We start from the raw sequence: 113,618 nt of genomic DNA on the forward strand, positions 1-113,618 counted from the left end.
GTCCACAAATTATTTCTTGATACTGTACACCTAAAAACAATCTGTACTCATAACGTGCATTAAATCTCAACCTTACACCTGTCCCTTTATTAACGGCTAATAAAAACTTATTAATTATTGAATCCTCTTTAAATTGGAAAGAAATATAATTTGACAGAGTGTATACTGAGTGGAGATCCTTTACAACCAAAATTTCATAAAATAATAAAGGAAGTTAATAAGGTATTAAGAATTCCCTTCCCTATTTATAAAACCCCAACTTTTCTATTTTTGTGTAAACAAAACATTGAAAGAGTCTCAACTCTCAAGAAGGAAGAAAAAAAATGGAGGTGTTGAGACTCTGTTTAATGGCTATTTTTGGTTTGGTTATGGCTTTGGTTATTCCTTCTATCAATGCTCAAGTACCTGAGCCTGCTCCTGCTCCTACAAGTGATGGTAAGTTCTTTCTTCACCCCTCCCCCCTGGGTGTTTAATATTTATATTGAAGCCTGACTAGAATTCGAACAAACATGAGACCTCCGTTTAAGGGATTATCCTTTCTATCATGTTCTTTTATTTGAGGTTTTATAATAATGTATGAATGAACAATTCTTGATTGATAAATAGATCTACTTATGTATAGTATATAAGAGTTAAAGACATGTTGTGATGTATATAATACATAGATTGCCTATACACCTTTTTTATATGGTATGGTATATTTGAGGTATACTAGTTGATTAATTTAGATTCAAATAGGCTTATGAAGGTATAAAATGCTCACTATTAATGAATTTTTTATTCTCAAAATTTCGAATTTAGTACTTGTTATTAAAGATGTAGAAAATTCGACTAATTTGGATTTTCCTTGAGTGGCATGTGAATGGAGAAAGTGTTCTTCATATTTTTTTGTTGTTTTGTTATGAACTCGAAACTTTTAGTTAAAGATATCTACCTTTTAGTTGTCATTGTATGTTTACAAGATTAGGTTTCATTAGCATAAATTGAATTTTTTTTAAATATAAGCTTTTGTATTTTTTGGTATACTTCTTATATATACATTCATTATATTTTTTTTCAAAAATGCAAATAAGTTAAATGTGTTTTTATTGATTTGATTTTTGCAGGAGTTGCAATTGACCAAGGTATAGCTTATGTGCTAATGTTGGTTGCTTTGGCAGTTACTTATATGATTCATTAAGCAATGTGATACAGCATCCATTGCAGTTTTCTTTTTCTTATTATTTTTATGGTTGTGATTAATTTTTAAAGAAAATTAATTTCATTCTCTTGTATTCTTTTTAGAGGTTGAAATTCTCTATTTTCTTTTATTCAATGATTAAATCGTAGAAATTCTTTATATCTTTCCTCTCTTTTCCATCGTATATTTTCTTTTTATTTATTTTTATGCATTGACCTATGTGGAGTCTAGATTTTTACCAAAGATATTTAAATATAACGTAGCAAACATTAAAAAAACATATATTTATTGATCACATTACTTGTATTGTAATTTTTTCAATGAAAAAAAAGTCAATCAATTCTCCTTTAAACAATGACACTTGTACAAAAAAATTTGGCAAAGACACGTCAAATAAATAAAAATCTATGTTATTCAAATTCTTAAAAAAATGTTGTGAATTTTTATTATTTTTTTAAATAGTACATTTTAAACCATGTATTTTAGAACGTTGCTCTTTAATAATTCACATGATATTTTATATCATTTCTCGATTTGTGCATTGTCAAACATTAATGGCAAGGGGCCCAGTGGGCGGACTAGAATTTTCATTCAGAAGGTTCGAAAAATAAAAATATAAATATGTAAAATTAGTCTTTCGAAATGGGTCTTTTGAATTTTGTTGGATTTAAAATCACAATTTTGCCATGTTTTTAAAATAAAAAATGTTTGAAAAAACATAACTGTTTTTTTAAAACAAAAATAAATTGAAACTATTGTCTTACTATTGAGCCATCTATTTTTATTTGTTATTAAGGGAATTCAAAATATATATATTTATAAAAATACAAAAATTTTATCATATATATCATGTATTTTTTTGTCGAGAGTGTTCGGGTGAACACCAAGACCCAACATGGGTCCGCCCATGGCAAGGGCCATGGTAACAACATCACTAAAACAAAAATAGAATAAAGTTTTGTATGAGCATGGACCACAAATGGTAACGTTCTCAAAAAAAATCTCAATTTTCTACAACAAATTTCTGTATACAATGATCCTTACAGATATCTAAAGATATGTGAAAGCAACAATATATGTTTTTCGTATTCTTTGAAAATGATATTAGGTGTACGTTAATCTTTTAAAATAAGTATAGTTTTGAGAATCTGGTATGAATATAACAATATTAAAATAATAATTATATCTCTCTTAACAAATTTATCAACACAAATATATTTGAAACGTTTGAAACACTATAGGGGTATATGAACGAATGGTGAAAGGGAAGGGTAAATTAGTCGAGGGGTGGCAGAAATAGGAGTTGAGACGTTTGGGGAGGAGATACTAAACCGAAAATGTCACTTGTGAAACTTTATTTTTTCTACTCAACTAATCATTTCTTTTTAGTTTAGTAAATTTATTTTCTCAAAACACATACTTTTCGTAATATTTTTCATCAATAAAACTAGAAAATATTGCAAAATATCTCTTCTTAGTTAGTTGTTTTTGTTTTCTATTCAATGACTAAGTACCCATATTAGATTCATGTGCTACAAGTAGAGATGTCAAAATGGGTTGATCCAATCTTAACGGGCTAGAAAGTTATATGGGTTAGGTGGACTGACTCTTTTAGTTAAAGGACCAATAAAAATAGCGATCGAACCCAGCCCTAAGCGAATCACGGATTAGGACGGGTTGACCCTTCAATAAAAAAATAAACAATATTACTCTCTTAGAAGGAGTAGAGAATTGAATGTTGACGTCTACGAACAGGACATCAATATAGACAAATTTATTTTCATTTATGAATCACACTTCAGCGAATACTTTCAGAAGTACATTTATGAATCTCATACTTTGGTGAATACTAACCAAAATACATAATAATCAATGCAAGGTTTAGGGGAAAAATGTTGATCATTCAACAATTCCTTCCACAAAAAACAAGCTAAGACCTGTTTTTTTTTTATGTTTTTATCATATTTATTAATAAAATATTTACAAATAAAACACTACTACATTTATATATATATATATATAATACTTTTAAATATTCATAACCCATAGGCTGATCTCTGAGGATAGCGGGTTGGGCCTACATTCAAGAGGTGGGTTAGGCCGGCTTTGCGAGTCAAGACCATTTTGACAGATCTAGCTACAAGCTCATTTGAGTTCACACCAAAACTCGAACATATGATCTTTGATTAAGAGAACAACAATTTCATTCCTGCACCACAACCGCACCGCCTGCAAAACATTTCTAGTGTCCCCTCACCAAACACACCCTTATGGCTAGTCAGCTAGATTCTGATTCTGAATTCCCCAAACTACAAGCAAAAAAGGGGCAAAAAAAAAAGTAGATTTTTTTTCAAGAACTCAAAAAATTTTCATCCAAATAATTTATCATGGTTTTCTTGAAATGGGTTGTTGCCTTTTCCATTTTATGCAATTTTTTAGCAACACCCACCTTATCAATTTCTTCTATTTTGAACAAAGAGGAGTTGGCAAATATTTCTGTTAATTTCTTGAATCTTGCAAAAAGACCTGAGCTTTTTGATTGGATAGTGAGAATTAGGAGGACTATTCATGAGAATCCTGAGTTGGGGTTTGAGGAATTTGAGACTAGTAAACTTATTAGAAATGAGCTTGATAAAATGGGGATTTTTTACAAGTACCCTGTTGCTGTTACTGGTGTTGTTGGCTTTAGTGGAACTGGAAAACCACCCTTTGTTGCTCTTAGAGCTGATATGGATGCTCTTGCTATGCAGGTGTTTTACCAATTACTAGGTTTTTTGTGTGTTTGTATATTCATTTCTTGTTAATGTTTTAGTCATGTTAGTATTTTTTTGTTATTTTGCAATTATATTGGTTTGAGATGAGCTTATTAGAGTGACATGGTCTGTGTGGATTGATATAGTTGACACTAACTTAATGGAAATTGAGGTGTAGTTGTTGTTGTATTCCTTTCTTGTCAATGTTATAGTTATGTTAGTATTTTTCTTTTGGTCGGGGACGAGCTTAAATGGAGCGACATGGTATGTGAGGATTCATATAGTTGAGACTAACTTGGTGGGAATTGAGGCGTAATCGTTGTTGTGTAATTGTATTCCTTTCTTGTCAATGTTTTAGTCGTGTTAGATATGTTTTTCTTATTTGGCAATTATATTGGCCTGAGATGAGCTTAAATAGAAAGATATGGTATGTGAGGATTCATATTGTTGACACTAACTTGTTGGGGATTGAGGTGTAATCGTTGTTGTATTCCTTTTTGTCAATGTTATAGTCATGTTAGTACTTTGTGTAATTTGGAATTATATTGTCTTGAATTGAGCTTAAATGGCGTGACATGGTATGTGAGGATTCATATAGTTGACCTTAACTTGTTAGAGATTGTATGTTTTATGTGCATTTCTAATTGTATGTACATATATTCATTTATTGTCAAGGTGTTAGTCATTTTAGTACTTTTTTTTAAGTTTGTAATTATGTTGGACTGTGATGAGCGATAATGGAGTGATATGGTTTCTGATGAAGATTCATATAGCTGACCCTAACTTGTTGGAGATTGAGACGGAGTTGGTTTGTATTCCTTTCTTGTCAATGTTTTAGTCATGTTAGTTCTCTTTTTCTTCTTTTGGAATTATATTGGCATGAGATGAGCTTAAATGGGATGACATGGGTTGTGAGGATACGTATAGTTGACCCTAACTTGTTAAACATTGAAGCGTAATTGTTGTTGTATTCCTTTCATGTCAATATTTGATAGTTTAGACAAATGACAATGTGAGGTTGGTCTGCCTTATCGTATGTGTTGATAATTTGTGATAGATGTTTGTAACAATATATTTTCTTTTTGGGGGAGGAGAACTCAAGATTTAAAACTCTAACATGTAACTTATTTGTGTTGCACTTTGCCTTCAATATGATGTTGATTGGCGCAGGAGGAAGTGGACTGGGAACACAAGAGTAAAATTCCGGGCAAGATGCATGCTTGTGGACACGATGCCCATGTTGCTATGCTTTTAGGTGCTGCTAAGATTCTTCAAGAGCAGCGCGATATTTTGCAGGTTCATACTGTAGTTCTCTCTCTTAGCTTGGATTGAATGAGGGAAAGTTGCTCAATAGATAAAAGTTCAGTAGTTGCTCTCAGTTACCTTTTGATATATAGAAGTTGTAGATTGTCGATAGTTCAGTTTAGAAGGGTTATCTGGACCTATGTTGCTCGGACTCTTTAAAAATGTTATCAGGTGCATGTTGGATCCTCCAAAACGGGTGCATTATTAGAGAATCCGACATTGGGTGCAGAAGCATTTGGGGAGTTCGAGCAGCATAGTTCTAGACGTGAATTTCTTCATTCAACTGACTTGGTCCTCTTGTTACTATGCATTTCAAACTGATTTAAGTGGATTTAGAATGCCTTTGTTAGTCGGATAACTTAAAATTGTTATCACACTTATATAGCTTGTTCTGAAGATATTAGTTCTGTGTTCAAGGAGTAAACAGTTGGATCAACATATATGAATAACCATGGATGTTTTTTGAGTTGGGAGCCGGGGATTCACTGATCGAAATTTTTTGATGGCAGGGAACTGTTCTTTTGGTTTTTCAGCCAGCCGAGGAGGGAGGTGGAGGTGCAAAGAAAATGCTTGAATCTGGGATACTTGACAATGTTGATGCCATCTTCGGTCTGCATATTTCCCCCATGAGTCCTATTGGCACTGTTGCTGCCAGTTCTGGCCCTATCATGGCTGGAAGTGGCTTCTTTGAGGCAGTAATAAAGGGGAAAGGCGGTCATGCCGCAATTCCTCAGCACACTATAGATCCAATATTAGCAGCTTCTAACATCGTAGTTAGTTTACAACATCTTGTTTCGCGGGAAACTGATCCCTTGGATTCACAGGTGCGCGCTCTCACTCTCTTAACTCTTTCTCGTTAATCTTAGTATCATGTGAATACCAGCACATGCACATATATCTCAAAACTTGCATATGTACTAGCAGTTGTGCAAAGGTTATTTATGCAACAACCATTACTACACCTCAGTTCCGAGCAAGTTTAGGGTCGGCTATGTGAATCCTTACTGATCATGTTACTCTTAACTAAATTCATCTCAAGCCAATATTATATGCAAATGTACACAAGTTGTCGATATTTTTCCAATTTTCCTTAAGGCTAAACCACTACTAGAAAACATTGGACCTACAATAAAAGTACAAACATGTCTAAATCATATTCTCGACTAATAATTATCGTCTATATAGATCTTTTTCTTCCACTATATCCTATGTTTCGCGAAATGTGCATGGATCGATCCCAAGAAATTGTAGATTCTTCGAGACAATTTCCTTTCATGTAATTTTATTTTATTCTATTCGCTAAATGTGCATGGATCCCAAGAAATTGTAGATTCTTCGAGACAACGTCTTTCCATGTGATTTTAGGTTTACCTCGTCCTGTTTTTAACACATTCACTCACCATGGTTTCACCCTCACCTACCTGTGCATCGAGAGGTAGACATAGAACATGACCAAATTATCTCAAATGATATTCTATCAATTTATACTCGATATGTACTACTTAAACCTTCTTGTGAATGTGATCATTTCTAATCTTGTATGACCGCACATTTATCTTAGCATCCTCAAAATTTCTTGGGATCGATGCAGAAGTATCTCATGGAATAGTAACACTTGTAAAATAAACATAATCATTTTAAATGTTCAAGAACAATACTCGTACCTTTTTCATTCTCCAAGGACTTTACCTTGACCTTTACAACTTATTTATCGATTACCTCAAAGGCGTATGATTTTGCAGGTTGTTACAGTTGCAAAGTTCAAAGGTGGTGGCGCGTTTAATGTTATACCAGACTCTGTAACAATCGGTGGAACTTTCAGGGCATTCTCAAAAGAAAGCTTCGCGCAACTTAAACAGAGAATCGTAGAGGTATATCTTTAATATTAGTAAGTGAATGCTCAAACTATCATATGATAGTTGAAGATTGTTCCACAAAATGAATGTGGCCATGACTATTGAATGGTAAAAACTCGACTAGTTGAGTGAAATATTACACTGTTTATTTTCTACGTGTGTGTAATTCGTTTATATTGTCAAATTCATGGCTCCGGTACTGTTGGAAACAATTTACAGGTTATCACGCGACAAGCTGCTGTACAAAGGTGCAATGCAACAGTTGATTTTGACACAAAAAACAGGCCGTTTTACCCTGTGACAGTGAATAATAAAGCTTTGCATGAACAATTCCGAAATGTAGCTGGACAGATGCTTGGTATCGACAAGATCATAGCAATGAAACCAACGATGGGGACAGAAGATTTTTCGTTCTTTGCTGAGGCTATTCCTGGATGCTTTTACTTACTTGGAATGGTTGATGAAACTAAAGGACGATTCGAGTCAGGACACTCCCCTTTCTACAGAGTCAATGAAGATGTACTTCCATATGGTGTTGCTTTACATGCATCGTTAGCCACGACTTACCTTCTTGAACATCAGTTGAAATCAACCACTCGAGATCAAAATGTTCATGACGAGTTGTAAGGTCTTATGAGAGACCTTGCGGATGAAAATAATTTCTGCTACATGCAATCGAGCAGAAGTAGGTTCCTCTCTTTCTATTTACTTGATATCTAAACTTATTCCAAATCAAGTTGGGTGTTAGAGCTAGTTTGGTTGATCATGTCTCACATAAGTACGACTCCAACTTATTTGGGACTGAGGTATAGTTGTTGTACGTTATAAACATTGAATCCCATTGTGCTTCTTTAAGGGTACTTACCCATACAGACAATTGAACTGTAAACAAGTTATTTTTGCTTATGCATTCTTTTTTTTTAAGCTTAAATATATTGGATAGGGTGAAACACCTCCCAACACCTAAAAATGGTGTTGTATTTGAAGACTCAAATGAATTATGTTGTGCACTTGTACTAGCTTCTTTTTATGATAAATATATACTAGTGTTAATGTTATGAACCAACCACTAAACCATAGATACTTCGGGCACGTTTGGCCATAAATTTTTCAAATAATATTTGAGAAAAATTTAGCAAATAATATTTGTCTATATAATTTGTCATTATTTGGCAAATATTTTTATCAAATATCCTAAATTTCTAAATACTAGTTTTTTCTAGTATTTAGGTCAAATCTCATTATTTGGGCCAAATTTCATTATTTGAAATATTTTGAAAATTAAAATTTTACCCCAATCTTTTATCTTTTACAAAAACACCCTTTCTAGTAGTTGCTTGCGTTGTATTACATAATTTTTACGTGAATATCAAAATAGTGATGAAATATTTAGTGAATATTGAATAATGATATGATTGTTGATGAAAATTATTAAAAATTGGCTCTAGGTATTAAAGTCGTGTGCTTTGTCTACTTCACGATGTATGAAATAATTCTTATTGCACTCACTCCAAATTACCACATTGTTTTAGTGTCATGGACACTATTTGTTATTGTTGTAACGAACATCCAATTGACTTGTAATACAAACTTTTAGTGTGTATAAATCATATTTTTCTAAAAAGGTGAAATATATTTCCCAAATCCTATGGCCAAATACATAGTGAAATTTCACCCAAATTTTCACTAAAATAATATTTGCTAATAATAATCGAAAATCTATGGTCAAAAGCTAGTTTCATGTTCACATAATAGTTCCATCATCAAAGTTTATAAATTTCCTAAATAAGAAGTTGAGTTTTCCAGCATAGCACTACATATATAGATTGTAAAAGCATGTTCATATTACAGTTCCAACATCATAATTTCTAAAATTCCTAAATAGAAGTTGAGTTTTCAGCATAGCACTATTGTAAAAACATATTCTATCATGTATTATCTGATCTAATAGCATAGCAATAGCAACAAGGGTGACTCCAAGAATCATTAAACATGAATAGCATAAAACATTCAAGCGATGAATAAAAATCAGTAGAAAGACCAAAGGATAAAATTCAATTAATTCTTGCAAAACAGAATGTAATCATCCATCCTACAAACACCAGTCTTTTCTCATTATGAGGTTTGAGAATCAAAATTTATAAACATCACAAAGATGAAAACTTTTGAAGCAGTAACTCCTCAACCTAAAATAACTAAAGTCGTCGTCATCTACTTCTCGGAAGAGTTTGGTCCTCTCTTCTTTCCAAAGCCAACAACTGCAAGCAGACGTAACCAAAATAAAGCGCACATACAATACAAGTATTGACCAAATACAGATAAAAGGTTAACACAAAAGAAACATCACAGCCCCTTGTTCATTGAAGTACAACAGATTCAATGCTAGGAACATACAATTATGAGAAGAGAAATAGGAAACCTTAAATTAAACAGCTCAGATACTTTACTAAAGATCTGCAATCAGAACTCTACTTAGTAGCAGATGCAAGAAAAAATAAGGCAGATTTGGGAGATATCCTATGAGGTAAAATTTCCCTGGAACTTCCGTAACCAGCATAATACAAGCATAATTAGTATACTCGAGTATATGCACATCTAAGGAGGAACATAAGCAATTTGTACACACATTTGATCTCTGAACATCATTGTGTATGTCTACAGGTGTTAACAGTTACATTACTTGCTTCTTTAAAAGAAGAAACGAAATAGTACCATCACTGTGTTAAGATCATATACTTGAGGAAACAGATAAAACCAAAACTAAACCACATAGATATTATGTATAATTAAGATTCGACTGTCCCAAAAGTAGAAGTAGATTTCTTTATTGCAAAGATTCAAATTCAAAGATTTCTAGGGAGCATGCACCAGCAAAGCTACTTTTACAGCAATGCACAATCTTGCATACTCTAGAATATGGATCATACACAAGTGATTTGTACACACACACATACAATCTATGTATAATTGTCAATGACTACTTTGTTCACAGATCAAATCTTGTTTAAACTTCCCCTAATCCTGAAAAGGAGTGCTAATGTCAACTAATATAAATTTGCCAATTTCATGTATAAGATGAAGACCATAGAAACAATAATTTTAAACTAGAAGGTACTGTATATCAATGAGCATCAACAAAACTACAACTATCTTCGGACAAAAGATACAAACTTGGTTAAAGGCATAAACTTTATTGCTTTTGCTTGCATATAGGCATAAATTCAATTAGGTTATACTTCCATGTTATACTTCCATATATAATTCAAGCATATACGGCAGTAAACATACTGCCTCCATAAAGTGAAACAACAAAAGGAAAGCAATGTTACCAGCAGTGACAAATCTGCGATTGTATTGCATACGCTTGTGTGCACGTCCTCTTGGCTTCTTCTTCTTATCCTGTTTTGCAACCTTTGGTGTTTGCCCCCTAACCTTACCGGCACGAGCAAGTGATCCGTGAACCTTACCTACAATTAACAAAATCAAAACCTACAAATTAAATCCATATTCAACAACTACTACAATTCAACTGTCTTTGCTTCCCTTTATCCACTCTACGTGACAAATTTAAGATAACAAGATTCAAAATTCCGACTTTATATCTTAAAACTCCATACACAGAGACACTAAAATTGTCTATATGATATTCTATGTGGATGAAGATCCAGTAATTATAGTTCCATTCTACTACGGAATAATTGTACCTATTCTGAGAAAAAAATGGCAAAAATTGAAAAAACTGGCAGTACAGAGACAAGTATTTAAGAGTCGCCGGAGCTTACCCATGGTTGATTTCTGAGTCGCCGGTCGTCGGAGAAGCTGCTAATCGTTTGGGAGCTGCGGAAGTTGAAATTCTAGGGTTAGGGTTTTTGGGAGAGTTGTATTTATAGGGAAGTTTTTAATGCGTGAAACTGTACTGGGCCTTTGTTGTGAAAATTTGGGCCTCCGGTAAAGAGTCCAAACGATGACCCGATCCAATTGGGAAACTAATCGCCCGATCCACCGAAAATAATTACATGTATAATTCCAATTGCAAAGTTTCAAAATTTTCATTGTTCTCGGATACATTCTTTGGTTATCTAATACATAGCAAATGATACGTTATCTAATGGAAGGGTTGTATTCGAGAAAAGTATAGATGTATCTGATGGATAGAGATGTGTTCGAGAGGATAGAGACGTATTCAAGAGGGGATAGGAATGTATTCGAGAGAGGATAGAGATGTATGTGAGAGTAGGGTTGTTTATGGTTATGGTTAAAAATCAAACCAGACTGCAATTTGAACCAGGTGAATGAGACCTCATATTTGGTATGGTTTGATTAGGTTTGGTTTTAAATTTTGAAAACTGATATTATTTGGTTTAATTTTGGTTTCATTGAAAAGCCGCAAAAATAACTAAATCAAACTGAGAAATTATATATATATAATTTTATAACTATTATATATTATTCACGAGTAGAATATAAATATTTTGTTAAATCATAGTTAATTTTAAGACTTCAATTTTTTTTTGAAGCACAACTGCTAAAATCCTAAGAGCAAGTCCATCAAAATCTATTATTTTATTCTTACCTATCATTGTTCACATAAGATATGACTGAATCACTTTGTTTGTTTAATATTAACCCTAGTGTTATTTAATTGAATCCACATTTGCTTTTCGATGAAATTTTCATGTATTAGGTGTCTATGTCTATCGAGATGGTATGCCATCAACAAATTTATTATTTTCATACCAAAATATAAAAAAACGAACCAAATCGATGGTTATTTTTTCATTTCGTTTGATTTGATTTTTGAAACATTAAAATCAAGTAAATTGGTTTGCTTTTGATTTTAACCAATAATTGATTCAAACCGAACCATGAATATCTATATCTGAGAGGGGATAGAAATGTATCTGAGAGGATAGAGGTGTATCGTTGAGGAGGTCGAACGTATCCGAGAGGGGATGAAATGTGTCCAAGAAAGGATTTTGTAATTTTAAAAAACGATAGAAAATTTTAAAGATTATGATATCTTATATTGTGTATTTGTATAACTTTTTCTAATTACATTGCTAGTAAAACATACAAAATCACTTTGGCTATTTTATTTATTTTAATATATGGCTATTTATGTTAATTGCCCATTTCTCTCTCTCTCCTTTATTTTTTGTTATTAGATTTATAATTTATATATTTGGTTGTATAGAGCATAGTTAATTCTCAAATACTATTTTCTGGTTCTAAATGTTTGATGTAATTTTTGTTGACATATTTGCAATCAGTCCTGTTTTTTTATGTTCAAGAGTTTGAGATATATTAAAATTTCATACTTCATTGATTTTGATAAAAAATAACTACATATATTGATAGTTATAAAATAAAATTGATGTTTTCGTATTTTATTACTGTTATAAAATAAGTCTAGCCTGATGTGAATATTAGAGTTACGAATATAGTTATTCAGTTGACAATTGCTATTGAGTTGAGAACAAGTAATAGAGCCAGAATAATTTGGAATCCGAATTGAGAAGCGAATGTAAAAACGATTCTATCCGAAAGACTAGTAATATGTGATTTAGGGATTATACAAATTGTTGAGAAAAATATCTAATCCTCTCATCCCATTTCTTTCAGTCTATGCTTTCCATCTCCCTTCGAGTTATATTCTACAATAGTTTTCATTGGTAGTTTCCTTTTTCATTGTAACTTCGAGTCTACTGATTAAAATATTCGAAACGCCACATTCTGCTCTTTATAAATCTCACATCTATATCTCTCTTTTATAAATAGATATTTGCGATCGTACATCATCGATCATCACAAACACTAGCACATAATCAAATTCGAATAATGATAAATAATATATTTAAACTAATATCTCTTTTTTATAAATAGATATTTACGATCGTATATCATCGATCACCACAAACATTATCACATAATCAAATTCGAATAACGATAAATAATAAATATTATATTTAAACTAATATTACAAGACAATACGTGTCACGCAAACCATCCAAACAAGTTACTAGACGTGTCACACTTATATTAGCAAACCACATTATCTTACGGTAGATCCTATATATAGGATATCTTTCCCCAAATCGATAAAAAAAAAATACTTAGCCAAAAAAAAAAACAAACGAACAGTTAATTAAAAAAACTAAATTAGTTTTAATTAGAGACCGGAGAGGAAGAAGATACGGCACCGGAAAATGGATTTGTTGCCGGCGGAATCATCGCCGATATTGCCGAAGAAGCACAGATTTCGTTCACTGAAGCTTGTAAATGTGAATATGGATGAAGTATTATCGGAAACGCCGCAAGGGGTTGAATACGGGAAGCTCGAAAATGGGCTAACATACTATGTCCGATCCAATTCTAAACCAAAAATGAGAGCTGCACTTGCACTTGCTGTTAAAGCTGGGTATGCCTTGAAATACCTATTTATATTGTTTGTTTCTACAATTGTGTGATATATATTGTGATTGATTTGTGAATTTTGACTGTACACTGATTTGTTTATGGTAAGAGTATCGTGTAAGTTTTATTGTGTTTGTATGTTTGTGTTATTCCATGTTGAATGAGAGGATTGAGTTGCACCATGAAAATTGAACAATTTTTCTAGCAATGCCAATCCCCTTTGATTTTGATAAACGTGGTGTATGTGCCAGTTTTCGTTCACCTCTACTGATTCCACAAATACCTGTCATGTTCCACCAACAATAGGCTCTAGATACCAGATAACTATGTCCATCAAGGATAGGATAGATGGTCTTGATAGGATAGATGGAAAGAGTGGCAACACCAATGAACAATAGATTGAATCAAGTTATGTAAACTGACATTGTAAATTAATTGTACTTTGAGAATAGGGTTAACTTACTATGTCTGATCCAATTCTAAACTCAAAATGAGTACTGCACTTGCTCTTGCTGTGAAAGCTGGGTACGTCCAATTTTTTTTTTTTAAAAAAAGTACCCTTTATGTTGTTAATTTGATTTTATTAATCCATTTTAGTTTGTTTTTACAATTGTATAATCCTTTTATGTTCATGCATTGTGAGTAATTTGTGTTTTTATCGTACACTAGTTTGACCCTTTCTGATTCCCTCACCCAATCGATAGTGTCTTGTGCAAGTTTACTGTGTTTTTCTGGTTATTTTACTCAAGTGTTGATCATGTGGGGGCTGGTAGCAGCAAGAAAATTGAACAATTGTCTAGCAAAGCCAACCCTGATTAACAATACTTTGATTGGATTAAGTTATGTATACTGACTTGTAAATAATTTTACTTCAAGAAATTCTTACTTATCTATCCATCTCTGAGATATTTGTATTTTTTAAATTCAATGGATACACAAACAATAGAGCTTTCACTTGTTCAAATACTAGCAGTTAAGGTGAAGCAGGGTTCTTTCTCGATCTAGCTAAAAGGATGTGACAATATGCAAAGACAAAATGCGTCGCCTTATAGAAATTCCACCCTCCCTTTCAGTTTATTTGTTTTACTTTCTTTTTAGTCCATTTAAAATGGACGTCTCTTTTATTTTTTGGCAACTCTTTAAATTTCACCATTCCGCATTGCATGTTTAAGACCACAAGATTAGATGACATTTTGATACTTTCTATATATCTCTAACAAGACACAAGACTCAAAAATCTTCTTTACTTTCTTAAACTTCGTGCCAAATCAAAATCATACAAATGAATTTAAACGAAGGGAGTAATAGGTTTAGCTTGCGTTTGGACATGCAATATGAATTCATGATTTCAAATCTCAAAGTCTCCTAAAAACATGTTTTGTAATTCCAAATTTTGATGCCCCCAAGGCCTAGCTTGAGTGGCTAAAGGTTGGAGGATTTGTGGCTTAGGTCGCAGGTTCAAGCCCCACACCACGCAAATCGAAGCCTGGTATTTAAGTGGAGAAGGGTAGAGGAGCGGACCCATTATTCACAGAGCTTAGAAGGTTGTGATTGGTCCAAAAGGCGTGCGCGTGTCACAAACAGATTTCTCGGTTATCAAAAATAAAATAAAATTCCAAATCATTATTTCAATTTTTTCAAGGTGTAACTTGACCCAAACTTGACCCATTAGTCTATATTTTGTAAAAAATAAGACATCATTTTGTTTTTTTGCAAAAAAAGACTCATGCTTGGTATGAAGAAATTGTCCGTACCTTGTGTAAGGATGGATTATATTAAAGAATAACTAGTTACTAATATTGTTGACTAGCGGATTTGTATAAAATTATGTTTATTTGGAAGTTTGTAATCACAAACATTTATTTATAAAGTAACATATACGATTTATCAATGATGCACCTTAGGATATTACGATACTTTGTTTATGAACTATGATTTTTATTTGGTAAGATTGTATAAGAATTGGAAAAATTTAGATAGTTTTTCAAAACTTGTGGGTTTTCATGCTTATGAGAAAAATGCAACTTACAAAATCTGAATTACATGTCCAAACAAAACTTCAACTTCAAATCAATCTGATTTCAAATTCTCAATCTGATTTCAAATCACGATTCCATATTGCAGGTCCAGATAGGCCCTTATAATCTAATTGGACTAAAGAAAAAGATGTTTTTGAGTTGCCTGATAGTTTTTTCTTCTTCTCGATTAGTCTAAAATAATTTGGTTTACCTTTTTTTAAAAAAGATTATAGATCTAATAACATAATAAAGTAAAATTCATTTGTGCAGTCAGTATACAAAATGTCAGGCTTATTGAATTCTTGCTATCTCAGCAGAGCATAAGTCAACTGCTTTTACTGCTTCGAGACTCTTTTTCTTTTGGGCTAAGATGAGAAAGAGCTTTCGAAGTATTTATGTTATGAGTAATGGGCTAAGATTTTATGATTATTGGTAAATTAGCTCCAGATAATGGTTAAACAATAAACTCTAGACCTTTGCAACTTTCTTGATTGTTTGCTCAATCATTTCGTATTACTCTGGCACAACAAGAAACAAGACCTTTTGGTTGTTAAATCACATGTAAATCATGCTCATAGAGCAAAACTCAACCTAGATAATGGAGAAGTTGCATATTCTACATTGGTTCAAACTTCCTTTCAAATTTTCTGACTTCCAATTCTTTTTGTAATCTTTCAAATATTAACTCATTCTGGTGCTTCCATCAACTCCAATTCTTTTTGTGATCTTGCAAAACTTGCACATTGGTTTGACTCCAACTTTGCTTCATTGTTGCCTAACTAGTCAGTGTTTTCTTCCTTTATGATAGCTGACGTGCTATTTGTTTTGATAAGAGATAGTTGACGTGCTAATTAAGTTCAAGGTCTTAATCCGTTGCAGCTCAGTTTTAGAAGAAGAGGAAGAACGCGGAGTTGCTCACATAGTTGAGCATCTTGCTTTTAGTGCCACAGAGAAATACACAAATCACGATATTGTCAAGTTTCTAGAGAGCATTGGGGCAGAATTTGGTGCTTGTCAGAATGCAGTGACTTCTGCCGATGAAACTGTTTATGAGCTATTTGTCCCTGTAGACAAACCTGAACTATTGTCTCAGGCGATCTCGGTGTTGGCTGAGTTCAGTTCAGAGGTGCATACAGTGCCTTTCTAATGGTATCATGTAGATCATATCAAGTTTTCTTATTAAACTTTGCTATATGTAGGTCAGAGTGTCACCGGATGACTTGGAAAAGGAAAGAGGAGCAGTAATGGAAGAGTATAGAGGAACCAGGAATGCCAATGGAAGGATGCAGGATGCACACTGGGTTCTCATGATGGAAGGTTCAAAGGTAACATTTCTAGCTCTTCCTGACTTCTTATCAGTTCCACTTGCCCTTTTCTCCACCCATAGACAGTATTGTTTCTTTGAATGCACTTTACTTTCTAGAGAGAAACCTTAAGCACAATAAAATGGCTAGTTATATATTATTCTATAACAAGATGGAAATGGTCTTTATATAAAGCTATGAGTTGTTCTCTTTTCAACTTTTTTTTTAATTACTATTATTTTTTAATAAGAAAACAATGCTATGAGCTGTTGTCTTTTTATTTTTATTTTTATTTGGTTTTGGGACTAGCATTGTGTATGAGTTGACATACTCATGTATATACCATAAATTATTGAAAGAGCTAATATCTTGTCTTCCATTGCTGATTTTAAACATGTTGTTGAAGTTATTTCCTCAACTGACTGCTCTCATCCTGATCTCCTTATTTATTAGTATGCTGAGCGGCTGCCTATTGGACTGGAAAGGGTGATCCGAACAGTTTCTCCTCAGATAGTAAAGCAATTTTACAGGAAGTGGTACCATCTGCAGAATATGGCCTTGATTGCTGTTGGGGACTTTCCTGATACGCAGGTTCGTACACTGTTATTGTCTCCTACCTGAAATATTTCATACTTCCCTTTTCTCTGTCCCAATCATCTGATTATTTCCATCAATGACAATATCGATCATGAATTCATGTTGAAACTATTGAAGTGAAGTGATATATAGGTCTATATATATTTCTAAATTGATCGACATCATAAATAATTCAAAATCATTTCTCAGTTTCTGACATATCCAACGGGGATAAATAAAACTTGCTATCTAATCCTAAACCACTGCCCACAACTTTAGTGGATCGACTCATAACTGAGATGGACTTACCTAGATCTAATCTTTACATAAAGTCTTGCAATTAGACATTATCAACCATATTGATCATTTGCTTTCTCTTTGACAGAGTGTTGTTGAGTTGATAAAAACTCACTTTGGACAGAAGATTTCAGCAGTTGATCCTCCTCTTATACCTTACTTTTCGGTTCCATCACACGATGAGACACGATTTTCATGCTTTGTGGAATCTGAGGCAGCTGGGGTTAGTAATCTGCAAATCTTTCATCGGTCACAGTAGATACATTGTGCCTTCATGCTGCTCTGGGTCTAATACGTTTCTTTTGAAATGGCTTGTAACAGTCGGCAGTGATGATCAGTTGCAAAATGCCTGTGGAAGAGCTCAAGACAGTGAAAGATTACCGGGAATTGCTCACTGAATCCATGTTTTTTCATGCTTTAAACCAGAGATTTTTTAAAATATCTCGTAACAAAGATCCTCCTTATTATTCTTGCTCGGCTGCAGCTGATATCCTTGTCCGTCCAGTTAAGGCCTATATAATGACATCATCCTGTAAAGAGAAGGGTACTGTTGAGGCCTTAGAATCAATGTTGACAGAGGTTTGTTTCCAAATCCTTTCGAATTATGTTCTGCTTTCTAGTTGTTTCTAATACCTTGTTTCCAGGTTGCTAGAGTAAGAATTCATGGTTTTTCTGAACGTGAAATATCTGTTGTTCGGGCTCTGCTGATGTCAGAGATTGAGTCTGCATATTTGGAGCGAGATCAAATGCAATCAACCAGTTTACGAGATGAATATTTGCAGGTGCATCTAATTACTTCCCTTCCTTTCTTTCAACTTTCAAGTTGCTTTGCCACAAACCTCTTCAATTGGGTGAATCTCAAGTGATTTTGTTTTTTCTGTGTAGCATTTTCTTCGAAATGAACCTGTTGTTGGGATTGAGTATGAGGCACAGCTCCAGAAAACTCTTCTACCTCGTGAGTGTCTGCTAGTATTTCACTTTTGTTTATGAGTTCTTATATATTTCTGAAACAACATTGTATTTAGGAGGGAAAAGATGGAATGAAAGAGAATCTTGTTCTCATTTCACCTGCTGGAGGGGATATTAGTATTGCTAAATCTTTTTTGATTGAATAGATATATCAGCATCTGAGGTGTCCAAATACTCTGAGAAGTTTCGGACTTCAACTAGCTGCGTTGTAAAAACAATTGAGCCCCGAGCAACTGCTGCAGTGGATGATTTAAAAGCTGTTGTAATGAAGATTAATTCTCTTGAAAGAGAAAAAAGTCTTCCTCCTTGGGATGATGAAAACATCCCAGAAGAAATTGTCTGTGCAAAACCGGATCCAGGGTAAACTATATCACGTTTAACTTTCATAATCTCTTATTTTACCTAGTACCAGGTCTGCATACATAACAGACAGAGTCTCGCAACTCATTATATTGTTTATATGTGGGCTACTGTTTTATAAAATTTAGAAATGCAGTTCATCTGTGTTTATGCCTTTATATTTTGCTTAGACACTTGTGATGTGATCTTCAAGGCAATGCATCATTCTTAGCAGATGTCCTTGATAACTTCTTCTCTGGTACTATTTGCTATTCTGTTACCAACAGCAACAACATACCCAGTGTAATCTCACAAAATGGGGTCAGGGGAGGGTAGTGCATACACAAACTATACCGCTACTTCTGAGGTGGAGAAGCTGTTCAGATAGACCCTCAGCTCAATAAGAAACAGATAGTAATGGAAGGACAAGAATCAACAAATAGTAATAAAAACAACGATAGTAAAAGAACAATACCACAACAAAATAATACGACAGTCGAAGTACGAGAAACAACAAATACTAACAGAAATGGAAGGACAAGAAACTACAAGAGTAATACTACGACTACTAACGACCAATGCACTCTTACCTACTAACTGGCTATGACTTCCACTCTAACTAGATTCTGGAGTAAAATCTATTTTCTTTTATCAAACGAGGATGTCAAAGAGAACAGTTAAGCCTGACCTACCCCTTAAAAATAATAGAAGAACTATTGAGCTTGTGCAATGAGCTACTGTACCGTCCATAGTATATTGAAGGCAAAATTGAAAAGTGCGTTCATATTATTGATAACCTCACTTGTGGCATTTCACTGGGTATGTTGTTGTTCATACTATTGATTATTACTTCATTTGTCAGCAATACTTTGCATTCTCAGAGATAAAAGACCAAAAAGAAGATATTTTTTGTTCCACCTATATCTAAAGAAAATACCCTAGTATGATAAATACCTGCGGACAAAGCAACACTGTCTGGATGATTTTCTCTGGGAAGACAATTTGCCCACATTAACTTAGTACGCTGTTGTTTAAGCACCTTCTGTCACTCCAACATTTCCTTAGACTTGGTCATCAAGTTTACAGATTTGATCTCCTAAAAGAGAAGCAATCATGTGGAAGTTGCAGTCACATTCTTGCCATGATATATGCTGAAACTGATCCTAGTTTCTTTTTTCAGGCATATAATAGAGCAGCTTGAATATCCCAACATTGGAGCCACTGAGTTGATTTTAACGAATGGAATGCGAGTTTGCTATAAATCTACTGACTTCCTTGATGACCAGGTAAATTTTCGCACAGAGTAAGCTGGAGACTTTTAATGAGTTCTATATTCAAGGGTCTCCATGTCTTATTTCTCTTTGGAGATGAAGTTTTCTTGTCAACCTTCCTTGGGGTGCTGTCATAGACTAGTGAATGGATGTCGCGGATAGTCGTTCTTGTCATTGAAATGGTAGTTTGGTAAAAATGTACCTTATGGATGCTCATGAAACATATGCAGCACTGTTTTTGCTCAGTAACATGCCATTGCAGATTATTAAGTTTTTTATTTCTTTCTAGTTACTAGAGCATTGCTTCTTCTTTCTTTACCAAGCCAATATCTCCATCCCAAGATTCCTGTGAGTTGTGAAATCTAGCTCTCGCTGCTCATTAAAGGGATTCATTTTAAAAGAAGATACCTCTTGGAATAGTAACTCTGGGAACACATTTTTTTTTGAGTCCAAGTTGATGTGGTACTCGTTATTCCTATTAACATCTTGTTTAAATAGGTTTTATTCACAGGGTTCTCATATGGGGGTTTGTCTGAACTCCCTGAGAATGAATACTTTTCATGTTCAATGGGTTCAACCATTGCTGGAGAAATTGGTATATTTGGTTACAGACCATCAGTCCTCATGGATATGCTTGCTGGAAAAAGAGCTGAAGTTGGTACAAAGCTTGGAGCATATATGAGAACTTTTTCTGGTGATTGTTCACCTTCAGACTTAGAAACTGCATTGCAGGTCAGACCATTATCTTGAAGTGCACATGGCATCTATTTTGTTATCATGTATCTCTCTCTCTCTACATATATGTGTCATTCTAAATTTATGTATATTACATAAGAAAACAAAAGTCATGCAGGAGTAAATGATAAACTTTCCATCTCAATTGTCTGAAGGATAAATCCTGACAAATTCAGATTAGTTGGTTGGACCTAGAAATTATTGAGCAGGATTTTGAAGATTCATAATGATTCCTTATGATCCTTTGCAGATGATTCATGAAGATTTCTATTCAAAGAGTAGTTATAAAATTTTCTTGATGGGGTACGCCGTTCATGTTCATTGAATACCAATATTACAAGGAATCGTGTGGGGGTGTCTTTGAGAGTATGGAATCCTAAATATTAAGGTTTGGATATACAAATAGATTTACCAGTATGGGTTTCGTAAAGCTAAAATTGTCATAACCGTAACAAGCTTATAATATGTAACTAAAGAAATTGTCATGTGACAAGTGATCGCAATCCAACTATCTTTTCAGAGTGAAGCCATGCTTTTTTTAAAAACTAAAATGTTTCAAGTGAGTGCTATTAATGGAATTTCAACAACTTTAAGGCAGATAAAAGCAACAATGGCATCCTGTGTCTGCCTGGCTGCCCATGTTAGTTTGTTTTTTGGAAAGAGGAGCTATTCCGAAGTCAAATCTTTTTTAGAGAGCCACTTATCAGAATCGTGGTTCTCTAAAATTTTCAAAGTAAGGGCGCTCAGCTATTGATTGAGTAGCTCTGAATGGTGGGATCTCAAACTTTAGCTGCTTCAAATGTTTTTTGTTTTGCAAAATTTTAGTTGAAACCAGTTTCTTTAAGTGACCTCTTAGGGAAAGTTCTCTTCCATCAATTGAAAATATACTCTCTAGATAATAGTAGCAAGATTGTTTAAAAGATACCAATTGTTAAAATAATAGTATTAAAAAAAGAACATTACTTTAGCCTTACTTTAGCCTTGGTGGGTAGAGCTACTCAACACCTGTGTTGGTGGGAGATAGTAAGTACATCGTCGAATTAGTTGATGTGCGTGCAAGCTGACCCAGACACCATGGTTATCCCAAAAAAAAAACCACTTTAATTAAGTTTAAGTGGTTGTCTTGGTCTTTAACGTTAATTTTGTTTGGCCTATTTGTATGTGATATTCTCTTTTTGCATTCTGCATTTTCTCAGCTTGTATATCAGCTTTTCACAACAACAGTTGAGCCCGGAGAAGAAGATGTCAAAATTGTGATGCAAATGGCCGAAGAAGCCATACGTGCTCAGGAGAGAGATCCTTACACTGCATTTGCGAATCGAGTGAGAGAGCTTAATTATGGAAACTCCTACTTCTTCAGGGTAATATGATTTTCAATCTGCATTGCCAACTCTGTAATGACGGGCATATTCATGACTTACATAGTAAAGTATTTTCTTGTAGCCAATCAAATATAATGACCTTCGGAAAGTCAACCCATATAAAGCTTGCGAATATTTCAATAGTTGCTTCAAGGACCCGTCAACTTTTACGGTGGTGATTGTTGGGAATATTGACCCTTCTATAGCATGTCCATTGATATTACAGTACTTGGTACGTACTATGATTTCTAATGATGTTGGTCCGTAGAATTGTTTAGCATCTGTCATTGGTTTATTCTGCACTATGCAGGGTGGAATTCCAAGGCCTCCTGAAGCAGTTCTACGTTTCAGCCGTGATGACCTCAAAGGCTTGCCTTTCCAGTTCCCGACAACAATAACTAGGTGGTCCAAATGTTATTTTTTCTCTAATTAATAATGTAGTAAGCTATGTACTTTCAATTAATGAAGCTGATTGATTGAAGGATACCTTAGCTTCAAAGACTTTACCTTTGCACCTTGTCCTTTTCCATTGTTCTTTCTCTCCTGACGCCTTGAGGTATTTGAGTTGGGGCTTGGTGAGGGAGTCTTAATGATATGATGTTTATTATATATTGTTCTCCCGAAACTAGAAAATTATATACAGACAAACTTATGTATATCATTTATACTTCTTTGTTTTGTTTTTCTTTATTTTGATGAACATGTGTGTGTGTTTGTTTGAATAGTTGATCAGGAGAGGATTCCTGTTCAGTGTCTGAAGTTACTGCAGTTTGTCCTGGAACAATCGGTTACACTTTTTCATAACACCTTCCCCGGAAAATAAAATTAAAAACATAAAAGGAGAAAATCCAACTTGATTAGGGGCCTAGGGTGCCCAGTGTTAGTGTTCATTTTCTTGTATGTTATAAACTATTGAAGTTCTATGATGTGCTTTATGTGCAAAATATCACCCTCATTTTATGAATTGCATGTGATTGTAGAGAAGTTGTTCGGAGCCCAATGGTAGAAGCACAATGCTCGGTGCAGTTATGCTTTCCTGTCGAGTTAAAGAATGAAAACATGGTATGTGGTTTAGATTCCTAGTATTAGATCTATATATTCTTAAGCTTTGTGTTACATTGACATGTATACCATCTTATCTTATTTATAGATGGAAGATGTTCATTTTGTTGGATTTTTGAGTAAGCTTCTGGAAACAAAGATAGTACAGGTTCTCCGTTTCAAGTATGGACAGGTGTGTACGTGTGTAATCTGTGTGATATTCTGTAATTCATTTCATTAATTTGTTACTCTTGGAACTTTTTGTGCCTTAGATTTATTCTGCTGGAGTTTCTGTCTTTCTTGGCGGCAATAAGCCCTCCAGAGTCGGCAATATCCGTGGAGATATTAGTATAAATTTCTCCTGTGATCCAGACATCTCATCGACATTGGTATGTTTGCAATTTTTATCTGCATGTTGCAAAAAATTGGTTAGCAAATCCTAACACCTCAAATTCTTGACAAGGTTGATCTTGCTTTGGAAGAAATACTACATCTTCAAGAGGAAGGACCTTCAATTGAAGATGCTATGGCCGTGCTAGAAATTGAGCAAAGAGCCCATGAAAATGGGTTACAGGTGACGTTCTACAGAATCTTTGTCTATAGAGGATCAAAGTTTCATAAATTGCAAATATTGTGAGAAGATCGATATCGAGTATTACAGATATAATCTATAGTACTAAAGCTCCAAATTTCTACTGTCTAAATTTTAGTGTTTGAATGTCCATTTGATCCACTGCTGATTGCTGTCTTTTTTTCAGGAGAATTACTATTGGCTAGATAGAATTTTGCGCAGTTACCAGTCACGGATATATTCTGGTGATATTGGCAATTCTTTTAAGGTTCGTTTTTAGTTCAAGTGCTTGTACAATTCCTTAAATGCAGTCTGCTAAATCTGGTGCTTCTTATTTCTTATGTATGTTGGTGTTATCCCATTCTTTGTCATCAATGCCTATTTGAAATAAACAACCGTCGTGATTTCAGGATCGTAAACTTACGGTGTGTTGAATATGCATCAGCACAACCCATCAGTTTTTCCTTGAAAAAATAATTTGAAAATGCACCAACAGTTGTAAATTGGGTAAAGTCAAATATAAGAAGTTGTTCGGAAAATTTAAAATGTAAATGCTTAATTCTCTTTTTCATAAAAGCTCCCTTTCACTTCTATAGTGGACCCTTTGGAGTTTGCCATATAGTTCTTCCTTTGAAACTCTCCCTTTCGCTGCCTCAGTGGACCCTTTGGAGTTTGCCATATAGTTCTTCCTTTGAAACTTCTGTAACTTCAATTATGTTCAGATATTGCCTTAGAATAGAATATATTCTGGGACAACACCTTTTGTAATTTGTTTAATTTTCTTATGCAGATCCAAGAGGCTGCACGTTCCAAAGTGAGAAGCATCTTGACGCCATTAACTGCCCAACTAGCCTTGCAAAAACTTTTGCCGTTCCCTTGTAAAAAGCAGTATACTGTAGTAATTTTGATGCCTCAGGCATCTCGTATTAAAAGGTTGAAGTCATTGATGCAATCTGTACCCAAAAGTTATTCAAGAGATGCAAAGGTTAGTCTCATGAAGTTCTCATATTTCCTCTTCTAGCATCACGATCTAACCTACGTTTATATTCACAATATCCTCCCTCTTCATGTGTCCTTGCCACGGAAAGAATGAAAAAGAGAATCTGATCTTCAGCCTTGCCCCATCCCTCAGCACTTTAAACAAGAAAAACTACATAACATCGACAAGTTCACTTAGGTTGTCGCATGCGTGAAGCATTTACTCTATTCTTGTACAAGTATGGCAGTTAATTAAACATGTTCTAGTGCTTCAAGTTACGCGCAACTTAGCTCCATATCTTGGAGCTCTGAGATTAACACATGCATGAATATAACGCTAACATATTGGTGCTATTGCTCTTAAGTAGATTTCTTTCCTAGGCTGTACTGTACTTTATACATCCATAATCTTCAACAGTCAACCTTCAAAGTCATTCTTCGTGTTCTGCTTCTTTATACGATGTTTTTTATGTCTTGCCTACGATTTTCAGATACTGGCTGGAATTGCTGGTGTGACGATTTTATCCCTCAGTTTATGGAAATACTCACGAAGTACTCTGAAATCGTAGAAGAGATCTTTGCTGAGACAATAGACTTGGAAGGGAACTGTTCTACACTTGCTTATCCAACCCAAAAGTAGTACAGTCCAATGGCTTGCAGGAGAGACTTCCTCACATTTCTTTTGCCAAGACATCTGTTCATACTCTGCTTTGGCCTTCTTGTACCATATATCGATGCGCCATTATTATCGGCGACTGTTATAATGAAACATTAGGTTGTGTCAGGATTAATACCCTTAGAGAGTTGATAACCATTGTGCTTGCACTACTGTATCAACCAAAGTCTTTAAAGAATGTGTCTTCTTGGGTTTGATCCCTACCTTATAATTGAGCAAGTATGAAGTTCTTTTTTTCCTCTTCGAATTACGTGCATTTTTCGTCTCTTTGGTTTGGAGATTCCATATTTGTTCTTCTTATGATCGTCGCTTTGGTTGCAGGTTGACTTCATGTCTTGCATGAGGTCAACCTGCAACAGAGTAATCTCCAACGTGCCTTAAACTTCATGTCTTGCATGAGGTCAATCTGCAATAGAGCAATCTCCAACGTGCCTAATGAGTACATACATGCGGCCATAGTATCAAACAAAGAATTTGCAGGGGCTAAATTTTAGATGTTTGTATTTGTATAAATTCGTTATTTCAAGTTGATACAAAATAGCTAAATTGTACAAACGTATCTGCGAATTATACAAATTCGAGATTTATATAAACCCGCGAGTCATACAAAAGAAACAACTTAAACTGTAGCTACAATCCGTAAATATACAAACTATAACTACGAAGAAATAATTAAGTTTATTATAGTGATTATATCCGAAAATTTTCCAATAATTTATGGATCCTAAAAGCTGGCTATTAGTGCAATTGTTCCAAATAAAGTTGTAGTTCAGATTTTCAAGCCCATAGTCTTTAGGCCCAAAGCCCAAGCCCATCAATATAATTTTACATTTTAAATACAAAATAACCCCTGATATAGACTATAATTACGACATACCACTAGGGTTTTATTTCGTTTCATATATATACTTCATCTTCTCTTCTTCTTTGCACTTTGCCTCCTTCCTTCAAACCCTAGTAAGCTCTCTGTCACTCTAAAATGGAGGAAATTATTGATTAGTTTTCGTTGTAGATCTGAAATTGTGTAATGGTGTTAAAGGATTTTGTTGTTTGAATGCAGGAACGGTAAGTGTAGTGAAAAAAAGGAGCGAAAATGGTGGAGAAAACTAAAGGAAGAAAAGAGGAGGTTGTTTCCAGGGAGTACACCATTAATCTCCACAAGCGTTTGCATGGATGGTAAAAACCTTCTCGCTTCTTATTGATTTGTGTTTGAAGTATTGCTTTCATCGATCAGATGCAGTCTAGTAGTTTTATTTTTTGTTATATTAGGTACCTTATGTGTAATTGAAGTATTGATTTTGATTGAATTGTAAGTAGTGTAAAGGATTGATATTAGCTGATCTCGCCTAGTTTGGAATTGAAATGGTTTATTGATTCGAGTAGTTGATGAGCTGAAACTATCTGAAACACATTGGCTGTTATTGTATGAGTTGTTGAATATTGTAATGTATTTGTATTAATGGATGGCCTATAAATCTATGCTTCATTATTGAATATTGTAATGTATTTGCCTATAAATCTTCGTGGAATCTGTAGAACATAGAAAATTTGGAATCACTCATCTCTGAAGTTTTTGTGTTTGCGGTGCGTATTTAACAAACTGTCATTGATTTTACTTGCTTAAAATGCATAGAGAACTATGAGGTACTGAGGTTGGATATGGTGTGGAAACTACAATAGGGTAAATTTAAGTAGAATTAATGATAAAAATGTTAGCTTGTTGTAGATTGTCGGTATCAGGAGTTGGCATGTGTAAAGTGACCTGACGAATCCCTTACATTTTGCTACACAATCTACATCCTATGATGCTCCAAATTGGGATCAATTATATCTAGAGATCAATCAATTTGCATTATTTGATGTGAACTGTGACATGACCAATCCCTTACATTTTGTAACACAATCTACATCCTATGATGCTCCAAAAGTGGGATCGATTATATCTAGAGATCAATCAATTTATTTGCATTATTTGATGTGAACTGTGTTTGTATGAATTGAACTCATCATGTTCTTCGAGAACTGACCTATAAATCCTTGCCTTTAATATGACCACTCAGTTGGATAAATAATGAATTGGAAATCAACCACTTCCTTATAATAGGTTCTAGCCTGATATTGTTGTATTATCTTTTGGGTTTACAGTCGTACTGTCTCTAGCCCTATTTATGTTCTGTAGTGACTTTACATATCCAACTCCTTGAGAAATCACTTCGTATTGGCATTTGTATATGTTAAGAGCAGAGCCATGTTCCTGTTTGCAGTTTCTTGTGTGTTGCCTTTCTTATCCATGTCATTTTGGTGTTGCTCAAGTTGCCCCGATATTAAATCTTGCTTTTAGATTCTGGATAGTCGGTAATAGTTTGGTGTTGCTCTAGTTGCCCCTTTTTAACTTAATGGCAAAACAATTTGGTTTATGTCCTTGTTGACGTTGGCTAACGTTATACTGCCTATATTATATAACAGCACATTCAAGAAGAAGGCCCCGACAGCCATCAAGGAGATCCGAAAGTTTGCACAGAAAGCCATGGGAACGAAGGATGTCAGAGTGGACGTGAAGCTCAACAAGCAGATCTGGAGCAGAGGCATCCGAAGTGTTCCAAGACGTATCAGAGTTCGTATTGCTCGCAAGAGGAATGACGATGAGGACGCAAAGGAAGAGCTCTACTCTCTTGTCACTGTTGCAGAGATCCCAGCTGAGGGTTTGAAGGGTCTTGGTACCAAGATCATCGAAGATGAGGAATAAACTTGTCTTTTTTAGTGAAGAATGATGATACCGTTAGTGTTTTTTGTTATCCCATTTAGTGCTTTGCGACTGCTAAATTTTGTTTATGATACTCAAGTATTTTCCTGTTTCAGAGTTCTCACCATGATTTTATGCTATTTATCTTCTGTTTCTCTGGATTTTTCATTGATTAGTTCTCTGTAGTCATATTTTTCAACAACTAAATTACAGCTAGTAGACTCTCCAAAACCAAGTTAAAATTGAAAATAATACGTAACATTGAGTTGTTGGCAAATAATTTTTTACGAATTCGTTATCTTGGAGTTAAAAGACACCCCAACAGGGCCATGTTAGGTATTACTCTACTCCTAAAGCATGTTCCAATCATAAGTATTGATAATGAAGTCTATAGAGAATTATGAAGATCAGAGAGTAAAGTGCGTAGAGAATAATGAGGATTAGATAGTGAAGTGTGTAGAGTATTATGAGGACATATACTACTAGGTGATTTTCGAAACGACTATCACATTTATCTAGTCACAAGCCTCTTTGAACCTTTAGCAAGACTTGTTATAAAGGGGATGAATCGAAGACGAATTTACCCATAAAGTTTGGAGTTTATGAGTTCTCTGTCATGCTCTTTGGCTTAACCAACGTACCAACAACCTTTTGGAAGAATTGAGTACAAGAGGCAAAAATACCAGGTAAACTTGAGCTGATGGCAAATGACATATCATTCATAAAACTAATCGAGATATGCACAACGTGAGCCTAAGTTGGTAAAAAAAAAAAAAACTAGTAAGGCTACACTCTAAAAACACTATAGGAGGTGCAATTAATATGAATATCATTAACATTTGAATCATTTTTACAATCCCTAAATGAATGAGTCTTGTAATATTATCCAGGCACGTTTTCCAACAAGGGCGTTTGGTCTAGTGGTATGATTCTCGCTTTGGGTGCGAGAGGTCCCGAGTTCGATTCTCGGAACGCCCCTTTTTTTTTCTTTTTTTTCTTTCTACATCCTCCGAATTGTGGGTACAACCCTTCCCTAGACCATGCTAACGCGGGATTTAATATATGCATAATTTTCAACGTCATCCAAGTTGTGGGTGCGGCTTTCCTTAGACCATGCTAACGTGTGATTGGAAGCATCAACTGATATATACATTAACTCTAACCAATTACAAAACGACCGTTATTGATGCATCCTAATTAGGGATGTATTTCAACCAAATCTCGAATAATGTCTCATATAAGTCAGGTTCACTAAGCATTTTAATAGGATAAATTAGGTTTAATGTCTTTGTTTCATTTCCACTTGTTATATTTTCTTGGTGTTTACCATGAGCCAACAATATAAGTGTCACATCTGTATAATCGTGATTGAAAAACAACAACAATAATAATAATAACAGTTTAATTTGAACAAGATGGTGAGCAATTCGAGTGAGATTGATTTCCACTGTATTTTGCAGTCTATCTACCAAAAGAACTCTTAACAAAAGGTTTAGAGAGTTGAATGGGAAAAGTGGAGATTGAATGTGTTTTAAAGGTTGAGTTGTGTCATGAGTGAAAAGGTCGAGTAGTCGCGGTGGAGAGTGGAAATGTGTTCAACTGCCACACGTTTTGATCGAGGGCAAGAGATGTCTCCTCGTGTGATCTAAAAACAGTACCTCACCTCATGAACTAGCTTTAAGGATTAATAATCGGGTTTTGGTTGTTGTGGAAGGGGAGGGTATCGGGGCGAAATTGATGAAAAGATAATGTAACGTAGGCAGCCTACCTGATGCAAGAAAAAAAAAAAGATGAGCAAAGGCAAAGAGAAGGGAACACCACTTATCTTGCCGGGATCCTCCAAAAATGCATAGCTTTTGGAGGATCGATCACACACATGAAGATGTATTTTTGAAGAGTCGGAGCAACATAAGGTATGGTGGATCAATCAAAGACAGATATTGTCATAAGAAGCACTATCACTCAAAAGATGAAGTCACCTTTTACAAAGTTCAGTCTAAGCCTCCCCACTGAAGTGTGAATGAAATGAGCGAAGACGAGCAAATTATTGCATCAAATTTAAAAATGGATTTCTCAGATCCGAAAACTCTCTTGGGAAAGAGAATGTTGTATGAATTCCCTGTTACTCGACTCATCCTAATAGAAAAGAGAGAGACCTTACGGTTTGTTCAATTTGCCCAACCAAATTTTCAGAAACTGTTATCTTAGACGTAGTAACCAGTGAATGTAAATCCTCTTCCTACTATCTCACCAGCACAATACCATGCAAAGCACTCCAAGCCAAACAAAGCAGCAATGCCTGCATCTTCAACCTTCAATTCCTTTCTATTCCTCCACATGTGCTTGACAGAGTCGACTTCCTTCCAAAATGACTCACAACGGCCGGGGATGCTGGAAGGAGTAAAAAAACGGTTCAAATGATCAAGAACAAATGCCACTCATGATTGCCAATTAGCTACTCATAAATATTTCAAATGTCAAGATGCACACCACTCCACTTGGCTCAATGGAAGAGAATGATCATAAAATTTCACACAGGGAACGCATTTTTGACATGAGTGTATGATTATGGCTATACAATTTACTTGGTTTGACTGACAAAGACACCACACACATTATCATGACTAATTAAAGAACTATAAGATGCAGTCCAGCATCTACACTGCATCAGTGAAATCAGATCAATTTGGTGTACCTAAAGGAACCAAAATTACTAATACACAGTTTCACATGCATATTAAAAGAAAGTCAAAGCAGGTAGTGATTTGCAGAACTCATTTATAACAGTGACTGATCCTAAAAGCTTAGCAACAGATATCAAGCAATTAGGCTGAAGAGAGTATAACCTAGCAAGGCGAGTGTAGAGCAACTGCTTGGACAATTCATTGCATTTTTCAACAGTGGGTGGCTCTACAATATACTGTTTGTTCTGCTCCAGCAACTGTTTGTAGTAGGTAGTACCATGCTTAGAGAGAAACTGTGAAGCTTGACAAGCCTTAGATTGCAGTTGCTGAATCTTGGAAGCCATCAATCCCAAGGAAGTCCTGGACCCAACAATTAAGGATATAAAATCAACACCAAACCAGCTAACAGACCAAGATACACCCTCCCTAGCTTAGTGGCAGATACGCTGAGATGCCCAATTATATAGAACATGCCACCGAATTCTTATATTAATCCAACCATAAAGAAAAAGAGGGGGGAAGAAGAGCAGATCATACACCTCTCATGTTGCAACTTCTTTTAATTTAGAAAACAACATCAAGTCAAATCAAATCCAAAACCATTTTATTTCACCGACTTACTAAAATAGGTAACCACCAATGATCTAGCATGCAAAAGGTTCACAATATAGCATACAACTTCCCTCGGAAAAATACAGCAACAGGTTAGCTAGAGTGAATGAGGCTTTTGATCAAGTAGTATCAAACTTGCTTACGCATATACCTACAATGACTCTGAATAGATCACACCTCTATTTCTGTGGTTTATTCTAAATGTTCCAAAAATAAGAACAGAATCAAGTCTCAACTCCAAAACTTCCATCAAATAATCAATCAACTAAGCCTCAATCTCATCCATTTGAAATCATCTATATCTATTTTACTCTATCTAGGGCCCACTTCAAAACCCCAATGAACATATTTTCCCAAATGAAGCGTGATCTACGAAAAACAGGCAAATCCAAAATTTTCATCTCATTTAACAGCATATAATCATTTGTATCTTAATGCACACAAGATGAAACAACGGTATCTTTTCATTGTTTCATTGACAAACTACAAGTAATTTCTCTCAACGCAAGCTAATTTTTTTGTTCTAGCTAATTTCGGATCCATCTCAAATATCAAGCTAAACATCAACAGTCATACCCGAGCCAAACCAAAACCCTTATCATCGCCCATCAAAAGCACAAATATAAGCCTACCACAAATTCAATCTCTTATACACATGCCTGAGTCAACAACAGTTTTTTTCGTGTTCTCATTGACAAAAAACAAGTTCTCTCAAAACCCTACAAAATGGAAGCTGACACATACCTAGCTAGTTCAGATTCCATCTCACAGATCAAAGCTAAAATCAACAATCAAACATCATCAGTCATAGCTGAGTCAAACCAATCAACCAAAACCCTAATCATCTCCCAACCGAAAATACAAAAACATAAACCTACGACAAATTCAATCTCTTATAAACATGCCTAAGTATACATCTTGTGCTTATTTACGCCTCATTTTTAATAACCATGATGTTCATCCTCAGGTCATCCATCTTGCATGCCCTTCGTCAAATTCTACGGATTATCCGTCACCTCCTTTTTCTTTTAGCTGGTCTAATACTATTTACTCAAGTTGAGCATCTTTCGGAAAAAAACTAACATTTGCATACACTCTACCCTCCTCTTACCTAGCTATTGGGACTACAATGGTTTTGTTGTTGTTATTGTACATGTCACCTCCCAGGCTCCCACCCGACTATACGAGGTAACTCTGTCCACCAAGGCAAATCACTTTTTTCGTCACTTCTAGGATTGAATCCTGATACCTCATAATTTTCAACTCACTTCATTAACCACTGAACCGCGCACTTTACATCCTATTTACACCTATAGTCAACGAGATCTGACAGAAATTAATCAGCAAAAAGTTGAAATCTATCAATCAATCAACTACACACCTCAATCTCAAACTAGCTGAATCGACTATCCAAATCTTCTATATATCCATCAACACTCCATTCAAGTCAATTTAATTTCATAACGACAAAACTACTACACTGAAATTGAAGCAAAAAACAGGAAAAAAATAACAATAAAACGAATCAAACCACACAGTAGCATGAAGATGAAGCTCAAAATTTTACCTTTTGTTCAGCGGATGAAATCTACGATTTTCGCTTCAATCGCCGATAGCCGCAGATGAAATATTCTGATGGAGACTTTTGAGAAAATTATGAACGGCAGAATTTCTACCTCACCACTAAAGTTTCAATTATTACAGTTTGCACCAACAAAAAAACACAAAATTCATTTGTGATACCCTTAGTTTAGGTTTATTACCAAACTTTCGGCTACGATAAAATTCATCTAATATATGCATATCGTGTGTTTAAATTTATAGTTTATTTTACTTATTAACATGTGTTTTTATTTCATTAAATTACATAATAATGAGAATTGCATTAGTTTGATCATTGATGTATACACCCGATGCGAATAAGTTTTTTTCGATATTAACCTTCAGATTTATTATTCGTTTTCTTTTACGATTTTGAGTTGATTGTTAAATAATTGAATTAAGTAAAAACTATCTATTTTTTTTTTAATCATTGTTGGTTATATTTGGTCTAGCACTAGATTTACAATTCAATGCACTTTATATCATATGTCTAAGTTACTTGAATTAATTAGAAATCCGCTAATAGTTCATATTTATGTGAATTGATATAACTCGAAAAAGACGATTAAAAAGCTATTTTTCGTAATTTTTTCTTTTATAGTATATTTGAATTTTGGTAATGGGCTTTTTAATTAATATCTTAGCCCATTTACAACAGATAACATTTAATGGGCCGAGTCATGAGAAACATTTCAATGATAACCCAAATATCAGAGAGGGCCCAACATAAAGAGCTGTCCGACGTTTATAATAACTTATAAAATTTTAAATTGTGATTTGATGTTTATCTTATAAGATTTCGATTTTCGTAATAAGCTTATGTATAGATATACGATATGAATTCATAATTTCAAATCAACGTTTGCACGTGATTTTAATTATAAAATTCTCCATAGACACAGAAAAAAAATGATTTTAGAATTTCAAATCATGGATCCATTTTTTCTTTAAATGTGAATTGTGACTCTAAGTTTATATTTTGAAAATAAAACGTTATTTTAAATTTTGTAAAAAAGAAAGAAAAAAGAAGTTCCATGCTAGGCACGATGAGATTGTTAATATCGTGTGAAAAAAATATATATTAAAGAATAACTAATTATTACTATTATTGACTAGTAGATCGTAATAAAGTTACATGTATATGAAAGTTTGGAACGGCAACTATTTATTTATAAAAGAAACATGGAGACATCTGATTCACATTACGAATTTTAAGATATTCAGATGTCTTATTTATGAACTATGATATGCTCATCTTGGAAGATTGTATAAGAATTGAAGAAATTCTAATAACTTTCACAACCTGCGATAGATTTTTATGTTCATAAAAAAGAAAAATACAATTAAGAAATTTCAATTCACGGTCAAGAAAAAAGTCAATACTTCATAACAATTTAATTTTATTTCCTAATTTTGAATCATAATTTCATAACTCATATTGTCATGCAAAGTTTTATTAACGAGGTTTGAAGGAAAAATTATCTAAAATACACACTTTATTTTATCACAATCTCTAAAATTCTCGATCATTTAAAAAAATTTCAAAATTCTCTTCTTAGATACATCACTTTCCTCTCGTATGAAAACAATTGTCTACTAAACAAATTAAAAAGTAGATATATGTATCCAAAAAATTATGTATAAAATTATAAAAAGTTTTTATCACAATCTCTAAAATTCTCGATCATTTAAAAAAATTCAAAATTCTCTTCTTGAATACATCATTTTCCTTTCGTATGAAAACAATTGTCTACTGAAGAAATTAAAAAGTAGATATAATATCCAAAAAAAAATCTATATTAAATTATAAAAAGTATGAAAACGAGCTCATTTCCTATTTTTATAAAAAGTATGAAAACAATATAATTACTTTGGTTATCAAAATTAGAAATTTGGTGAAGCAAGGGTCTTTTCCTATTTTTATAAAAAGTATTAAAATAATTGTCTACTACATAAATTAAAAAGTAGATATATATTGCTTTTTGTAGAAATATTTATAGCTGTGTTTGTTCCAAAAGTCCAAAAATTATTAGCCTTAAGGTACAACTATAATAGCTTTTGGTACCACTATTTAATGCTGTGTTATTGGTACCAAGAAAATTTTGGACCATCATATTATTCTACGCATGCAATAACTTTTTTTTGATGTACAACTTAGCTGTTTTCAGATTGATGTAGCAACTATAACTCGGTGCAATAAAGCTTTCGTTACAATCTTATATCAGGTAATTTTACGAATAATTATTTTCATAACTTATTAAATCGATGATTTCTTGATCATTATATGACAACAGCTCATACAGTTATGTCAAGACTCTCTTTCTGATTGAGGGTACAATTGTTTTTTGCAAAATAAATTACATGTTAAGTGTAAACAATTGATATTGTACTTTCTTCGTTCACCTTTTTTGATATATAATAATAGTGTTCGGGTCAGCTTTCGCACACATTGACTAATTTTACGGAAAACTTGTCATTTTCCACCAACAATAAGTACCAGAGAACAATATCCACCAAAGTTACAGATGAGAAGAATCAGGTAGTGTTTTTCATTCACTTTTACTTGTACGACGTATTTTTAAAATATGTCCATTTTTACTTGCTCAATTTAGAAAAATTTTAACAAAAATATATCACCTAGTCCTTAATCAAAGTATTGAATTTATTTCGTCCCCAAGGACGATATAATAACATTATCATTTTATTATCGCTCTTTAAGATCAAATGTATTAAGTTAATATTGAACAAATAAAAATGAGCGGAGAAATAATATAGTATTTCTTTAATTATTGCAGCAGGTTGGTTGGCAGATGAAAGATTTCAATTTAGTCTATGGATGATTAAATTTTTTTTGTATTATTATTATATTATTTTAGAAATTAATCAATTTATACTATGATTTTGCAACTCACGAGGCACATGAGGTACTGATTTGTACGATTCTGATTGGTTTGAAATTTTTTTAAGACTTTATATTAGAGGATTTATTTGACTTCACTATCACTATGAGAAATTGGTGATAATTTGACTACAAAGTAATGAGGAAAAAAAATTGTTGATAGAGAGGTTTTTGGTGTCATATTGAAAAACAAAAATGGTGTAGTGGATAAGGTTATTGTTTTTTAAATTAGAGATTTTAGATTCGAATCTTGAGTATAAAATTTTTTTAGTTGGGATCGCTTCCTCGAGGTCCTACGTCGTGCGAATCCGGAATGATCGTAGGACACCAGATGGAAAATAGAAAAATAATAAAATGAAAATAGTTTTTGCAAAAGAGTCGAGAGTGATTTGAAGTCTAAACTCTTTATTCTCCCCGTTAGGGTTTGAAATTCGTGTTGATCAGCCTATGAAAAAATCCTGATGAGGAGTGTTTTTTCTCAAAGAAAGTCTATGTGGCGTGAATTCAAATTACAAACTCAGATAAAAGATCAAGACAAAAGGAATGGATTTTGTATTTGTTTGTGGTGTCAAATACGTGTGTACATTTTTCGAAACTCGTCGATTTCACGTGAAAAGACAAAGTAATAATACAAGAGAAAGACACATAATATCATAGGGTGTATTTTGAACGGATGAAATATTTTCATTTTTTTCATATTTAATTGGTGGAAATATTTTGAAAAATATATTCTTTAAGTAGGAAAACAAGTTTCGAGAAAAATAATTTTTCTAAACGAAAATAGTAAAAAATAAATTTGACAAATACCATGTTTTGAGGATTAAACTTCATTTTCATGCCAAGTTTGGAGTGTTTGGTAGAACAACACGGCAATGACGCAAATTCATGAAAAAATCCAAACAAATTGGAGTTTTTGGTTTCAAATTTGACTTTTTTTTCTATAATTTGTGTATAAATTATAAATTTGATTGAAAGAATTTTCAAATGAATATATATATGGAACATGGTTTTACATCAACAAGTAGAGGAAAAAAAGAAATTACTTTTAGTATTTATATTTTATATTGATTCAAAATACTTTGTTACATCAGAAGAATAAAAGCGATATACAATATAGATATACTGATTTGATATATTATAATAAAAATGCTTTCAGTATAATATTGATGATCTCACAAATATAAAATTTTAGTTGATTGTTAATCTCATCTTTTATGGAATCGATTGTCTTGTTAATTTAATGAGAAAATAATTTTTAAAATATCAAATAAAGTCAACATAATTTGATATTTGAAAAGCAAAAAATGAGACACAACAGGATGAATGTATCTATCTATTTAATTTTATACAAATTTAAATATTTATTTGTGTACATTCAAAGTTTAAGGGCGTAAATGACAACTGAAAGTAAGTTAAAAAGACATATTTATATATTATATCAATTTATATATATATATATATAGTACGAGATAGTTATTAAATAACACAGATATAATTTTAAACATGCATGTCATGATACTCGTATAACTAAAATCATATTATTAGGAATAACATAAAAATTTAAAAGATCAATAATAATTGCCTAACATATAGAATCATATCTTCATCTTTTTAAAGATAGTAAAGACAATATCATATACAATTATATGAGGACAAAAATCCAAATCCTTTGAATTAACATCAATTAGAGAATTAATCCAACATCAATCAAAATTGGATTTCCCCCCCTCAAATAAAAAAGAACTAAAGACGAAAGTTTTCTTTTTTGAGTATACCATCCGATATTCTATATCTGTATTAGAGCCCGATTCATTCGATCCGATCTATCTGATGTTTGATACCTGTATTAGGGCCCGATACGTCCGATGTTCAATACCTATATCAGAACTCGATCCATCTGATGTTCGATACATGTATTAGGGCCTGATTTATCCGGATATACACCACATAATAGAAGATGTTCAATACCTATTTTGTGTTCTTCTTTGCATGAAATTATGTAATCTTTTGAGTGCAATTTCTAATGTTTGTTCACTCATATTAGCAAAACAAACTCTAAACCATCCTGGCTCTGAACAATGACATGATGATCCTGGTGAAATATTCAATTTTACTTCACATAAAATTGAATTCCAAAGTTTCAATTCACATTCTTTTGTTGACTTCTCCAATAATTGACTCAAATTCATCCAACAAAATAACCCTGCATTCCCTTTCAAGCACTCAATTCCACTACGCTTTAATCCATCAATAATTTTTTCATATCTCTTCCTCAATCTATCGCGATTCGTCTTAATATAATTCGTTGTGAATTCCTCATTAGACAACATGGATGCCAACAATTGTTGTGTTTGAGATGAAATCAACGTAAAACTTGACATCCTCCTAGCTGTTGTTACAACATTGTCATTGTACGAATAAATTGTACCAACTCGAAATCCAGGGAGACCTAAGTCTTTCGAAAGGCTATAAACGATGTGGACTCTCTCCGAGTCCACGTCATTTCTAGATTTCAGAACCTCAGCTATGCTCACGAATTTCGAGGAGCAAAATGCTGAGCCAGAGTAGATTTCATCAGAGATAAGATGGATATTTTTACGTACAACGAAATCAAGAATATCTTCAAGATTTGATCTTTGGATTGTTGCACCTAAAGGGTTTGAAGGATTTGTTATAAGTATACCTCTAACCTTAATTTTGTTGAATTTTGCTTCTTCATAAGCTGATTCCAAGGCTTGTGGTGTAACTTGGAAATTATTTGAACTGTTACAATGAATTGGAATTATTTTTACACCTGTTCTCCACCTTAAATCTCTATCAAATCTGTAAAATAAAAAATAAAAACAGAATCATAAGTTATTAATAAAAAACATAATAACAAAGAAAGTAAACTTTGAGTGAATAAAAATAAGGAAAGTTTTCAAATTTACTTTATGTCTACTATACGAAATATCTAAATTCTATCTTCCGTTATATTTTTGATGTCATTCACACAATGTTAAAGTCATGATTTCCACTAAGAAAGTTCAGAATAAAAAGAAAAAAAATGCTAAGAGACTCCAACACTTACTATATTCAACATGTAATTTTTCAACAAAGAAAATTTGTGTATTCCTACTTGCATTTAGGATTATAAAATACGCGAATCATTACTCTTACGAAACGATCAGAATATATACCTGACTATAAAGTATAACATATATTAAACCAAGATTATTTTTAAATAGTAAAAATATATCTTTGACTATTTTCCCTATAAAATAAAAAATGTATACTATAGTAAGTAATAATTAAATGGACAAAAATAATTTAATTACTATAAATAATATTATTTACCCTGGATAGTAAGGAGTTGGAACAAGCAAAGCATCACCAGGATCAGCCAAAATAAAAGTTAATAATTCATTAGCAGCTGTTGCACCAGCTGTAATAACAACTCTATCTGGATTAAATTTTGCTCTTCCACCTCTTATTTTTTCCATAAATTTTGCCATTGATTTTCTAAATGAATATAATCCATGATAATCTTGAAATAATGCATTTTCTCTGAAATTAGAAATTCCACTCCCACAATTAATTGTTTTTGAATGTTTTTCCAAGTAGTCTTCCACCATATCAAATGATACCTATACAAAAAAAAATAAATGAGAATATAAATTAGCTTAATCATGTTGTTCGTATTCTTGAAAAATATTGTGAATCACTTTTTGAATTCAGAATAATACTATTTTTTTAGAAGGATTTAACGTGAGTATGGTAACATTTTTAGAAAGTCTGGACAGTATTGTGAATTTCTTTTTGAATTCAGAATAATACTATTTTTTAGAAGGGTGAGTATGGTAACATTTTTAGAAAGTCTAGACAGTATTGCGTTATTATTTTGTTTAGAAGTTTTTTTTTGTACGTTAGACATGATAGTACGCTTTTATAGTAATAGTCAGATTTAGGGATGTGTACGAAACTGTGCTCCTATCTTACGAAGGGTAGAACAATATTAATTTAGTTAATTATATCTTTAACTATGCTCTTTAACGTATTAGTCTGAATTTTTTTATGATTAAACACGTAAAAAATATTGTTATTATCTCGAGTCTTTCATTTCGAGGTGAGAAAAAAAGTGATCGGCTCGAATGTCACCCTAGATTGAAAGATGGGACGATGAATAACAACGAGATTCGTACTCAAGACTTCAACCTAATGACTCTAATATTATTATGTTGAATTTGCAAGATTGTTTCATTTAAAAATTTAAACGTTACGAGAAAAACGATTTACACTTACCTGATTTTCAGCCAATCCCATTTGAATTACTCCACATGGATTGTGAACTTCATCAAAAGGATCTTCATCATAAGCCTTCCATCCTGCAAAATATGGTGAATCTTCACCATGAGTATCTGAATTTGCAACTTTTGATAGCTCAACAATAGCCATTATTTATTATTTTTGATATTTTATTTTCAAGAAAATATGTTAATATTGCATAAAAGCAAGAAAATGATAACTATTTGAATGAAATGTTATGTCAAATAAACCCCTTGTATAAATAGAAAGAAAAATTGGGCCCCTTGGAAAAAAAAAAGGGGGGATAAAAGTCCTTCAAAATAACTAATGATTTGATTGTATAGAGTAAGCAAGATCAAAGATCACCTTTTTACAAAAATATACTATAGTTTAAAAATTAAATGGTTGGTGACAACTATTAAGTTTTTGTCATCTTTTTCAAATCTTGTATAAATCTCAATCTCCAAAAAAAATCCCCATAGAAAATATGGTGGTTGAAAAGTGGGGGGTGGGGTGGGGGGGATTTAACAAAAGTCACATTTTCCTAACTTTGTTGTTTGTTTCTAATAATTATACAAGTGATAAACTAATAATGTCTTGAAAATATGTATATTATTGATCATGTGGTTGATTTAATTTCTCTATTTAAATTTGTTTCGAAATTTAATCAAATTAATTAATGTTTGATCTGAATTCGAATGTATAATTTTTTATTTTTTATTATATATTTAGAAACTATACGATCAATATTATAAGTCATAATAACGAACAATCTTAAAGTATTTTTTAAAAAAAAAAAAGTTATGATAGAAAATGATATTTTTCTTCAATAGTAATTAAGACAAACAAATCAGGGATAATTTCAAAGATCTTCCTCCAAGTTTTGCTCTATAACACTCTCTTCCCCTGTGGTTTATGAAATTACGTCTACCTCTCTTATTTTTATTTTCTTGTAACCATTTTAAGCCTATTTAAAATAAATATAATTAATTTTACATTTTTACCCTTTTATATACTAATTTCTTCATATTAACAAATATTATATAAAAAAAAACTCATTTAACAAATTAATATAGAAATGTAAAATTGTCAAATCTAAATTATTTTGTATTTATTTTAAATATATTTATAGAATGATCACAACAAAATGAAAATAAACAAGGTAGACGTAATATCATAAATCACAAGTGAAGTAAGTGTTATAGAACGAAATCTGAAGAGAGGTCTCTGAAATTATCCTAACAATTACAATCCAAGCACTTTATTTATATAGGATTTAAATTTATAGATATTGATAATATATAAATATTTATCTTATGTATAACTACATGTTAAGTAACATAATTATAGAAATAAATTTTATATCGAACTTTTTAATTATATGTGATATTAAAATGAATTTATATTTTTCACACTAATAATGGAAATAATTATATAAAATATATCAGGTCATAAATTTGATTATAATAACGAGTACATCTACTTATTATAAGGTCTAATATGCCACTTGTGTGAAAAATGCTATAATCAGTTAAATAATAAATGTTATTACTATTATCTACCAATGTATATAACTGAAAAACTCTATCAAAATCAGTGATTAGAGATTTAAGTATTACCGTTATTATATTTATTTTTTATTATTATAAATAAAATTCATAAATTTTTAATTTAGTTATATTTTTATAATTTTTAAAATTATATTTATTTATTATAAAAAATAACTTAATTACTTTATTACAAGATAATTACTAATCTAACTTGCTTTATTAAAAATATATTTACGTATATAAGTTTAACTCTTAAAATTTCTATTTCAAATTCGAAAAAGTTTCAAAGTGGTTAAGTATAACATGATAGGGACATATTATTCTCTTTGTCTAAAATTAATTCTGGTGATTTTTAAAAATAATTATTTTATATTATTTATCATTTCAAAAAATTTAGATACAATTATATCATTTTATGCTTATAGCTACGTATGATGTTGTTTTCATTCAAATCAGTGAAAAATAAAATAATTTCAAAATCCCTCCTAATTAATATATTTTAAAGATATATATATATAATTATGATAAATAATTTAACGTCTGAGTTGAACATATGATAATTATGATTCTGATTTTTTGGTGCAAAATAATTAAAAAATTAAAAGAATTTGCAAAAGGATATTTTTGGCCCCACATACTTTTAAGGATATGTTAATCATTATCATTAAGGTTTAATTATCATTATTGCTTCAAGTACTTAACCAAAATATACAATCTTAGACCTAGACCACAATGGTATACTATATTTTATATGCTTAGTATTCTTTATTATAATACTGACACTTTTCGTTTTTTGAGAGTCAAACAATCAAAGTTCAATTAAAAATTTGTGCACGAAATCTTTAATTTTTTTGAAATAAAATTTATTATTTATAAACTTCGTAATTAAAGTCCGATCTCTATTTTAAGATTTCATTAGTAAGGTATTTAATTAAAGAATATTTTCAATCGTCAATACTATTATACGATCGTGTGTGACCTAATGGTTCGTGTATGTTTAGTATTCATGTAATTCAACAAAATTTAACATATCAAATAAATGACTTTTAAAAACTCAATTACAAACATTTGATTAAATGACTTTTACAAAAAAATAAAAAATTATAAAATTCAAATTCTGAATATATTAATTTAGCTGCAGTTTAATTAGAACCTCATCAGCTAAAGTTTATCTATTTAGCATATAATATATGTAGTGCAAGTTTGACCAAATTAAATATAAAATCTCATGATTAGAGAAGGGGATGCTTTGTGTTTTTTTTAATTACCTTAGATATATATATGTGGAAAAGTGTTTGTTTGATGTCATTAATTTATTAATCTAATTATAGGGATTAGATAGTATCTTAAAGTGTCTTTCTCAATAAGTATCTTGTCACAATCTAATAGTATAAGATTTAACAAATTAAAGAATCATAAGTGTGTTATTATATTCTAGTGTGTTAGGTAATACTAGAAATTAAAGAGATATTGATCATAATCAAATCAATATTCAATCTCAAAGAATATAACAACAATTATATACTTAGAGTAATTTTATAACTTAGGTCAGAAGAAGATATAGTCCGAAGAGAAGATGATATATGCAAATTATGCGCAATCACTTTATAGAAATTTGTATTTTTAATAAATTTTTCTGTTTTAAAAAAACTGAAATGAGAACGACAAGAAAATAATAAGATGAAATTAAGCAAAACAAGTGATGTAATAAAAATCGAAGATTAAGATATTACGTGAATACTAACTAATGTTATTAATCAGTTTCAACTTTATATAGAGTATTAATTAAATATTAATAATAAACAACTTTACTTATTAACAACTTTTTTACATTGTTTGAATAGGATTAATTTCTTTGATTATCACTTTATTTAAAAAGTCAAAGAAATACACTATTAAATATCCCCTCTAAAAAAAAGAGTGCTTAATTAGCTTAGACAATTAGCTCAACTAAATAAAACAAACATCCAAAAATATCCTTACACACTAATTATTAATTATAATCATGCACATCTTAATTATTCCAACTAATTAATAAGTTTAATTTATTAAGCATTGAGCTTGTAAACATTCTTAAAGTCAATTAATCCACCTAATCACATCTAATTAACTCAAATTAATATAGTACTTAAAACAATTCTATACTATATACAATGTCAACTTAAAAAAATATTTTCTTGTAAATTATTCCATAATTACTTGTATATAAGTATATATGAGATAAACTTTAAAGAGAATAAATAATGGTTGACATTACTATATACTATTAAAAAAAAAAATCAGATCTGCAATAATAATAATAATTTGTTTATGTGGAATCATCCAACACCACAAGATTAAAACTAAATACTCATGGAATCAGACAAAAATAAAATTATTATGAAAAAAAATAAATTAATTTATTGAAACTATAAGGAACACTAATTTCTTTTTTTGTAGCCTTAAGTTATGGCACAAATCTTTTTTGGTAGATATAGGACCAATAACAACATGACATTTATTGAAATAAAAAAACTTAATATAAATGATGATAAGATATCAGAATCATACTAATTTGACTTTGGTTGGATATTAGAACAAAGGTTCTCTCATGAGATTTTATGTTTGTATTTATAATATATATTTATAGAGTAATTCTTAAAAATATTATTAATATATTTTAACATGGTATTAGTATCAACGTATTATTATTATTATTATTAATAATAGTCTAATAAATAATTTGATTGCGTAATATATATATATATATATATATATATATATATATATATATATATATAAAGAGTGTTTTGCAACAATGATAAAACTGTTTCTATAACTTATAGTTTACATATTTGTGTCGTCGAAGCAATAACTAAGACTTGTATAAGCATTAGATTAGAATGTCTATATGCGATCCTTCGTCAAATATTATTTACATGAAATTTTATTTAATTTAGACTTGAAATTGATGATATACTTTTAAAAACAATTTAGTTTATTTTCTTTTTTCTAGTTCGACACACATTTCCACGATTATTTTTTTTTTACTTTATAAAATTTGCCATGTGTTTGGTGAACTACTTATTATATATTTCATATATAATGTATATATATATATAAAAAAAGATCTCTTTTTACTTATTAATGTATATCAAAAAAAAATCTCTTTTGGTCTTTGGACACAATCATTATTGTGAATCTAGTGACAAAAATCAACTATTCCCTAGAAATCCTTTTTAGTGTGGTTCCCTCTTTGCTATGTATGAAAAATAAGCAAGATGAGAGGCTTGGTGAGATTTAGTGGCGCGTTCGAATTTTTTTGAGTAATTTCATTTCGTATATCGATATTATGTTAGATAAATGGATCCCGCATAACATCATTTGGAGTAAGACATGTGCGTTTTTTGATGATCAGATCGCATGAATTTCAAATTAATTGTAGACAAAAATAATCACCATTACTGAAAATGAAAAACGAATTTAGAATAAAACTTGTAAAGTTTAACTAAAACCATTGCTATATATAAGATCATTCTTTTCAGTATTACATCCTCATTCTTGTAGTCCATCTTTGTTTTTTTCATCCTCCAACCCCCCCCCCCCCCCACTCCCTTTTTTAAAAAAAATTATTATTATTATCATTGTTATTGTTTATATATGTGTATGTCGATTCTTTTAATACTTTTGATACTTTATATTATTTTCATGTTAGTTAGAATACATTAATTGACAACAAGAAAAAAACAAACATCCTACTTGAACAAGAAGATCAATTCTTGCATATATTGTTTGTGTAAATGTAAACCACCAAAGTCTATATGTAGTTGTTGAAAAATAAGTTCCTTTATATAACAAATGTCGACATGTTTTTAAAGATGAGCGATAAATACAACACATGAATTTTTACGTATATAACACCATTAAATTTTTATACACATCAAAAATTTATTCGATCTCATGTACTCATACTTTAATAATATATTTATAAAATTATATTAATATATTGCGTCCGATAATATATATATATATGTCCACTAATGTGGGAGCCTCACAGCCGCGCAAGCTGAAAGCAAAATAATCATATGGACGGCTCTTTTATAATATGCATTGGAACTAGAGAAATTATTAGGTAGCAACTAGCACTTGGAGAATCAAGCCACATGCACTCAAAAATATGATTATAATACCACTTGCGATTACGATGACTCTATAGATACAGAATTAGTTTAATTTTTATTTTTGATTTTTTAGAGATTACGAAACTATTTTTTTTGGTTTTGTTTTTTTCAATCAGAGTTTGGAGTTCAAATTGGAGCCCCGACTGATTCCAGAGGGAAGTGCACTCTCTCTTTTGTGTCGTCGAATGAAGGATAAGAGCAATCGGCCGAATGATTGTTATTCCACTTACGGTTACAGATGCCCCTGTCGAAGCAAAACAAGAACTAATACTCCAATTCAATCTAAACACGAAATTCATATTTTTATATACGAAATTACTTCCCCTGTTCTTTAAACTTTTTTTCGAAATGAGAATCATAAACTTTTTCATTGCCCACACAAGGGAATTCATTTGCCTTCGATCTGACTTTCTAAAATGAAATTTCGAGAAGGTGGAGTTCAGTAACACAGTTCAATAACCGTCAAGTGGAAAAACACTCTTTTCTTACACTAATTCTTATATAAGCAATTTACAGAACGGACTACAGGGCTACAATATCCCGTACACACTCTTTTTAAGTTTGAAATCCACAACAACATTATGAATTTCAAAATTATCACAATATCCTAAATATTTAACTTACTCAAATACTAGTAATCGTTTTTCCTAACAATCAAAAAGTGGCTAGGCCTTGCAATGTTTACCTTGTTCATTTTGTGGCCCAAAATTAAATAATTGCGGCCCAAAACATTGTTCATATACCTGATCCCCAATTTTAAGGCCCATTTACACAGCCCAATGGCCCATTTAATAAAACGCCATAGTTTCTAGAACATAATAGAATTGTTTTAGCTCGATTTTTTTTTCTTCACTCACTTTGACAAACCCTAGCAGTGTAGCTGATCGCCGAGCAGTTTTCCGGTTCATCTTGCCGGAGAAGTTGAAGCCGTTGGCTGGTTTGTTCGATTTTCTATTTATCTATATGTACACACTTAAAATATGTTCTGTTCTATTTTCTGTTCTGTTGAAACTGAGAGTGAAATCATATAATCGACATTTTACATGCTTTTCTTAGAGAAATTGTTACTACATGATGAAATGTGTAGTATCATTGGAACTCGCACCAGCTGATTTTTGAATTATCATGATAATACTTAGAATTGATGAATCATTTTTGTAGTGTTCCTTTTGGGAGGTTAGAAATTTGTTTTTTCCTCAAAAAGTGCTTATTTAAAAAAACAAAGTGTTGTTTGGATATCGGTAGCTGGTTTGGAAGTGAATTATGCTAATTCGGCTCAAGTAATAACACGCATAGTAGCTGGTTAGAAGATAAGTAGTTCATGTATAAGATCAGTAGGATGTTCGATTTGCAATTTTAAAACCCGCTTAACTAATATAGTTGTAAGTTATGTGGAAATATAGCATATAATTATATGCAGGATAGGTGGATAACTAATACATACATTACGAATTTGCGTAGCTAATATCTGCTAAATTTATACATAAATTCCCTACCTTCGTAATTCTAACCAGCTACATTATCCTTCCTACCATGTATATGGAATAGCTTATTCCATCACTATGGTACAAATGGTGTGATAAGTTATCCCAAACATGGCAACCAAACAAGACACCAAATTTTATCCCAGGACTATCTTTTCTTTATCCTAGGACTATTTATTTTTATCCCTCACAAGAAATGATCCCTTGTGTTTGACAAGATTTTGGAAGATAATAAGTACTTTTGGGGAATTAAAGTTGATTTTCTGAAGTTAAAAGTCGTAGCTTGTGCCCAAAAGTACCTTTTTTTTTTAAAAAAAAAAATTGGGATAAATTCCCCTTTAAGCACTTTTTAAAGCTCGGTGAAACATTAATTGCAGCTCAATTGTTTTTTTAAAGAATTTATTGGCCAAACACAAACGGGCTCTCACAAAAAAAGGTACTTTCTTAAAAAGCACTTTTTAAGTAACCTACTTTTCAAAATAAGCTGATTTTAGAAGCTTGGCCAGGTAGACATGTGTTTTAGGATGTCTTAGCTAGTTTGTGGTCCTAACACATTTTAGCTCCAAGTCAGGTGTTTAACTCCAAATCATCTATGGATTCCAATGAAAATGGGCTTCCTCAGATCACTCCTTGTGATACTGGTGGTGATAATGAAATAGCTGGTGTGGATAACGGAGAAGAAGAACATGGCTCGAGCAAGAGAAGATCAAGCTCTAAGGTGTGATGGATCTTTTGAAAGTTTCTTTTTAATCATAATTAATACGCATTCAAGGAGTAGAAGATAAACATCTAGACAATTGTGAAATTTTGTGACTGCTATATGTTATAATGATCTGTTATTAATGAACTCGCAAATTTTCTGGTTACTGTTTTCTGTTTATGTTAAGGATACACCATAATATTAGGCTAGACTTGTTAAAGGACACATTTTATTTTGGTTTATGACCCGTGGACATTTTAATGTGTATGCTTCTTCCATATAGAGGGTCAATAAGCGGAGTTAAAATGGAGCTCCTTCTATTATCAGAAGCTCATCCCTGGCATCAGTGTGTGGACACTTGAACTTCAAAATGGCATGTATTTTGTCTATGGTCAAGATCATGTAGATTTCAGAAATTTTATGTTTTTAAGATTATGTTATATGAGATGAACCAGCTTAGCAATTGTGAGTCATCTAAAACCTGTTTAGTTTTATTATTCTTACATTGGATAAAATGGGTGTACATGATTGTTGGTTGAGGGGTTTCTTCCTAGGAGAACATCACATCATGGAAATGAATACTTTATAGTGCAAACGCAAGGAAATGGGGTTTTAGTTTTTCATTCTGCAGGTTAAGCTTTTTATAGGTCAGTCAAAGCAGGTTCCTTCTGATTTTAGTGTGATATTGGAATTTAGTCATAGCATTTAATTTCCTGCGAAAGAAATCAGAGTCGTGTATTTGGATATTACCCTTGTGCAACGACAACCCTTGTCCCGGCCATTGTAGCACGTGTGTCAGTTGTCACCCATGGCATAAGGGGCACGATGACTTGAGTCTTGAGCATTCTAAATACATGCTTTTCATTGTTCTAGTATTTCTTTATTACTTGCTCCCCTTTATTGCTTCTGCTTTGATAAACATTTCCTATGATTTTACATCTTTCAGCACAGTTCCCGTGATTATGAGGGCGAAAGAGAATCTTCAAGAAGCAGAGACAGAGAGGGGGATAAAGGACGTGATAAGGACAGAGGTAGGAGCAGAGACAGAGATAGAGATCAGGAAAAAGATCGTGATCGTCGCCACAGTTATCGTAGCGAGAGGCATAAGACTAGAGGTAGAGATGATGATGCTAACGTTTCTGATGGTGGTCCTGAGAGCCGGGAGTACTGGTAATCATTACTCACTGCATTACTCACTGCAATCACTTGTGGTAGAACTGTTGACATACGTGCCACTGCATTTTCAGTGTTCTGGATTACCCACTGTAGTCTGTATATTGTCTACTACTGTTCGTATTATATCGTTGTTGTTACTGCTCTTGTTTCTCTATCCCCTTTTTCGAACTGCTTTGCTATGCTTTCTAAGCTTAGGAGGGTCTATCCGGAACAACCTTTGTTCCTCTACGAGGTAAGGGTAAGGTCTGCTTACACTCTACCCTTCCCAGTCTTTTTTGTGGAGTTACGTTATCTTGTTGCCTTTTCATTGTTTTGCACTTGTGCTTTTTGCCTTCTTTTTGGTTGAGGACAAGCGGTGCGTAGTGTATTCATGTCCATGTGCTTTTTGTTGGTGCAGGCAGAAAGATTATGATAGAGAGAGGGATGAGAGGCACAAACATAGGTCAAAATCTTATGAGAAAGAGCGGGAGGAAGGGCATAGACACAGGTCCAAATCATATGACAAGGATAGAGAGGAAAGGGATAGGCACAGATCAAAATCCTATGACAAAGATCGAGAGGATAGGCACGGACGCAGATCTCACTCAAGGGGAACATCTAGTCGTAGGTCCAGATCACGTTCTCGATCACGGTCTCGTTCACGCTCCAAAAGGTTAGTTCTCTGCTGTCCATGAAAACCTGATAATCTATAGTGCAGGGAGGGATTGCTCTCTATTGCATAGACTGATAGTTCTCATTTTTATTTGGTTATGTTGAGGAATGTGACATAGCAGCAGAGATTCCTTGAACCCTTTTTCCTTTGGCTATGGAGATAAGATAGTTTTCACTTTTCAATGCTCCAATTGTTATTTCTTAAGTTGCCAAGGAGTAACATGGTTATTGAGGGTTCATATAATTGATGCTAACTTGTTTGACATTGAGACATAATAGTAGTTGTTCTGGGCTTTATGTGATTTCAGTTATGAGTGTAATTTTGGTTGTAACAGAAAATCTGATTGATGAAGCTAATGTTAGTTCATTCATTGGCGCTGATCTGCAGATTAAGCAGAAATATCCTCACTCTTATGATAGGTAATTAGTTTCAGAAATGGGACACACTCCCTTGTTTTTAGGAGTTGGGGGTGTGAGGGTAGAATGTGTTTTTTATTCATAGGAGGACAATTAAATGACTTAAGCTCTTGGAGCATCCAAGGTATTATGTTCAATGAAGTTGGAATGAATACAATGGAAGACCAGGTTTCAAATCTCAACAGATGCAGGGAAAAAAAGAAGAAACTAGAATACTTTTTCAATTTGTCTAAGCCGTGGTAGGCATAGTTACCATTGTAGCAGTGGAAGTTATTGCTTTGTAGCTTAAATGAGTTTGAAAAAACTCCGCTGGGAGTGGAAGTTGTGGATATGTCCCTACTAATGGTGATGGTGGAGAGTTTCAGTTCTCATTCTTTTCTAGTGCTGTTTTTTCTCTCTTTTTGGTGCTCTTTTATATGGGTGGGTTGGGGAAATAAGTTAGTACTGTCGGTTATTTTGTTGAAGGGTTTCAAAGCATTTCTCTAACTGTTCATACTGATATGCTTGTAGCAAAAGGGTCAGTGGGTTTGACATGGCACCTCCTACTTCTGCTCTGTTATCTGGTGCTCCTGCTCTTACAGGTACTTGCTTATTTTCTTATATATTGGCAATATTTTGGTAACTGTTATTTTGTTTTTCTCCTTTGGATGTAGTGTGGAAAGTTCTTACCAAAATGCATGGTTTCATTTTGGTATGTCGCTAGATTGACTGATTTTATTTCAGTTGCTCGATTGTTCACATTCTATTTAATTGCTTACTTGGTTGAATAACTCCGAAACTGAGAAAATCTTTGGTTTTTGTTGTCTTTGGTGTTGTTTCTTTGTTTAGTATGTCTTATCTTATGTCCTAAGAAGGCAACGTTGGGCTAGTAGCCCCACTGTGCTGACAATGGGCGTGAGCCAACCGCTCTAGCTTTTATGTTCAAGGAAGACAATAAAAGGTCTCGTTCATCTTCAACCAGGGATTTTTTGTTTGGTAGCTTTCAAGTTATTTCTCCAAATTAATTTTGTAACATTTACTGAAGAATAATTTGAGGAAACATTCAAAATGTTCTAATTGTAATAGCCAAAGTAAAAAAAAAGAAAATGTCCTCATTTTTATCCCTATATGTTCAATGGTCCTTCTCATCCATTAACAAAGAAAATGTCCTCATTTTTATCCCTATGAGAAGCTTCTGCAGGTCTACTCCCTGGCACTGCCCCAGCTATTCCTGGAATGCTTCCTAACATGTTCCCTTTGGCCTCTGGACCGGTATTTTCTCTCTGTTGGAAATATAATATATTTTGTTCATAAATTTTTTGAATGATTTAAAATTTATCTTTGTTTGTGGCAGCTTGGAGCTATTCCTGTTCTGCCTGTTCAGGCAATGACTCAGCAGGTATCAGTTGTCTCTTCAACCACTTCCTTTTGTTCGATGTTCCATGATTAGCTCTCTGTCTGCTTTAATTGGATGCTCTATCATATTGATGATATTTCAGAATGGTCACTTGAAGGTTGATATTGTAGCGTTTGTCTGGTCTTTTATAGATTAGTGCAACAGAATCTCTTCTTCCTTCCATCTTATCTAATTTAAGGAAAATGTTAGATGTCATGCTCTCGAAATTTCACATTTGGCATAAAGTGTTGAGTTGTCGGTTAAATATCAATAGACTTGAGGAAATATTTTAGTATGAGAATTTATTTGTGAAGTTATTTGCTGATCTTCTTAGAGTGCTTATTTCTCAGGCAACTAGACATGCAAGGCGAGTTTACGTTGGTGGACTTCCTCCGACTGCAAATGAACAGGTAATCTTTTTCATCCTGTAGTTCAGATGTTTTGAGCTCCCCTATATTTGTGTGGAGTTGGTTGAGTCGGAGTTATATTTTAGTCTGCTGGTGGTTTTCATATCTATTTGATTCATGCTCCTTCATTAGTCATCCCTTCTTCATAACTCATTTAAGTCTATCCATGTCTCAATCTCGTATCAGTTCAAGCATTTTGACATTTCCTTAGCATGGCTGTGGAGGGTTTGGATGTCTTCCATTTTCAGGAGTATTCAAGGAATATGCTAGCTACGCGAGTGGAAAACATTTGTTTATCAAGAAAATAAGATGGAAGAAATATTCTTCATTTTATACGGGTTCCCTCAAATTAAAGTTTGACTTATATAACATTAATCTATGCTTATATTGCAAATTTTGCAACTTCATTTTTTCAATAAAATGGGAAATAATATCTGGAACTAGCAACCACTTGTTCAATAAATTTTGAACTTAAAGGTTACAAATGAGATCCTAGAATGGGTAGATCTAGACTTCATCTTGTTTCCTCTGCCCGCAAAACACAGGAACCTTTAGAGACATATTTCACTTATTTGAGCTTGTAGATACTGTCTACTGATAATATTTGTCACCGTACAGTCAGTGGCTACATACTTCAATCATGTTATGTCAGCAATTGGTGGAAACACTGCCGGTCCAGGTTAGTTACATTGAGTTGTCTTCATGTCTTGATGCAACTATGCACTATGCACTATGCACTATGCAGTACTCATTATTGGATGCTTTAATTTTTCACTATGTTTTTTCCAGGTGATGCAGTCGTCAATGTTTATATAAACCATGAGAAAAAGTTTGCTTTTGTTGAGATGAGATCTGTGGAGGAGGCCAGCAATGCCATGGCCTTAGATGGCATTATCTTTGAGGTAATCGTCCTTCTAGTTTTGGCATCACTTTATATTCTGAAGGCTTCTGAATCACCTGCAAAGACAGAATGTGAAAGGTTGATTTGTTAACATTTGGGAATTGATTTTATACCCTTTACATAAGTCTGAGGCATGTATTCGGTTGATTGTTGTGGCTTTGTTTCTTCTGTGTTGGTTCTTTTTTTCTGCTGGCTCCTTTTAGCATGTAGCAGTTAATTTTTTTTGCGTATGTAGGACTTGTTTTTACAAGTACCAGCTTTTGGAATAATTACTTTTAGCATTGTACTATATTTAGTTCACATTGGAGAAAACTCAAATGTGTGCTTATATCGTCTCTTTGGGGCTTTTAGGGAACACAAGTTAAGGTCAGAAGACCGACTGACTATAATCCCTCTCTGGCTGCAACTCTTGGTCCGAGCCAACCAAATCCAAACCTTAACCTTGCTGCAGTTGGATTGTCACCAGGATCCACAGGTGGGCTTGAAGGTCCTGACCGTATCTTTGTGGGAGGCCTGCCTTACTATTTCACTGAAGCTCAGATTAGGGAGTTGCTGGAGTCCTTTGGCCCTCTTCGGGGGTTTAATCTGGTCAAAGATAAAGAAACTGGAAACTCGAAAGGCTATGCGTTTTGTGTCTATGCTGATGTATCAGTAACTGATATTGCCTGTACAGCTCTTAATGGTATCAAGATGGGTGATAAAACTCTTACTGTCAGGCGTGCAAGTCAAGGTACTTTACAGCCTAAGCCAGAGCAGGAGATTGTATTAATGCATGCTCAGCAACAAATAGCACTGCAGGTAAGGTGTATCCTTTTGTTACTCAATTCGTTGAGCTTTTTAATCCATTCCTCGTCCTCTTTTTGACATAATATTTTAGGTTGTGAAATTCTTATCCTATTAAGCGGAAATTGCGACTGATAATGTGGCCCTTTGCTTTGCTTGTGTCATTTGATTTGCAGAGACTCATGCTACAACCTGGAGGGCCTCCTACTAAAGTCTTATGCCTAACACATGTGGTTAGCCCGGATGAGCTCAAAGATGATGAAGACTATGAAGATATAGTGGAAGATATGAGAATGGAATGTGGGAAATTTGGTAAATACATTGTCACTTCAGATGCATCAAGCTTATCAATGTTTTCTTTTACCTTTTGACTAGTCGAGTTTTGTATTTGATAGCACTATACTAATCTTCGCAATTCCAGCCATAAATATAATTTATTTTCTGGGTTTCTTCTGTTGATGTGTGACATCTATACTATATTTTCTTCAATTTGCAGGCAATTTAGTGAATTTAGTCATCCCACGCCCAAGGTCTGATGGTGAACCTACACCTGGGGTTGGAAAGGTTAGTAACTTATTAATATGCATTATGACGCTTTACGCAGAATTTATGATTCACCATTCACCATTTACTTTTTAAAAAATATAACCTGTGCATGGTACTCAACATGAAATGTATCATATATAACCAGAAGTACCAGTTTTCTCAAGATGCTATAATCACTTGGTTTTGTCACAGCAACAACTGATCATAATATTCCAACAGGTCTTTTTGGAGTATGCTGATGTGGAGAGTTCTTCGAGAGCTCAACAAGGATTGAATGGCAGAAAATTCGGAGGAAATGAAGTTGTTGCTGTCTTTTATTCAGAGAACAAGTTCTCCGAGGGAGACTATGAGGGCTAGGGTAGGTAGTATCTGCTCGACTGGCCTTGAGTGTACTCAGCCAGACAATGTCTTGTATTGAATAGCTAGCTTATGTATCATTAACGTTGAAAATGTTGGGTCGGTCTGGGGATTTTATGAACCAGCTATAAGACTGGCTGCTACTTAGATAGCAATAGTGCAGTTTGCCTAGTCAAAGAGGCATCGCGTGTTTTGCCCGTGCATGGCTTTACTTACAGTTAGCCTGGTCTTTGCATTGTTACTTACTGACATGGATATCGTTAACCATCTCGATGTTTTCTCTATCTAGAACCAGCAAGTTAATGTGGCTAATTCAAATAGTTACCTCAATTTTATAGTCGTAGTAGTAGTTGTGAACCTCATCTATGTGAAGGGAGTTTCAGTAATGCTAAATTTACTTTTATGTTAATCGATTTCTGCATTTTGTTCCCTCAAATAATCGATTTAGTCTTCCCTTCATATGGCTACTTGATCAATTCTTTCGATATTCATTTCATCATTTTTCGCGTTTGAGTATCCCTCCATCGGAATTGAGTGAGTGAGTTTATCAAATGCTCGACAAGTATCGACAGAGTTATTAAGTATAGACTAATAAGGGCATCACCATATATTTATTTGTAGGTAAAGAGTGATTTTTCTATAATTTGCAAATGATTTTGTGTAAATATTAATTTTCATTTTTTAATGACAAATTTTTACAGCCCATATAAACGTTTTAAGTAGTTTTTCTAGTGTTTGTGTGAGTTAAAAAAATGTCTATATCTTGTGTTTGTAATGTTTATATAATTGAAAAGTTGATGCAAATAGGCTTTAAATTTAAATTTATTTCATATTAATTACGAAAAAAATAAATCACACAATAATTAATTAAAAATATTAAATATATTAAAATTAAATATACCAATATATATATATATCAAATATAGATTATCATTATTTTAATAGACGAATATATATCCCTTTATAAAAAAAAAAAACCCAAAAGAGGTTTTATACGTTTATATATTAGCTCACATAAACCCTAATTTGGAGCCACCTCTTTGTTCTTAAACCCTAAAACTTAGAAGAGAGCTCCAATGGATTCTGTAAGCAATAATGAGATTGAGAATTCAGCAAGCTATGGGAAAAACCAATCAAAGATCAAATTCCAGTATGAGGATGATGATGAACAAGTAGTACAAGATGAAGCTGTTACCGAAAGCTCGAATCTTGAAGTGGATGAAGATATCTCCATGTGTGACCCCACCACCACCGCCGCCGCCGTGGATGAGTCGATGGTCGGCGGTGATAAGACCAGCGCTGACTATTATTTCGACTCATACTCACATTTTGGTTAGTGATTTGTACCATGTGTATGTTTTGGTTTATTTGAATTTGAGCTAAAATTTACTTAAATTGAGCTTCTATAAGTTGAAAATCTCTGTTTTTTTATTCTTGGGAAGCTTTTGAGTAGAAAGGAGAAAAAATTCCTGTTCTTTGCCAAAAAAAACTGATTTGCATAATTTGTATCTGTTGAGTTTTGCATAAAGTATCGATTTGGGAACTTCATTATCTGTTATGGAACTCTAGTGTTATGCTTAATTTCTTTGTTGGAGATAAAAAGGTAATCAAAGAGTTCTGTAGTACTAGCTAAAGTTTCAAATTTGTTACTTTTATGCATCTTTTTCTTATGGAAGCTAATTATCTGCCTTTGTTTTGTTGATGCTTTTGCAGGTATTCACGAAGTAAGTATCCATCTTTTTGTATTGTTATTCTTTTTGGTATCTTTTCGTGATACAGTTTTTCTTAAAGATGATTTTTTGCGGCGTTCTAATTGTTAATTTTTATGTGGTAACAGGAGATGTTGAAGGATGTCGTAAGAACTAAGACTTACCAAAATGTAATCTATAAAAATTCCTTTCTTTTCAAGGATAAAGTGGTCCTTGATGTGGGAGCTGGGACAGGAATCCTGTCACTCTTTTGTGCAAAAGTTGGTGCCAAACATGTGTATGCGGTATGCGTCTTTGCTTGTTCCATGTTATCGTTTTATACTTTCATTTTGTGTAGTTTCTTGTTCTTTCATGATTGGTATATGATTGCTATCTTGTGGTGGCTGTTTTGGTGTGCACACATTATGATGCTTTACATTGAGGTTCTTGTCAAGATATTGCGAAGGACTTAGAATATAAATTGATTTGAAAGCTATGTGGAACTGGCAGTTGTCTTTGCAATATCATCAAATATGGCTGAACCTTATTTTCAGATAGAATGCTCCAGTATGGCTGACACGGCACAAGAAATTGTTAAACTCAATGGATTTTCTGATGGTGAGAAGATGCTATCAAATCTCATGAATTTTGTGACAGGTATTCTGATGTGTGTACTTTACTGAGTCTGTTCTCTTTCTATCTCAGTTATAACGGTTATCAAGGGAAAGGTAGAGGAGATTGACCTACCCGTTCCACAAGTGGATATAATAATCTCTGAGTGGATGGGATACTTTCTTCTGTACGAGAACATGTTAGATACAGTCTTGTATGCTCGCGACAAGTGGCTGGTAAGTTTCTTTACTTGTTATGATGTATAATTTGTCACTTGGATTAATAATGATATCAGTTCTTTAGAGTCGGTTTTCTGTGCAAGCAATGACACTGCATGTAATGTTGGATTAGGTTTTGAGTAGTTCAATGGATGAAGAGAAAGCACGGACACATAGAGATTAAATTTTGAGTGCTTTTCATGGATGAGAATTATTGTGTACTACAATAGATACTATCCATAAAAGAAAATGTATATAGTCATTGGAAGACACCATGAAGGGCACCAAAAACTGCTGGCTTAGTGTTTTAATGACTCAACCCATGAATTTAGACTGATTGCAGGTTGAACTACGAATTGTAAAGGAGATACCTGTGGAAAACTGTATCCAATTGTATGTTTACCATTTGTTCCAATAAATGATGCTACCCAGTACAAACTATGGATAAATATCCTACTTAATTTATCTTCTCAATGCATGGGAGTCATTTTTTTTCCTACCACTTTCGAATTCTGGTTTTCCTGTTTGGCGCCTAAGCTTGTTTATTAGATTAAGAAGCTAATTTGACTATCTATTGCTGGAATTGTGTGAATAGTTTTGGATGTTGATGAGAGGTTGAAATTTTTTTTCTATACGTTTTGATTATACTTGATGGGTCAACTGTATGTTTTGGATTAGACCCTTTAAAAGGGAAACGGAAATGATGCCACAAAGTAAAAGGTCTGAGCAGGAGGAAGTGTTGGTAGTAATGAAATATGTGTGGAATGAGGAAGAGGGCCCCTGTCCTTTTCCAAGCTATGAGACTGTGACTGTCGCAACCTCTTCTATATTGATTAGACTATGCTTATTATTGAAGCTTGGTCACGGGTTTAAAAAAGGCGTGATTACATTCTATCATTGAATGCTAATCTAGATTTTGCCCCGACATTTTGTTCCTACTGGTGAAACATATTTCATCTATCATCACATTCACTTGCAGTGATCAAACCTTCTTGCTGATCCTCCTCCCTGCCACCTTAAGTCCCTTAATCTCATCTGGAAAAAGGAACAAGTCAACAAAGGCAAAGAAAATAGTGTGTGATTGACGCCTGCGTGTGTTTGGTTGAATGTATTTATGTTTAGCTGATATTAATAGAGTGCTTCTGTGGTGATTTATATCCTATCACAGCTGTGAAATGTGCTAACTTTTCATCAATTAAGTCAGCTATTGGGAAGACGAATATAAATATATGGTTTCTTTAGAAAATGTGAATGAGTACATGTAGTTGGTGTTTGGTTTGCCCAGAGGATTTCCATATCATTGTTTTCGGGAAATGTTGCAGGTTGGGTAAAGATTAGCTCGGCAAAATTATGCCAAATGCCTGGCTTTGCTTCCTGTGCTCACTTGTCTTGAAGGTTTTCGTGCTTGGTTGATGGATAAGAAAGAGCTTTTTCCTAATCCTGTCCTCTTTCTTTCCCATTGCAGGTAAAGGATGGTGTTGTTCTGCCGGATAAAGCTTCTCTTTATTTGACAGCTATTGAAGATGCTGATTACAAAGAAGATAAGATCGAATGTAAGTTTGTTGTTCCTCCATGTTTTATACTTTATGGATTTTGATATTGTACGGTATTTTCTCTTCAGCAATTTACTTCGAATTTATTTTTTAGTGGCATCAAGCAGTTTCCATTTTTCTCTTTTGTTAATTTTGGCCTCCGTATTCTACTGCAGTTTGGAATAGTGTGTATGGTTTCGACATGAGCTGCATACGAAAGCAAGCTATGATGGAACCTATTGTTGACACAGTAGATCAGAATCAGATCGTCACCAACTGCCAGTTACTGAAGGTAATCAAGTCAAGTTTATATGTAGTTGCCTTGGGATTTACTGAATAGCCGTACAATGTGTGATTTGTCTTTTACTTAACTGATAATGAATGCTTCCCTTCAGACGATGGACATTTCGAAGATGACTTCTGGGGATGCTTCCTTCACAGCTCCATTTAAGCTCATTGCAGAACGTGACGATTACATCCATGCACTTGTAGCATACTTCGATGTCTCTTTCACAAAGTGTCACAAGTTGTTGGGCTTCTCAACAGGTCCGCATTTTTGTCATTGCATTTGCTTTTAATTTTGACATTAGCCTTTGACAATATTCTCCTTCCTTGAAGTTTTTTCCCTTATATTATTCGTTTCTGCTGTGTTATTGGTCCTTAGATTGGTCACCTTGTAGTTCTCTTTACTTGCGTTTTTGGGGGATGAGTACGTAGGATTCAGAAGAGTTCTCGTAAATACCTGAACAATCTGTGCAATAGAATATTATAAACAAGCTCATATAGCTTCGTCGTTTCTGACCATGGAAAACTAATGACATTCAGGGCCCAAATCTCGAAGCACACATTGGAAGCAAACAGTTCTCTACCTGGAAGATGTGATAACTGTTTGCCACGGGGAAGCTGTAGTTGGAAGCATGACTGTGGCTCCTAACAAGAAAAATCCTCGAGATGTCGATATAATGCTCAAATACTCTGTAAATGGTAAACACTGCCGCGTTTCAAGAACTCAGTATTATCGGATGAGATGATATGCATTACAGATGAGTGAGTTCCTGCGTTGTCCGCAGCTTTCGGGTGGATATACAGGAACTGATAAACATTCCTACCTGCTTCCCAAAGGCAGTCAATGTTAAGTGTACTCTCTTTATATCTTCCCATCAAACTATGGATTATTTTTCTGTCTATTTGCTTAGTTACTCTACACAACTAAGAAATTCATTTGTTGCATTATCTGATGCTTGAGGCCAAAGAGGCAATTGTAAACTTATATTTTTTATTATTATTATTATAATATGATATTTTCTTTGTTTATGATACTCTATTGAAGCTCATTTAAGTCTTAGTTATTTTAATGTTCACATTTGGTGTTCTGGTGTTTGGTATTCGTATTAGAATTCAATTATGCACATTCCTGAAGATCAGGACACGTGAAATATGTAAAATTTTGAAATTTCTATTTCGTGACACGTGAAATATATAAAAAAAAATTGAATTTCTATTTCGTGACGTTGAAATGCTGTAAAATCTTTAGTTCATTAAAAAGTTGTGACAATCTTGAATTTGTGTTTTGTGATTTCGAAACTTTGAGGATGTTACTCTACATTATTGTTTACTATGTTGTCACGAATGAACTCACAAAATTTGAGATAAAATAGATTTTGGTGGTTATATTTCAAAAAAATTCATGGACATATAACACTCGAAAAGTTGAGATAATCTTAAATTCGATTTTTCGACCACAAAATGAAAGTGGTGTTAGTCCTAGGAAGGCAAAGAGTATCATCCAGTCTCTTGTCAGAATAGACCTACAAAATTTGAAGTCAAACAGAATTGGTTATTCATATTTTAAATAAATCATGAACTAATATTAATACACGATAAATAATCTTAAATTTCTATTTTTTGGTGGTAAATTTTAATTCCTATTTGTCATTCCAAAAGTTAGAGATATTCTATTATGAAAAATTCATTCATCATACATTCTATTATTTTTCCCAAAAACTATTTCTTTAAAAAAATTAAACTAAAATGAGAATTACTTTTAATTAATCTTAAATACTTTTGGACCTTCAGAGAATATTAGCTGGAAAAAAGAAAGAATAAAGAACCATTACAACTTACAATTTAATATGCAAACTTTAAAATAATTTAAACAAGAATAAAATAAAATACAGAGGGAATCAAATCTTTTTATCATCAAAGAATGACAGAAGTTCCCATTCATGAGGTTGACTATGTTAATTTAATTAAGTTGGCATTTGATTATAATATTTGGGATTTAAATTTTAAATTTTAATTAAAAATTATGAAATCAATACAAAATTTCAAATAATACTTTTATATTTCAAATTCTTCTAAAAATAGGATTTTTTTTAAAGAATGTAAACGTGACTTATATTATATTTTGTAATAAAACGACTCATGTTTGATGTGAATAAATTATTTGTACCACGTGAACATATTATATTAAATAATAGTTAAATATTACTATTGTTTTTTTTAATCAATAGATCTTTGTAAAATTATATATATCTGAAACATTGTAACATCATGTAATAACAAACATTTTTTTTATGAAAGGTAGATGAAGATATATGATTTATCAATACAATGTATTAAGATATTCTGATATCTTATTTTATAAACGTTATAACATCATGTATATTTGTTTCATATGAAAAAAGAATATACTTTTTTAAAATTTAAATTACATATCAAAACATAATTTCAAATCAATTGAATCTTAAATCAAACGAATCCTAAAAAAGCAATTATATCATACCTTATTATAGAGTTTGAAAACATATTTATATACCCAATTTAATTTCTTTTTTCTTATATACATTACGTACTAATTTGGAAAAGAATATAATTAACAAGTATAAGTATAAAACGAAATTATGCTATTATTTAAACCAAATCAAGTAATTAAATTTAATTTGATGCCTTTTGCTATAAAGGGCTAATTGCTAGGGATTAGAAAAGAATAATTCTATATAGAATTCGCATAAAATAATTATAATATTGATAGAAGGTTCATCGTGACGACGAATCTAAAAACAATTACTTTTATTAAAATTTATTATTCAAAAAATTAAATGTGAACTCAATCATTATTTTATGTTGACTTGAATTCGTCATAGGAGTCTCTACATTTTAAATTTTAAATCCGTCTCTAATGATTCGTATGACTAACAAAATATCGAACAACATATAAGAAAATAGTTTATATTATAATTAGTAATTGATTAAAAATTTACACAATTATTTTTATTAAAGACTTTTAGATAAACATATAATATTAATAAGAATATGATTAAAAAATGAAAATAACTTGCTATCGTTATAAATTCGTATCATATCAAATATTTATATTAAAATTTCACTAAATTCGTATTGCTTAAAAATATCTACTTATATAACTTAGATATCTCGTATTTTTTTTAAAAAAAAATAATTTATTGATATTTCAAATTCTTTGCAACAAAAACAAAAATCAACTTCTGTCAAAACTCGAACTCGAAACCTATAATAACTGGCATTTGGTGACTTGTAAATAGTCAAACAGCAGCAAGTTTCATCAATTGGCTGTTTCTTTAGCAGCCAAAATCAATTTTTGCCTACAGAAGTAAAGACTCCATTAAAAATCTTGAATTTGCCTTCTTTATTGAACTTTTTCCCTTTTGGGAGTTGTTCAAGATTTGTGTGGAGAGAGGGAGAGACCCAATTAGTCTCTCCTTTCTCAATTTTGTGTTGTTTTCAAAAGGGGTTTTCTTATTTTTTTTTTTCAAATGGCAAAACAAAGAGATGAAAGGGAGGTTTGGGATGGGGTTATAGAAGGGATGCCTTTGTTTGCTAAAGAATTGATAGCTGGTGGTGTAGCTGGTGGTTTTGCTAAGTCTGCAGTTGCACCACTTGAACGTATCAAGATCTTGTTTCAGGTATTGTTGGGTTTTTTTTTTCTTTTGAGTTTATGGTTCAATTTTGCTTGATGGGGTTGAAAGTTTTTAGCTTTTTTTCGATTTTGGATGAGTTTGATAATGATTTTGTTGTGAATTTGGGTTTTAGAGTGTGATATGTTAAATGAGACTGTTTGAGTTGATGCATTGATCATGGAGGATGGTTAACAATTGCATTTTTATCCAAAATATGATCTTTGTTGATGTTCTTGAGAGGTCTTGGCTTCTTTAGTCCTGTTGTTTTTCGTTTTTTCGAGCTGATTTTGTAGAGAATTTAATTTTCTTAGAGTGTTTTTATGTTAAATGAGACAATTTGGGTTGATGTATTGATCTTGGAGGATGGTTAACAATTGCTTGTCTCAAAATATGATCTTTGTTGATGTTCTTGAGAGGTCTTGGCTTCTTCAGTCCTGTTGTTTTTCGTTCTTTTGAGCTGATTTTGTAGAGAATTTGGTTTTCTTAGAGTGTTTTTATGTTAAATGAGACAATTTGGGTTGATGCATTGATCATGGAAGATGGTTAACAATTGCCTTTGTCTCAAAATATGATCTTTGTTGATGTTCTTGAGAGGTCTTGGCCTCTCTAGTCTTGTTGTTTTTGTTTCTCGAGCTGCTTTGTAATGGTTTCACTTGAGCTAAGAGTCTGTCGGAAACAACCTTCTCTACCTTCCAAGGTAGGGGTAAGGTCTGCAGACACTCTATCTTGGTTATGTTGTTGTTGTTGCATTGATTGTCGAGGATGATTAACACTCGAATGCATTTTTTTCTCAGAATATGATCTTGCTTGATGTTCTTAGAGGATGAACTCAGAGGCTTAGTTAGCTCTCTTTGATGAGATCATCCACCAATCTTAGTTGTAAAATACTGTGATCTATGTTACACCATTTTTGCATTTCCATGATCTATCTATTCACTAGTGGAGCTTATGGATGAAAATATTCTTCTTTGCACTATCAGAATCATGAAGAACCTCAAAAGTCATATTACTATGACATGAACACCGTCACCTTTCCTTGAATCTTTTCTTTTTTCGTTATACGCAAACTTGGGATTACACTAGGTACGTTGTTGTTGTTGTTGTGGTTAGACCAAGTGTTCTAACAACTAACTATTATGTTGCTTAAGGATTGAAGGCTTTATGTTTGATTTTCTTTTTTCTTAGACTAGACAAGTTGAATATCGAAGTTTGGGGTTGATAGGATCCTTTACAAAGATTGCCAAGACAGAAGGAACTCTTGGTTTTTTCAGGTGCAAAATGCAATGCTCTCTCCCTTCGATTTTAACTGTTTAGATGAGTTAAAAGTTCTATAAGTTTACATGTATTATTGGGTGGAACTCTTCTTCAGGGGAAATGGAGCTAGTGTTGCTCGAATCGTCCCTTATGCAGCATTGCACTATATGGCCTATGAAGAGTATCGCCGCTGGATTATAGATGGAATTCCTGGAGTGGGTAGAGGTCCCATTCTTGATCTCGTTGCAGGATCGTTTGCTGGTGGAACTGCTGTACTTTTTACCTATCCACTTGATTTAGTTCGAACTAAACTGGCTTACCAGGTGAGGAGATACATAACGATTATGCTCGTTTGATCTTCTTAAATTGAATGTATGTCACTGTGAACAATGGAAGACTGATTCACATATGATCAGCTAGGTAGTTGGATCCCAAAAGTTGAATATACAAGGGATTGTTGCTGGTGAACAAGTTTACAAGGGAATAAAGGATTGTTTTTCAAAGACATACAAGGAAGCTGGAATAAAGGGACTATACCGTGGAGTTGGTATGAAAGTGTTTTGTGCATCGCGATACTTGTATGTTACTGTTAACTTGCAACTCTTCTCACGTGATGTGTGTATCTTGCATTCCAGCTCCGTCACTCTATGGAATCTTCCCCTATGCTGGGCTGAAATTTTACTTCTACGAGACAATGAAGAGCCATGTCCCTAAGGAGCGGAAGAATGATATCACGATAAAACTAGCTTGTGGATCTGTAGCAGGACTTCTAGGACAAACTTTCACTTATCCTCTAGATGTGGTTAGGCGGCAAATGCAGGTAATTTAGTGAGAGATCGCGTAAGTTGATTACCTGTTCTTGTGAAGAACTTACAGTTAGAATGAACACATTTCAGGTCCAGAGACTCTCAGCATCTAACAGCCACGAACTGAAAGGAACAGCAGATACTCTTGTTATGATTTTACAAAAACATGGATGGAAACAACTGTTTTCCGGGCTCAGCCTCAATTATCTGAAGGTAAGAAATGGCCTTTATTGCCATTTGTATCTGTTATATTAACTGATCACTATACTATGCTTGAACATTAGGTTGTACCATCTGTTGCGATTGGGTTTACTGTTTACGATTTGATGAAAGCGTACCTGAGAGTACCATCACGAGATGAGGCTGTTGTAGAAGTCGTCACTAGTAACAGAGATAGTCAACCATCGACCCTGCACTCCTAACAATCTTCTTCAGGCTCAGCGATTGTCAAGTACAATTTCGGGGCCATCTTGAGAGCTACTAAAGTTTGTAAATTTTCATTCTTTAATATAGGCATAATTCTTCTTTACAATAAGTTGTTACCAGAGAGCTATCAGATAATATTCCCTTAATCCCAAACTAGTTGGGGTTGGCTATGAATTCTCTGGTATAAATTCATCTGTATACGAAGTTGCACTGCAAAATGTATATTAACAACTTGCTGTAAACTAATGCCTCATTCTGGCATCTTATACATTGATTGACAAGTACGGGCGAGTTATGAGGAGTAGGACATATTTGTGTGTTCAAGTGTCTGTTCTTAAGCAGATAAAAGTTCTTGATGATATTCTTTAGTTCTCATCGATAATAAAATGTGTTCCGTATGCAAAGGCAATGCATAGAAGTGGAGAAATCAAACAATGCAAGTATTTTCTCCAGCAAAATCATATACTAATGTACAGTCTGATATCTTACCAACTGGTTACATGTAGTGAACTCTACTGTGAATAAATATTACTCAATTCCAGGAACACTATACTTTTTATTCATCCATATTGGATATCTTCAACTTTCACAGTATGCTAAAGTACAGAAAAGCAGAAGAATAATCTTTTAGAGTAGATAGATAAAAGATCTTCTCGTTATAGACTGTCAGAAGCAGTAAGATCGAACCTGTCATCTCGTTTATGTTCTGAGACGACGACTTCTTAGTTCATTTGGCAAATGTATCATACATGATATGCAAGTCAGATGATGTAATCAGACCATCCAGATATGAAAGATGTATGGTCCATACTCTCTCCGGGACATTCCTCGTGCTTAGTTGGCTGTTCTTTCCCTCCCACCAACCTAGCTGGATTTCCAACTGCAGTTGTTCGTGGTGGCACGTCAATCAGAACCACTGATCCAGCGCCAATCTTGGCTCCCTCACCGATATTTATGTTGCCTAATATCGTGGCACCTGCACCTATGAGGACTCCGTCACCAATCTTAGGGTGTCGGTCACCACCAAACTTACCAGTTCCTCCTAAGGTTACATGGTGAAGAATCGACACATTGTTTCCAATAACTGCAGTTTCACCAACAACCACTCCTGTTGCATGGTCGAAGAGGATGCCTTTTCCGATTTTGGCAGCTGGATGAATGTCAACAGCAAAAACATCAGAGATTCGGGATTGAAGTGCAAGTGCAAGTGGCCTTCGGGATTGAGTCCAAAGTTTGTGAGCTACTCGATGTGCCTGAAAATAGAAACATTATATTGTTAAAACCTAATACTACCATTTGAAGAGAGTCTGTGATATGAAGTGAAAAGTAAGCCCCTTGACTTGCTATTGAAATACAGGCAATCTGTAAATATGCGATTTCCATGAGATGCTAATAGCTACTCATTTTATTGAAATAAAAAAGCATCTCACACTCGTTAACCAAAGGAAAAATATACTTTTTCTTTTCAATTAGAATATGAACTGTCCAAATGCATCTGTACAGTTATTTCATTGTCAGCAGAGAGCCAATACAACACATGATAGCTAATGAACATTGTTTAACAGAAAAGGAAAGATCATTGCATACATTCATTTACATCCGCGTATATAGGTGTGTGCGGGCCTTCTGACACAAATAAACAGGAAAATCCGGGGGGGTCGATGTTTCATTAGCTGCTTATCTCAAAATGGATTGGGATAGAAAAGAAACAACAAGGAATGGTATAGACCACCAAACTGGCAGCCTTTTATCTTTATACTACTTTCAAAGCATACCTACCAACCAGATACTAGAGACTACTGAGCAAACAATATCACAGCCCTTGGCTCCATTGCAGAACACACTTTCACCATTTTAGCCCGGTCAGACATGACATAATTATTTACAAATAGTAGTTTGGCCTTGAAGTCTTATTTGAACAATAAATAAAATCTTGTAGTAGTGGTTTGAAAGTTTATTATAGAAGCAAGGCAATTCAAGTGTTTGACTTCTACTCACAACATTCACAAACTTTCTTTCCAAATGAATTTCATTTCGAAACATAAAGACTAACTTCAAGTCTTCCACTATCTTTTTCCAACATCAACTTCAAGTACTCTCTCAACTTCAACTCAATAGTTATCCTAATTCATACCGAGTCTACATCCAAAGAAAGATCTAATTCCACTACCTTGCTAAAGTAATATCTTAACAAATGTACCTATCGTTATAACATAGTAGTATAGCACCAACTAAGTCTTGAACATTGTCAAATTCCAAAGTGAAAAGGTCATATTATCAGTTTCACATTCAAGTAGATTGGCATATGCCATATACTTCTAACATCCTCTGTCAATCTTTTGTTTGGTATAACTTCCAAGGAAACAATTGGAACATTGACCAGGGCGGAGCTAGGATGCTGCAAGGGAATTCATCACCAAAAATTTCACAGTATGCACAAGGTCAAAACTATTTTGTATGTAAATAATATACTTCATGCATAAATAGTAGATATATCTTTTCTCATATGTCAAGCCGATGGTCTATTAGAAATAGACTCTCAACCCTGCAAAGGTACGATACGATCTTGCGTTTGCATATATCTTGCCCTTCCCAAACCCCACAAATGGAATTACACTAGGTACGTTGTTGTTCTAGTTACTGAATCCCGTAGGCCTTGTGCATTTACTTCTCTATATTTTGAATTCCCTTGTCGAAAATCTTAGCTCCCACACTTCAATCATCAATTTTTCAAACAAACCCCCCAAAAATTCATCTTTTCATACTCTAAAGTTCCCATCTTTCCAGAAAAATTTAACATAAACCCTATTTTTTCACAATTTCAGAGTATCACAATATACTAAAAAGGACATAGTTACTAATAGTTTATCGTATTATTAACTACAGTCATTTCACGATACATAAATTTATTATACTTGTCATTTCATTTATTGCTCGATAGGCCAAGTAAGTCGATACTGGATAAGTAAAAATAGATGGAACGAGTAGTTACAACATACAAACCTGACAAGCAAGGAAGCCTTTGTAATTAAGCAAACAATGAGAGAAGGAAACACAGGCTGGGTCACGGTAGCGAGCGGCGAGTAGGTCAGCGGATGCCGCGGCGCGTAGATCAGGATCAGAGGAGAAATTATTGAGGAACAGATCGTAGAGAAGAGTAGATAGAAGCGTTGAAGAACAAAGCTTGTTCCCCAAATGAAAAGAGAGTGAACGCTCAAGCGAAGAGTGAGATAGTATAGTTGAGTACAAATAGCTTGCTAATGCCGGTTCAGCTTCTGCATCCCGCCGAGCTTCTGCTTTGATCTGTGTCCATAACCAGATAGCTTCTTCTGCCGTGTCCGTCGGTGGATGCGGCGCCGCCGGCGAGGCGTTACGGTGTTCTTCGGCTGGCATATTGGAATACGATAGCGTTTTGATGGCGGAGTCCGTGAGGTTTTACTATCTCCAATTTTTAAGTGAGGATTTATGGAAAATACAGTAAGGTATGACACGTGTCAGTTTCTAGAAGGTTAAAATTAAATTTTTAAAAAATCAACAATAAAAATATAAAAACAAAAAAGAATAGAAACAATACGATAATGTAAAATAAACAAGTAATAATAATATCGAGAAGCATACGATAATAATTATCGTTAAATTTATAATTTGCAAAAAAAAGTCACTTAATAATTACTTTTTTAAAAAAAACAATTTAATTAATTTCAATATGTTTAAATTTTTTTTGGAGACTTTCTAGAGAATTCACATTTGTCATTCTTTAACTATATTTAAATTTTACTTTATGTGATTATAATAGTTATATTATTCTTGAATATAATAGTTATTTAAACTTTACTTTATGTGATACGACGAATTCGATTGTAATATTTGATTTTCTATTTTACCTTTTGATTTTTGACATAATTGCCATGTTCATATATATAATAATTTAACTGTCTTTGCCCTCTATTTATGTTCATATATATAATAATTTAACGGTCTTTGGCCTCTATTTATGTTCATATATATAATAATTTTACGGTCTTTGGCCTCTATTTATGTTTACTTGAAATTTTCAAATTATATAAATTTTATTATTTTATGTTGTGCTCTTCTTTTTTATATTTATATTTTTATAGCACAGAAAAATCGATAAAATAGGGGGTTTATCTTCTTTGGGGATCGTTTGACCTTGAAAATGGATCGTTTTGACTGTGGTGACAACCCGAGTACGTAGCTAAAGTCTTAACGGATGTATATTTAAATTTTCGACCAAAAAAATATCGAAATTCTGGACACAAAAAAAATGGTGGACTAGCACACGACAGTTGACGAAATTGAAGGTTTACCTGCTCGAGGGCTCGTTTGACCTCTAAAATGGACCGTTTTGACCATGATGACCAACTAGCTCCTAGATAAGGTCTTAACAGACATCCATGTAAATTTTTGGTAAAAATCACGTCGGAATTCCAGATCACTAAAAGAGATGGTGGACTATAGCACAAAAATCAACAAAATGGGGTTTACCTGCTCTAGGGCTCGTTTGACCTTGAAAATGGGTCGTTTTTGTCGTGGTGACCAACTGGCTCCACAGACAAGGTCTTAACAGTCACCCATGTAAATTTTCGGCAACAATCACGTCGAAATTCTGGATCACCAAAAATCTCATGGACTATAGCACATGAAAATCGGCAAAACAAGGGGTTAACGTGCTCTGGGCTCGTTTGACCTTGAAAATGAGTCATTCTTGTCGTGGTGACCAACCGAATCTATAGCTAAGGTCTTAATGGACGTACATGTAAATTTTTGGTTAAAAAAACATCGGAGTTCCGGATCACCAAAAAAGATGGTGGACTATAACACATTGGCAAAATTTGGAGTTTACCTACTTCAGGGCTCATTTGACCTCTAAATTGGCCGTTTTGGCTGTGATAACCCACTGGCTACATATATCAGATCTTAATAGACGTCCATGTAAATTTTCAACAAAAATCACGTCAAAATTTCGGATCACCAAAAAATATGGTGGACTATAGCACACAAAAATTGACAAACTGAATGGTTTAGCTGCTCTGGGCTCGTTTGACCTTGAAAACGGGTCATTTTGCCGTGGTGACGAGCGAGCTCCAAAGATAAGGTCTTAACGTATGTCCATGTAAATTTTTGGAAAAAATCACGTCAAAATCTCGGATCACCAAAAATTTCATGGACTATAACACACAAAAATTAGCAAAATGGGAGGTTTACCTGCTTTAGGCTTGTTTGATCTTGAAAATGAGTTGTTTTGGCCCTGGTAACGTATCAGCTCCATATCTACGGTCTTAACGGATATACATGTAAATTTTTTACAAAAAACTCATCGAAATTTCGAATTACCAAAAATAATGGTGAACAACAACAAATAAAAATGGGTGAAATGAAGTGTTTACTTGCTCTACGGCTCGTTTGACCTCTAAAATGGATTTTTTTGGCCGTGGTGACCAACTGACTCTATAGCTAAGGTCCAAATGGAAGTCCATGTGAATTTTTAGCAAAAATCATGTCGAAATTTCTGATCACCAAAAAAAATGGTGGACTATATCACACGAAAATCGGCAAAATGGGGATTTACCTACTCTGGGCTCATTTGACCTTGAAAATGGACCGTTTTGACCGTTATGACCAACAGGTTCCATAACCAAGGTCTTGAAGGACGTACATGTAAATTTTCAGAAAAAAACGTCGAAATTCCAAACCACTAAAAAAGATGATGGACTATAGCACACGAAAATTGATAAAATGAGGTTTACCTACTCTGACTCGTTTGACCTCTAAAATGGATCGTTTTGACCATGGTGACCAACTGGATCTACAGACAAGATCTTAACGGACGTCCGTATATATTTTTTGCAAAAATCACGTCAGAATTACGGATTACCAAAAAACATAGTGGACTATAGCATATAAAAATAGGCAAAATGGTGTATTTACTAGGCTCGTTTGACCTTGAAAACAGGTAATTTTTATCGTGGTGACCAACTGGCCCCATAGATAAGGTCTTAATGGACGTCCATGTAATTTTTTGGCAAAAATAAGGATCAGAATTGTGGATCACAAAAAAAAAGGGTGAACTATTGCACTTGAAATCGGTAAAATGAGATTTTACCTGCTCTAGGGCTTGTTTGACCTTGAAAATGACTCGTTTTGACCGTCAGAGTCAATTGGCTCCATAGTAACATCTTAACAACCGTTCACGAAAATTTTAGACAAAAATAACGTCGAAATTATGGATCACCAAAAATTCATGTACTATACATAGGAAAGGAATCTAGACACGATATGATTTTGATTTCTTTTTAGGTAAAATATTATCTTGACTGTAATAGTAATTAAATATAATGTATATTATTTAATTTACTTGATTATAATAAATTAAATTTGATTTGATGTGAATATTGCGTATACTGTGCTATAAAAAGCGCTATTTGTCCTTAAGTAATATTTTTTTTGGAGTGATCACTCAATCAATAGTTAGTATGTCAAAAATTACTTTCTGACTTTTTTTGTGGCACCTTAATTAACTTATATAGTCGATCTTAACGTTAAATTAGTATATATGTTTTTACTAGAAGTGTAATTCACTTGCTTCTCATGTGTTATCAACAGTGGTGTTTAATTGCAATTTCTTTTATGTTTTTCTTGAATTCGTTTATTCAAAATATATCACATACAAAATTGATTTAAATCGATCCGTGAATATTCTTTTAATCTCATATGTTTTACTATATTTCTTTATACCTCTTGTGTCTAGAATCAAAAGTCAAATCTAAGTTAAGATATCAAATTAGAAAATAAAAATATAATTTAAATTGTGTATAATATTTTATTATTTTCCAAACAATAATATTGCACAATACCACAAGTGATGGGAGCATAATCCAACTTCTTTGTACTTCTTCTATTAACACCTCCCTCTCATTATTTTGGTCTTATAAATTCATGACAATTTAAAATATACCCTAAAATTATCATTAAAAAAACATATTGAATATCCTATTTAATTCCTCAAAATTTGGTCTGGCAAATTTTAATACTACAGAAATTATATGTAAAATTAGCCGAATAAATTATTACTTAATATTAAAAACAATCAATTTCATTCTGGATATAACATTTGAACCCTTCACGTATTTTATATGGTTATCATATTACGACTTCACCCCGATTGAAAGCTTTTACTAAAGCATGCGAAATGTGAGGATTATCTGTTCAGATCTTATCGCATACGAGCTTTGCCATCAACCTTAACATTAACCATTATTTATGAATTTCGTTTCAATCTTGATCAGCCAGTCTTTGATTTTTGGTTGTGACTAATGTATTTGTTCTATCTTCCTTAATATTTTAATCAAATCAATACCCCCGATCAGTTATTTATTTGTTATTCATCATGTTAAAAAATAAGACAAGATACAAAAACAAAAATAATACGAAATAATTTGTGCAAAACAATATTGGAGTTCGATGTTTTGTTAAATCAAACTTCAGATGAATTCCTAAAATTTTCGAATTTTAATCGAGGAGTATGATGAAACAAATAAGGTCTCTATATTAATTAGTGACTAAAGTTTAATTAATTTAAAAAAATGATGGTTAAAATTTGATTATTAGAAGTTTAAAAAGTGACTTTTTTGCATATTTCACCCCAATAAAATACATAAAAATTCGAAAGAGACCCTCAAATTTTTTGAACACACAAATGTCTTCTCTTTTCTTCTCCAGCATTCGTAGGCCTCTCTCTGTTGCTCTCAGAAGATTCACTCTCTGCAGATTTTCTTCCATTGTTACTTGTAAAGTTCCCATTTTTACTCTTTTTTTCCTTTGAAAGCCCTAATTTTTAAGTATTTATTCTCTTGTGGTTTGTTTTTTTGTGCAGATGCTACAGAGGAAGAAAAATCAAGATTCATTCACCCCTCTTCAGTTGTTCATCCAAATGCCATTTTGGGTGAGGTAAAGATTCAATCTTTATTCTGTTTATGTTTTTTTGTTGATGAAAATCTGTAGTCTTTACCATTTATAGATGTTTGCTGAGGTAGTAAGTTTAGTTTGGCTTCATTTGTCACATTCAATCACTTTCAAATTGGGGATAGGGGAAGGGTACATGGGGGGTTGTAACAAGTTGGGAATACCCTCACCAACAAGTTGAAAGTTAAGGTAGTCAACTAACTGAGCTACTAAGATTCTGTGGTATATTTCAATCTCGAACTAGTTGGGATCGGATATGCTGAGTATTGTCTTTGTTTGACTCAATGCTGACTTCCATAATAACTGCTCTTTTGATGCTTCTAATGGAAAACCAAGGCTCATTAACACCTGTTAAGCTGTTCACCGAAATGCTAATGGATGATGTAAAGATACAATCTTTATTCTGTTTATGCTTTTCTTTTGATGAGTTTCTCAAGTTTTTATCATTTATAGATGTTTGTTCAAGTAGGAAGTATAATTTTGCTTCTTTAGTCATATAATCATGTATACTTCAATGCCGAACTAGTTGGGATCGTTTATATTGAGAATTATCTTAGTTTGGCTCTATGCCGACTAGGGGTGGGTCCTTATATGGACTTGGGAAATCCTCCTTGTTAGCTAGCTTTTGGGGTTGAGTTAGGTCCAAGATGCATTGCTTAACAGTGGGCTTAGTTTGCGCTATCTGAAATCCAAACTTTTAGGATATTTGGTTTGGATTTTTGGATTATAGATTGGACTTAGTATTTTATTTTTAAAATCCATTGATGCTACTGATGAAAAACCACGAGTTCGTTCACCCGTCTTAAGTTGTTTATCCAAGTGTCATTTTGGGTGATGTAAAGATTCAATCTTTCCTCTGTTTATGCCTTTTTTCTTGAATTTATCAAGTCTTTACCAGTTATAGATGTTTATTCTAGTAGCAAGTTTGATTTTGCTTTATTATTCATATAGTATACTTCAATCCCAAACAAATTGGGAACGGTTATATAAAGAATGGTCTTAGTTTGACTCTATGCTGACTGTCATAACAACAACCCTTTTACTTTATTTGGATTGGGACCTGCAATATTTTGCACATGAGTGTAGCTGTATCTTTTCTTCATTAGTGTAGTTTGGTATATTAGGGCACTTGATTAGGATAGGAACCTCTGGTTATATCTTTTAGGGTAGTCCTGTCAAGCTATGTTGCTCAGACACTCCAAAAATGTTGGAGCATCCGTGTCAGATCCTTCAAATGCACTACTTTTGGAGGATCCGACATGCACTTGCTGACTAATTTGAGTCTGAGCAATATAGCTGTCATGTCAAGTAGGGAAAGTAAGAAAAATGCTTCAAACTTTTAGTTGCATAGGAATAGGTCACGGTCAAGACTTCCATTAATGGGATTCAGAATATAAAGAAATAAATACATGAAGAAGCCAAATTCATTCGACATCTATGATATATGGATAAAAATTAATTTTGACGTTGAACAATTACTTGTGACCACTCTCAGAAAAGTAACAAATCAGCTTTTTATATAGAATGTAGTTTTTCGACAACCCCCTTGTGCTCCCTAGCCCCACCACTAATTATCAACATTTAGTTTTTTGCTCTAGTGTTTTTAATCTTTTATAACTTCTTAATTACAAGCTTGGTTGGTGAAGATTTGAGTTTAGAAATGGTTAACGCTGGATCCTTCCTCTAACAACCTTTACATTCTGCACCCTTAATTTAGAATAGGTGTTGCCCTTCTCTCTACACTTATATATATTGGAGGTATTTCTTGTCACTTCTCTTGGAATTAGCGGACTTAGCTAAGAATAGAATGACTTGGAGGTAAAAGATCATAGGTATAGCCTAGTGGTTAGCGAAAACTATTGGAGACCATAGTTCAAGTCTCAACAAAGACAAAAGAAAAACTCCTTATGTTCCTTTTTATGTGACATAGTTTGATTTGACATGGATTTAAGAAAGAAATGAAGAATTTTGGAGCATGTGGTCTGAAACATGTAATAGCATCTCTGTGGTTATAAAACTTTTGAACTTGTTTGCGTGATTACAAAAGCTTCTCGTTAAACCGTGAAGTTTCCAAATTTATTTGTGTATCATTCTTTTTGGAATGTACTAAAAAGTAAGTGTGTCACATAAATTGCAATGGAGGGAGTAATAAGTGGTTTCTTTCCATCTGCTTGAGCCTTGGTGGCAAGAGTTGGTGGTAGTAGGTACTCATTGAAATAATTGAGGTGCGAACAAAGTTGGCCGTACACTATTAGAATTAAATATAAGAGATCCATAAAGGTAATCCCGATTAGTTGGTATTAAGGTGTAGTTATTATTATACTTATCTTCGGTACAATGTTTGCAGTGAATCCTTTTATTCTAGTTAAAGATGTATCTTGGTGTAGAGATACTATGGCATTTACGTAACTATAGTTTACGAGAACCTCTGATTTCCGTACAACTCAAAATATTTTTTGTTTGGGCTGAAATAAATATTGTGAAATGAATGCAGAGGATCATATAGTCAATTCCGTTTGGGTGGGATTAACATATGTTTGGTTGGTTGATTGATTGATCTATTTGGATGTCATGTTTTTCCCTTTGACTCATTAGCTGGTTTATTGGAGATGTTCAGGTTTATATGTTAAGGCCTTAGGTGAATTAGTATTAGCAGATAGTTAAAGCCTAAAGCTTTTTCTGCATGTAGGGTGTTTCAATTGGTCCCTTCTGTACCGTTGGGCCTTTCGCGAAGTTAGGGAGTGCTTGTCAACTGTACCCAGGAAGCCACATCTTTGGAAATACTGAACTAGGGGACAATTGCATCCTGATGACGTGAGTTAAATTTTCTTTTGTACTTGAGTTTTACTTCCTTTCTGTTCTCTCCAGTACCGTTTAGGATGCATATTTTAAGCAGTGGTGCTGTAATTGGAGATGATCTTCCTGGTCATACAGTCGTCGGGAGAAACAATGTTTTTGGGCATCACGCTGTAATTGGTATCAAGTGCCAGGACATGAAATATAAGGTCAGTATCCTGATGACTAAACTCATCACCGAAAAAAATTAAAAAGAAATTTAAAAACATCATGATAGTGTTGACAGATAAACTTATTCAATGCTGTTTTTATCACAACATATAGATTTTAATGTGTGCTGCCGTTGAATGGAGTTGTTTCCATCAAAGTATGATGATCAGTTTCTTCATCATGATCACCCTTTCCCCCACTCTCAAATTTAAGTAGGTGGTGTTTATTTGAGAATGCAAATAATCATTATCTTGTTTGTAATTTGACAATTTCAGTTTGGGAATGAGTGTTATCTCGAGATTGGTGACAACAATGAAATCAGGGAACATGTATCCATCCATCGATCTTCAACTCCAAGTGATAAAACCGTATGAAACTAGCTCGTTAGTTTTTCTGTAGTGCAGAAAGTTATAAACTTTAGATACATAGTTATTTTTAACGAGCTTACTTACATAAACAGGTTATTGGTGATAATAATCTTATTATGGGCTCTTGCCATATAGCTCATGACAGCAAAGTGGGCAACAATAATATTTTGGCGAACAGTACACTTCTTGCAGGTCATGTTGTCGTGGAGGTGATTGACTATTCCTCTTTAGTCATTTTCGAGAAGCATGACCTATTCTGGAAAAAACAAATCGAACTGATAGATGATGGTTACAGGACTATGCTCACACTGCTGGAGGTGTTGTAGTTCATCAATTTTGCCGTATTGGTTCGTATTCTTTCATTGGTGGTGGTTCAGTGGTGAGATTCTTTCGTAATTCAAATTAGTTGCTGTCTTGTAGTTTTTCGAAAGACTCATTCTTCCTTTCATGATAAGCTAAGATATCAACAGTTCCATAGTTTGGTGATTTCCTGATGTAAACATAATTTAACTTAGCAAAGCATCCATAACTGCTAGACACTTAAAGTTCTTTTAATTTGCATCTCATGAAAGCTTAGCTCGAACTGCTTACGTTAAGTTGAATATCATCAAATTATTTCATCTGCGTTTCTAAGATTAGAAGCACATATTTCTTGTACTGCAGCGCGCTAACTGTGATATTTGATATCACATATGTGTTTCCTTTTTGGGATCGCAATCTTTTTGTTCTCCAGGTTTCTCAAGATGTTCCAAAGTACATTATTGTCTCAGGGGAAAGAGCTGAGCTTCGTGGTTTGAATCTTGAAGGCTTAAGACGTCATGGATTCTCTGCTATGGAGGTTTGTTTCATTTTAAGAACCATTACCCTATGTTTCTAGCAAATAGATGTAGAAAGTTCAGTTTTGATAAGCTAATTGGTCTGTGTCTCAGCTAAAAGCCTATATCGTGTTTTTTTCACATGTTATTCCTCTGTTGTAATGTTTGCTATAACTTGTTTTTCTACTTTCATGTTCTGTGCTGTTCATTCTGTAGAAAAGACATGCTGCTGCATATATTGGACATATACTAAGTAATAGTATCCCAATGAGAAAAAAATTCTGTAGACTCTAAAGAAAGCCATATGAAACATTGCACAATCTGGTAAACTGAAACATGTGGTGTGAATTAGGTGTAAGTCACAAGTTCAAACCATGTTGCGGAGAAAACATGGTTTTTATGTTAGGAGGAAAGGTAGGGGGGCGGGCGTAGGCCATACTTCCCAGAGTTTTGAACTTGCACGCCAACTGGAGTTGAGCAAGAAGCCTAAAGGGGGTTGCTCTGATATCAAAAAAGAAAATTGTAGATACCTGCAAGGGTGACCGAGTTGGTTGAGCAGGGATCTCCCAAATGCGGTCTCAGCTTCGAAACCTTGCATCCTTTCTCAGTCGAGCTAATCGTACAAGTTTTGCCTAATGCAGTTTACCTCTCCTGTGTGGTTTGTGCACTATTACACTCGAGCAGGGTTTACCCTGTGCACACCCGAAGGATAAAGGCTGCGGATTCCCTTGTCATCAAAAATAAATGTAGACCTTTTTTTCCTTTTTCCATTACAAATTTATCAAAAATAAATGCTATCAGTTTCAATGTATTAAATTGCTATAATTTTGTCCATAACTTTTATATCTCTGATTTTAGTTTTAATATTTTCTTGCAAGTATCCAGATTAAGAGCCTGAGAGCAGCTTATAGAAAGATATTTATGCCCACTGATACGAGCTCCGGGAATATTGAAGATCGACTATCCCAAGTGGTATTGAGTTGCTTTGAACTTTTCGATTAGTAATAGCTCTCTTCTAGTATGATGTAAAAGGACACCGTATTTTCAGGAGCATCACGAAGACCTGAGTCTATTTCCAGCTGTCAATTCCATGGTTCAGTCAATACGTGATTCTTTTGCTGAAAAACGCCGTGGAATTTGCAAATTTAGAAGCTGGAGTGGGCCTTAGCATCTGTTCTTCGTAAGTCTTCTCTTTGTTTTATTTTCCATATGCCGTCCTAAAAGTATACTTTGAGCAAGTCTTCTCTATTACTGAATACATGGTTCATAGTACTCACTGAGGGTCTATCAAAAACAAGTCAAACAACCTCTCTACCCACAGTAGGGGAAAGGTTTGCGTACATCTTAACGTCCCCAGTCCTCACTTTTGTGGGATTACACACGTGGCAATGTTGTTGTATTATCCAAACTCATTGGATACGTTGCGAAAAATTCATTACTGTTTTTGCAGTTAAGAATACTGAGTGTCACCTCTATCATGGTCTCTGATCTCAATACCCTGATATAGTGAAAACAAACAACGATATCCTGCCCGTCTTATGGAAGTCCTCGTAGAGTGAATGTTGCTGCACTAGGACTGTTCATATTCATGCTTTAAGCTCGTTATGGAAGAGTAACGAACTGAGAAGACGTTCAGATTGAATGGACTAAAATGAAGTTCATCATCTCATAGTACTTTGTATATCTCAACACTGCATTTTTTTCCAGAATCTCGTGGTTGATAGTAGTAGTTCGTTGACCTGTTCTTCCTCTCCGCGAACAACTGTTGTATCCCTTGCTCTATGTCGTGGTGATTTCGACAACAAAAACTTCTAATTTAATCGAGCAGCCATATCGCGTGTTCATCGCCTTGTAAATATATGTAGAGAGAGCAACATTTGCTACAAATACCTTTCTCAGTTACTCTGTACCTGTAATTTTTCACTAAGGTTAAAGAGTTTAGATTCTTGTGATGAATACTCTCGTCCTTCCGTTTTAATCTGTTTGTCTAGTTTTGAGTTGATACAGAGTAAGAAAGTAAAGTAGATTTTTGAATCTCGTGATCTTGAACTAATAGATACGTTGAATGTATCAGTATGTCTTTTAAAAAAATATCAAGATTCATCAAGGGGGTAGGGTGGGGGGGGGGGGTGTTGTAGAAGTACAATAATGATAAATTTTGTTTTTTCATTAGTGTTTGGTTATTATTTTGGAATTTCGATTAATTTATATTTGCATAGCGGAAAATTTAAAACTACATTCTTTTTACCTATCCTTTTCTCCAATTTTTAGGATTCAGATTCGAGATTTTTGATTCGTAGATATTTTTTTTTACATAGAGACAAACCCCCTTTTTGAAAAAACTAAACATTAACAAATATATTGTTTCTTTTTGTTGGATTTCTCATCCCATTTGCACCAAAAGTACTACCAAAAAAAAAAAATCCCACTCAAGTATAATCCAATCTAGAAAAATCATAGGCTATTTTTTTTTTTTTAAAAAAAAAACAGAAATAGTAAATTCTATAAATTTAAATTTTGCTGAGAAATATATATATTAATAAATTGAAAAATATCTTATATCTTGGTTAGCATGTTAAGTTATTTTCTTCCTAAAAAGGAAACAAATTTGAATCATGTAATAACTATAAAGAAATGAAGAAAAATAAATTTATTATACATCGAATTTTAAACTCGTAAAGACTTTTAAAGATTTCTAAATCATTATATAAAGAATATTACATAGACTGAATTTATTAATTGTCTCTTTATATACACATTCCAATTTCCAAGTCTTTGCTAGAAACTAATTTATGAATTTTTTGTACATATATTGGACTTATTTACCACCCACCCCAACATATAAAAAATAAAAAATAAGAAAAATAAGTCTTTATTTATGCAAAATGTTCAAAAAGCAATTGATAGATCAACATCAAAAAAAATTCCAAATATTTTCGACAAAACCTTATTGACCATTTTTCTTCTAAATAATAATATAGTTTAGTGCATACAACTATAATATACACTATAACTAGTTGCAGAGTCAGAAATTTTAGTAAAGAGATTAATTCATTTTAAATCCATACTCAATATGACGAAGTTTTAGAGTAATATAAAGATAATTTTCTATATGTTGTAAGTTGGAGCTGACTAATATTTACACTGAGTTTGGAGCCTAAAGGGTGAAAAATGTTAACAAAAATTTCAAAACGGTGAAATTTCTTTTTAACCAAACGGTAAAATCGCTCAAGATGTAGCGATTTTGTCCGACTGAAAAAGTAAAATCGCTGCAATAGTAGCGATTTGTTAAATTTGATTATTATTTTTTTTTAAAAAAAAATTAAACAAAATCGCTCCCAAAGGAGCGATTTTCAAACTAAAATTTTCTTTTTTAAAATATGTGTTTAAGTTTAATTTTTTTTAAAGTTTAAACAATTTTTTTAAAAAAATAAATCAAATCGTAGCGATTTTTAATTAATTCTTTTTTTTAAAAAAAATCAAATCGCTAAAAAAGATTTTGATTTAAAATCGCTGCCTTGGCAGCGATTTGATTTTTAAAAAAAATTTGAACTCAAGTTGCTGTCTCAGCAGCGACATAACAAAAATATAATAATATATATATATATATATATATATATATATATATATATATATATATATATATATATATATATATATATATATATATATATATATATATATATATATATTTTGAAAATCACTCCTTCGGAAGCAATTTTGTTTAATTTTTTTTTTAAAAAAATATCAAATTTAACAAATCGCTGTTATAGCAGCGATTTTACTTTTTTCAGCTGACAAAATCGCTACTTATGAACGATTTTGCCCCTTTAATTTTAAAAAAAAATCATATATCGTTTTAAAATTATTGTTGACATTTTTCACCATTCAAGCTTCGAACTCTATTTACACTAGCAAAGACATATCAACATTTCTTTGGATGTAACCTTTTTTCTTGAACTCTCTATGAATACATAAATGATTTGTGTACGATTCTGAGTGAACATGAAATGCTTTACGCACGATTAACGATAATCGACCTTTGATCATTATTTGCCTACGATAATTCCCATCTTCTTTTAATTTTGTCGTTTGTAGAGACACAAAAAAAGTTGTTGCTTTCTACTAAAAAAAAACTTCAACTTGGATAATATATCCAACCAACCAAAAACATTAATGTCCATCCAATCATCTTTTCTTGGCTATTTTCATAAAACCCTACCTTGTACTATACAATACAACACATCATCATTATATAAATTTTTTTATTTTTAACTATATAGTTCTTGATATATACATAACCCTCTTCTCTTCCTCCCATTTCAACAACCAAAAAAAAAATTAAAAAAAATTGTGAAACTAATTCTTTTTTGTGTATGTGAAAATGGGGAGGAAGTGTTCACATTGTGGCTATATTGGTCATAATTCAAGAACTTGTAGCACTTTGAAAAGTGCTATTAGTGGTAGTAATTTTAATGGTGGATTAAGGCTTTTTGGAGTGCAACTTGATATTTCTAATTCTTGTTTTTCTAGTCATAATAATAATAATAATAATAATTTGAAGAAAAGTTTTAGTTTGGATTGTTTGTCTTTAACAAATAGCCACTTATTATTATTATCATCTTCTTCTTCTCCATCTCTTAATGAAAATAGTAGTACTAATTCTATTGATAATAATGGTTATCTCTCTGATGGTACTCTTGTAGGTTGTGTTGGTGAAAGGAAAAAAGGTATGTAATTTTATTCATAATATACTCATTGTATACACATATTACTACTATGTTAATGTTAAATATTTGCAAATTTTGTTCACTATATGGTCTAATCCAAAATGTTTGCTAATTAAAAATAGATTATGTAGCTAAACATAAAAATTCATTGCTAGTCTTATGTACCAACAAGTTATGTTAGCTATAAACTATTTAGCGCGATAACATTATTGCTAATTAATTTCATTTATTTTGTAATGAATATTTTCACATAATACTAAAACGAGATATATATTAAACAGTGAAAATTCATATAATCGATACGACTTTTGAGTGGAATTGAGTTGTGTTAGGTGTAGTACATAAACATGTAGAATCTTTCTTATGTACAAAACTTCAACTATATTGCCCTAATTGTAACTTATATATGAAAATATTCTACTTATAGCAGGCCAGACTGTTTATATCACACTTTTGATGATGCGATTCTTTTTTCCAAATTCTGCGTGAACGTAAAATGCTTTGTGTCTTTGATTATTGATATATATATATATATGTTTGTATTGGATAAATAGGAGTTCCATGGACAGAAGAGGAACATAGAAGATTCTTAAATGGACTTGAAAAGTTAGGTAAAGGAGATTGGAGAGGAATTTCAAGAAATTTTGTGACAACAAGGACTCCAACACAAGTTGCAAGTCATGCACAAAAATATTTTCTAAGACAATCAAGTCTCAACAAAAAAAAAAGACGTTCAAGTCTCTTCGATATGGTAAATATATTATTTTTCGAATTATCGATACACCTAAAATTAGATATGAACTTTGTTGCTTATAGAATTATTTGTAGCTAAATAGAATGAAGAAATTGAATTTTTGATGTTTAGTTAATAGTAGTTAAAACTCATGGTTTTTTAGTAGTGGATTTATTTGCTAAGTAGAAATTTTTGAGGTATAATATCAATAATGTTTGTTCGGATTTTTCAAATATATTATCGTAGATCGATGATGAAGCCTAACTTTGTCCTAAGGGGTGTTTTTAACTAGAAAATTACATTACGTAAATAGTTAAAAAAAAAATTTAATGCATATCTATTATTGTATGTATGTTGAATTTTTTTTAATTTTTCGTGTGTTTTACTGCTTTATATTTTAAAACTCTTTTTAGTGAAAATTCAAGCTTCACTGCTATCGCAGACATAGCATTACTAAAACAAGTGAATTTTCGTTGAAACGAACACATGTTCTTTGATCCTATGATATGAATGCCATCTAGAGGATCGAATAAGGGTATGATTTTTAAAGAATCCGAGTAACATGACATTTAAGTTATACGCGATCAAAATAGTTTTCTATTATAATAATAGGTTAATTACTATTAGTGCTCATAATAGAAATTTATTTATAATTGACCTGATCGTGTAAATATATTATTATTTTTTTGACATATAACTAATTACTAACTCTTTTTTTTTTTTTTTGTTAACATGATATAGGCAAGGAGCAACAACAAATATGTAGATTTTTGTCAAAATTACCAAGAAGATTGTCAAGAAATTACAAGATCATCTCCATTAGACCTAAATTCATTTGGAGAAAAGTGTGAAGATTCTATTTGGAGTTATGGATCACAAAATTCTCATCAAAATAAAATTCCAAATAAATCCATTTCTTCAAATGGAACTCTTGATTTGGAACTAAGTCTTTCATCTCCAAGAAAAAATATTGTGGATAAAAATAATAATTCATCATCCTCCAACACTACTTTCATGAATATTGGACCAATTAAAGTTACCTAACTTGTACTAATTAAATAATCCTTGTTTTAACTTTACTATTAAGAGTTTTTAAGTGATTAATTAGCACCAATGTATGTATTGTTTTCTTTTTTCAAGGTAGAAAAAAAATTAAAAATATTATAAGTCCATTTTTAATATAGTATTCATTTCTTATTCTCCATCAACTTCAATTTTTTTGCGAAGAGTTCCGACTCTTCAAAAACATATCAGATCTTTTATAAACACAATATTTTTGAAAGATTCAATACGCATTCCTCAATATTTTGAAGAGTACGAGTGACATAAATTAGAACAAAGCACTTCATGAGAATTTCTATCCGGATACTTTTTCTATCTCAAAATAAGTGTAGTCAGTTTTAATCGGGGAAAAAAATATTATTCCAATGAATAAGTATCGCTTTAGAAATTTAGATAAAAATTAGTATCGTTTCCAACTAAATATTAAATAACTAATTGTTTTTTTTTTATTTTTAAAAAGATATATATGTTAAAACAGCTAGCATTTTATATTTTTCAAGTCTGCTATTATGTGATATCTCCAACTAAGATATACTTGGATTTTTTGGGGTTAACTTTTACCTAAAAAAAAAAAGGGTCCATCACTACTATTACTCCAAAACTAATAGGACAAAAGAACTAGAGAAACACCAAAAAGAAAAAGAAAATACAATTCTCTTTTAATAAATCACGATATTCTGATTAATTTATTCGCATCTCAATTAATTTTATAAAGTCTTTATTACCTTTCATGGTCGAATAATTTTATAAAAATAATAATAAAATATTCAGTATAATTTTATAAATAGAGATTGAAAAATATGAAGTACGACCTAATTGTTTTAGATAGATCTTCTATCATGATCGAATAATTCTGTCCACAAAAATTTAAAAAGTTGGATAAAATGAAAAACTACATTATCGAAACGTGTTTAAATTGGAATCAATAAATAATTGTACCTTCATTTGTTCATATATATATATATACACCTAAAAATAGAGACAAGTAATTTGACATTACTTGACAATGGTCAATGGACCACTATAATAACTTTAGAAAATTTAAGATGATGAATCATATTTGTCGAACTTTTAAATGTTTTAACTAGTTAGTAAAAATAATCATATGAACCATATTCAAAGACTTGTCGGTTGTTCAACCTAGCTAACTCATAACTCAAAATCTGAGACGTATTCAAAATTTAAAAGTTTTAAATATTATATAAAAGATGATTAATTAAATCAACTTTGAGCTTCAGCGCGGTTGTCTTCTTGAGTTGTATGACAAATAGATTGAATTATAGAATATCGAAAAAAGTTTATGTACGTAACCTTAGTCCTATTTAATAAGTTTTATTATATAAAATTAATTTATTACAATCGTGATATTCATTGTCGTCTTCTTCACCTTCTTAGTTATGGTATCATCTTTGTCGTGACATCGATATCTCCGACTTGAAAAGATGGAGTTTAGAGTTTTAAAGAAATCAATTGAACATATATTTTTAAAAAATTAATAAAAATCATTATATATATTAAGTGGACAAAAATACGAGTCCGAAGCCTAAAGGATAAAATAAATTGACAAAAATTCTAAAAGGATATATCAAAAAACTTTCTAAAGCCGGCCACATAATTCGCGCTATTAGTAACGATCTTACCGTTTTGATTAAAAAGTTCTTTGATATACCTCTTTAGAATTTGTGTCGATTTTCATCTGGTCAACATCGAAGTGTTTTTTTGCTAACTATTGAGTGATGATTCAGATAGAAAATTTATATTCTCACTATGAAAAAGATTTTAGATGTATTTTTATTTTTTAAACTCTATTATAAAACATTATCAACAAGACCCTAACATTCTCAATACACAAATAACACACTTATCTTTATATTTTTGTCATTTTCTTAGTGGTGGGGTGAAGGTATCTTTTAGAATTTGCTATACAATCTTGTGTCAACTTAAATACTAACCTAGCAATTGTCAGCTGGTCCTACATTTACTTTATAGAGATAGTGACTTTTAGAAAGAAAAAAAAAATACAAAGAATTATTGAGATAAATATTAATTTATATGATATTGTTTGATCGAATAGAAAAAATATTTTTCATAACTGAAATATTTGATAGTTTATGTAAACTTTAACTAATTCAAAGATACCTAGAAACTTTAAAATATCCTATACTGTTCATTTAGGATTTGAATGTGTGAAAATCATAATTCAAGACGTTTGAAAACTTATCATTTAAAACAAATTTTAACTGTGACTAAATATTATTTCATTAAAGTTAAATTATTTCTAAATAGAAAAGTATAACATTGCTTTCAAAATTATTATAAATTAAAAAAAAATAGTATATAAAGTGAGATGGAAGGAATATATATTACTAGCAATGAGTTGTCAAGAAATACACAGTACTCATTGTTCCTTCTTGTCACCCTTTATTGATGTACTCCAATTCAACAACTCCAATGTTTTAGACGGTGAAATGTAAGCAGATCTTACCCGTATTTAAACTCTCGACTTGTACTCTGAATCAAGTCAAACAGATTGAAACGGAGCAAGTATCTAATTTCTTTCTTTTAGTTTTGGTCAATTAGTGTTCAACTATCCAATAACTTATATATATATATATATATATATATATATATTAACTTCATTTTCAAACTTAGAATTTTCTTTTGTTGTATAATGTATAATTCCTTGTAATAGTAATAATATTTACATATGCTAAGACAAAGCAAATTATTATCCACTGGCTTTTCTTCTATCTTCATTGAGACAATTGTAAGCATCCTTTTTGTCACTTGTGAGTTTGGACCATTGATAGAGCAGGACCATAGAGGAGACTAGAAACTTTCTATAGAGCCCACATACCCCACACCCACCCCACATCCTAACATTCAAGGCATAGGGTTAAGAATTGTTTTTTTTTTAATGATCATGGTGTTCGGGCCAATTTTTGTGCCTCTACTAAATCCACGGGATACATGTTACCTCACATTAACAACAGGGTGTCTTTAGGTCTTCGGGATCTGTGGTTTGTGTTAAGAAATAAACTCACACATTATCGAGGTTTCTTTGAACTCTTCTCTTTATTATTATGGTTTTCGAGTCCGTCCTATACCAATACTTAGTTGCTACTTCCCATCAGCACAAGTATATCGGATAAAAATAGGAAGAAATCACATGTGTCATTTTGCCTTCATTGAAATGTAAACTTAAAAGACCTCATGATTCTCTTTCAACTTCATCGAGTCACATGCATAAAAATATCTTTTGAACATCATTCTTTAGGCCTAGAGAGTCGGCTTTGTATAACATATGATGTTTTTTTATTTTTAACTTGTTACCTCCTACCAGTACAGTTATCAGATAACATAGGTATGATACATGAGAAGAATTCACTTTATGTTTTTTGCGCTACCGAAATAAACCCTAATTTTCACCCAACTCATTGATTGTTACATAAGTCCAAAAAAATACACATACTATACACACAGCATGAGAACACTATTTGGGTCCCCTCTTGTTAAAACCATACAATGTTTTGTTGGACCACTGCTTTTAGCTTTAGACATGTCAATTCCTCATTTGGAAACCATTGTTAAGAGTGTAAGTTTTATCAGCATGTTTGTGTCCTGTCTTGTATTTATAAATAACACATGGATGACTAGTTTTGGATAGTACTACGGAAAAGATTACAAGTTGTATAGAATGAGAAGAAATGAACAAGCCAAACTAGACCACGTCTCAACATTTAATACCATGTGTTTTCTCTCTGTTTCAATTTATATGACAGCTCAAAGCTCATGGTACCTATTGTTCGTTTTTAGCTCAATTGTGTACCGTGTAAACTTATGCTATGATGATTATAAAACTCATAAACTTTCCTCCCTTTCTAATGTGGAATTCGTCTAAGATTTCTAGCTATGTATATTCTAAACTCTTAGTGCCATGGGCCTCACAATATTTAACACATAAGGAGTAATTAAATGTGATTTCGAGCTAGGTATATTCTATAAAAAAATTAAAATTGCAAACTGTCATGTTTTGTATAAGACAGCAAACACTTTATAATGTTAGACCTTTGTTTTCGAACTATTGTGTCTTAGTTCAACACTTGACCTTTATAAATTATAATAATATAATAACAAGACAAACAAAATTCAGCCCACTTAACATGACTTCACCAGGCCCAATAAATTTGCTTAATGGGCCAGGTCTTTCACTCCAAATTTCAAAATGGCCCAACTCACCGAGCTTCTTAAGTTGAGCCTTCACCGACTGTCCCCGGAATCCATGGACTGAAGCCTTAAAGGACCAGGTCAGGTCTAATCCCACCCGACCCACTTGACACGTCTAGTTCGATGCACCCTCGAGTTGCTTCATTAAAGTTATTAGGAATTGTCCCACTCTGGTTAGGCAATTCAATAATATGCAAAACCCACGAGTGGGGTCTGGAAAAGGAAGGATGTACCCAGATCTTACCCTCTATCTTTGCGGGGATGGCCAAGAACATTGGTATCCTCCATTTAGTGTGAAGTTCATGTTTTTGGTTTTTTTATGCATCAAACTTTATACATTCAAGGAAATCCAGCCATGAAAACAAAATTCTATTGATACTTTATACAAATACAAGCATAATACCAGAAATGAAAAATACCAATGGGAAGGACTAAAATAGGTATAGATAAAATTTGGGAACCTATATTATAATCTTTACAAGAGAGGATAGTCAAATATAAATGCACAATAATTGTAGAAAAATAGTACCTTTCTTTTGTTTGGTATCAGTTCCGGAATTGGTGGATAATGGGTCTGCTCTTCTACTCCTCTCTACTTAATAGACTTGGTTCCCCGGCAAGAGTTGAACTCATGTGTACGTGTTGTAGAACCTTTGTCGTTGAACCAAAGCCTAAGGTGATGGTTTTCCTTCTCCTAGAGCTTATGTTGGATGCCTAATAACTATCTAACTGACTGCAGCTCAGAAATCGAACTTCCCCATAGGAGGAACGTCACCTCTCATTACTCTCCAAGGGCCACCATAAAACATTGGTTTCATTAGAGGCACATCTTGACCAGGGTGGTCTTCCCAGTATTTCTCCTGTCATTATGATAAAAAAGAAACTCTTAAAGACGAGAATTTGGAATTGGCAGTAAGGCTGGAAAAAAGAATATCATTCTTAATACACATGAGGAAGTCTTTACGTTGAGCAAATATATAACGTAGAAATAGCTAAAAGTCAAGAATAAGATCAGAGAGAGGAGAAAACAACCGAAGCAATGTGAGTAGCTAAAATAGATGTAGTTCTTCCAATTCATTGGACACATACGTCAAAAAATTAAGTAGCTAACTTGATTTTTACATTGATAGTGGTAGAAGAATCCATAGAGTTAATTAATAATCTAGTTTATGATTAGAAACTGTTAATAATACATTTGGGAATTATTAAGTAATCAAAGACGAATTTCATTAGGATGATTCAGAAGTTTCTGAAGGCTAGCAAATACTTAAATGAAGCTGTTTTTTTCAGAAAGGATCGTTTCCAATCGGATGAAGCTTAATCCGAGAAGAGGCACATAGATAATAGTCTTAGTTACTTTAAGGTTGCAACAGAGAAGGGAAAATGTATTGTGTGTAATCAGCCAAGGAGGGGGTCAAGCAAGGAGGACAAAGGATCAGAACGACCTTCAATCAGATGTCTTACATGCAGTGGAGTCACTTTAGCATCAAGTAAATGAAACAAATGTTGCTCCAAAATCCGGTCCATGGAAAAAAACTCCGAGTAGGACGAGTTCCAGAGTTAGGAGACGGTCCAAGGATGGAGAGAGAACAATGTGCTCACTCCTACTGCAGCATTCTATGAATAACAAACATGGGCTCACAGACAACTTTTTGAAAGGCTGGGAGTGACAAAAAGGCGGCAAAGGGCTCGGAGAGCCAAGTCTTACGTGTCTCCTCGTTTCTTAGCTGCTGAGAAATTTAATGGAGAATATATTTCTAGAATAATACAGTTATAGTACAGGAATTTGATTGCTAGGCTTTTCTTCGCTTTTTTCTTGTACTGTGGGAGATGTTATGTACAGATATTTAGCCAAGAATTCATACGGAATATTTCAATTAGTCCAATGGAAGAGTTCATATTCAAGTTACCAATGGCAGAGACAGCCACTTTTTTGTTCATGGTTGGTAACTTAATTAACATTAGTTTTTGGAATGAACAACTTTTTCTTTGTGTAAAAAGAATAAAATTAAAAAATGAAGTTGTTTTTCTGATGTCAAAGGTACAAGGTTTTCAACTGAGCACCTAACTATTAGGGAAGGTTTTGCAGAAAGTTGAACCGACAGAGTTAATATGCAACAACCTAGGATCGCCTAGATGGATTGTTATCCTTAGATGGGAGAGATAAGCTGTTTTAATGGGGAGTGACTATAAATTTCCATTATATGATCAAGACAATGAAAGTCGCTCACATTTGTTTTTCTTGTATGATATCAGCCCACATCAGGCAAAAGCTTCTCAAATGGCAAGGTATCAACAGAAACACAAGACAGTGGGAAGATGAACTACAATGGTACCTAACTATGCAAAGGAAAGAAGTTCAAGAGCTGAAGTACACAGACTGAATCTTGCAGCGGCAGTATATCATATTTGGAGAGTGAAGAACTTAAGAATGATGTGTGGAACTCTCATGCTTTGAAGTAACACTTCTCATGTAACTCTTTCTAAAGGTAATGTTACAGATAAACATTACCAAAGAGGTAGGGAACTAGTTATATTGTAACCTGAATGGCTCCTTTACCGTGTATAAAAATGAGAGGAGGCAAGGTCCATTTCCAATATACCCTGCACTAGAACTATCTATATTTGGGCATTCATAATCTAGCCTACACCCGCCAACCATGAAACCATCGGTGGCTTCAACTTTTAAAACTTACAGCACAAAGCAGCTATCCCCATAAATATGTCAAAAGAAATGGCAAGCAGTAAGTGCTTAAAAAGGGATGTAAAGCCACTATACCTTGTAGACTTGTTCAGTGATGGCTGCTCCAATAACCCCGGTATAAAATGCACATACGTAGATAGTAACAAGAGGAGTAAACGATTTTGGTCTCCTAAATGGTTCTACCATATCCCAGAGGAGCGTCTTTTCCCATTTTGTGTAGACATAATCTGCATATTTCCTCCATAAATACGTTGCCATGTCCACGAGATCCTTCAATTATCAGTTGAACTGTGCACAGAAGAAATATTTGGTTAATGGAAGATGTAGCTATCAATATGTAGAAAACTGAAACAAGATTTATTAAGGGATAGGCCTAGATTAATCCCACAAGTAGGGTATGGGAAGAAAACGCAGGACAGCCATAATTTAACTTGAAAAAAAGCTTCAAGTTTCAAAAGATATCAGATACTAGGAGAGGTATGACATGTATCCTAATGAAGGAACAATGATATGAGATCATTTTTAAAATAGAAAATACACTATTTAAATAAGAAAAAATCTAGGGCCAAAACTTTGAACAAATAAGTGAGCCCTAATTAACATTAAACACAGAAACTGAATGACTAATTAGTTATCAATGCAAAAACGACTTCAGCCAAACTCATATCCACAACAGTCAAAACAATGACAAATTCACCTAAGACTTCCCCTTATGAAACTAAAATCAAGTATAGACTAATTGAGAATAGAGAGACAAGGAAGCAATGGAACTACACATAAAAGGAAAAGAAAATAACTTTTGGATCAGCAAATTCCATATATTAGCATACACAAGAACTAAGGGAAAACAGAAAATGAACTTTTCAAATGTAAACTCAACTAAGAGAAATAAACCGAAACAGACTAACTAGAATATCCTGCTTTCTGTAACAATTTGAGCATAACATATTAGAATTTGAAGCAAAATAGGGGGGTTAGGAGTCTAGCGCAACAAATGACTACAAACAGGGAGGGACAACACTTTGACAATAGACTCTATTTTGATTAAAACCAGACTTGATCTCGTGTTCATCATCAAGTTCTCAACATTCCACGTATGTCAAACCATCAGAAAACCAAATCACTATCCCCAAAGACAAAAAGAAAAACTTAAAACATCCAGATCAGAGTTAAAAACCTACCCCCTGAACTCGAATAGTTCCCAGATACTTCAGATCAAATAATAAGCTGGCCAAACATGTCTATTGGATTTTGAAGCACTTAAAAGAGAGCTAAACTACCACTTTGGAGAATAAGTTGACATATACAGAATCATGAAAGGTAAAGCAGGTCATAACACTTCATTTCAATATTAAACATAGCTCGAGAACATGACAATCAATTTTGAGACTCCTGCATTTATCTGAAGACGATACCAACAGCAAATAATGTAGTGCCTGATGCTTGAAGATAGAGTAAGGTAGGTATAGGCAGATAATAGTTTGACAACATTCCAGTGAACAGATTCGGGATGAGGAGTAATGAAAGCACGAAATATATCTTGATTCATATAATTTAGCTTAAGACAAAGATTGAATAAACGACGTCGAACATTGATTGATTATTAATGCAGATTCATAACAAGCAGAAAATAAACTAAGACGAGTAATCATAATACAGCTCTGGAGGCAAAGAGAGTGAGAATAATAGCAAATTCAGATTGTAAAATCAGTCCAGAATCCACCTTCAATATTCACACATACATATTCAACAAGCGAAAGATCAAAATCTCGATCACACGAAGAATCGTTACCATTACTAAAACTATCGGTGAACTAAGCAAACAAACAGAGCCAAAATAAGAAGAAATGACATTAAGTATATTCACCAACTAAATCACATTAAGTATTTGGAGAACTTAAAGACTTTTTAAGGCTAATTAGTTAAGTTAAAACTTAACTAAAACACAATATTCATCAACTAAATCACATTAACTTATTTGAAGAACTAAGTGTCAACACTAGATGGACACAAATCATCTTGCAAGAAAATCGATTTAGTCATCAATAGAATAAACTAGCGTTGACACTTATCCTTAACAAATATATTATTTCTAATTTTAAAGCTAAGTGTCAACACTAGATGGACACAAACCTATCTTGCAAGAAAATCGATTTAGTCATCAATAGGATCAACTAGTGTTGATACTTATCCTTAACAAATATATTATTTCTAAATTTAAAGTTAAGTGTCTACACAAGATGGACACAAATCAAGTAGGTGCATATAAACACATTATATAAAATAATTGTACTTGAACTTTAGAGATTTAGAATCACCAAACCTTATCTCCAACTTTGATGAAAGAAGCAATATAATGTCGTATCAATTTTTCTATATGTTGAGCTTCCTGAGTTGTCTAGCACGAAAAGAGGTAAAAAAGTTAACACTAGAAAAATTGAGTTTGAACTTACTTACACGCACATGTTACATACAAGAAGATCAAGTAGGGCATTAGGTCATACTCTTAAGTCATTTGTATTTTTATTTCAAAATAGTTCGATTTGATTCACTAACATCAATAGCTCAACTCAAGTATGGATTCCCACCAACCTACTAATTTATCCCAAACACGAGTATGTATGATTTTTTCTTTATGATAGAACCATTTATTAACAACAAAAATATTACAACTCTACCATAATAATAGTACTTCAAGCACTTGATTAAACAAAATTGGAGATATAATTTCAACTAGAGATTCTAATAACAATTCAAGCACTTCAACAAAAATCTTTTAAGGGAGATGTGCATACAAAAACGCAAGCAGAAAGTACCAACTCTCAAAGTCAGAAAACTAGTTCCTTTAGGTGGTCCTGAAGACTGATGAACATCAATATAAAAAATTATGAGGTGGGGTAACAAACTGTTTGATAACTTATGAACATCATTAAGAAAATTATGAGGTAATAATAAAAAGGGAAAAACAAACCTGGACAGATCCGTTTGGTACGAAATCACAGGCATTTGAGCCTCAGCTTGAGTAGTTGGTGTTGTTGCTATCGCCCTCTAGCCGAGCTGCTGACTTGCTGTCGTTGGTTGGAGCTGCTGGCCTCCTGGGGTTCTGCCGGAGTTGTGGCTGCTGCTGATGCTGCCGGATGCTCGCCGATGGCTGGCTGTTGATCCTCGCCGGAGTTGGCTGTGGAGAAGAGACGGGAGGGGGATAGAGGAAGAAAGAAGAGAGGAGGGGAAGAGAGAGGGGTCGCCGGGGCTGCTGCTCGCCGGTGATCCGTTCGTCGGAGGAGAAGAGGAAAGCAGAGCGAGGGGAGAAGAGATGAGAGAAAGAGAGAGATGCGGGCGGATACATTTGAGTTAGGGTTTTGATATTATATTTTTTAGAATAATTAATTTATCGATTACGAAATGTCGAATATTTATTAAAATAATTATCTATATTTAATAAATATTAATATTGCGAATTTAATATTATTTAAATAAAATAATAATTTAAATAGGTCGGTATATATATATATATATATAAATAAAATTAATAGAAGTTTAATTTAATAAATTTATTTTGTCGATCAAGTTAATTTTATAAATAAATTATATTCTTCCTAATTATATAAATTCAATATAATATATAAATCTCGCCTTAAATTGATCATCAATATTCTTTTTATTGATGATGTATATCATATATAATTACTCAATGTATTTCATACTCAGATGAAGTATTCTTTATATGTCAGTAGAATTAGGAAGTGATCACTATACTTGATGTACGCTCAAGATCGAAAGTATATAATCATACTATATCGTATTTCATATTCGAAGTTCACGATTAGACGACGGACTAATAGATTTGTATATTACTCTAGAAATATAATTATAAGTATAGTTATATTATATCCTAATTCATAACAACGTAGTTTCATACTCTAAATATACGTTACAAATATTTTTTTATTTATTCCATAGAGTCTAACTTGTTATTTCCAAAAATATACAAAATTGTTACACTTTTGAACAATTAATTGTAAGTTCAAATGAAATTTTAATATTATGCTAAATAGCAAAAATTATGATTAATAAAAATACTTTAAACAAATCAATCTTTGTATGTCGCTTTTATTGAAAGTAATTAGATATAATAAAAAAAATCAACCTCATGAGACCGGTATCACATTAAACTTTAAGAAAAATAACAAGTAATCATGTTAATTTTATATATATATATATATATATATATAAAGAGAGGGAGAGAGAGGGAGAGAAGTTTAATTTTATAATCTTAATTTATCCATCAAGTTAAATCTAAAGTATACACCTCCTAATTATATAGATTTAATTTTATCGATCAAGGAAAGTTTATCAATATCAATTCTAATATATAAATCTCTTTAAATTGATCATCGATATTTATTTAATTGATAATGTATTTCATATATAATTAATTAACGTTTTTCATACTCAGATGAAGTATTCTTTACATGTCATCATAATTAGGAAGTGATCACTATACTTGACATACATTCAAGATCGAAAGGATATAACAATACTATCTCGTATTTCATACTCGAATAAATTATATGTTTGTTCTTCACCTCTACATCATACCATGAGATATTAAGTTCACGATTAGACGACAGATTAACAGATTTTTGTACATTACTCTAGAAATATAAGTATAATTATATCTTAATTCATATCAACGTATTTCATCCTCTAAATATGAATTATATATTTTTTTTTAATTTTTCACGAAATTTAATTTTTTATTGATAAAATATACAAAATTACTACACTTTTTTGAACAATTAATTGTAAGTTTCAAATGAAATTTTAGTATTATACTAAATAACAAAAATTATGAGTATTAGAAATATTTTACACAAACCAACCTCCGGATGTCGCTTTTATTAGAATGAATTAGATAACAAAAAAAATATCGATCTCATGAGGTCGGTATCACATTATATTTTAAGAAAAATAAAAGAAATCATATTAAATAAATAATATTAACATCGTAAGGTCGGTACATTATATTAGTTTATTTTTTAACTTATATAAAACCGTCATCCATAGTATGATTTAAAGTTAATTGCACGATATAAATATTTAAATTAGAACTAATTAAATTGCATGATATTTAATTTTACCAATTTTAAAAGTCGATATTATAATATTTTTTTATTTTTTAATTTACGCAAAACCGTCCTCATGAGGTCGATATTTAACTGAAATAACATCACCGACCTCATGAGGTCGGTATTCGGATGAAGAAAAAAGTACCAACTTATGAGGTCGGTATTTGGATAAAATAAAAATACTGACTTCATAAAGTCAGTATTTGGATGAAATAAAAATACTGACCTCATGATCTCGGTATTTGGATATGGATGAAATAAAAATACTGACCTCATTAGGTCAGTATTTAGATGAAAGATAAATACCGATCTCATGAAGCCAGTATTTTATATGAAGTAAAAATACCGACCTCATGAGGTCGATATTTGAATGAAGAAAAAATACCGACTTCACGAGGTCGGTATTTAGATGAAATAAAAATACCGACTTCATGATGTCAGTATTTGGATGAAATAAAAATACTGACCTCATTAGTTCGGTATTTAGATGAAAGATGAAAGATAAATACCGATCTCATGAGGTCGGTATTTAGATGAACTAAAAATATCGACCTCATAAGGTCGATATTTGGATGAAGAAAAAATACTTACTTCATGAGGTCGGTATTTAGATGAAATAAAAATACTGACTTCATGATGTCAGTATTTGGATGAAATAAAAATACCGATCTCATATATCGATATTTGAATATGGATGAAATAAAAATACCGACCTTATTAGGTCAGTATTTAGATGAAAGATAAATAACAATCTCATGAGGTCGGTATTTAGATGAATTAAAATTATCGACCTCATTAGGTCGATATTTCGATGAAGGAAAAATATCGACTTCACGAGGTCGGTATTTGGATGAAATAAAAATATCGACTTCATGATGTCAGTATTTGGATGAAATACCGACTTCATGATGTCAGTATTTGAATGAAATAAAAAATACCGACCTCATGATGTCGGTATTTGGATATTGATGAAATAAAAATACCAAAAATTTAATATGTTTATTCATTTATTTTATTTAATATCGACGTCAAGAAGTCAGTTTTTATTGCAATTAATTTTTTTTTGCGAAAAATACCGACCGTTTGAGATCAAAAAAATTTTCCCTCCTTATTTTATCTAAAAACCAACTAGTTTTATATTTTTAACAATACGGACCTACAGAGGTCGAAAATTACAGACATCATTGAGACAGTAATTTTTAGATCGATATTCGCTATTTTTTTAGCAGTGAATATTGAAGTACAAATTATTAAAAATTTGTAGCTTGACTTATAAAAACTCTCACTCTCGCTAGTATTAATTCTAGCTCAGTTTCACACAACTAATTTGGTGCTACTCCATCTAATTAATAACTTAAACTAATAATAGAAACTCAAGAAAATTTTATAATGCCATTAACCATGAACAAGGTCACTAGATAATGCCATTAACAAAATTGCTGCTTCCTTCTCATCCTGAGGGAAAACGCGATGGATTGCCAAGTTATTGCTCAAATTTATAAAGAAATCTTCGAAACAGATCTTCTTCTTTTGTTGCACGTCGTTGTTATTATTATTATAAAATGATGACGATGATGATGAACCAACACGAGGAGCAGGTGTAGGTACAAGTCCAGGTTCAGGTGCAGGAGTAGTAGTACTACTTAAAAATTTGCACCTTTTCTTGAAGGGTACAACATGATTGGCATTCACTTTTGTTATTTTGTGCTTTTGTTGTTGTACCTTTATCTTCATAGTCGTTGTTGTTGTTGTTTCAGTACTAGTGAAATTTGTCCCATTATTTGGTGTTGTTGATGCTGCTGCTGCCGCTGCTGCTGCTCTCCTAGCTTTTCTTTGTCGAATTCCACATGCATTACAAAGCGACTGTACCCAAAAAAACATAAGCGAGTCAGAAACAGATTTAGAATTTTAAATACTTGTTAAATTTTAGAAACACACTTTATTGAGTTTGAAATTAATTATTTATAAATATGTATTAAGAAGTTATAGTCAATAAGTACTAAATGAGTTTAGTTTTTGTGTACTCTTGACATGAGTTTTTACTTTTTTACATTATGTGTTGAAAATGACCTATCAATAAGTCTATAGTAATTTATTTGGTAATCCAAAAAATGCATAAATCACATTTCTTTAATTTATATTGTTAGACTCTTTAAAAAGTAATGTATTTTTTAGAAATTCGATATAAATGTGACAATATTTTAGGAGAGGTCACAAATTCAAATTTCCAAAATCTTTAAGTTAAGTATATTTCTTAATCCTTTTGTTAGAACTCCTAGTTCCGCAATAATTGGTCAGTGTATATAAGTTACAACAACAATTATATATTCTTAATTAGTGTAATTTCGCGAGTGCGGATCTGGGGAGGGTGTTATGTATGTAATTTTGATCTTACTTTGTGTAGGTAAAAAGTTTATTACTAATAGACCCTCGACTCAAGTAAAGCATATATTAGGAAAAAAAAGAGTAGGAATACTTCATTTGACTCATATACTAAACAACAATAACATATTCAGTATAACCCTACAAGAGTAATTTGAGAAGGATATTACTGTGTATGAAAGCTTATCTCTGTGTTGTAAATATAGAGAGACTTTATCCGATAAACGCTCGACTCAAAGTAAAACATATTAGAAAAATATTAATAAATTACCTTAGGGCCTTTAGGACCACTTCTCCAAAGAGGGGTTTTAGTAGTGTTGCAATCAGAACAAACCCTAATTGGGATGATATTGTTGTTGGAAGAGCTGTTGCTGCTATAATCAGTTTCTATGATTTGTTGCTTTTGATCTTCTACTTTCAAATTCTTCACTTTTTGCCCCCCTTTTTTCCATAAGGTTAATTTGAGTCCCTTGTTTTTCTTGTCTACATGATCATGTGATCCACTTGATCTTGAAGCAAAATTATCAACCTATATATAAATGATCCACAAACACTTAATTTGCATATAAAATAACATGATCCAAGTATTGTACAAAAATAAACAAATTATATGACCTTCAAAAGAAAAAAAAAATAATCGCGATAGTTAGACACTCTTTCACAAGGACAATCAATAAGATAACGTCTAGACCTCCTTTCTTGTACTTTTACTTTCACAAATTTAACTTTACTAAAAGAAATGATCGAGAAAGTTTTTTTTCTATCCAACTAATCATAACTAGATAGAAATAGAAAGCGTCAACTATGCTTTCTTAGTGACAACACAACTAGATGTTAATATTCAATTACAAAAAACTGCAATCTGCGATCTGAAATGAAAATTAATGAAAGAGAACCCTATAATACCTCATGATGGTGTTGTGGCTGATGAAATTGATAATCATATCCACTTTGATCTTGAATATTAGTAGTAGTTGAAATATTGAAGAAATTTTGACAAGATGAATTTGTAGATGATGAAGCGAATTGATAGTTATTATTATAAGGGCTAACAAGAGACATATTATTATTATTATGACTTAGATAATCATGATGAACTTCATTAGTAAGTTCAAAAGGAAATGAAGAAGAAGAAGAAGAATTTGTGTAATTGGGAATCATGGCAATAAGAAGAGTAAATTTTGTTTGATCAAAGAAAATATTGTTAACACTATTTTAAAGAGAAATTTAAAGGGGGACAATGTGAAGTAGGGTAAAAAAGATTCACGTGATTTGATGACAAACAAACAAACAAATAATTTAAAAGAGACAAAAAAAAAAGAAAAAAAAAAGAGTAGTAATGCTACCACAAAGATCAAATGGATGTGTGAACCCTATCTACAAAAGTTTCATGATTATTCATATTTTTTTTAATTAATTATTAATAATAATTTCATAAAGTCAAAATTTATTGGAAAATATTTTATTTTAATTAAATGAATAAACAAGTACAATTTTTAGGTGTTTGGACTTTGGACAAAAGGATATGTCAACCACACATAGAATTTGTCATGTCTACTCCTCAATCATCAAGTGATCATCTAACACCTACTCCTAATTTTCTTTCTCTAAGTGAAGTCTATTTCACTTCTTAATTAGGGTTTTGTGCTTTTTTTTTAAAGTACAATGATATTCGAAATTCACTTGTTCGATCAAATTCATATTCATATTGATTATAACATAGTTCATCAAAAGGGTAATAGGTTATGACGCCGTGATAATGAGTTCACGAGTTGAATCATGATTAGAGAAAAACTGATAGACTTTTAGACTTGTAAGTTTGAAGAAGGAAATCTAGCATGAAAATAGGAAGAGAAATTAAGGTGAAGATCGATATAAGGCATAACACAAGTTCATAAATGGTACGTAGATTTTCGGGCTCGATTATTTGGTGTAGCCTAAGGAAAAAATAAGTGGGGATTGTTGGATCAAAGCAACAATTCATGTCATGGACTTGAGTTGTGACAAACGTGTCATTCACGCAAAAATCTATCTGGTCTCTTGTTTTTGTCCATTGACCTCTAATCTTATTCATCTTATCATAATTTTTTCTCGATAGACGTTAATTATTATTGGATGAACATGTAAGATACAAATTTATGTGTGTGAACCAAGATTATATATAATAGATAAAACTTTTTAGGACTTATCTTATATATGTACACAAATTGATTTATTTTTTTTTAACGTAATTTGTTCATTTGTTTATTTCTTTTAAATACTTCATACTACAACAACAACATCATGTGCATGTCAAATGGTCTAAAAAGATAGATTTGCATGGCAATAATTTCATATTTTGCCATATTAGTATTGCCAAAATTTGCATTGAATGCTGTGCAGGCTAAGGACAATATCAATTTAATTTCCTATGTATATTATTAATCTCAAAAATTATATATATGGTTAAAAAGGTAAAAAGAAAAACTTATATCGTTAATAAAAAGGACTGATTACGGAAATCCACCTTTTGGTTTACTTATTACCATTATTCCTTCTTAGTTTTACAAATTCTAAAAAAATTTCATTTTCGCGCATCACATCAATGTATCTCGCGCATCAGATTAGTTTATCTCGCGCATCAAGTTAGTATATCTCGCGCATAATATTAGTGTATCAGGTATCAAATGTACCTCGCGCAACAAATTAGTGTATCAGGTATAAAATGTAATGTATCTTACTTAATGATTAATGTATCTCACATTAGATTAATGTATCAACGCTCATATTATTGTATCCATTTTGGGGGATTTTTGTAATTATAATTTTTTAAGGGATAGATTGTAATTTTGCCTTAAAAGTATGTGATTTATGTAATTTGCCCTGAGTTTAGATCGTACAAATTTACATATTCAATTTATAATTCTAAAAGTTTCTGCGACAGGAATGTTTTCGATAAAAACTATCACTTTTTAAGTGGAGGCTCGATGATTACTTTCACTTTATCGATCTTAAATTTAAAAAAAAATGAAATTCAACGTTAAACACCGTCTTCAACCCCCCCCCCCCTCCCCCAAATCAAGAAACAAAAGGCAAAACGGCTATTTTAAGCCACTGAAAAATAATGAAAGCTACCAAGGTCGAAAAGATTGCAAAAATCAGTCATTCACAACCACTGATGAAGGATTCCTCGACAAGTAGCTCACATGAGAAAGATATGATATTTTCCTTTCAAAAAATACCTCGAAATCCACTCTCTAACTCTTCTCCGCATCCACCCCCCCCCCCCCCCCAAAAAAAATAGAGATCAAGTTTAAGAACTATAAATAATATTGTGAAAAATATTTACATAATTAGATCATTCATATGATTCGAAGTGTTGTGAGATTGAGTATAAGGATTATAATGATAATTATTTATATAATCAGATCATTTATGTGATATTGAAGCGTATGTGTGATTATCTCATCTAGAGAACACACATTTAGTTAGTTTATTAATTACTTCATATTATGTCTTAATACGCACCACACTTGTTAATCTAATAATCTCGTATTGATTAAGGGGATAATATGTGACTTATGATTTTATTCAGCGGTGAAATCAGAACTTTCATTAAGTTCATGTGCAAAAATATAAGGGAGTAAACAGAAAGATTAAGAAGTGTTAGTATTTAGTACTATATAACTATATATACGTATAAAAGGAATTTTCGCCCAGTTTCACAATATAATTCTCGATGAATGAATGTCGACTGAATACATGTTCTAAGTGATAAAGTCAAGAATTTCGAATAAAATGTGTCAAAACATAAATAATAAAAATCATCAATATATATATATACATAAAATACTTATGTATAAGTAAATTTCTATGATAAATATTGCCCTGGTAACAAGAAATATGGCAATAGACAAACTACAATATATTAATTACACAATATTAATAGTGTGATTTTTATTTTATTTTTTACATTATAAGTTGTATAACTAAAATCCTGAATTTGAATTTACAAGTATACAACCCCAAAAGCAACTCTAAAGAATATGGTAAAATACATTAGGAAACCTTTTACTCAATTATTTGATTTAATGAATAATATGTCTTGAAATAATTTTATATAAACTATATAGTACTTGCAAATATTTTCATATATCATCATTGGGTTTTGATGAATATATGTGGGATTTTTTCGTTTTTTATTAGAACTTTTGAGTTAGAAAAACTATGAATTAAAAGAATCTCGTAGGAACTATTGCCTTCGTAAATGAGCCTTGTATTTTTTAAAACTTTAAAAAATTTCTTATCGGAATCTCAAGAGTAGAGAAGGAAAAGTCATTCCGATTTTCACCCTTTAGCTATCCAGCGTTAATTACCGTGGGCATGATTATTGATACATTGGAGGTATGTCCGGGGGCGGACCCAATAAGCCAGACGCGGGTGCTCGAGCACCCATTGATTTCCGAAATTTTTTGTATATATATATAGAAAATATGATACATATGTTATTATAATTTAAATGAGCACCCATAGAACAAAAGCAGTTGTGGGTGAGCTGGTTTAAACCTCTGCACTAAGAGGCTAGTTTACACCTCTGCAATAAGAGGCGCGCGAAGCCACTGGCGAGGGTTTGATTCCCGCCAGTGGCATTTCTTTTTTAAAATTTTTTAAATGTTAAAGGAAGTGAGCATCCACAACCTTTAAATCCTGGATCCGCCACTTGGTATGTCCTTCCCGATCCTCTCGTACTTGGAAAAGGCCCTTTAATTACTATAACATCCATGCTAGATATAAACCGAACTAACTTACGACGTTTATTCAAAATAAATATCAAGCATCGGGTGAAATTTTTTTTTAAAAATAGTATATATTTTCATATGGATCTGAGCATTTTAGGCCCACTGGGCACCCTCTTGCATTGATCTGTTACTGTTACTGCCATAAAAGTAAGGATATTTGAGAACTTCTTTTTGTACTCTTACATCATTTAATTTCATTCTTGTTCTTTTCCTATGATAATTAAATATATATATATATATAATACCTTACTTTAAAATTATTAAAAGTACACCATTGATTCCTATGATATTTACTCTAAATTCCTTGGAACAAAACCCTAGAAAAATCTTTTTGGCTTTTGATCATATGGCCAGAATGATATTTTATTAATGTAATTTACCTTTTTAAATTTTAATATATTTTGACTGAAAAATGAAAAAATTAATAATTTATTTTACAATAAAAAAATCTTATAATATTTTTAATTTTCTGACTAAATTTTCTGGTAATTTAGCACTTCTCTATGTGTATCCTATTGCAATAAGAGTGAAAGATAAAGAAACGTCGTTATCGAAGTTAAGTTATATATATTAGTAGTATTACTATAAAAAACTAATAAATTCAATTTAATCAATGAGTTATTACTTTATTTTTCTGGGTATAGTAATTATACGTTAATAAAATTCCGTTTAAATTGATATTTAGTTTCAATATTTTCGATGTATAAGACTTAAACTCGTAAAGTATTAAAGGATTTAAATATATATTCATTAATTAAAAGTGTAGAAAACATGTTACATATTGGTCCTTGTGTTCCTATTCAATATTGATAAGTCAATAGTTTTAAAATTTAAATTTTGGCTCCATCATGTTCTCTTGAATATATAAAAATTGTGGATAAAATTTATATCAATGTAGATAAATATATTACCTAAAAAAAAAGGTATTCACTTCAACAAATAATTGTAACGACCTGTTTAGTCGTTTTGAGCAGCAGATTTTATTTCTGGAAAAACAGGCTGAGACGACGGAACCCACGACGGAACGTCATGGGCGCGACGGACCGTCGAGGATGTCTCGTCCCAAAACACTTAGAAATTTCTGAAATTTGGGTGCTGAAATCGACTCTCTGAACTCTGTGACGGACCTGCAGGACGGACCGTCACAGGCACGACGAACCGTCGTGATCCACCGTTTCAAAACACTTCAACTCTTGAGAATTTGGTACAGGGAACGATTCTCTGAACGTCGTGACGGAGTGGCAGGACGAACCGTCGCAGGCTCGACGGCCCGTCACAGGCCATTCACTTAAAAATCGAGTTTCTGTAGCATGTGAAGGACAGCAGGACGGACCGTCGCAGTCACGACGGCCCGTCACGGGCTACGCAATCCCAGGCTGGGTCGGATTTCTGTTAATTTATTTAAGGGGCGTTTTGGACTATTTCCTGCTTTAATTATAAAGTGGTGGGTTAATGTTAATAAGTCTAATTACTTGGGGGTTAAAAGAGGTAATTTTAAGTTAACTAGTGGGTTATTATTGTCATCTTTTACACTTAATTATATGTTAATTAGGGTAAAAGAAAGAGGGTTTGAATAAGAAAAATAAGAAAGAACAAAGAGAGACAGAAAAAGAAAGAGAACGAGTAGAGAGAGAGAGAAACGAAGAGGATAGCAAGGATTTTGAGAAGATAGCTTGTTGATCGCAATTCCTCGGTGGAGGTAGGTTATGGTTTTCATGCTATTCGTAGTAAACTCTTAATAGCGAATGATATGTGTTAGTAGTATTGTGAATCTTCTATATGCTTAATTGTATGCATGCATGAACGTGATTATATAATTGTGATTATATTAAGCATGATGAAGTTATTGAATCCCAAATCTTGATAAAAACCTAATCTCTTTTTAATGATGATGCCTTGGTAAGGGAGAAGGCTTGATGAACTAAAGTAATGAGATTGATGATGCCTTGGTAAGGGAGAAGGCTTGATGAGTTGATAGAATGAGATTAGGGGATCGGGTGTCACGAACCGACACGTAGATTTAGGGGATCGGGTGTCACGAACCGACACGTAGATTTAGGGGATCGGGTGTCACGAACCGACACGTAGAATTAGGGGATCGGGTGTCACGAACCGACACGTAGAATTAGGGGATCGGGTATCACGAACTGACACGTAGAATTAGGGGATCGGGTGTCACGAACCGACACGTAGATTTAGGGGATCGGGTGTCACGAACCGACACGTAGATTTAGGGGATCGGAGTGTCACGTACCGACACAAGAGGATTAATGAATATGAGGGAGCGGAGTGTCACGTACCGACACAAGAGAAGTAAAGATAATGAATCTGGAAAGATGTTAATATACTCAATCTAATGTACATAATTCCCAAATGAGTATGGTGTTGAGGCTTGAGTCCTCATGTGTGAACTTGACGGTAATTGTTAATGATATAGTACTTGCTGTTGCTACATTTTGAGTATCATAGTTGATTTTATGATATTACTTGATATATATTGTTTTCTATTTTGAGTTGGCCGATGATATCTACTCAGTACCCGTGTTTTGTACTGACCCCTACTTTTATGTTTTTCTTCTTGTTATTTGTGGAGTGCAGCAAACGTGCCGTCGTCTTCAACTCAACAGTAATTCTAGCCAGTCTTCGTCACACCGGATCTTCAGGGTGAGCTAACGCTTCTAGCTTGGACTGGATCTTCTCCTTCATGTCTTGATGCCTTGAACTTCCGGCATGGACTAGCTTTTATTTGTTTTAGCTTTTTAGAATACTCTTAGTTTAGTCATTTGATCATAGATGTTCTTGTGGTGATGACTTCCAGATTTTGGGGAATGATAAGTTTTGAGTTATAGAAGTTGATTATTGATTTTTATTAATGAGTTTAAGTCTTCCGCATTACTTCATGTTGATATTATATTGAAATGTTAAGGTTTAGATTGGTTGGTTCGCTCACATAGGAGGGTAAGTGTGGGTGCCAGTCGCGGCCCGGATTTGGATCGTGACAATAATAAATAATTTAGTGGAGTTAATATAATTTTAATATTATATTTGTCTGCAATAAATATGTATATTTATAATCAACACTTTATATAAATGAACGAAAGTGAAAACCTAACACAATTACCTAAAAAGAAAATATATTGTCACTAATTTTGAATATCTTAACCTCATCCTTTTTATCTTTTTTATATATTTACTTAAAATTCTGATTTCAACAATAATATTGTGAATATATCAAAATTAAATGATCTCAATATAAATGAAGACTGAAAAATATCTCCACCACATATAAATAGATAATATTAAACATATATATATATATATATATATATATAGGAACAGTAAAATGCATGAAAAATGCCACTTATATGATATAGGATATGACATTATATCAATTGCCTAAATGGAAAATTTGGATAATAACACTTAAATAAAACCAAATGAAAAAAGAAATACTTTGTCTTTACATTAGCAAGATAATATATATCCTATTGATGAGATAGTTTTATAATCACATAAATATATTTGTATCATAAAATTTTATAGTTTGATCTTATTCAAAGAGATAAATCTCAAATATTATATAGCTATATTCGATCCACAAAAATTATGATTACGATACACCTGATCTCACAATTTTGGTTGAACTCGTTCATCCTTTTAACTACACATAAGGAAAATAAAATTAAATGTCTACCACAAAGTGAGAGAATCCTATAATATGAACTCTCAGAGATAGAGTCAAAAGTATAAATTTTATAAACATTGGATTACAATTTTAATAGTTCTTGAGCCCTAAATCGATTATTTATATTTTTTTTTAAAGCATAAATACAACGTTTAAGCCTGGTTATGCTGAACTCATAACTACTACTCTTTCAAAAATTTTTTCAAACTCATTCTGAAAATGATTTTTCGAGTCCATGATCTTTTCAAAACAATCTCTCTACGAACACTCCATCCTCTCCAAACCCTATCGAATACGTGATCGTTATATTTTAATCAATACGATTATCGTTTATCCTTTACATTTCATATTAAATCAAAATGCATTACGTAAATTTTAACGGAGAAATCAATCAAGAGGTGAGGAATGAAAAGACTAAAAGATAAGGAAATTTTTTTTTATTATTATTATATAAGAGAATAAAATGTAATTTTATACGATGAATAAAGATGCTACGTAAGAGGTTTATAAATCACAGGCTGTAGGGTGGAGGAGACAGAGATAGAGACATTATGGGTAAAGAAATGATCATATAATGTTTTGTCATAACATAATATATGTCCAAATTGAGGTTGTTTTCATATTGGTTGCTTCAAATCTTAGGGGCCATAGGCAATTTTTGCTACATGACATTTATGTCCAATGTCAAAAAATTAAAAGGTCCCCTTTTTAGTTTTTTTTTTCCTTGTATCCCCCACACAAATATTATATGGAGTATGGTTACGATACGATCATAGCTGAGTCAGATAATAATAATAGATTCTTGATATGAAGTAATCTTGAAGTGATGGATGCATTGTGGAAAAAAAGCGGTGTCACAAGACATTGATTCATAGGAATTATTTTAGCTTTAATGAAATTTAGATAAAATTAAGAAGTTTCGAAAGTAAAATGAAAATCTTCCTTGAATTAGCTTTTTTTCTAGGTACATTAATTATAAGATTACTTTGTTTAAGGAGATTTCACAAATATATATATATATATATATATATATACACACACACATATTTTGTCAAATGTGAAGTCATAGCAAGAGCGCCTTCCGTGGTGGATTAGATGAGGGAGACGGAGTTGAGATAGATTAGACATGTGTGTATAGATATCTAAACGAGGAGGTGTGAGAGGTTGTCTATGGTGGATTTTAGGAGGGGTAAAGGTATATCAAAGAAGTACTAAGGAGACGTGATTAGACGTGACATGACAAATCTATATTTACTGAGAATATGATTCTGGATAACAGGATATGAAGATTGCGGCTTAGGGTAGAAGATTAGTAAGTAATCATGTTTTCTTTACTAGTATTCTCAAACTACGTTATTTTGTTTTCTCTACTTCGGTTATCTTCTTATTTATGGTTGTTATTATTTCTATATGAACAATTTCCTCATTATTATATTTCCTTTTCTTACTAATTTTCTATGCTTAATTATCTGAACCGATAATTTATCGAAAAATAACATCTCTATCTCTAAAAAAATAAGGATAAAATTGTATGCATATTACTCTCTCAAAATTTTATTAATGAGATTACATTAGCATGTTACTATTGTTAGGTTTCAAATTACTATTTTGTACACATTGAGTAAATTTCTTTATTTCAAATACAAAAGTTGAAATATAAAAAATATTAGCTTTCTCTAAAATTCCTAAGTCATACTCTAGCTTCGCCTTTGCTTCTTTCACAATATAAACTTTTTGACGAAGTAAACTTTTCAGACTATTTTTTAATAAATATTAAGTTTTAAATTCGTAATTTAAAAGGTATTATAATTTTGCTATATTTTAAAATATTAAATCGATCAAATTTAAATTCGGAATACCGTCTCTCTTTTTTATCGTCAGCCTTTCTAATCTATAAAGTTATATGGTGGCAGTGGCAGGGTATTCAGTTCATGGGCTCAAAGAGGATAATTGTAGCAGAAAATATTGGAATTAGTATGGGGCACTTTTTTTTTCTTATAAATATTACTTGTTTAATTGATGTATCATTTTAGATTTTAAATTATAGATTTATCTTGATATATTAAAAATAAAAATTTATCTTTAAAATACTACACGAATTAAAATAAAAAACGGAAATCGTCCGCCCTAAAATCATCTAATTATTAGAAGTTAGAGTCATTGGATCTTGTGTGTATTATCCGTTTTGTTCCTTCCATTTTAGGTTTTCTTATTTTTTCGATCTTTGCTCGAAACCACCATTTAAATTTTGACCTTGTTAAAAGTGTTAAAATAAATTTGTGATTAATATTGAATAACGAAATTCTGATAATTTCTTAGAATTATAAATACATCGATAAAATCTATCAAAGAAAATTATTGTGATTTCAAGGTAGTCAATTTTTTTACAAATTTTAATATATTTTAAATTGATAACCTAAATGCAGGAATTATTAGACTTAAAAGTTTTGTGTATGAAGCAAACGAATGGTCAAAGCCCAATTTTTCATTGGGCTAAGAAAAAAAACTAAAGATTGATTGCGCAAATTTCACCTTTTAGTTTAATTATTACCATTAATCCCATATAAGTTTTACAAATTTCTTAAGTCCCCTCATTTTTGCGCATCACATTAATGTATCTCACGCATCAGATTAGTGTATCATGTATAAAATGTACCTCGCACATTAGAATAGTGTATCTCGCGCATCAGATTAGTGTATCATGTATAAAATGTACCTCGCACATTATATTAGTGTATCTCGCGCATCAGATTAGTGTATCATGTATAAAATGTACCTCGCACATTAGATTAGTGTATCTCGCGCATCAGATTAGTGTATCATGTATAAAATGTACCTCGCACATTAAATTAGTGTATCTCACGCATCAGATTAGTGTATTTTGTCCATCAAATTAATGTATCTCGAGCATCATATTAGTTTATCATATATAAAATGTACCTCGCGCATCAGATTAGTGTATCTTGTCCATTAGATTAGTGTACCTCGCGCATCAGATTAGTGTATCTTGTCCATTAGATTAGTGTATCTCGCGCATCAGATTAGTGTATTTTGTCCATCAAATTAATGTATCTCGCGCATCAGATTAGTTTATCATATATAAAATGTACCTCGAGCATCAGAGTTAGTTTATCATATATAAAATGTACCTCGCGCATCAGATTAGTGTATCTTGTCCATTAGATTAGTGTATCTCGCCCATTTAATTAATGTAGCGCTTATATTATTATGTCCGTTTTGAGAGATTTTACTACTTATAAACTTTTAAGGGATAATTGTAATTTTGCATTAAAAGTATATGAATTCTTTAATTTGCCCAAAAAGAAAAAGGCTTTTGTTATGCAAGACAAATAGATTAGGTTCATTGAAGCCCAATGTCCTTTTAGAAGAGCTTTTATTGGGCCTACTAAAATATGGGCTTATGTAGAAGGTTGGTTTAAAGCCCAAACATTTTAGAATTCCAAATGCACATTATCATTGTCATAGAATGGAAATGATGATGTGGAGCGGTTACCCGAGACTCGGGGGTATAAAAGGTATATAAGCTCTAATTTTTAGACGACAGGAATATCAATATCTCAAAAGTACGACAAAATATATTTACATATCATTTACAATAATTTGAACATATATTTATCCTTTTCCCCATAAAATAATTCTGAATTAGAATTTAAATTCCGAATCGATCATCGCGCTCTATATGCAAACGATTGCAACAAAAGTTGAAATGGATGATAAAAATTAATTGAAGAATAAAATGTAAGCAAAAATAAAGTTTTTGGATAGGCTTCTCATGAAAATGACCATGCAAAAGTTGTTTCTCGAAACAAACTACTCATTACGTAACCACAAAATATCTTTTCCTCTTTACAAAACCAATCTATCTAAACTTATTACTCGTTCCGTCTTAATTTATAAAACACTGTTTAAATTTCGTAAATTAAATTTTTTATCAATCTTTTAAATATATATATGTTCAATATCTTAAATAATTAATTCTTATAATTAACGATATTTTAATATAAATTTTAAATTTTATTTCGAAAGCCTAAAAAAATCTCTATTTAATATATTTGAATTTTGAAAAGCTCAAAATTAGAGTAATAAATTTTGAGGTGGCTATAGTTTTTGTCTTTGTTACGCAAAGATTTTTAATCATTGCCACTAATTATACAAAGTATTAATAAAAAAAATTACTGATTCATATTTTGCTACGTATTGCATTAAATATATATATATAGAATTGCTTTTGGAATTTCTTATCCTAAAATTGTGACTCAAATTTAAATATATGCTGACTATGCAAAATTTTTGTTGAAATTTGTTGATCTTTTGGGTACGTAAAATGTGAAAGATTTTAATATCATATGATAGGTCAAATCATTAAGAATGAAGCGTATAAGATTTTATAAGTGTGGTAATGATTTATGATCATCAATCTTTCTAATAATTGAATATCGAGCTAGGCTTGCCTGGCCGGCCTGGTCTAGCTCAAAATTTAATAAGATTGGACTATAATTTTTGAAACACATTTGAGAAAAGGTTTTTTTTAGCTCGGCCTAAATAGGCCTGTTGATTTGTGGGACATGAGAAATATCGATAGGGTCGGATCGTGGGTCAATAAAAATTAATTAAAAATATAATATAATATTAAAATTCAAAATTAAAGAGAGTATAAACTCAAGACAATTAGGTTAATATTTCTATTTAGATATTTATACTTTTACTTGAAAAAAAAACTTAATAAATATTACAAAGATAATTTTATTTGTGGATTTAATTATCATCATATAATATTGTTTTGTCGATATTTATAATAATATATTTAAATTATAATTTATAATTTTATTTAATAATTCTACATATAATATAATTTTTAAATAAGGTGGGCTGACCCGACAAGCCTGTAGCCCACGTACTTGCGGGTTGGGCCGACCGTTTTCTAGCCCACATAAAAAATGGGCTAACCCAACCTGGTCCGTAAAATATCAAAGCTTGTATATGTTAGCCCGGATGGGATGGGCAACCCCATACTGACAGCTCTATATATAAGGTAAAATTAAAATTTGTTAGATAAAATTATTAAAATAGATTAACCAAATACAACTATTCTCCAAAAATAATTTTCAAAATAAGCAAAATTTTTGAAATTTAACTTATGATCAATTTTAGAAATCTTTCTACATTCAACAAGTATATAACAATATATTTTGTCTTTATTATTCAATAAATAACTATAAACAATTGTTATTTGGCTAGTACCTTTTTTCAATCAATATGAAAAAGTTTATTTTTTTCTTCCTCGTAAAATTATATCATATATATAGATAATATTTCTTTGTATATACAGAGAGATAAATTAGTGAATCTGGTTTCTGGTTTATAATCACACCTTATATAGTAGTTATTATATATTTATATAACAATAATTTATTATTATAGTAGAAAATATTCCGACAAATAAAAATATAAATAAAATTTGTAATTTTTCATATAAAGAGGATTAGATATATACATTCCACCCCTTTTAACCCACTATTTAAATTTTGTCCTATTTTAAAATATTTCGCAAATATAGAATTTTTGAAATTAGCTTTCTAAACAATATTAAACCTAGATCAATTTATTGCTCATGAGATTATTCACGGATAAAATATTAAACTGTCATCTTGCATTTTGTAATTACAAAATTTTTTATCTTATAAAATCTTCGATTTACTCAAAATGAGTTTCTAAGTTGTGGTCCAAATCTTTTTACAAAATTGCAAGACATAATAATAATGATAATAATAATAATAATAATAATAATACAATGGTTAGTATTGAAATACGTTCTTTACGAGAAAATTACTTATTCACTTCTCCTTTCAGAAATTAATCTCAAATCCTAATGATTTATTTCTTCAGAAAAATTTAATAACATATGGTTGGTAAAAATGAAGAATTCTTTTTTGAAAATTTCAAAAGAAAGACAAAAAAAAATTCAAAGAGTTGGTAGTAGTTGAACAAATACTGATCAAGATGCCCAATAATTACCTTTTAATATTTTTTTTGAATTATGTATTATAATTAAAATAAATGTCTATCAATATAGAGGTTTAGCTACACCTTTTATAGATGACTTTTTGATATATTTCTTTTTTCTAATTTTAATTAATAGGGAAAATAGTACTTTGGTTCCTCAAACAAATTTAGATAAATTTCTAATTTTTTCTTTTTATGATAAATGGATTAAAATATGTGTTGACTATTTTTAGAATTCCATTACTTTCACCTGTAAAGTCATAGAACAAGCTAACAAATAACATCAATAATTAAATAACGAAAACAATTAATAATTATCGTCAAAAGTGTATACTTTATTTAAAACTTTAATATGTTTAATCAGATATCATAAAAATAACGTTATGATTTATCAATAACTAAGGGACCAAAAATATCGTATGGTCCTTTTTAAGTAATTTGATTTCTAAGCAATTATTTTTTTTGTTAGAACTTAGATTAGTTAGACCTAAAACTACATTAATTAAAATTTGAAGAATACGTCAATTTCAAATTATTATTATT

General features: G+C 32.3%; 15 protein-coding genes and 1 non-coding gene across 31 annotated transcripts in view; 10 read left to right on the top strand and 6 right to left on the bottom strand.

The window, feature by feature from the left end:
- Window positions 1-1,339, top strand: part of LOC101264096 (meiotic nuclear division protein 1 homolog) — a 5,927-nt gene extending 4,588 nt beyond the window's left edge. The window contains exon 11 of the mRNA XM_004251604.5: window positions 1,107-1,339. The gene's annotated coding sequence lies outside the window, so the exon portion shown is untranslated. The remainder of the gene's footprint in view (window positions 1-1,106) is intronic.
- A 19-nt stretch (window positions 1,340-1,358) lies between these two features.
- On the top strand, window positions 1,359-8,025 carry LOC101264404 (IAA-amino acid hydrolase ILR1-like 4). The gene is made up of 5 exons (XM_004251605.5): window positions 1,359-3,930; window positions 5,104-5,229; window positions 5,748-6,062; window positions 6,981-7,109; window positions 7,314-8,025. Exons 1-5 carry the CDS (start codon window positions 3,568-3,570, stop codon window positions 7,719-7,721), a joined length of 1,341 nt encoding a protein of 446 aa, XP_004251653.1. The 5' UTR covers window positions 1,359-3,567; the 3' UTR covers window positions 7,722-8,025.
- A 1,101-nt stretch (window positions 8,026-9,126) lies between these two features.
- On the bottom strand, window positions 9,127-11,006 carry LOC101264703 (small ribosomal subunit protein eS30z/eS30y/eS30x). Its single transcript, XM_004251606.4, has 3 exons — window positions 10,877-11,006; window positions 10,424-10,561; window positions 9,127-9,352 (listed from the first exon to the last, which is right to left on the bottom strand). Exons 1-3 carry the CDS (start codon window positions 10,878-10,880, stop codon window positions 9,306-9,308), a joined length of 189 nt encoding a protein of 62 aa, XP_004251654.1. The 5' UTR covers window positions 10,881-11,006; the 3' UTR covers window positions 9,127-9,305.
- Window positions 11,007-13,210: 2,204 nt separating this feature from the next.
- Window positions 13,211-25,891, top strand: LOC101265006 (zinc protease PQQL-like). Its single transcript, XM_004251607.5, has 21 exons — window positions 13,211-13,512; window positions 16,406-16,652; window positions 16,726-16,851; window positions 17,284-17,421; window positions 17,792-17,926; window positions 18,025-18,282; window positions 18,348-18,485; window positions 18,589-18,658; window positions 18,819-19,032; window positions 20,192-20,297; window positions 20,781-21,014; window positions 22,214-22,378; window positions 22,461-22,610; window positions 22,689-22,780; window positions 23,359-23,440; window positions 23,529-23,612; window positions 23,692-23,808; window positions 23,883-23,993; window positions 24,178-24,258; window positions 24,781-24,975; window positions 25,460-25,891. The coding sequence occupies exons 1-21, from the start codon at window positions 13,301-13,303 to the stop codon at window positions 25,535-25,537; spliced, it is 3,033 nt and encodes a 1,010-aa protein (XP_004251655.1). The 5' UTR covers window positions 13,211-13,300; the 3' UTR covers window positions 25,538-25,891.
- Window positions 25,892-26,499: 608 nt separating this feature from the next.
- Window positions 26,500-28,548, top strand: LOC101265312 (large ribosomal subunit protein eL31). Its single transcript, XM_004251608.5, has 3 exons — window positions 26,500-26,601; window positions 26,705-26,820; window positions 28,111-28,548. Exons 2-3 carry the CDS (start codon window positions 26,738-26,740, stop codon window positions 28,388-28,390), a joined length of 363 nt encoding a protein of 120 aa, XP_004251656.1. The 5' UTR covers window positions 26,500-26,601; window positions 26,705-26,737; the 3' UTR covers window positions 28,391-28,548.
- Window positions 28,549-29,293: 745 nt separating this feature from the next.
- On the top strand, window positions 29,294-29,365 carry TRNAP-UGG (transfer RNA proline (anticodon UGG)). The gene has a single exon. It is a non-coding gene; the product is annotated as a tRNA-Pro (tRNA).
- A 962-nt stretch (window positions 29,366-30,327) lies between these two features.
- LOC101265616 (uncharacterized) lies at window positions 30,328-33,404 on the bottom strand. Its single transcript, XM_004251610.5, has 3 exons — window positions 33,251-33,404; window positions 31,234-31,431; window positions 30,328-30,778 (listed from the first exon to the last, which is right to left on the bottom strand). The coding sequence occupies exons 2-3, from the start codon at window positions 31,413-31,415 to the stop codon at window positions 30,592-30,594; spliced, it is 369 nt and encodes a 122-aa protein (XP_004251658.1). The 5' UTR covers window positions 31,416-31,431; window positions 33,251-33,404; the 3' UTR covers window positions 30,328-30,591.
- Window positions 33,405-37,703: 4,299 nt separating this feature from the next.
- ACC (1-aminocyclopropane-1-carboxylate synthase) lies at window positions 37,704-40,700 on the bottom strand. Its single transcript, XM_010315440.4, has 3 exons — window positions 40,466-40,700; window positions 39,521-39,810; window positions 37,704-39,007 (listed from the first exon to the last, which is right to left on the bottom strand). The coding sequence occupies exons 1-3, from the start codon at window positions 40,616-40,618 to the stop codon at window positions 38,146-38,148; spliced, it is 1,305 nt and encodes a 434-aa protein (XP_010313742.1). The 5' UTR covers window positions 40,619-40,700; the 3' UTR covers window positions 37,704-38,145.
- A 6,276-nt stretch (window positions 40,701-46,976) lies between these two features.
- On the top strand, window positions 46,977-55,287 carry LOC101266099 (splicing factor U2af large subunit B). Of its 8 annotated transcripts, none has more exons than XM_010315441.4 (14): window positions 46,977-47,115; window positions 48,234-48,380; window positions 49,309-49,532; window positions 49,936-50,190; window positions 51,117-51,187; window positions 51,778-51,857; window positions 51,940-51,984; window positions 52,332-52,391; window positions 53,007-53,067; window positions 53,178-53,290; window positions 53,641-54,087; window positions 54,249-54,384; window positions 54,569-54,636; window positions 54,838-55,287. In XM_010315441.4, the coding sequence occupies exons 2-14, from the start codon at window positions 48,255-48,257 to the stop codon at window positions 54,973-54,975; spliced, it is 1,824 nt and encodes a 607-aa protein (XP_010313743.1). In that variant the 5' UTR covers window positions 46,977-47,115; window positions 48,234-48,254; the 3' UTR covers window positions 54,976-55,287. The 8 variants fall into 8 exon arrangements, with proteins under 8 accessions (XP_010313743.1, XP_010313745.1, XP_004251659.1 ...); XM_010315443.4 differs by having other exon boundaries at window positions 51,787-51,857; XM_004251611.5 differs by having other exon boundaries at window positions 46,994-47,115; window positions 48,223-48,380.
- Window positions 55,288-55,954: 667 nt separating this feature from the next.
- Window positions 55,955-60,339, top strand: LOC101266393 (protein arginine N-methyltransferase 1.1). Its single transcript, XM_004251612.5, has 9 exons — window positions 55,955-56,307; window positions 56,689-56,699; window positions 56,813-56,968; window positions 57,218-57,281; window positions 57,369-57,511; window positions 58,959-59,046; window positions 59,202-59,317; window positions 59,421-59,571; window positions 59,851-60,339. Exons 1-9 carry the CDS (start codon window positions 56,052-56,054, stop codon window positions 60,054-60,056), a joined length of 1,191 nt encoding a protein of 396 aa, XP_004251660.1. The 5' UTR covers window positions 55,955-56,051; the 3' UTR covers window positions 60,057-60,339.
- A 2,247-nt stretch (window positions 60,340-62,586) lies between these two features.
- LOC101266696 (mitochondrial carrier protein CoAc2) lies at window positions 62,587-65,733 on the top strand. 2 transcript variants are annotated; one of them, XM_026028480.2, is made up of 8 exons: window positions 62,611-62,969; window positions 63,944-64,046; window positions 64,149-64,234; window positions 64,333-64,540; window positions 64,638-64,764; window positions 64,853-65,037; window positions 65,114-65,236; window positions 65,308-65,733. In XM_026028480.2, the coding sequence occupies exons 4-8, from the start codon at window positions 64,385-64,387 to the stop codon at window positions 65,443-65,445; spliced, it is 729 nt and encodes a 242-aa protein (XP_025884265.1). In that variant the 5' UTR covers window positions 62,611-62,969; window positions 63,944-64,046; window positions 64,149-64,234; window positions 64,333-64,384; the 3' UTR covers window positions 65,446-65,733. The 2 variants fall into 2 exon arrangements, with proteins under 2 accessions (XP_004251661.1, XP_025884265.1); XM_004251613.5 differs by lacking the exon at window positions 63,944-64,046 and having other exon boundaries at window positions 62,587-62,969.
- A 159-nt stretch (window positions 65,734-65,892) lies between these two features.
- Window positions 65,893-68,920, bottom strand: LOC101266998 (serine acetyltransferase 5). Its single transcript, XM_004251614.5, has 2 exons — window positions 68,453-68,920; window positions 65,893-66,702 (listed from the first exon to the last, which is right to left on the bottom strand). The coding sequence occupies exons 1-2, from the start codon at window positions 68,840-68,842 to the stop codon at window positions 66,211-66,213; spliced, it is 882 nt and encodes a 293-aa protein (XP_004251662.1). The 5' UTR covers window positions 68,843-68,920; the 3' UTR covers window positions 65,893-66,210.
- Window positions 68,921-73,107: 4,187 nt separating this feature from the next.
- Window positions 73,108-79,577, top strand: LOC101267288 (probable acyl-[acyl-carrier-protein]--UDP-N-acetylglucosamine O-acyltransferase, mitochondrial). 6 transcript variants are annotated; one of them, XR_011213239.1, is made up of 12 exons: window positions 73,108-73,257; window positions 73,344-73,417; window positions 76,122-76,246; window positions 76,329-76,437; window positions 76,714-76,806; window positions 76,899-77,015; window positions 77,102-77,185; window positions 77,540-77,644; window positions 77,838-78,367; window positions 78,507-78,593; window positions 78,670-78,801; window positions 79,072-79,577. XR_011213239.1 is itself a non-coding variant. In XM_004251615.5 (11 exons), exons 1-10 carry the CDS (start codon window positions 73,167-73,169, stop codon window positions 78,787-78,789), a joined length of 1,005 nt encoding a protein of 334 aa, XP_004251663.1. In that variant the 5' UTR covers window positions 73,108-73,166; the 3' UTR covers window positions 78,790-78,801; window positions 79,072-79,577. The 6 variants fall into 6 exon arrangements, 3 of the variants coding, with proteins under 3 accessions (XP_004251663.1, XP_010313749.1, XP_019067212.1); XR_011213240.1 differs by having other exon boundaries at window positions 79,129-79,577; XR_011213241.1 differs by having other exon boundaries at window positions 78,263-78,367.
- Window positions 79,578-81,761: 2,184 nt separating this feature from the next.
- Window positions 81,762-84,292, top strand: LOC101267581 (transcription factor MYBS3). The gene is made up of 3 exons (XM_004251616.5): window positions 81,762-82,351; window positions 82,906-83,102; window positions 83,826-84,292. The coding sequence occupies exons 1-3, from the start codon at window positions 82,006-82,008 to the stop codon at window positions 84,126-84,128; spliced, it is 846 nt and encodes a 281-aa protein (XP_004251664.2). The 5' UTR covers window positions 81,762-82,005; the 3' UTR covers window positions 84,129-84,292.
- Window positions 84,293-88,721: 4,429 nt separating this feature from the next.
- Window positions 88,722-94,462, bottom strand: LOC101267868 (uncharacterized protein At4g29660). Of its 3 annotated transcripts, none has more exons than XM_004251617.5 (4): window positions 94,049-94,459; window positions 93,401-93,475; window positions 91,153-91,365; window positions 88,722-89,233 (listed from the first exon to the last, which is right to left on the bottom strand). In XM_004251617.5, exons 3-4 carry the CDS (start codon window positions 91,333-91,335, stop codon window positions 89,114-89,116), a joined length of 303 nt encoding a protein of 100 aa, XP_004251665.1. In that variant the 5' UTR covers window positions 91,336-91,365; window positions 93,401-93,475; window positions 94,049-94,459; the 3' UTR covers window positions 88,722-89,113. The 3 variants fall into 3 exon arrangements, with proteins under 3 accessions (XP_004251665.1, XP_010313753.1, XP_004251666.1); XM_010315451.3 differs by having other exon boundaries at window positions 93,401-93,466; window positions 94,049-94,435; XM_004251618.5 differs by lacking the exon at window positions 93,401-93,475 and having other exon boundaries at window positions 94,049-94,462.
- Window positions 94,463-97,402: 2,940 nt separating this feature from the next.
- LOC101268354 (putative GATA transcription factor 22) lies at window positions 97,403-99,937 on the bottom strand. Its single transcript, XM_004251619.4, has 3 exons — window positions 99,495-99,937; window positions 98,860-99,117; window positions 97,403-98,069 (listed from the first exon to the last, which is right to left on the bottom strand). The coding sequence occupies exons 1-3, from the start codon at window positions 99,747-99,749 to the stop codon at window positions 97,602-97,604; spliced, it is 981 nt and encodes a 326-aa protein (XP_004251667.1). The 5' UTR covers window positions 99,750-99,937; the 3' UTR covers window positions 97,403-97,601.
- Between the last annotated feature and the right edge of the window lie 13,681 nt (window positions 99,938-113,618).

Source organism: Solanum lycopersicum, chromosome 12 (assembly GCF_036512215.1).
Source record: "Solanum lycopersicum chromosome 12, SLM_r2.1".
NCBI lineage: Eukaryota > Viridiplantae > Streptophyta > Magnoliopsida > Solanales > Solanaceae > Solanum > Solanum lycopersicum.

What these genes read in the sequence shown, in the direction of transcription:
- LOC101268354 (XM_004251619.4), bottom strand. Translation starts at nt 99,749, where the DNA reads ATGATTCCCAATTACACAAATTCTTCTTCTTCTTCTTCATTTCCTTTT. An exon ending in AGCCACAACACCATCATGAG is followed by an intron (nt 99,118 to 99,494) that starts GTATTATAGGGT and finishes ATTTATATATAG; the next exon opens with GTTGATAATTTTGCTTCAAG. An exon ending in GTGGTCCTAAAGGCCCTAAG is followed by an intron (nt 98,070 to 98,859) that starts GTAATTTATTAA and finishes TTTTGGGTACAG; the next exon opens with TCGCTTTGTAATGCATGTGG.
- LOC101267868 (XM_004251618.5), bottom strand. Translation starts at nt 91,335, where the DNA reads ATGGCAACGTATTTATGGAGGAAATATGCAGATTATGTCTACACAAAA. An exon ending in TCACTGAACAAGTCTACAAG is followed by an intron (nt 89,234 to 91,152) that starts GTATAGTGGCTT and finishes TCATAATGACAG; the next exon opens with GAGAAATACTGGGAAGACCA.
- LOC101265312 (XM_004251608.5), top strand. Translation starts at nt 26,738, where the DNA reads ATGGTGGAGAAAACTAAAGGAAGAAAAGAGGAGGTTGTTTCCAGGGAG. An exon ending in CACAAGCGTTTGCATGGATG is followed by an intron (nt 26,821 to 28,110) that starts GTAAAAACCTTC and finishes ATTATATAACAG; the next exon opens with CACATTCAAGAAGAAGGCCC.
- LOC101264404 (XM_004251605.5), top strand. Translation starts at nt 3,568, where the DNA reads ATGGTTTTCTTGAAATGGGTTGTTGCCTTTTCCATTTTATGCAATTTT. An exon ending in TGGATGCTCTTGCTATGCAG is followed by an intron (nt 3,931 to 5,103) that starts GTGTTTTACCAA and finishes TGATTGGCGCAG; the next exon opens with GAGGAAGTGGACTGGGAACA. An exon ending in AGCAGCGCGATATTTTGCAG is followed by an intron (nt 5,230 to 5,747) that starts GTTCATACTGTA and finishes TTTTGATGGCAG; the next exon opens with GGAACTGTTCTTTTGGTTTT.
- LOC101264703 (XM_004251606.4), bottom strand. An exon ending in TCGCAGATTTGTCACTGCTG is followed by an intron (nt 9,353 to 10,423) that starts GTAACATTGCTT and finishes GTCTGCTTGCAG; the next exon opens with TTGTTGGCTTTGGAAAGAAG.
- LOC101266998 (XM_004251614.5), bottom strand. Translation starts at nt 68,842, where the DNA reads ATGCCAGCCGAAGAACACCGTAACGCCTCGCCGGCGGCGCCGCATCCA. An exon ending in AAGGCTTCCTTGCTTGTCAG is followed by an intron (nt 66,703 to 68,452) that starts GTTTGTATGTTG and finishes TTCTATTTTCAG; the next exon opens with GCACATCGAGTAGCTCACAA.
- LOC101267288 (XM_004251615.5), top strand. Translation starts at nt 73,167, where the DNA reads ATGTCTTCTCTTTTCTTCTCCAGCATTCGTAGGCCTCTCTCTGTTGCT. An exon ending in GCCAGGACATGAAATATAAG is followed by an intron (nt 76,438 to 76,713) that starts GTCAGTATCCTG and finishes TGACAATTTCAG; the next exon opens with TTTGGGAATGAGTGTTATCT. An exon ending in AAGATCGACTATCCCAAGTG is followed by an intron (nt 78,594 to 78,669) that starts GTATTGAGTTGC and finishes CCGTATTTTCAG; the next exon opens with GAGCATCACGAAGACCTGAG.
- ACC (XM_010315440.4), bottom strand. Translation starts at nt 40,618, where the DNA reads ATGGCTATTGTTGAGCTATCAAAAGTTGCAAATTCAGATACTCATGGT. An exon ending in TGGGATTGGCTGAAAATCAG is followed by an intron (nt 39,811 to 40,465) that starts GTAAGTGTAAAT and finishes TTTTTTGTATAG; the next exon opens with GTATCATTTGATATGGTGGA. An exon ending in CCAACTCCTTACTATCCAGG is followed by an intron (nt 39,008 to 39,520) that starts GTAAATAATATT and finishes TTTATTTTACAG; the next exon opens with ATTTGATAGAGATTTAAGGT.
- LOC101266393 (XM_004251612.5), top strand. Translation starts at nt 56,052, where the DNA reads ATGGATTCTGTAAGCAATAATGAGATTGAGAATTCAGCAAGCTATGGG. An exon ending in CAAAGAAGATAAGATCGAAT is followed by an intron (nt 59,047 to 59,201) that starts GTAAGTTTGTTG and finishes ATTCTACTGCAG; the next exon opens with TTTGGAATAGTGTGTATGGT. An exon ending in CCAACTGCCAGTTACTGAAG is followed by an intron (nt 59,318 to 59,420) that starts GTAATCAAGTCA and finishes GCTTCCCTTCAG; the next exon opens with ACGATGGACATTTCGAAGAT.
- LOC101267581 (XM_004251616.5), top strand. Translation starts at nt 82,006, where the DNA reads ATGGGGAGGAAGTGTTCACATTGTGGCTATATTGGTCATAATTCAAGA. An exon ending in TGTTGGTGAAAGGAAAAAAG is followed by an intron (nt 82,352 to 82,905) that starts GTATGTAATTTT and finishes TTGGATAAATAG; the next exon opens with GAGTTCCATGGACAGAAGAG. An exon ending in GTTCAAGTCTCTTCGATATG is followed by an intron (nt 83,103 to 83,825) that starts GTAAATATATTA and finishes AACATGATATAG; the next exon opens with GCAAGGAGCAACAACAAATA.
- LOC101266696 (XM_004251613.5), top strand. Translation starts at nt 62,820, where the DNA reads ATGGCAAAACAAAGAGATGAAAGGGAGGTTTGGGATGGGGTTATAGAA. An exon ending in GTATCAAGATCTTGTTTCAG is followed by an intron (nt 62,970 to 64,148) that starts GTATTGTTGGGT and finishes CTTTTTTCTTAG; the next exon opens with ACTAGACAAGTTGAATATCG. An exon ending in GGAACTCTTGGTTTTTTCAG is followed by an intron (nt 64,235 to 64,332) that starts GTGCAAAATGCA and finishes ACTCTTCTTCAG; the next exon opens with GGGAAATGGAGCTAGTGTTG.
- LOC101266099 (XM_010315441.4), top strand. Translation starts at nt 48,255, where the DNA reads ATGGATTCCAATGAAAATGGGCTTCCTCAGATCACTCCTTGTGATACT. An exon ending in CTCCGACTGCAAATGAACAG is followed by an intron (nt 52,392 to 53,006) that starts GTAATCTTTTTC and finishes GTCACCGTACAG; the next exon opens with TCAGTGGCTACATACTTCAA. An exon ending in AGCAACAAATAGCACTGCAG is followed by an intron (nt 54,088 to 54,248) that starts GTAAGGTGTATC and finishes TTTGATTTGCAG; the next exon opens with AGACTCATGCTACAACCTGG.
- LOC101265616 (XM_004251610.5), bottom strand. Translation starts at nt 31,415, where the DNA reads ATGGCTTCCAAGATTCAGCAACTGCAATCTAAGGCTTGTCAAGCTTCA. An exon ending in CTCTACACTCGCCTTGCTAG is followed by an intron (nt 30,779 to 31,233) that starts GTTATACTCTCT and finishes TACTCCTTCCAG; the next exon opens with CATCCCCGGCCGTTGTGAGT.
- LOC101265006 (XM_004251607.5), top strand. Translation starts at nt 13,301, where the DNA reads ATGGATTTGTTGCCGGCGGAATCATCGCCGATATTGCCGAAGAAGCAC. An exon ending in GGGACTTTCCTGATACGCAG is followed by an intron (nt 17,422 to 17,791) that starts GTTCGTACACTG and finishes TCTCTTTGACAG; the next exon opens with AGTGTTGTTGAGTTGATAAA. An exon ending in TGTGCAAAACCGGATCCAGG is followed by an intron (nt 19,033 to 20,191) that starts GTAAACTATATC and finishes TTCTTTTTTCAG; the next exon opens with GCATATAATAGAGCAGCTTG.